Raw genomic sequence first — 144179 nt, forward strand, 5'->3', positions numbered from 1 at the left:
GGTTCAAACTGAAGATAGACACAAACAGCTGGAGTAACTCAGCGGGTCAGACAGCAAAACCTTTGCTAAATTTTGCAAAATTATGTGTCTGCAACTTTACATTTTAACTTATGTAACTTTACAAAATTTTGCAAACTTTTGTGTGGGCAACTGCTCAGTTGTATTTTCTCAGGATTCCAGCAGAAGCTGCCTCTTAATGTCTGCAACTTTGCATTACTGCCTCGTTTTTTATTCTCAGGATTGCAGCATCTGCAGTCTTTGTGTGCAGTTTTGGTCCCCTAAATTGAGGAAGGACATTCATGCTATTGAGGGAGTGCAGCGTAGGTTTACAAGGTTAATTCTCGGGATGGCTGAACTGTCATATGCTGAGAGAATGGAGCAGCTGGGTTTGTGCACTCTGGAATTTAGAAGGATGAGAGGGTATCTCAATGAAACATATAAGATTGTTAAGGGCTTGGACACGCTAGAGGCAGGAAACATGTTCCCGATGTTGGGGGAGTCCAGAACCAAGGGCCACAGTTTAAGAATAAGGAGTAAGCCATTTAGAACGGAGACGAGGAAACACTTTTTCTCACAGAGAGTGGTGAGGCTGTGGAATTCTCCGCCTCAGAGGGCAGTGGAGGCAGGTTCTCTGGATGCTTTCAAGAGAGAGCTAGATAGGGCTCTTAAAAGGGGATATGGGGAGAAGGCAGAAACGGGCTACTGATTGGGGATGATCAGCCTTGATCACATTGAATGGCGGTGCTGGCTCGAAGGGCCGATTGGCCTCCTCCTGCACCTATTTGTCTGTTGTCTATTTGTGTCTGCCACTTTATATTACTGCTCAGTTTCCATTTAGCTCAGGATTGCAGCATCTGCAGCCTCTTTTATTTTCCTGCTTAGTCTGTATTTTGTTCAGGATTGCAATATAGAAACATAGCAAATAGGTGCAGGAGTAGGCCATTCGGCCCTTCGAGCCAGCACCGCCATTCAATATGATCATGGCTGATCATCTAAAATCAGTACCCCATTCTTGCTTTGTCTCCATATTCCTTGATTACTTTAGCCCTAAGAGCTAAATCTGACTCTCTCTTGAAAACATCCGGTGAATTGGCCTCCACTGCCTTCTGTGGCAGAGAATTCCATAGATTCAGAACTCTGGGTGAATTTATTTTCCCTACCCCTTGTTCTTAAACTGTGACGCCTGGTTCTGGACTCCCCCAACATCGGGAGCATTTTCCCGCATTTAGTCTGTCCAATCCTTTAAGAATTTTAATGTTTTCATAAGATCCCCTCTCATTCTTCTAAATTCCAGTGAATACAAGCCCAGTCGATCCATTCTTTCATAATATGCCAGTTCCGCCATCCCGGGAATTAACCTGGTGAACCTACGCTGCACTCCCACAATAGCAATCCTCAAATTAGGAGACCAAAATTGCCCACAATAGCTTAGTTTAGTTTAGAGATACAGCGAGGAAACAGGCCCTTTCGGCCCACTGGGTCCGCGCCGACCAGCGATCCCCGCACATTAACACTATCCTATACGCACAAGGGACAATTTTTACATTCACCAAGCCAAATAACCTACAAACCTGTACGTCTTTGGAGTGTGGGAGAAAACCTACGCAGGTCACGGGGAGAACGTACAAACTCCGTACAGACAGCACATATAGTCAGGATCGAACCGTTGCACCAGATGCGGTCACACCAGGGCCCTGTACAACTGCAGTAGGAACTCCTTGCTTCAAAACAAATCCTCTCGCAATGAAGGCCAACATGCCAATAGTTTTCTTCACTGCCTGCTGTACCTGCATGCTGACTGATGTACAAGCACACCCAGGTCTCGTTGCACCTCCCCTTTTCTAAATCTGACACCATTCAGATAATAATCTGCCTCCTTTTTCTTGCCACCAAAGTGGATAACCTCACATTTATCCACATTATATACTGCATCTGCCACCCACTCACCCAACCTTTCCAAGTCACCCTGCAGCCTCATAGCATCCTCTTTGCAGCTCACACTGTCACCCAGCTTTGTGTCATCCGGACACTTGGACATGTCACGTTTAATTCCCTCGTCTAAACCGTTAATATATATTGTAAACAACTGGGGTCCCAGCACCGAGTCTTGCAGCACCCCACTAATCACTGCCTGCCATTCTGAAAAGGACCCGTTCATTCCTAGTCTTTGTTTCCTGTCTGCCAACCAGTTCTCTATCCATGTCAATACCCTACCCTCTTCAGCCTCTTTGCATGACTGCTTAGTTTTTTTTTTTAATATATTGCTCAGGATTGCGGCATCTGCAGGCCTTTGGTGTGAAAGTGTGGAATTCTCTGCCTCAGAAGCGACACGGTGGCACAGCAGTAGAGTTGCTGCCTTTCAGCGAATGCAGCGCTGGAGTTCCGGGTTTGATCCCGACTACGGGTGCTGTCTGTACGGAGTCTGTACATTCTCCCCGTGACGTGTGTAGGTTTTCTCCGAGATCTTCGGTTTCCTCCCACACTCCAAAGACGTACAGGTTTGTAGGTCGATTGGCTTGCTAAATGTAAAAATTGTCCCTAGTGGGTGTTGGATAGTGTTAATGTGCGGGGATCACTGGTCGGCGCTGACCCGGTGGGCCTGTTTCCGCGCTGTATCTCTAAACTAAACCAAAACAAAGAACAATCCAACCAAGACCTCAATGGTGGAACAGGCGGAGGACGATGGCTGACCTTAGTGGAGCGTCACAACAGCTGGGAAGGCGGATGAAGGCTGCAGCAGAAAAGGGTCTCCGGTCGTCTTGGACTCCATGCCACTGGATCCTGACCCAGATCTGTCAAGGACCGTGGGGTGGCTGTCTGTGCACCAGTCTCCCCACGTTAAACAAAGTCACGCACTGGCGTCCTCCAACCCTGGAGACACCCATGGTCAGCCATGTCTGAGGGGGGCTATGAAATTAAAACTAAACTAAACTAAACTAAAAATTACTGCTTTAAAAACAATTTTTGCTTAGGATTGCAGCATCTGCAGCCTCTTTGGTGCAAATTTGTGGAATTCTCTGCCTCAGAAGGCAGTGGGGGCCGGTTCACTGGATGCATTCAAAAGATAGATTTTGCACTTAAGGCTAGAAGAATCAAGGAATATGGGGCTGGGGAGAAGGCAGGAACTGGAACTGATTGTAGACAAAAGTGCTGAAAAATTCAGACTGAAGAAGGGTTTCGGCCCGACACGTCGCCTATTTCCTTCGCTCTATAGATGCTGCCGCTCCCGCTTAGTTTCTCCTGCACTTTTGTCTACCTTCGATTTTCCAGCATCTGCAGTTCCTTCTTAAACACGGGGTACTGATTGTGGATGATCAGCCATGATCACATTGAATGGCGGTGCTGGCTCGAAGTTGCTGAATGGCCTCTACTCCTGCACCTATTGTCTATGTGTGGATGTGCCTGCATGAAAGGCTCTGTTGCTTCACATTGCTACCTATAGGGCGGCGCTACCATTGCTGCCCCGGGGCCGCTGTTGTCAATCAAAGCCGAGCAGCCTCCACCCACCCGGGCAGCGGCTCGTCCCCCCCCCCCCCACATACACACACACATAAATCCCCAAAGCCGGAGCGTTTGGAGGTTATTTCCAGAAGAGTTTAGGTAAGGACTTGGGATCATCTGCAAAGGAAGGAAAGCAACCGTTTCAGTTTTTATTATTATTTTTTGCATTGCAATTTGTTGCATTTAAAAATATATATATATATTTCCCTGCACCGAAATGCAAAGTTTTTTCACCTTTTAAAAAAATAATGCATCTGCATTTGAACCCCAGGGAAGGAGGAATTTAAAGATAAGGAGGGCGAGGATAAAAGTCCGCGGAAGAATATTCCTTGGAGAAGCAGAAACAGAAGCCAGAATAAGAAGACAGGATAGCGTTTGCCGTGCAGTGAGGGTTTTTTTTGCAGCGAGGAGCAAAGGGGAGGAATCTGCAGCCCCGGGAGCTCGTGAGTTTCTGCAGCCCCGGGAGCTCGTGAGTTTCTGCAGCCTCGCGCCCCCTTCTCCTCCCTCTTTTTTATGTTTTTTTAATTTTGCAAACCCGGAGAAGAGCTGCAAGCAAAGATTATAGAGCAGAGCTCCTCTAGTATCTTTGGCTACAAGCACCATGAAGAACGCTTGGATACTCCTGACTCTCAGTCTCTGCACGCTGGCTAACGGGGAGCTGGTAAGTCCTGTGCACAAACACACACACACACACGGGGAGGGGTGAGACTTGTCACTCGATCACAGCCAGAGTAAATCCTTTTTTAAACCGGGAGGATCGGATGCAAGCAGCCAGCGCCAGAGATTGCATACGCACCGACGCAATTTATGAATGATTTCGACTCGTTCCACATTCTTGCCCAAAGATCCTCTAGCAAGCTATGGGATCTTTGCTCTTGCTAGCAAAAAAAAAGTTCAAATGCAGAGTTGTCATTTTAAAATGCAGTAAACGCAATATCTATAACACAACGAAATGCAATTGTATTTGCAATTGAAGGAATGTTGCAATCGAACAGAACTATTACAATTGAATTGAAGATTGCATTGTTGAATGAATGAACAAGGCAGCCAACCTATACTTTGTGCATGCATTTTGATTTATATCTGATTGATTTTATGTTGTAGGGAGCTTTTTTTTAAATATGCCCCGACCTGCAAGGTCGCATTACATTGCATTGCAAGGTTGAGTGAGTTGGAATCAAACACTGGGGTCGTTGGCATGCGTTGCAAAACGCACCCTTGTGCAATGTGCATTGCGTTTTTTTGTTGCGGGAATGCCGAGTTCTTTTAATTCCTCCGAACAAAACTCACCGCGGTTTTGCCCCGGGGCTGTGCAAAGAGAGAGATTTGCAGGAAATGATTTCTCCCTGAGCGAGGATCAAACCTGTTAGGGAGAAACTGAGTATGTATTAATCTCCGGAAGTAAGAGATGAAAAGAAACAACTCGCACACACACACAAAAAGTTTCTGTGCAGGTGGGATATTCCGTTGAAGTAACTTTGCAAGTCCTTTAGATGGCGTGTGTGATTTTTAAGCACGCTCTTATTCGCCTTTTTATGTAAAAATTGCTCGATTATTAAATTGTGCAAAGCCGCAGATGTTGTGCAAATGCAGTCTAGTCCTCGAGTCAATGATTCAACTGCATCTTTCAAGACATTGTTATCTAGTTTAAAAAAGTTTAAATGCAGATTTTAAAATGCAGTAAACGCAATATATAACGCAACGAAATGCAATATCTGCAGCGTAGCAATTGTATTTGCAATTGAAGGAATGTTGCAATCGAACAGAAGAAATATTACAATTGAATGAAAGATTGCATTGTTGAATGGACAAGGCAGCCATCCTACACTTCTGTGGAGTGTACAAGTTACAAGTTTGCTCTTTCATTTAACTTGAAGCTCACTGAATGATCCTCCACAAAAACCATCCAAGTACACAAAGTCCCAGTGAGTCTATCGTGCAGAGGGGCACAACATGCTGGAGTCACTCAGCGGGACAGACAGCAAGCAAGCATCTCTGGAGAGGAGGAATGGGAAACGAACGATTCAGGGTCGAGACCCTTCTTCTGGGTTCACCACTCGAGACGTCACCCATTCCTCCTCTCCCGAGATGCTGCCTGTCCCGCTGAGTTACTCCAACATTTTGTGTCTACGGTGTAAGCTAGCATCTGCAGTTCCTTCCTACAGAATTCAAAGTGAAGTTACATATTTGTTCTGGATGGAGTATTTCATCGAGTCAAAGATAGACACAAAAAGCTGGATTAACCCAACTGGTCAGGCAATAGACAATAGGTGCAGGAGCAGGCCATTCGGCCCTCCGAGCCAGCACCGCCATTCAATGTGATCATGGCTGATCATCCACAACCAGTACCCCGTTCCTGCCTTCTCCCCATATCCCCTGACTCGGCTATCTTTAAGAGCCCTATCTAGCTCTCTCTTAAAAGTATCCAGAAACCTGGCCTCCACTGCCCTCTGAGGCAGAGAATTCCACAGACTCACAACTCTCCGGGTGAAAAAGATTTTCCTCATCTGCTCTAAATGGCTTACCCCTGGAGAAAACTGGAGAAAATGCTGCCTGACCCGCTGAGTTACTCCAGCTTTTTGTGTCTATCTTCGGTGTAAACCAGCATCTGCAGTTCCTTCCTACACATTTCATAGAGCCATACAGTGTGGAAACAGGCCCTTCGGCCCAACCTGCCCACACCGGCCAGCGTGTCCCACCTACACTCATCCCACCAGCCTGTGTTTGGTCCATATCTCTTTAATCCTGTCCTATCCATGCACCTGTATAAATGTTTCTTAAAAGTTACAATAGTCCCTGCCTCAACTACCTCCCCTGGCAGTTCATTCCTTACACTCACCACCATTTGCCTGAAAAAGTTATCCTTCAGATTCCTATTAAATCTTTCCCCCCCTCACCTTAAACCTTAAATCTGGTTCTTGATTTCCCTACTCTGGGAAAGAGACTCTGTCTATTGCTCTCATGATTTTGTATATGTTGAAACATATAAGATTATTAAGGGTTTGGACACGCTAGAGGCAGGAAACATGTTCCCAATGTTGGGGGAGTCCAGAACCAGGGGCCACAGTTTAAGAATAGGGGGTAAGCCATTTAGGACGGAGACGAGGAAACACTTTTTCACACAGAGTTGTGAATCTGTGGAATTCTCTGCCTCAGAGGGGTGGAGGCAGGTTCTCTGGATACTTTCAAGAGAGAGCTAGATAGGACTCTTAAAGATGGCAGTCAGGGGATATGGGGAGAATGCAGGAACGGGGTACTGATTGGGGATGATCAGCCATGATCACATTGAATGGCGATGCTGGCTCGAAGGGCCGAATGGTCTACTCCTACACCTACTGTCCATTGTCTATTGTACACTCAGCAAAGCTAATAAGCTAAACACCGAATCTTTAATACTCTTTAGACATGTTGCATTTCATGTAATTAAAATCATATTTGCAATAAGCCGATAGATCTGCAACAGTGTTGCAACCGGTAGTCTCTTGTTCTGAACGTTTTGTAAAGAAATCTTACTTCGATTGTTCCAAAAGAAAACTCTGTGTAAATGAACATGTAGCAATGGGGAACTGCAGATGCTGGTTTAATACCAACAAATAGACACAAGATGCTGGAGTAACTCAGCAGGTCAGGCAGCATCTCTGGAGTCATAATATCATAAGTGATAGTAGAATGAGGCCATTCGGCACATCAAGTTACTCCGCCATTCAATCATGGCTGATCTATCTTTCCCTTCCATTTTCCTGCCTTCTCCCCATAACCCCTGACACCTGTACTCATCAGAGTCATAGAGTGATACAGCCTGAAAACAGGCCCTTCGGCCCAACTTGCCCACACCAGTCAACATGTCCCAGCTATACTAGTTCTACCTGCTGATGTTTGGCCCATATCCCTCCAAACCTGTCCTATCCATGTACCTGTCTAACTGTTTCTTAAATGTTGGGATTGTCCCTGCTTTAACCACCTCTGGCAGCTTGTTCCATACACCCACCGCCCTTTGTATGAAAAATGTTATCCCTCAGATTTCTATTAAATCTTTTCCCCATCACCGTAAACCTATGTCCTCTGGTCCTCGATTCCCCGACTCTGGGCAAATTCCCTTACTCTGGATAAAATGCATAGGTGACGTTTCGGGTTGGGACCTTCTTTGAACCTCATTTATCCATGTTCACCAGAGTTGGCTTACTCCAACATTTAGTGTCTTATCTCTGTGTATAAATAAAATTTCATTAAACTTCACTGTACATCAGAATTTGTTCAGATTATAAGATTTTTTGCCAATATTTAGAATATAGAACAGTAGTGTAGTTTGGAGATACAGCGTGGAAACGGGCCCTTCGGCCCACCGAGCCCGCACCGACCAGCGATCCCCGCACACTAACACTTTTCTACACACACTAGGGACAATTTACATTTATACCAAGCCAATTAACCTATGAAACTGAAGATCTCGGTGAAAACCCACGCAGGTCACAGGTAGAACGTACAAACTCCGTACAGACAGGACCCGTAGTCAGGATCGAAGCCGGGTCTCTGGCCCTGTAGGGCAGCAATTCTACTGCTGCGCCATCGTGCAGCATGGAAACGGGCTCACTGGCCCAACTTGCCCATGCCAACCAAGATGCTCCGTCTTCACGAACCCCACCTCCTTGTGTTTGGCCCGTATCCGCCTAAACCGCTCATATCTGCATATCTGTCCCAAAGAAGGGTCTAGACCCAAAACGTCACTGTTCCTTGTTTCCACAGATGCTGCCTGATCCGCTGAGAGTTACTCCAGTATTTTATGCCTGTCTACCTATCCAAGAGTCTTTTAATTGTTAAAGATAGACACAGAGAGCTGGAGTAACTCGGCGGGTCAGGCATCATCTGTGGAGAAAAAGAATGGGTGACGTTTCTGTTGGGGTCCCTTTTTCATACACTGACCTTTTAACCTACCTCTTCAGGTAGGTTAAGATGTGATATGCTGCCTCACCTGCTGAGTTACTCCAGCATTTTGTGATTCTTAACCTACCTGATTTCCCGATGGCACAGCACTCTCATTCCCAATCTGACTTTTCTGGCCTGGGCCTCCTCCATTGTCAGAGTGAGGCCCAGTGCAAATTTGAGAAATAGCACCTCATATTTTGCTTGGGTAGTTTACACCCCGGCGGTGTGAACATTGACTTCTCTTACTTCAGATAGCCCTTCCCAGTTCTCCCACTAGTCTTAAGCCCCTGTCCCACGATGCGAGTTTACCCAAGAGCTCTCCCGTGTTTAAAAAAAAAATCAAACTCGTGGTAAGTACGTAGCGGGTACGTCGTAGCTCGTGGATGTCTCGTAGTGGCTCGTAACGCTAATGGCAGGTACTCGGGGAAACGCGGAAACTCGTGAAGTTTTTTCAACACTGAAAAATGTCCCAAGAGTAAAAAAATACTCGTGGTGAAGTACCACGAGTTTGCTTTTTTTTTTTTAACTTGGGAGAGCCCTTGGGTAAACTCGCATCGTGGGACAGGGGCTTTACTGTCTCCGACTACATTCTATCTTTGTCCCGCCCCCTCTCCTGACATCAGTCTGAAGAAGAGTCTCGACCCGAAACGTCGCCCATTCCTTCCCTCCAGAGATGCTGCTCTATGTCACCCATGTTCTCCAGAGATGCTGCCTGACTTCAGCACTGTGCCTTTCCTTTTTATCGCTGTGTTAAACTGCTGTTTTCTCATTCCCTTCCATTTTCTCTTATTTCCTCCCACGCGTCTGCTTGCGTTTTCCAGTTTTATTCGGAAAATAAAGTTTTGCAGGCCAAAACAGAGTTGTCCAGAGTTGGAATGTTGGAGGCTTGTCAAATACCACAGAACAGAAATGGTTCAGGGTGTATGAATCTGGACATTAGCCCGCTTTCTCCACCCAAAGAGAATTGTAGAATTTTATAACATGCAGAGAAACAATCTGGTCTTTTTTTTTGTTTGAAAATGTTGACTGTTTTCATGATAACTATCAAAAGTTTGTGTTAAAACTTTTCACCTTTAATTCAAAAAAACAATTTAAACTTTTAGTTTAGAGATACAGCGCGCGGACACAGGCCATTCGGCCCACCGGCGATCCCCGCACATTAACACCATCCCTACGCACACTAGGGGCAATTTACATTTACACCAGGCCGATTAACCTGCAAAACCTGCACGTCTTTGGAGTGCGGGAGGAAACCGAAGTTCTCGGAGACAAGCTCTGCAGGAGAATGTACAAACTCCGGACAGACGGCACCCGGGGAAAACCCACTCAGGTCACGGGGAGAACGTACAAACTCCGTACAGACAGCACCCGTAGTCAGGATCGAACGCGGATCTCTGGCGGTGTAAAGCAGCAACTCTACCGCTGCGCCACCGTGCCGCCCAGCAAACTGGTTTTCATTTGAAATGGGTTAATGGTTTTTGTGGAAATAGAACAATGGGCAGATGTAGAGTCACAGAGTCATACTGTCACACAACCTTTGGCCCAAGTTGCCCACACTGGTCAACATGTCCCAGCTACACTAGTCCCACCTGCCCACGCTTGGTCCATATCCCTCCAAACCTGTCTGAACCATGTACCTGTCTAACTGTTTCATCAGTCTGAAGAAGGGTCTCCGCCTGAAACGTTGCCTATTTCCTTCGCTCCATAGATGCTGCCACACCCGCTGAGTTTCTCCAGCATTTTTTTCTAACTGTTTCTTAAACATTGGGATAGTCCCAGCCTCAACCACCTTCTCTGGTAGCTTGTTCCACACACCCACCGCCCTTTGTGTGAAAAAGTTACCCCTCAGATTCCTATTCAATCTCTTCCCCTTCACCTTGTACCTATGTCCTCTGGTCCTCGATTCCCATACTCTGGGCAAAAGTTCTGGGTAGTTTTTTTTGCTATTCATGGAATATGTGCTGATGCAGACAATTGGAGCTCTATATCTCTGTTGCTTCATGTATGATCACAGAAGTTTGTTTGGATCCTCCCGTTGTGGTGTGTTTGAAGTAGAAATGTTGCTGTTCCAAAACCTAACCACAAAGTTGATTTGCTGCCATGGATTGGTGTTTAGTATATTTTGGGTAGGAAGGAACTGCAGATGCTGGCTTAAACCAAAGACAGACACAAAAAGCTGAAGTAACTTGGCAGGTCAGACAGCATCTCTGGAGAGAAGGAGTAGGTGGCGTTTCGAGTCGAGGCCCTTCTTCAGACCCAAAAAGTCTTCAGGTCCGAAGAAGGGCTTCGACCCGAAACGTCACCTATTTCCTTCTACTCCAGAGATGCGGTCTGATCCACTGAGTTGCTCCAGATTCTTGTGTCTATCTTTAGTATATATTTTGGGATTTGTTTGCAAGAAGTCAGCATCAGTCGGTATTAATTGGGATGGTTTGGGCTGTTTTGCAAAGCTTTCAAATAAAAATGAGAAGAGGAGGCAGGAGATGGAGAGAGAGAGAGGACCTTGAGGTCATTAGGCCATAACGTCATGTGATCGGAGCGGAATTAAGCCATTCGACCCATCAAGTCTACTCCGCCATTCAATCATGGCTGATCTATCTCTCCCTCTCAACCCCATTCTCCTGCCTCCTCACCATATCCCTTGACACCCATACCAATCAAGAATCTATCTATATCTGCGGTAAAAATATCCACTGACTTGGCCTCCACAGCCTTCTGTGGTAAAGAATTCCACAGATTCACCTCCCTCTGACTAAAGAAATATCTCCTCATCTCCTTCCTGAAGGAACGTCCTTTAATTCTGACTCTCCCACTCGTGGGAACATCCTCTCCACATCCACTCGATCCAAGCTTTTCACTATTATTTTTTAAATATAATTTATGATGCTTTTATAAGTATTATACTAAGATTTTACATAGAAACATAGAAATTAGGTGCAAGAGTAGGCCATTCGGCCCTTCGAGCCTGCACCGCCATTCAATATGATCATGGCTGATCATCCAACTCAGTATCCCGTACCTGCCTTCTCTCCATACCCTCTGATCCCCTTAGCCACAAGGGCCACATCTAACTCCCTCTTAAATATAGCCAATGAACTGGCCTCGACTACCCTCTGTGGCAGGGAGTTCCAGAGATTCACCACTCTCTGTGTGAAAAAAGTTCTTCTCATCTCGGTTTTAAAGGATTTCCCCCTTATCCTTTTTATACATTTTTATACATCCTTTTATAAAATACATTTTATATGTATTTTATGATATTTTTTAATATGCAATGCATTTTTTAAAATGTAATGTTTCCCCTTGTCTGGACCTCGAGTCCGTAATAAAGTATTTTATTATTATTATTATTATTATTATTATTCTGTGAGTTTCAATGAGGTCCTCCTCTCACTCTTGTAAACACCAGCGAGTACAGGCCCAGTGCCGACAAACGCTCATCATAGGTTGCTGCTTTACAGCGCTTGCAGCACCGGAAACCCGTGTTTGATCCCGACTACGGGTGCTTGCCTGTACGGAGTTTGTACGTTCTCCCCATAACCGCGTGCGGGTTTTCTCCGAGATCTTCGGTTTCCGCCCACATTCCAAAGACGTACAAGGTATGTAGGTTCATTGGCTTGGTATAAGTGTAAATTGTCCCTAGTGTGTGCAGGATAGCGTGAATGTGCGGTCGGTGAGGACTCGGTGGACCGAAAGGCCTGTTTCCGCGCTGTATCTCTAAACTAAATAAACTAAACTGTAGACTCAAGGAACTGCAGATGCTGGTTTACAAAAGCAGAAGTGCTGGAGTAACTCAGCGGGGCAGGCAGCGTCTCTGGAGAAATGGAATGGGTGACGTTTTGGGTCGAAACCCTTCTTCAGACTGGGAGTCAGGGGAGAGGGAAACTAGAGATATGAAGAGGTACAGATCAAATGGTAGCCGGCACCGATGACTCGGGAAAGGTGGAGCCCACCAAGTAAAAGGCCCTTCGTCTTGCATCTGCTGCCGGCTCCCTCCATGTTCTCCCAGAGATGCTGCCTGACCCGCTGAGTTACTCCAGCACTTTGTCTTTTCTTGTGAACCAGCACCTGCAGTTCCTTGCTTCTCCTTAAAGCTGCGCCCTGTAGCCTTTGACATTTAGAGCCTTACCGCACGGAAACAGGCCCTTCGGCCAACCTTGACCATCCAAGATGTGCCACCTACACTCGTCCCACCTGCCCTCGTTAGGCCCATATCCCGCTAAGTACCCTGGGCAGAAGGTTCTGACAGTATCTATGCCTCTCCACTAATATCCCTACCGCTGATTTTTCGAATCGTGAAAGGCCTGGATAGAATGGATGTGGAGAGGACTAGTGGGAGAGATTAGGACCAGAGGTCACAGCCTCAGAATTAAAGGACGTTTATTTAGGAAGGAGATGAGGAGGAATTTCTTTAGCCAGAGTGTGGTGAATCTGGAATTCTTTGCCACAGACGGCTGTGGAGGCCAAGTCAGTGGATTCCTCCGGGTTTCTTCCCACATCCCAAAGGCGTGTGGGTTTGTAGGTTAATTGGCCCTCTGTAAATTGCCCCTCGTGTATAGGGAGCGGATGAGAAAGTGGGATAACATAGAACTAATGTGCGAACAGGTGATCGATGGTCAGCGCAAACTCGAAGGGCCTGATTGCCTGCTGTATCTTTCAATTAATCAAGGTATGTCGGGAAATTAATTTAACAACATTGATTTTCATGGGGATGTGAAGATACATATTTTCGGCTTCCGAGATAGACACAAAATGCTGGAGTAACACAGCGAGATGGGCAGCATCTGTGGAGAGAAGGAATGGGTGATGTTTCGAGTCGAGACCCTTCTTCAGGCACGTTTTTTCTGCTTCTGCAACTTTGTGGTTATTAGTTTAGTTTACTGTCACGTGTACCGAGATACAGTGAAAAGCTTTTGTTGCGTGCTAACCAGTCAGCGGAAAGACAAAACATGATTACAATCAAGTTATGCACAGTGTAGGTACGTGGTAAGGGAATGACGTTTAGTGCAAGGTAAAGCCAGCAAAGTCCGATCAAGGATAGTCTGAGGGTCACCAATGAGGCCCTCTATTATTTACCACTCATTTATAGGTGGTCGGAAGTAATATGTTGGTTGTTAATTGTATGGTCCTGCTTTTGTAGCCCCTGGACTTTAAAGAAGGCCGGTCTGCTTTATGGAATGAAAATTAGGTAATCAATCCTTTACCTTCCCACAGGCTAAAGGCCCTGTCCCACTTTGCCGAGTTACTCACGAACTCTCCCGAGTTTTCCCCTTGATTCAAACTCAGGGAATGTCGGGTAATGTCGGTAGCGAGCCCCTAGGAGTCCGTAGATATTTCGTAGCGGCTCGTAATGCCAGCCGTAGGTACTCGGGGCATCAGGTAAGTCGGGACGTTTTTTCAGCGTGTTGAGAAATGTCCACGAGTAAAAAAAAAATAGCCCCGAGTACCTACGAATGGCTATTACCGTAATTCTCCGAGTTTGAATCAAGGGGAAAACTCGGGAGAATTCGTGAGTAACTCGGGAAAGTGGGACAGGGCATTAAGTCTCATCTAACCTATCTTGTAGCCTTGGCTGGTGGCTTTCTCACATAAAACTCTACTTGCTGGAGTTTAGAAGGATGGAGGGGGTGGGGGGACCTCATTGAAACATGGAAGTAGTGAAAGGCTTGGATAGAGTGGGAGAGTCTAGGACTAGAAGTCATAGCCTCAAAATTGAAAGATGTTCTCTTGGGAAGGAGAACTTTCTTTAGAGGGTGGTGAATCTGTGGAATTATTTGCCACAGGAGGCTGTGGAGATAGATTGATTCTTGATTAGCACGGGTGTCGGGGGTTATGGGGAGAAGGCGGGAGAATGGGGTTAGGAGGGAGAGATAGATCAGCCATGATTGAATGGTGGAGTAGACTTGATGGGCCGAATGGCCTAATTCAATCCGTATCACTTAAGAGCTTAAAACAGCATCCGCAAGAAATTGCAGAGAATTGTGGATGCAACACAAACCAACCTCCCTTCCATTGACTCCATTTATACCTCACGCTGCCTCGGCAAGACCAGCAGCATAATCAAGGACGAGTCGCATCCTGGCCACTCCCTCTTCTCCCCTCTTCCATCAGGCAAAAGGTACAGAAGTGTGAAAACGCACACCTCCAGATTCAGCGACAGTTTCTTCCCAGCTGTTATCAGGCAACTGAACCACAACCAGAGAGCAGTCCTGAACTACTATCTACCTCATTTGTGACCCTCGGACTATTCTTGATTGGACTTTGCTGGCTTTACCTTGCACTAAACGTTATTCCCTTATCATGTATCTATACACTAATCTGCTCGATTGTAACCATATATTATCTTTCCACTGACTGGTTAGCACGCAACAAAAGATCTCACTGTACCTCGGTGCACGTGACAATAAACTAAACTCAGTAGCTCAGTAATAGGAGGAGCGATCGTTTGTTATAGGAGCAGAATTAGGCCATTCGGCCCATCAGGCCTACTCTTGCATTCAATCATGGCTGATCTATCTTTCCCTCTCAACCCCATTCTCCAGCCTTCTCCCCATAACTCCTGACACCTGCACTAATCAAGAATCTAATAAACTCTGTCTTAAAAACATCCATTCAACTGGCTTCCACAGCCTCCTGTGGCAATGAGAACCAGACTGTCAGAGTGAGGCCCAACGCACATTAGAGGAACAGCACCTCATATTTCGCTTGGTGTGAACATTGACTTCTCTGATTTCAAGCAACCCTTGCTTTCCCTCTCTCCCCATCCCTCCCCCATCCCAGTTTTCCGACTAGTCTGACTGTCCCGATTAAACTTTATCTTTGTATGCTTCCCCATGCCAACAATGAACTATTCTACGTTTTCCCTGATCCCTCTTTTTCACACCTTGCCCTTTCCTGTCTCTGTGTGCCCCCCTCTCCCCTGACACGTAGTCTGAAGAAGGGTCTCGGCCCGTAAACCACCTATTCCTTCTTTCCAGAGATGCTGCTGCCTCAGAGATGCTGCCTGTCCCGCTGAGTTACTCCAGCATTTTGTGCCCACCTTCTTTATTCCTCCTGTTCTCCTGCTCCAACCTACCTCACCCCCAACGGGAGGAAATGCTTGGAAATCCTTAAATAGTTTGCGTTCCTTCGTTGTGCCCAATTAGTGACCTTTTTTGTCGGGTGGGAGAATATATTTACAAGGATAGGCCTTGTTGAGGCCCTGAGCAATTGTGGGAAAATTACACTGATGCGATCACACAATTCCTCGTTGGTCTCGGATCGCTGGCTTCAGTAAATAGCTTGCAGATGTGCAAGTAATCTTGCACCAGCTTGCTTCAGGTTTTTTTAAATTTTAATTCCATTGTGTGCGAGAGGCTATTCAGAAGTGGATGGTTCCAAAGCCGCATCTCTCTCTCGAGCAGGAACTCTGCCAAACTAAACAGGAAAGCCTGTTGCAATGAAGCTTAGCTTTCTCTAAAGGCCGCTTGCTCTTCTGCCATGAGACGTGGCCAGTGTGTCTCGATGACAATGATTGAATCTCTCATCATCCTTTCGCCAGCCCCCCTGGTCTTCAAACCTTTACTTTGCAGATACAGCGTGGAAACGGGCCCTTCGGCCCACCAAGTCCACGCCGGCCAGTGATCCAAAGACGTACAGGTTTGTAGGTTCATTGGCTTGGTATAAATGTAAATTGTCTGCAATGTGTGTAGAATAGTGTTAAGGGCCTGTCCCACTTGGCGATTTGTTTCGGCGACTATCAGGGTGGTCAAAAGATTTTGAACATTTCAAAATCCAGCGGCAACAAAAAAAATGTTGCGACACTTGAGGAAGCACCACGTGTCGATACGTCATCACGCCACACAACGCCGCGACTCTTTCGGTGACTTGATACGTCAGTCAATGGTGCCGGCAGTCGCCGAAAAAAATCACCATGTGGGGCAGGCCCTTAACACTATCCTACACACATTGGGGGTAATTTACATTTATACCAAGCCAATTAACCTACAAACCTGCACGTCTTTGGAGTGTCAAGTCAAGTCAAGTTTATTTGTCACATACACATACGAGATGTGCAGTGAAATGAAAGTGGCAATGCTCGCGGACTTTTGTGCAAAAGACAAACAACCAAACAACCAAACAAACTATAAACACAATCATAACACACATATTCTTTTACATAATAAATAATGGAAGGAAAAACGTTCAGTAGAGTTAGTTCCTGGTGAGATAGGCGTCTACAGTCCGAATGGCCTCTGGGAAGAAACTCCTTCTCAACCTCTCCATTCTCACCGCATGGCAACGGAGGCGTTTGCCTGACCGTAGCAGCTGGAACAGTCCGTTGCAGGGGTGGAAGGGGTCTCTCATGATATTGTTGGCTCTGGAGTTGCACCTCCTGATGTATAGTTCCTGCTGGGGGGGCAAGTGAAGTTCCCATAGTGCGTTTGGCCGAACGCACTACTCTCTGCAGAGCCTTCTTGTCCTTGGCAGAGCAATTCCCAAGCCAGATGGTAATGTTCCTGGACAAGATGCTTTCCACCGCCGCTGCGTAGAAGCACTGGAGGATCCTCGGAGACACTCTGAATTTCCTCAATTGCCTGAGGTGGTAAAGGCGCTGCCTTGCCTTACTCACGAGTGCTGAGGCGTGTGATGCCCATGTCATATCCTCGGAGATGTGGACTCCCAGATATTTAAAACAGTTCACCCTATCCACAGGATCCCCATTTATCCTCAATGGAGTGTACGTCCTCGGATGATGTGCCCTCCTAAAGTCCATGATCAGCTCCTTCGTTTTTTTGATGTTCAAGAGGAGGCTGTTATCCTGGCACCAGAGTGCTAGACCAGCCACCTCCTCCCGGTAGGCCTTCTCGTCATTGTCTGAGATCAGGCCCACCACCACAGTGTCATCAGCAAACTTAATTATTGAGTTGGAGCTGAACCTAGCCACACAGTCATGTGTGTACAGGGAGTACAATAGGGGGCTGAGAACGCAACCCTGGGGTGATTCTGTGCTCAGGGTGAGGGACTTCGATGTATTCCCTCCCACCTTGACTACCTGGGGCCTGGCAGTGAGAAAGTCCAGGACCCAGGCACACAGGGAGGTGTTGAGCCCCAATTCCATTAGCTTCCCGGCTAGTCTGGTGGGGACTATCGTGTTGAAGGCTGAACTGTAGTCTATGAACAGCATCCTCACGTAGCCCCCCTTCTGGCTGTCCAGATGGGAGAGAGCGGTGTGCAAGACCTGGGAGACCGCATCGTCCGTGGATCTGTTCGGACGATATACGAACTGCAACGGGTCCATGTTCCGAGGGAGGAATGCGCAGATGTGCTTCTTCACCAGCCTCTCAAAGCATTTCATGACTACCGAGGTAAGGGCTGGGGAGGCATTTTTTGGTACCGGTACAATGATGGATTTTTTGAAGCAGTCAGGGACCACGGACTTGGCCTCAGAGAGGTTGAATAATGTAGTGAGCACTGGAGCTAGCTGCGTAGCACAGGACTTGAGTACTCGCCCCAAGATGCCATCAGGGCCTGCAGCTTTTCTCGTGTTCACCCGTGTCAGAGCCCTCCTCACGTCGTGCTCGGACAGCGAGAATGTGTGCACATTCCTCCCTTCAGCTTCAGTAGCTGGCGGTATTGTCGATAGTCGGCAGACCTGGTGGGAGGAAACCGAAGATCTCGGAGAAAATCCATGCGGGTCACTGGGTGAACGTACAAATTCCGTGCAGACAGCACCCATAGTCGGGATCGAACCAGGGTCTCCGGCGCTGCATTCGCTGTAAGGCAGCAACTCCACCACTGCGCCACCTTTTTTTTTTCATATCTCGCTTCCCTATCCCGTGACTTTGAGTTGGATCTGTTGTAGATAGACAATCACACCATGTCATTCCATATCTCCACTCCCTCTCCCCCCACTCTCGGTCTGAAGAAGGGTCTCGACCTGAAATGTCGCCCATTCCTTCCCTCCAGGGATGCTGCCTGTCCCGCTGAGTTACTCCAGCATTTTGTGTCTTATCTTCGATTTAAACAGCATCTGCAGTTCCTTCCTGCAACAGGATCCATTGCATTTGTGCATCGTGTAATGTAATGGATAGCATGCGGAACAAGAACTTGGAATAGATGATGTTTGAGGGCGGTACCCTACCCATGTTCTCAATAGACAATAGGTGCAGGAGTAGGCCATTCGGCCCTTCGAGCCAGCACCGCCTTTCAATGTGATCATGGCTGATCATCCCCAATCAGCGGTTCCTGCCTTCTCCCCATATCCCCTGACTCTGCTATCTCCAGAGATGTTGCCTGACCCGCTGAGTTACTCCAGCACTTTGTGTCTTTTTTTTAAAACCTGCAGTTATTTGTGTCTCCATTGAATATAATATCTTGGCTTTAAAAGCTCATTGGTCTCAAAATAATAAAGGTTACCCTTCCTCTGACCACATCTGTTCTCAACATCTGTTTTGTGGCCAAGTTGTGAGTCTGTACTGTTTCTTATATTCCACAAACCAGTGGAAACACTTCTTTCTGCTTCAAAACCCCTAACAATGTTGGCTCTGCTGTTTGAGCTGAATAGAATTACTGTAGTTGGAGTATTGGCCCCAATCTGTTTGAGTATAGAAGTCGGGAGGTCATGTTCATAATCATAATCATACTTTATTAGCCAAGTATGTTTTGCAACATACGAGGAATTTTGATTTGCCATACTGTCATACTAATAAAAAGCAACAAAACACACAAAATACATTGGTAGACAAAAGTGCTGGAGAAACTCAGCGGGTGCAGCAGCATCTATGGAGCGAAGGAAATGGGCAACGTTTCGGGCCAAACCCCTTCTTCAGACTGATGTAGGGTGGGGAGAAGAAAGGAAGAGGAGGAGCCCGAGGGCTGAGGGAGAGCTGAGAAGGGGATGAGACAGCAAGGGCTAGCGGAAATGGGAGAATTCAATGTTTATGCCGCTAGGGTGCAGACTGCCCAAGCGGAATATGAGGTGCTGCTCCTCCAATTTCCAGTGGTGCTCACTCTGGCCATGGAGGAGGCCCAGGACAGAGAGGTCTGATTCGGAATGGGAGGGGGAGTTGAAGTGCTGAGCCACCGGGAGATCAGGTTGGTTAATTCGGACCGAGCGGAGGTGTTCAGCGATTTTAACCTGGACATCCACCACCGCCTGGACATCCTCCACATTCCTCACTGTGATGGAAGGCTGAAAAAAAAGTTCAATCTCTTCCCTTCTTTGGCCTCGAGCCTTCCGTTGACGGGGCGATCTTGTCTCCCGTAGCCGGCAGTCAGGCCCTCCGTTAGAGTTGCAGTTAGACAAGACGTTAGTGAGGCAGCATTTGGAGTATTTTCAGTTCTGGGCACCATGTTATAGCAAAGATGTCAAGCTGGAAAGTGTACAGAGAAGATTTACAAGGATGTTGCCATGACTCGAGGGCCTGAGCTATAGGGAGAGGTTGAGTAGGCTGGGACTCCTTGGAGCACAGGAGGCTGAGGGGTGATCTTGTAGAGGATTTGTACAAAATCATGAGAGGAATAGATCGTGGAGATGCAGTCTCTTGTCCAGAGTCGGGGAATCGAGGACCAGAGGACATAGGTTTAAGGTGAAGGGGAAAAGATTTAATAGGAATCTGAGGGGTAACTTTTTCACACAAAGGATGGTGGATGTATGGAATGAACTGCCAGAGGAGTCGGAGGCCAATTCTCTGGATGCTTTCAAGAGTGAGTTAGATAAAGCTCTTAAACATAGCGGAGTCAAGGGATATGGATAAAAGGCAGGAACGGGGTACTGATTGTAGATTATCAGGCATGATCACAATGAATGGCTGTGCTGGCTCGAAGGGCCGAATGGCCTACTCCTGCACCTATTGTCTATTGAGGTAGTTTAGGCTGGAACTATCTCAACGTTTAAGAAGCATTTAGGCAGGTGCATGGATAGGACATGTTTGGAGGGATATGGACCAAAACGCAGGCAGTTGAGACTAGTGTAGATGGGACATGTTGGTCGTTGTGGGCAAGTTGGGCCTGTTTCGGCGCTGTATGACTCTATCTTTCCTTGTTAAATAATCCACTAGGAATCCATCGAATCTTCCATTGCTCGTCCTGCAAGATAAGAACAGCATCACAAGGATATCAAACCCATTCACAATATCTGGGCCCATGTATACAAACTTTAGATTCCCACACAGTTTAAATCACGAATACAAAGCCAAAGCCTTCTAGTTGTCAGCTTCATTGTTATACACGGTGGCGCAGCGCTAGAGCTGCTGCCTCACAGCGCTAGAGACCCGGCTTCGATCCCGACTACGGTTGCTGTCTGTATGGAGTTTGTATGTTCTCCCAGTGGCCTGCGTGGGTTTTAGAAACATAGAAATTAGGTGCAGGAGTAGGCCATTCGGCCCTTCGAGCCTGCACCACCATTCAATATGATCATGGCTGATCATCCAACTCAGTATCCCGTACCTGCCTTCTCTCCATACCCTCTGATCCCTTTAGCCACAAGGGCCCATTGTCTCTGCTAGCTCTTTGGAAGAGCAGTTGATCTGTGGTCCCATGTCTTGGTTCTTGGTTTCTTGGTCCTCCAAAATATTCCAAATGGAATTTAAACTGGAGGTGGTTCATGCTTCATGGGAATACCCGCATTCTCCAGAATCTGTGCCAACCTGTGCCACGTTACTGACAGAATCGCCTATCCTGACTACGGGTGCTGGCTGCACGGAGTTTGCATGTTCTCCCCGTGACCTGCGTGGGTTTTCTCTGAGATCTTCCGTTTCCTCCCACACTCCAAAGACGTGCAGGTTTGTATGTTAATTGGCTTGGTATAAATGTAAATTGTCGCCTGAGTGTGTGTAGGATAGTGTTAACGTTGTGCTGTTTCAGCGCTGTATCTCAAAACTAAACTAAACTTCCTTGTAGACCTATGTCTGTTTAGCTAAAAAAAACAAATGTCTGCCATATCACAATTTTATATTCCACTATTCAGGAGCTATTTATATTGACTGTTTGTGTTTTATGAAGTATTTTGCAGTGCGTTGTATTGTTTCACCGGTAGAAACATAGAAACATAGAAATTAGGTGCAGGAGTAGGCCATTCGGCCCTTCGAGCCTGCACCGCCATTCAATATGATCATGGCTGATCATCCAACTCAGTATCCCGTACCTGCCTTCTCTCCATACCTTCTGATCCCCTTAGCCCCAAGGGCCACATCTAACTCCCTCTTAAATATAGCCAATGAACTGGCCTCGACTACCCTCTGTGGCAGAGAGTTCCAGAGATTCACCACTCTGTGTGAAAAAAGTTCTTCTCATCTCGGTTTTAAAGGATTTCCCCCTTATCCTTAAGCTGTGACCCCTTGTCCTGGACTTCCCCAACATCGGGAGCAAACTTCCTGCATCTAGCCTGTCCAACCCCTTAAGAATTTTGTAAGTTTCTATAAGATCCCCTCTCAATCTCCTAAATTCTAGAGAGTATAAACCAAGTCTATCCAGTCTTTCTTCATAAGACAGTCCTGACATCCCAGGAATCAATCTGGTGAACCTTCTCTGCACTCCCTCTATGGCAATAATGTCCTTCCTCAGATTTGGAGACCAAAACTGTATGCAATACTCCAGGTGTGGTCTCACCAAGACCCTGTACAACTGCAGTAGAACCTCCCTGCTCCTATACTCAAATCCTTTTGCTATGAAAGCTAACATACCATTCGCTTTCTTCACTGCCTGCTGCACCTGCATGCCTACTTTCAATGACTGGTGTACCATGACACCCAGGTCTCGCTGAATCTCCCCTTTTCCTAATCGGCCACCATTTAGATAATAGTCTGCTTTCCTGTTTTTGCCACCAAAATGGATAACCTCACACTTATCCACATTATACTGCATCTGCCAAACATTTGCCCACTCACCCAGCCTATCCAAGTCACCTTGCAGTCTCCTAGCATCCTCCTCACAGCTAACACTGCTCCCCAGCTTAGTGTCATCCGCAAACTTGGAGATATTGCCTTCAATTCCTTCATCCAGATCATTAATATATATTGTAAATAGCTGGGGTCCCAGCACTGAGCCTTGCGGTACCCCACTAGCCACTGCCCGCCATTGTGAAAAGGACCCGTTTACTCTTACTCTTTGCTTCCTGTTTGCCAGCCAGTTCTCTATCCACATCGATACTGAACCCCCAATGCCGTGTGCTTTAAGTTTGTATACTAATCTCTTATGTGGGACCTTGTCGAAAGCCTTCTGGAAGTCCAGATACACCACATCCACTGGGTCTCCCCTATCCACGCTACTAGTTACATCCTCGAAAAATTCTATAAGATTCGTCAGACATGATTTACCTTTCGTAAATCCATGCTGATTTTGTCCAATGATTTCACCACTTTCCAAATGTGCTGCTATCCCATCTTTAATAACTGCCTCTAGCAGTTTCCCCACTACCGATGTTAGACTAACTGGTCTGTAATTCCCCGTTTTCTCTCTCCCTCCCTTCTTAAAAAGTGGGGTTACGTTTGCTACCCGCCAATCCTCAGGAAATACTCCAGAATCTAAAGAGTTTTGAAAGATTATTACTAATGCATCCACTATTTCTGGAGCTACTTCCTTAAGTACTCTGGGATGCAGCCTATCTGGCCCTGGGGATTTATCGGCCTTTAATCCATTCAATTTACCCAACACCACTTCCCGACTAACCAGGATTTCACTCAATTCCTCCAACTCCTTTGACCCGCGGTCCCCTGCTATTTCCGGCATATTATTTATGTCTTCCTTAGTGAAGACGGAACCAAAGTAGTTATTCAATTGGTCCGCCATATCCTTGTTCCCCATGATCAAATCACCTGTTTCTGACTGCAGGGGACCTACATTTATTTTAACCAATCTCTTTCTTTTCACATATCTATAAAAACCTTTGCAGTCAGTTTTTATGTTCCCTGCCAGTTTTCTTTCATAATCTATTTTTCCTTTCCTAATTAAGCCTTTTGTCATCCTCTGCTGGTCTCTGAATTTCTCCCAGTCCTCTGGTATGCTGCTTTTTCTGGCTAATTTGTACGCATCATCCTTCGCTTTGATACTATCCCTGATTTCCCTTGTTATCCACGGATGCACTACCTTCCCTGATTTATTCTTTTGCCAAACCAAATTTCTACGAGATCTTTGGTTTCCTCCCAAACTCCAAAGACGTACAGGTTTGTAGGTTAATTGGCTTTGTATGAAATGTAAACTGTCCCTAGTGTGTGTAGGATAGAGCACCTTCACAACCTAATTCACAACCTTTTTTTACTCGTGGACATTTTTCATCAGGCTAGAAAAAAACGCCCCGACCTACTTGATGCCACGAGTACCCACGACTGGCATCACGACCCACCTACGACCTACCTACGACCTCGTGACGAACATGCTGCGAGTATGAATCAAAGGCAAACTCGGCAGAGGTCGTGAACTAGGTCGCGAAAGTGGGACAGGCCCTTTAGTGCGCGGGGATCGCCGGTCGGCACGGACCCGGTGGGCCGAAAGGCCTGTTTCCGCGCTGTATCTCTAAACCAAACAAACTTTGAACATTGAACAGTGCAGCACAGGAGCAGGCTCTTCGGCCCACAATGTCCGTGCTGTAGATGATGCCAAGTTGTCTGCACGTGATCAACATCCCTCAATTCCCCACAGTCAGCTAAACGAGACTAGACAAAGCTAAGTCTACATTCCACAGCCTGCATGGAGCAGGCAGGAGGAGATGCCCTTTTGACTAAATCAAAGGCCCGTTTACAATTTATACTTTTTAACTAATCTGTCATAGAAAGCTCGTATATTTTAATCTCCGCCCGAGAAATAAAGATGAGGTTGTATCTTTTGATGTTCTTGGGTCTGACTGCACTGCATGCCTCCAAATATAACTCTGTCCAGGCCATGTGTGCCCTTGAAGTCTCTAGCGATAGCCTCAACTGTCATCTCCCCCGCCGTTAGTGGTTCCAGATTCAGCGGTGGGTTCAATACCGGGCCTCATCTGCATTTCAAAAGTCAAATTATTAAATTACTTTCCCCCCCTAAACCCGTCTGTAATTAAACCAGCTGGGATAGTTTTAGTTTTAATTAAGACTGACAAGTATTAAAGGCACAGTTGTATTTTATTAAGTTTAGATATACAGCGCGGAATCAGGCCCTTCAGCCCATCGAGTCCGCGCCGACCAGCGATCTGATCGCGCACTCTGACACTAAAGGGCCTGTCCCATTTGGCGATTTTTTTCGGCGACTGCCGGCGTCATGTCAGTGTCGCCATAAGATTTTGAACATTTCAAAATCCAACGGCGACAAAAAAAATGTTGCGAGACTTGAAAAAACACCGCGCGTCAATACGTCATCACGCCGCGAATTTTTCGGTGACCTGATACGTCAGTCAATGATGCCGGCAGTCGCCCGAAAAACCGGCTAATTAGCATCTCTGGAGAAAACCTGCCCCTTTTCTCCAGAGATGCTGCATGACCCGCTGAAGTTACTCCAGTTATGAGTTGCAAGCAGACCCGCACGTCTTTGGAGTGTGGGAGGAAACCAGAGCGCCCGGAGAAAACCCACGGGGGAGAACGTACAAACTCCGTACAGACATACACCCGTAGTTGGGATGGAACCCGGGTCTCTGGCGCTGTGATGCAGCAGCTCTACCGCTGCGCCACCGTGCCGCCCCTTCTGAAATTAAAACAGCTGGGATAGTTTTAGTTTTAATTGAGACCGACAGGAATTAAAGGCCACAGTTGGTTTGCATTTTGAGGGAGGAATGCTGAGCTCATAATTGTGGAAATAAACCCATTTTGGCTGATCTCATAGACTCATTTCCTTGCCCTTGTTTTCCCATACCATAATAATTTGTTAATCTAATTACCCCGCTATTGATATATAACTGCGCATTCCTCTGAGTTTGACCGTTTGACATGCAGCATATTAGCAGTACACAAGCAGGATGAAGGCAGCTTTGATTTGCTCCACAATGCATCGAGTGTCTCTTGCCTTCCACCCCCTCCCCCCCCCCCCCCCACAGCCCACCCAACTTACTGAGCATTAACACCGCAGCAAGAAAGTCACTCACAACTCGCACTTCCACTCTCCATCGATAAAAATAAATGGTGGCGGCTTTAGATTTTGTTTCCCCCTTTTTGCTTTTTTTTTGATAATCTTTCTCGCCTCCTGCCACTGAAACCACTATTTACTTACATATGGGACATGGGGATTTGGAACTTGAGACTTACTTAGGACTTGGGACTTACTTGGGACTTTAGTCACAGTGTGGAAAGAGGCCCTTCGGCCCAACTTGCCCACACCGGCCAACAATGTCCCAGCTACACTAGTGCAACCTGCTTGCACCTGGTCCATATCCCTCCAAACCTGTCCTATCCATGTACCTGTCTAACTGTTTCTTAAATGTTGAGATAGTCCCAGCCTCAACTACCTCCTCTGGCAGCTCGTTCCATACACCCACCACCCTTTGTGTGAAAAAGTTACATCCGCTATTTTAAACTACCCCCCCACCACCACCCGCAGTCGCCTGTATCCATGTTCTGCAGAGATGCAAGACACAAAAAGCTGGAGTAACTCAACGGGACAGGCAGCATCTCTGGAGAGAAGGAATAGGTGACGTTTCTGGTCAAGGCCCTTCTTCAGACTGAGAGTCAGGGGGGTGGGGAAAGGGAAACGAAACAAGAGATATAGACGGTGAAATAGAGAGATATAGTACAAAGAAATGAAAGATATGCAAAAAGGTAATGATGATAAGAGAAACAGGCCATTATTAGCTGTGTGCTAGGTGAAAACGAGTTACAGACAATGAGACTCAACAAGACGGCTTTGGCACTAAACTTTTTTTTCTCCCGTTGTGTATTATGTTTACATGTTCTGTTTTTCTGCAGCAAGTAAGAATTTCATTGTCCTATCTGGGACATGTGACAATAAAACACTCTTGACTTGACAATGACTTGGGTGGGGGAGGGATGGAGAGAGAGGAGATGCAAGGGTTACTTGAAAGCTGGAGAAATCAATATTCATCTCGCTGAGTTGCTGCTGCCTGGCCCGCTGAGTTACTCCAGCATTTTGCGTAGTTTAGTTTAGTATAGAGATACAGCGCGGAAACAGGCCCATCGGCCCACTGAGTCTGCGTCTCCCGGCGATCCTACAAACTACCCTACAAACACCTTGGTGTAAGTGTAAATTGCATCTTGTAGGAATTAAATCAAGAAGCATTTTCCATGCTGTTACAATTTACACTTACACCAATCAACCCACAAGCCTGCACGTCTTTGGAGTGCGGGAGGAAACTGAAGATCTCGGAGAAAACCCACACGGTCGCGGGGAGAACGTACAAACTCCCTAGAGACAGCACCCGCGGTCGGGATCGAACCGGGGTCTCCGGCGCCGCAAGCGCTGTAAGGCAGCAACTCTACCGCTGCGCCACCGTGGCCGCTGACGAGTTACTCCAGCATTTTGCTGAGTGACTCCAGCATTATGTGCTGTGCATTGATTTGGGGACTTGGTTGCCAGACACAGCGCCGCGATACTTCACTGAAGAGCGGAAAGGACAAAGATTTTCTCTGGATAGTCGCAGATGCCGGTAAAGTTTTGCTGTCCTCCTGATTAAATCTCACTGTTAGTACGTCTCGTTGTCACCTTCCCCATCAGCTAACAGTGATCATTTACCTTAATCACCGTCTGCTTTGATCTGTCGTTTTCACACCTTGTCGCCCCAACTCCCTCTCCCCTCACTCTCGGCCTGAAGAAGGGTCTCGGGTCGAAACGTCCACCCATTCCTTCTCTCCGGGGATGCTGCCCGTCCGGCTGGGCTACTCCGCCATTTTGTGTCCATGGCCGGTAGAGTTTGGGCCCTGTTACTGAGGCCCTCTGTGCTGCTGTATTTTCACTGGTTGCCACGGAGACGGAACAGCTTTTGAGGGCGTGGGGGAAATACCACTTGAACGATGGTACAGTAAAGCAAATATAGTCGGCTCGGAGGTTGGTGATTGTTCTGACAAGCGTTATTGGATCCGGCCTGTTTTTTCAATCTGTTGGCCCGGAAACAACTTGGGACACAGGCTGAGAGGTTGTGGAGGCATTCTGGTCCAGCGCAGTGGGCCTATAGAATCACAGCATCACAGTGTGGAAAATGCTTCTAGATTTCATTCCTACAAGGTTCATCTGCAACGTTACAAGTCTACGATGCTACTGGAATTTAGACGGATGAGAGGGGATCTTATAGGAACATATAAAATTAGAGTCATAGTCAAGTTACATTTATTTATATTGCACATTTAAAAAACAACTCTCGTTGGCCAAAGTGCTTTACATTTGTTATAAGAATAGTATAAACAAACAAACTACATACATATATACATATAGCCCTCGTTCAGTGGACGTCAGGAAAGGCTTGGAAGTATAGATAAGATTTTAACCTTGACTTAAAGGAGTCGATGGAGGGAGAAGTTCTGATGGGAAGGGGGATGCTGTTCCACAGTCTAGGAGCTGCAACCGCAAAGGCGCGGTCGTCCCTAAGCTTATGCCTAGACCGTGGGATATTCAGCAGCCCCAAGTCGGCCGATCTGAGGGACCTGGAGGTGGAGTGGTGGGTGAGAAGACTTTTAATGTAGGAGGGGGCAAGCCCATTGAGGGCTTTGTAGAAATAGAGGAGGGTCTTGAAATGTATATGGAACCGCACAGGGAGCCAGTGGATAGAGGCCAGGATCGGGGTGATGTGGTACCTTTTTCGGGTGCCCGTCAGGAGTCTCGCTGAGGCGTTTTGGACGGGTTGCAGCTGTGTCAGGGAAGATTGGCTGATGCCAGTGTAAAGAGAGTTGCAGTAATCTAGGCGGGAGGAGATAAATGTGTGGGTGATCTTTTCGAGGTCATCAAAGTGGAGAAATTGTTTTATTTTAGCTATCGTCCGAAGCTGAAAGAAGCTAGCTTTTACCACGGCATTGACTTGTTTGTCAAATTTCAATGCTGAATCAAATATCACGCCAAGGTTTTTGACGTGAGGTTTGAGTAGTCGGTTAAGGCTTCCAAGACTGCCTGCTATCATTTTGATTGGGTCCGAGGGGCCGAGAAGGATGACCTCAGACTTACTCTCATTTAGTTGGAGGAAGTTCTGGGCCATCCAGCACTTTATATCCTCGAGGCAGCGGGTAAGGTTAAGTAGATTTGATTGTTTTTTGGGCTTCAGGGGGAGATAGAGTTGTGTATCGTCTGCGTAGCAATGGAAGGAAATGCCGTGTCTTTCAATGACGGCCTAAGGGGAGCATATACAGGGAGAAGAGAATGGGGCCAAGGATGGAACCTTGTGGAACCCCACAGCAGAGATTAGCTGGGGAGGAGAATGAGTTGCCTATGTTAGTCGAGAAACTCCTACCTTTGAGGTAGGAGATGAACCAGCTCAGGACAGTGCCATCAATATCAACCCCGTACCGGAGACGGCCAATTAGGATGGTGTGGTCGACAGTGTCAAATGCTGCGCTGAGGTCAAGAAGGAGCAGGATTGCACAGTCGCCGGAGTCAACGGTGAGGAGTAGGTCATTGTGTACCTTCAGCAAGGCAGACTCTGTGCTGTGGTGGGCCCTGAAACCTGATTGGAAAGTTTCCAGGATAGTGTTTTGGTGAAGGTAAGGCATAAGTTGACTTAAAATTACCTTTTCAAGGGCTTTTGAGAGGAAAGGCAGTTTAGAAATGGGTCTGTAGTTGCTTGGCAAGGTGGGGTTGAGGTTAGGTTTTTTTCAGGTGTAGCTGGACCACCGCATGCTTGAAGCAGGTAGGTACAGTGCCAGTGGCCAGAGAGCTGTTGAAGATGGCGAGGATGCTGGGACTGGCTGTTGTAATGACATCCTTTAGGAGGGCAGAGGGGACAGTGTCGAGGGGGCAGGTAGTAGGTTTCATGGTGGTGATCAGTTTTACAAGGGAGGGTAGAGTAACGAGTTGGAAACAATCTAATTTTGAAGAGCAGACCAATGAGACAGCCAGGTCACAGGTGGGAGGGGAAATATTTGTTCTTATGTTTTTTACCTTGCTGGTGAAAAATGTAGTAAATTCCTGGCACTTAGCAGGGGACCCAGTTTAATTTAGGTCAACAAAGAAACTGACAAGTTACTAAAGACTGGTGCTGGGGGCAGGACAAATGTTGGTGCTAAAAAGGACCTTGGAATTATGAGCGGTTTTGGACATGAGGGTGGAGAAGTGATACAGTGTGGAAACAGGCCCTTCGGCCCAACTTGCCCACATCAGCCGACATGTCTCAGCTACACTGGTCCCACTTGCCTGAATAGGCCTACAAACTTGCCCGACCCATGTACCTGTCTTAACTCCTAAGGGATTGGACAGGCTAGATATAACCATATAACAATTACAGCACGGAAACAGGCCATCTCGGCCCTACAAGTCCGTGCCGAACAACTTTTTTCCCTTAGTCCCACCTGCCTGCACTCATACCATAACCCTCCATTCCCTTCTCATCCATATGCCTATCCAATTTAATTTTAAATGATACCAACGAACCTGCCTCCACCACTTCCACTGGAAGCTCATTCCACACCGCTACCACTCTCTGAGTAAAGAAGTTCCCCCTCATGTTACCCTTAAACTTCTGTCCCTTAATTCTGAAGTCATGTCCTCTTGTTTGAATCTTGCCTATTCTCAAAGGGAAAAGCTGGTCCACATCAACTCTGTCTATCTCTCTCATCATTTTAAAGACCTCTATCAAGTCCCCCCTTAACCTTCTGCGCTCCAGAGAATAAAGACCTAACTTATTCAACCTTTCTCTGTAACTTAGTTGTTGAAATCCAGGCAACATACTAGTAAATCTCCTCTGTACTCTCTCTATTTTGTTGACATCCTTCCTATAATTGGGCGACCAAAATTGTACACCGTACTCCAGATTTGGTTTCACCAATGCCTTGTACAATTTTAACATTACATCCCAGCTTCTATATTCAATGCTCTGATTTATAAAGGCTAGCATACCAAAAGCTTTCTTTACCACCCTATCTATATGAGATTCCACCTTCAAGGAACTATGCACGGTTATTCCCAGATCCCTCTGTTCAACACTATTCTTCAATTCCCTACCATTTACCATGTACGTCCTATTTTGATTTGTCCTGCCAAGGTGTAGCACTTCACATTTATCAGCATTAAACTCCATCTGCCATCTTTCAGCCCATTCTTCCAAATGGCCTAAATCACTCTGTAGACTTTGGAAATCCTCTTCATTATCCACAACACCCCCTATCTTGGTATCATCTGCATACTTACTAATCCAATTTACCACACCTTCATCCAAATCATTGATGTACATGACAAACAACAAAGGACCCAACACAGATCCCTGAGGCACCCCACTAGTCACCTGCATCCAACCCGATAAACAACCATCCACCATTACCCTCTGGCTTCTCCCATTCAGCCACTGTTGAATCCATCTTGCTACTCCTGCATTTATACCCAACAGTTGAACCTTCTTAACCAACCTTCCATGAGGAACCTTGTCAAAGGCCTTACTAAAGTCCATATAGACAACATCCACTGCTTTACCCTTGTAAATTTCCCTAGTAACCGCTTCATAAAATTCAAGAAGATTAGTCAAACATGACCTTCCAGGCACAAATCCATGCTGACTGTTCCTAATCAGACCCTGTTTATCCAAATGCTTATATATATTATCTCTAAGTATCTTTTCCATTAATTTGCCCACCACTGAAGTCAAACTAACAGGTCTATAATTGCTAGGTTTACTCTTAGAACCCTTTTTAAACAATGGAACAACATGCGCTGTACGCCAATCCTCGGGGACTATTCCCGTTTCTAATGACATTTGAAATATTTCTGTCATAGCCCTGGCTATTTCTACACTAACTTCCCTCAATGTCCTAGGGAATATCCTGTCAGGACCTGGAGACTTATCCACTTTTATATTTTTCAAAAGTGTCAGTACTTCTTTTACTTTGAAACTCATAGTATCCATAGCTACTCTACTAGTTTCCCTTACCTCACATAATTCAATATCCTTCTCCTTGGTGAAAATGCAGGAAAAATGTTCCCCGTGTTAGGGGGAGTCCAGAACCAGGAGACACAGTTTAAGAATAAGGGTAGGCCATTTAGACTGAGATGAGGAAAAACATTTTCACCCAGAGAGTTGTGAATCTGTGGAATTCTCTGCCACAGAAGGCAGTGGAGGCCAATTCACTAGATGTTTTCAAGAGAGTTTTCAAGATTTAGCTCTTTGGGCTAACGGAATCAAGGGATATGGAGAGAAAGCAGGAACGGGGTACTGATTCGGGATGATCAGCCATGATCATATGGAATGGCGGTGCTGGCTTGAAGGGCCGAATGGCCTACTCCTGCCCTATTTTATATGTTTCTATGTAAGTCGTGTTTCAATTTCCCCAGAGATACAATTCCTTTTTGTTCCTCCCCATGAAATTCCTGCAAGTTTCAGACACCTTCATTACAATGAACATTCAATATCAGTCATGGAGCCAACAAACAGGCCCTTTGGCCCAACTGCTCCATGCCAACCAAGATGTCCATCCACACTAGTCCCACTTGGCTGCATTTGGCCCACGCCCTATCCATGTACCTGTCCAAGTATCCTTGTATAGTCATAAAGTCACACAGCACGGAAACAGGCCCAACTGGGGTATCGCCTCAGCGCAGAGGAAGAAGAGGAGGGAAGAGACTGCAGCCCTAAGATTTTTGCCTCCACCACAGTGAGGAGATGCTTGGAGGACTCACTGTGGTGGATGTTAATTTGTGTTTATTGTTGTTTATTGTTGTTTATTATTGTATGTATGACTGCAGGCACGAGATTTCGTTCAGACCGTAAGGTCTGAATGACAATAAAGGTAATTCTAATCCTAATTCTAACTTGCCCACACCGACCAGCATGCCCCATCTACACTAGCCCCACCTGCCTGCGTTTGGACCATATCCCTCCAGACCTGTCCTATCCATGTCTCTGTCTAACTGTTTCTTAAACGTTGCGATAGTACATAGAAACATAGAAAATAGGTGCAGGAGTAGGCCATTCGGCCCTTCGAGCCTGCACCACCATTCAATATGATCATGGCTGATCATCCAACTCAGTATCCTGTTCCTGCCTTCTCTCCATACCCCCTGATCCCTTTAGCCACAAGGGCCACATCTAACTCCCTCTTAAATATAGCCAATGAACTGGCCTCAACTACCTTCTGCGGCAGAGAATTCCAGAGATTCACCACTCTCTGTGTGAAAAAAGTTTTCCTCATCTCGGTCCTAAAAGATTTCCCCCTTATCCTTAAACTGTGACCCCTTGTTCTGGACTTCCCCAACATCGGGAACAATCTTCCTGCATCTAGCCTGTCCAACCCCTTAAGAATTTTGTACGTTTCTATAAGATCCCCCCTCAATCTTCTAAATTCTAGCGAGTACAAACCGAGTCTATCCAGTCTTTCTTCATATGAAAGTCCTGACATCCCAGGAATCAGTCTGGTGAACCTTCTCTGTACTCCCTCTATGGCAAGAATGTCTTTCCTCAGATTAGAAGACCAAAACTGTACGCAATACTCCAGGTGTGGTCTCACCAAGACCCTGTACAACTGCAGTAGAACCTCCCTGCTCCTATACTCATTCTTTTGCTATGAATGCTAACATACCATTCGCCTTCTTCACTGCCTGCTGCACCTGCATGCCTACTTTTAATGACTGGTGTACCATGACACCCAGGTCTCATTGCATCTCCCCCTTTCCTAATCGGCCACCATTCAGATAATAATCAGCTTTCCTGTTTTTGCCACCAAAGTGGATAACCTCACATTTATCCACATTATACTGCATCTGCCGTCCCATCTCACCCAGCCTATCCAAGTCACCTTGCAGCCTCCTAGCATCCTCCTCACAGCTAACACTGCCCCCCAGCTTCGTGTCATCCGCAAACTTGGAGATGTTGCATTCAATTCCCTCGTCCAAATCATTAATATATATCGTAAATAGCTGGGGTCCCAGAACTGAGCCTTGCGGTACCCCACTAGTCACTGCCTGCCATTTTGAAAAGGACCCGTTTACTCCTACTCTTTGCTTCCTGTCTGCCAACCAGTTCTCTATCCACATCAATACTGAACCCCCAATACCGTGTGCTTTAAGTTTGTATACTAATCTCTTATGTGGGACCTTGTCGAAAGCCTTCTGAAAGTCCAGATATAACACATCCACTGGTTCTCCCTTATCCACTCTACTAGTTACATCCTCGAAAAATTCTATAAGATTCGTCAGACATGATTTACCCTTCATAAATCCATGCTGACTTTGTCCAATGATTTCACCACTTTCCAAATGTGCTGCTATCCCATCTTTAATAACTGATTCTAGCAGTTTCCCCACTACCGACGTTAGACTAACTGGTCTGTAATTCCCCGTTTTCTCTCTCCCTTCCTTTTTAAAAAGTGGTGTTACATTAGCTACCCTCCAATCCTCAGGAACTACTCCAGAACCTAAAGAGTTTTGAAAAATTATCACTAATGCATCCACTATTTCTGGGGCTACTTCCTTAAGTACTCTGGGATGCAGCCTATCTGGCCCTGGGGATTTATCGGCCTTTAATCCATTCAATTTACCTAACACCACTTCCCGGCTAACCTGGATTTCACTCAGTTCCTTCATCTCATTTGACCCCCGGTCCCCTGCTATTTCCGGCAGATTTTTTATGTCTTCCTGCCTCAATTATCTCCTCTGGCAGCTCGTCCCATTCACCCACCACCCTTTGCGTGGAAAGGTTGCCCCTCGGGTTGCTATTAAATTTTTTCCCCTTCACCTTCAACCTATGTCCTCTGGTTCTCCATTCTTCTGCTCTGGGCTAAATACTTCGAGCCATCCTCTTTTATACACCCCTATAAGATCACCCCTCATCCTCCTGCGCTCCAAGGAATAGAGTCCCAGCCTGTTCAACCTCTCTCTGTAGCTCAGGCTCTCGAGTACTGGAAACATCCTCGTAAATAGACAATGGACAATAGGTGCAGGAGTAGGCCATTCGACCCTTCGAGCCAGCACCGCCATTCAATGTGATCATGGCTGATCATCCCCAATCAGTACCCTGTTTCTGCCTTCTCCCCATATTTCTCTGCACATTTGTAGTATACTGGCGGCGTAATGGTACACCTACTGCCTTGCAGCGCCAGGGACCCGGGTTCGATCCCGACTACGGGCGCTGTCTGTACGGAGTTTGGATGTTCTCCCCGTGACCTGCGTGGGTTTCTCCGAGATCGTTGGTTTCCTCCCGCACTCCAAAGTTGTGCAGTTTTCTAGGTCAATCGGCGTGCTATTTAAAAAAATTAATACTGTCCCTAGTGTGTGTAGGGCAGTGTTAATGTGCGGGGATCGCTGGTCGGCGCGGAGTCCGTGGGCCGAAGGGCCTGTTTCTGCGCTGTATCTCTAAACTAAACTACAGTTTAGACATGGTATCGGTATTTAGTCATCGGTATCGCACGGGTTGGAATTATGTGGCAGTTAGCGACCGTGATTGCCGAGGTCCAGCTAAGAATTCTCCGATTTGCGCTAACCAAATTTTCTCCATGTTCATTGGGTCTTTAGTGTCACATGTAACGGGGTACAATGAAATTGCATACAGTTGAGTAAAATATTACTGTACATAAGCACAATCTTAGGTTGAGGGCTCAGTTGTATAGGGCCCTGGTAAGACCACATCTGGAGTATTGTGTACAGTTTTGGTCTCCTAATTTGAGGAAGGACATCCTTGTGATTGAGGCAGTGCAGCGTAGGTTCACGAGATTGATCCCTGGGATGGCGGGACTGTCATATGAGGAAAGATTGAAAACACTAGGCTTGGAGAAGTCAATGTTCGCACCGCTGGGGTTTAAACTACCCAAGCAAAATATGAGGTGCTACCTTCGATTGTTCAAGCATCTGCAGTTCCTTCTTAAACACGCTGGTACACACTCATTTTAGTTTAGTTAGTTTAGAGATACAGCGTGGAAGCAGGCCCTTCGGCCCGCTGAGTCCGGGCCGACCAGCGATCCCCGCACACCAACACTATCCCACACACACATACTTGGGACAATTTACCTTTTTTACAAAAGCCACGCAACCTGCAAACCAGCACGTCTTTGGAGTGTGGGAGGAAACCGGAGCACCCGGAGTAAACCCACGCAGGTCACGGGGAGAACGTACAAACTCCGTACAGACAGCATCCGTAGTCGGGATCGTACCCAGGTCTCTGGCAGCAACTCTACCACTGCGACTATCATTCCATTCCCCACCACCAACTCTCAACCCTCGTGGCCACCTATCTCCCTACCTCTGGCTTTACATTTTATTGATCTTATCCTTTTGTCTCTTTATCATCTCTGGTCTTTGTCCAACCATCTACCAATCCCCTCCCTACCCCATCACCTGTATCCACCCATCAATTGCCAGTCTTTCTCCCATCCCCACACGTCTCCCATGCACTAGAATCAGTCTGAAGAAGTGTCCCGACCTGAAACGTCGCCTATCCACGTTCTCCAGAGACGCTGAGTTACTCCAGCACTTTGTTTTTTTCCCCTCCAGATCCTGGGATCTGCAGATCCTTGTGACTCGATGTCTTTAGTCTCCTCGATGTGACCCAGCTCCTAGATCTGAAAAAGGGCCCTGACCCACAAATGCTTGCCGGTCCATTCCCTCCACAGCTGTTGAGTTCCTCCAGCACTTTGTGATTTTTCTCAAGACTTCATTTCACCTTCTTTGCAGTTCCTGGTGTCCCCGAAAGAGAGCTCTTCTTTGGATTACTAAACGCAAGACTTCATTAGTTTATTTTTTAAAAATTCTGTGTCAAAAGGCTCCAATGGATTTTGAGGCATATTATTTTAAAAGATGCTGACAGCTCAATTGTTTTATTATTTTTTAAATTCCATTGTCAAAGTCTGGCAGAAGGTAGAGAAGCTTGAAAGCGCGCACCACTAGACTCAGGAACAGTTTCTTCCCCTCTGTTATCAGGCTTCTGAAAGGCCCATCCATACGCTAGGGTACTGTCCGATTCACCTCTAACCCATAGCGGACATTGGACTTTGTCTGTGGAACTGGTGCGCTACAATGCTGAGAACTATATTCGGCACTTTGTATCTTCCCCTTTGCTCTACCTATTGTACTGGAGCTGGACAATACACAATAGGTGCAGGAGTAGGCCATTCGGCCCTTTGAGCCATTCAATGTGATCATGGCTGATCATCCCCAATCAGTACCCCGTTCCTGCCTTCTCCCCATACCCCCTGACTCCGCTATCTTTAAGAGCCCTATCTAGCTCTCTTGAAAGTATCCAGAGAACTGGCCTCCACCGCCCGCTGAGGCAGAGAATTCCACACTCACAACTCTCTGTGAAAAAGTGTTTCCTCATCTCCGTTCTAAATGGCTTTCCCCTTATTCTTAAACAGTGGCCCCTGGTTCTGAACTCCCCCAACATCGGGAACATGTTTCCTGCCTCTCGCATTTAAGAGCCCTGTCTAGCTTGTACACTCTGGAGTTTAGAAGGATGAGAGGGTATCTCATTGAAACACATAAGATTGTTAAGGGCTTGGAACGCTGTGGCAGGAAACATGATTCGGGTCGAGACGCTTCTTCGGAAGAAGGGTCTCGACCCGAAACGTCACTCATTCCTTCTTTCCAGAGATGCTGCCTCAACCGCTGAGTTACTCCAGCATTTTGTGTATACCTTCTATTTAAAGCAGCATTTGCAGTTGTTTCTTACACATAAAAAACGTACCATCAGAATTTTTTTTTCAGCCTAGCAAATATTCCTAAATACATTGTGATCTCTTTGGGTGGCTTTCCAGATTCCTTACCAGTGACTGAAAGTGTCGCCTTTTTGAAGCCGTGCGCTATAAAAATACTTTTAGTCTGGGAACTCTCGACACCACTTGTGATAACATATGCTATTTGTTTTAGAGTAATTAAGTGGAACCATTCCAGACACTCTGGCTGGATGGAAAAAATTGTCGGATCATTGTGGGAATTTTTTCCAGCGACGACGTGTCTTAAAGAGGGAAGAGAAAACCAGAGCGCAGTCGGCATACTGGGAGGGATGTGGAAAAATTAAACAATTGATTTGATGGCTCTCCAGATTCATAAGGTCATATGTGATAGGAGTGGAAGTAGTGAAAATCTTTTTTGTTGCCTCCTATCCAGTCAGCAGAAATACAATGCATGATGACGCTGTCCACAGCGCACAGATACAGGATCATAAGGTCATTAGTGATAGGAGTAGAATTAGGCCATTCGGCCCATCAAGTCTACTCCACCATTCAATTATGGCTGATTTATCTCTCCCTCCTAACCCCATTCTCCTGCCTTCTCCCTATAACCCCTGACACCCGTACTAGTGAAGAATCTATCTATCTCTGCCTTAAAAATATCCATTGGCTTGGCCTCCACAGCCGTCTGTGCCAAATAATTCCATAGATTCACCACCCTCTAAAGAAATTCATATAACCATATATAACCATACAACAATTACAACACGGAAACAGGCCATCTCGGCCCTTCTAGTCCGTGCCGAACACTTATTCTCTCCTAGTCCCATCTACCTGCACTCAGACCATTCCTCCTCATCTCCTTCCTAAAGGATCATCCTTTAATTCTGAGGCAATGACCTCTACTCCCGGACTCTCCCTCTAGTGGAAACATCCTCACCACATCCACTCTATCCAAGTCTTTCATTATTCTGATTGAACCCGGGTCTCTGGCGCTGAGAGGCTGCAACTCCACTGCTGCGCCACCGTGCCGCCCCCTAAAACCTCACAAATTTGCATTCCCAATCTTTCAATGCTGTGTAGGAAGGAACTGCAGATGCTGGTTTACACTGAAGATAGACACAAGGTGCTGGAGTATCTCCAGGGTTGGAGGACGCCTGTGCGTGACTTTGATTAACGTGGGGAGACTGGTGCACAGACAGCCACCCCACGGTCCTTGACAGATCTGGGTCACGATCTAGTGGCATGGAGTCCAAGACGACCCTTTTCTGCTGCAGCCTTCATCCGCCTTCCCAGCCGTTGTGACGCTCCACTAAGGTCAGCCATCGTCCTCCGCCTGTTCCACCGTTAAGGTCTTGGTTGAATTGCTCTTTGTCAGAGACCTCCCCCTCGACCTTACCGCCTTGGGAGGCCCTACCAGGAGCATGGCTCCAGACGGCATCGCTCTCAGGATCTCAGGTCCACACAAGCTTCCCCACCACGACAAGGTGACAATCCACGAAGAAACTCGAAGTAACTCTTTTGATTTAGTGTGCAGGAAGGAACTGCAGATAGACACAAAATGCTGGAGTAACTCAGCGGGCCAGGCAGCATCTCTGGAAAGAAGGAATGGGTGATGTTGCGTACACTAGGAACTGCAGATGCCAGTTTATACCGAACATAGACACAAAATGCCGGAGTAACTCAGCAGAACAGGCAGCATCTCTGGAGAGAAGAAATTTCTCATCCTCCCCCTTAAGGCTGTAAGTGATAGGAGCAGAATTAGGCCATTTTGCCCATCAAGTCTACCCCGCCATTCAATCATGGCTGATCTATCTCTCCCTCCCAACCCCATTCTCCTGCCTTCTCCCCATAAGCCTTGACACCCTTACTAATCGAGAATCAATCTCTCTGCCTTAAAAATATCCATTGTCTTGGCCTCCACAGCCTCTGTGGCAATGAATTCCACAGATTCACCACCCTCTGACTAAAGAAGTTCTTCCTCATCTCCATCCTAGTTTTCCGACTAGATCCACTGTCCTCCTGATTAAATATTACAGATAGTGTGCCTTGATGTCACCTTCCTCACAGCTATCCTAAATTTCCTTGAACATTGTCCCCTTTGATCTGTGTTTTCACACCTTACCCTTCCATATCTCTGCCTCCTTCACACCCGACTCTCAGTCTGAAGAAGTGTCTCGACCCGAAACGTCACCCATACCTTCTGTCCAGAGATGCTGAGTTATTCCAGCATTTTGTGTCTTTTGTGACGGGTGTTTAGTTTAGATACAGCGCGGAAACAGGCCCTTCGGCCCACCCAGTCCGCACCGACCAGCGATCCCCGCACACTAACACTATCCGACACACACTAGGGACAATTTGCATTTATACCAAACCAATTAACCTACAAACCTGTACATCTGGATTGTGGGAGGAAACCGAAGATATCAGGGAAACCCCACGCAGGTCACGGGGAGAACATACAAACTCCGTACAGACAGCACCCGTAGTTGGGATCGAACCCTGGTCTCTGGCAATATAAGGCAGCGACTCTACCGCTGTGCCACCAAGGTGCTTGTGGCTTTAAAATACAATTTACCATTGATCATACATTCATTTGAGCAGTGAATTGACGAATCTCCTTGGTCCATGACAAAAGTTGGCTTTCCACATGAATGCCGAGTAGTATCAGTTGTAGAGCAATTTTTCCTTTGGCCTTTTGTTTATATATTGAGATGCGATACCATAAATATTAACCTCTAGATTTATCAAGTCGGATATATATTTCCTGAGTGATGAAATCTGGCGCAGCGGTGGAGTTGCAGCATCACAGCGCCGGAGACCCGGGTTCGATCCTGACAACGGGTGCTGTCTGTAAGGAGTTTGCACGTTCTCTCTGTACAAATTAAACACAGCTGATCTAAAAACTTGTAGATACAAGGAGATGCAGATGCTGGTTTAACAAGGATAAACACAGAAGTCTTTGACTGCAACAAGTTGCCACCACTGCCCAGTCCATCACCGGCTCTGACCTCCCCACCGCCGAAGGGATCTATCGAAATCGCTGCCTTAAAAAGGCAGCCAACATCATCAGAGATCCACACCATCCTGGCCATACACTCATTTCACCGTTGCCATCAGGAAGAAGGTATAGGAGCCTGAAAACTGTAAAGTCCAGGTTCAGGAACAGCTTCTTCCCTACAGCTATCAGGCTATTAAACACGACAACAAATAAGCTCTGAACTGCAATAGACTATTATTATTATTGCACTATATTTGTTTATTTATTGAGTATGTGTGCATGTGCATATGCACACACACACTAAACTTTTTCTTCTCCAGTTATGTATTATGTTAAATGTTCTGTTGTGCTGCAGCAAGTAAGAATTTCATTGTCCTATAGAAACATAGAAAATAGGTGCAGGAGAAGGCCATGCGGCCCTTCAAGCCAGCACCGCCATCCATTGTGATCATGGCTGATCGTCCCCTATCAATAACCCGTACCTGCCTTCTCTACATATCCCTTGACTCCACTATCCCCTAGAGCTCTATCTAACTCTCTTAAATCCATCCAGTGATTTGGCCTCCACTGCCCTCTGTGGCAGGGAATTCCACAAATTCACAACTCTCTGGGTGAAAACGTTTTTTTCTCACCTCAGTCTTAAATGGCCTCCCCTTTATTCTAAGACTGGCCCCTGGTTCTGGACTCGCCCAACATTGGGAACATTTTTCCTGCATCTATCTTGGACAGAAAGGACGGGTTGCACTTGAACTCGAGGGGGACCAATATCCTGGCGGGGAGATTTGCAAAGGCTACTGGGGAGACTTTAAACTAGTATGGTTGGGGGGAGGGACTCAAATTGGGAAAGCTATCAGCCAGTGTGTGAGGCAGGAGGCAGAGAATGGTAGCACTCTGACCCAAAATGTAGGGGAGAGAGAAGAAAAAGACAATAAACAGAGAATAAGAGAGGGTGGGTTTCTTAAATGTGTATATTTTAATGCTAGGAGCATTGTAAGAAAGGTGGATGAACTCAGAGCCTGGATTGACACCTGGAAGTATGATGTTGTGGCGATCGTGGGAGATTTCAATTTTCCACACATAGACTGGGAAACACATTCTGTAAATGGGCTGGATGGGTTGGAGTTTGTAAAATGTGTGCAGGATAGTTTTTTGCAGCAATACATAGAAGTACCTACTAGAGAAGGAGCGGTGCTGGACCTCCTGTTAGGAAATGAGACGGGTCAGGTGGCAGAGGTATGCGTTGGGGAACAGTTCGGGACCAGTGATCACAATGCCATTAGTTTCAATATAATTATGGAGAGAGTCAGAACCGGACCTAGGGTTGTGATTTTTGATTGGAGAAAGGCTAACTTTGAGGAGATGCGAAAGGATTTAAAAGGAGTAAATTGGGACATTTTGTTTTATGGGAAAGATGTGGAAGAGAAATGGAGTACATTTAAAGATGAAATTTTAAGAGTACAGAATCTTTATGTCCCTGTTCGGTTGAAAGGAAATAGTAAAAATCGGAAAGAGCCATGGTTTTCAAGGGAAATTGGACACTTGGTTCGGAAAAAGAGGGAGATCTACAATAATTATAGGCAGCATGGAGTAAATGAGGTGCTTGAGGAGTATAAAGAATGTAAAAAGAATCTTAAGAAAGAAATTAGAAAAGCTAAAAGAAGATATGAGGTTGCTTTGGCAAGTAAGGTGAAAGTAAACCCAAAGGGTTTCTACAGCTATATTAATAGCAAAAGGATAACGAGGGATAAAATTGGTCCATTAGAGAGTCAGAGTGGACAGCTATCTGCAGAGCCAAAAGAGATGGGGGAGATATTGAACAATTTCTTTTCTTCGGTATTCACCAAGGAGAAGGATATTGAATTATGTGAGGTAAGGGAAACAAGTAGAGTAGCTATGGAAACTATGAGATTCAAAGAAGAGGAAGTACTGACACTTTTGAGAAATATAAAAGTGGATAAGTCTCCAGGTCCGGACAGGATATTCCCTATGACATTGAGGGAAGTTAGTGTAGAAATAGCAGGGGCTATGACAGAAATATTAGAAACGTTTCAAATGTCATTAGAAACGGGAATAGTGGTGGAACGGGCAAAATGCTGGAGTAACTCAGCGGGACAGGCAGCACCTCTGGAGTGAAGGGATATGATCAGACTCAGGAACTGCAGATGCTGGAATCTTCAGCGAAACGCAAAGTGCTGGAGGAACTCCGGTGGCGCAGCGGCAGAGTTTCTGCCTTCCAGCACCAAAGACCTGGGTTTGATCCTGACTACGGGTGCTGTCTGTACGGAGTTTGCATGTTCTCCCTGGGTTTTATCCGGGTGCTCCGATTTCCTCCCACATCCCAAAGATGTGCAGGTTTGTAGGTTGATTGGCTTCTGCTAATTTTAAATTGTCCCAAGTGTGTAGTAATTGCTATGCATTGGGATTTTTTTTTTATGACAATTTATACTTGTACATGAAAAGGATTCTACCCAGACTCTCACTGTCAACTTTTAAATTTTGGTGAGAAAATCAAATGTGAAGATATGCACAGTTTCATAGAATATACTTGGTTCATACTCAACAATAAACATGTACAGCTTGCTGGCCTTTCTATGTGGAGCTATTCTATTCCACAGAGGTGTACACATAGAACGTAGAACTGGACAGCACGGGACAGGCCCTTCGGCTCACAAACTAATCTGAACTCATTCAAGGTACACAAGTCTGAAGAAAGGTCTCGACCGGAAACGTTGCCCATTCTTTTTCTCCAGAGTGCCACCTGACCCGCTGAGTAAGATCATCAGGTCATAAGGGACTAAAGATGGAAATTAGCTATTGGCCAAAATCTTGCATATTTACATGTAAATGTTCATCAATATGCACTGTCCCTGTTTAAATAAAAAATTCAAATAAGAAATAGGAGCAGAATTGGGCCATTCGGCCCATCAAGTCTATTCCGCCATTCAATACAAACACTGAGTTTTAAAAAGCTAGAATGTTCATATCTTCTGCAGACATGCATTATTGTTCTGTGGGTAGGAAAATAGCAATGAATAAGATTAATCTCTTACTATAATTTTTTTTATGTATTACTTGGTGTGATGCCATCTGGTCACGTGTGTGGAATTTTGGTTCACTTTCCAAAGAATGGCCCGTGGCTGATCTACCTCTCCCTCCTAACCCCATTCTCCTGCCTTCTCCCCATAACAATAGACAATAGGTGCAGGAGTAGACCAATGTGATCATGGCTGATCATCCCCAATCAGTACCCCGTTCCTGCCTTCTCCCCATATAACCTCTGACACCCGTCCTGAAGAAGGGTCTTGACCCGAAACGTCACCTATTCCTTCGCTCCATAGGTGCTGCCTCACCCGCTGAGTTTCTCCAGCATTTTTGTCTATCTCCCATCCTGATCAAGTAACTCTAGCATTTTGTGTCTATCTTGGCGATAAACCGGCATCTGCCGTTCCTTGTTTCTCAGCTAATCTCTGATTATTGATTTGTGCGGGTGTCAAGGGGTTATGGGGAGAAGGCAGGGTTGAGAGGGAGAGTTAGATCAGCCAGGATTGAGTGGCGGAGTAGACTTGATGGGCCGAATGGCCTAATTCTGCTATAACCTATAACCTATGAACTCTGCTTATTCCTGATCCATACCTCTCCATTTCTTGCATACAAATGGGCCTATCCAAAAGACTCTTAAACACCACTATCATATCTGCCTCCCGCCACTCTCTGTGAGGGGGAAAAAAACTTGCCCCGCACATCTCCTTTAAACATAGAAAATAGGTGCAGGAGTAGGCCAGTAGGCCCTTCAAGGCAGCACCGCCATTCGACATGATCATGGCTGATCATCTAAAATCAGTACCCCGTTCCTGCTTTCTCTCCATATCCCTTGATTCCATTAGCCCTAAGAGATAAATCTAACTCTCTCTTGAAAACATCCAGTGAATTGGCCTCCACTGCCTTCCGTGGCAGAGAATTCCACAGATTCACAACCCTCTGGGTGAAAAAGTTTTTCCTCATCTCAGTTCTAAATAGCCTTCCCCTTATTTTTAAACTGTGACCCCTGGTTCTGGACTCCCCCAACATTGGGGAACAAACTTTGCGCCTTTAACCATAAGGCGCGCCGCGGTAAAGACCTCTAGTCTTTGACATTTCCATTCCAGGAAAAAAAAAGGATTTAAAGTATCTTCTTAATGGGCAGTTTGGGATTTTTCTATATAAGTGCTGGCAGTGATACAGAAGTTTCTCAGTTCATTTTGATGTGATATTTGTTTATCTCTTGCTTTATGCACATTTCCAAAACCGTGTACGATATTTTTAGAATCAATGCTATAAATTGAAGCATTTCAAATATTATTTGGTTGCATGTCACTTATGTTTAATTGAAGTTGGCAGATTATTTTCTAGTTCGAATTGGTATTTGCTGATATTATTAACGCGTAATGCTGACTGCTTTTCTCTTGTGATGATGTGAGAATGTTGTAACGTTGTATTAATTCGCACTTTTGGGGGAGGGGCGGCACGGTGGCACAGCGGTAGAGTCGCTGACTCACAGCGCCAGACACCCGGGTTCGATCCTGACCACGGGTGCTGGCTGTATGGAATTTGTACATTTTTCCCGTGACCTGCGTGGGTTTTCTCCAGGTGCTCTGGTTTCCACCCACATTCCAAAGACGTACAGGTTTTGTACAATACAAAAATGTATTGTATCTTCTGTGTGGATGATGTTTATGTTCGTTATTGTCACGTGTACCGAGGTACAGTGAAAAGCTTTGTCTTGCATGCTATCTAATTAGATCAGATAACACCACACATAGAAACCATTAGTTTGTAGAAGGGTATCGACCCGAAACGTCACCATTCCTTCTCTCCAGAGATGGTCCCGCTGAGTTACTCCAGCATTGTGTGTCTTCCAGTTCATTAGTTAGAGCTTCATCTTCTTGGCATTGGCGTGCACAGCCTAAAGTTGTAGGTCAACTTCTCCAATTTGATCTATTTGGTTGTGCACGACGGGTTGATTACATTAGTCGAAACAGGGTGGACCACGTGAAGGTTGCAATCTCCCACCCCATAGTTAGAGCAAAGGGGAAGATACAGAGTGCAGAATATGGTTCTCAGCATTGTAGCGCACCAGTTCCACAGACAAAGTCCAATGTCCGCAATGGGGTAGAGGTGAATCGGGCAGTACTCTAGCTTATGGAAGGACCGTTCAGAAGGGGAAGAAGCTGTTCCCGAGTCTGGTGGTGCGCGCTTCCAAGCTTCTATACAGCCTTCCCGATGGGAATGTGTCGAATTGCGAAGAAACTTTAAGCAGCAATAATTTTTCTGAGGAAATAGGGTGTTAGTTATGCAAAACTTTAGTGCATGGGATTAACCTTTCAGCTTGACTAATCACGAAAATAACTGTAACTGCTTGCTCAACTCAATATTAGAAGAAAGAAGATTACAGCACAGGACCAGGCCTTTCGACCCACAATGTCTGTGCCGAACATGACATCATGACTAATCTCAGGGTGGCGCAGCGGTAGAGTTGCTGCCTCACAGCGGCAGAGACCTGGGTTCGATCCTGACTACGGGTGCTGTTTGTAGGGAGTTTGTATGTTCTCCCCGTGACCTGCGTGGGTTTTCCTGGGGTGCTCCGGTTTCCTCCCACACTCCAAAGACGCACTGGTTGGTAGATAATTGGCTTAAGTAAAGTTGTGAAATGTCCCTAGAGTATGTAGGATAGTGTTAATGTGCGGGGATCGCTGGTCGGCGCTGGCTTGGTGGGCCGAAGGGCCTGTTTCCGCGCTGTATCTCTAAACTAAACTGAACTCTGCCAGCACGTGATTCATATCACTCCATTCCCTGCATATCCATGTGTCTATCCAAAAGCCTCTTAAACGCCTCGATCATATCTGCCTCCACCACCACCCTTGGCATACTTAAGGGCCTGCCCCACTTATGGGATTTTTCGGCGACTTGTCAGCACCCGTCATAGTCGCAGCAGGTCGCCCAAAATGTTAAAAATATTGAAAATCCAGCAGCGACCAGAAAAAGGTACGACTCTTTGGGCGACTACTCACGACCATGCAGGCGTCACCCAGAATACCCACATTAGAAGATTGTCCTGGCACCAATTTAGACAGGTTTGGAGGGATACGGGCCAAACGTGGGCTGGTGGGACTAATGTAGCTGGGACATGTTGGCCGGTGTGGGCAAGTTGGGCCAAAGGACCTGTTTCCACACTGTGACTCTATGACTCTAAATTCAGTTTATATTAATTATTGACATCTGTTGTGAAATCAGTTTTGGAATCTCTCTTTTATTTGGTTCGGGATTTGCTGGCCAGTTCCTGTATCGTTCTTGTTGCACTTATCAGATTTAACATAAATTCGGCCCTACTTCCTACTGTTTGCAAGCTGGCAAATGTCCTTTGATGTGGTGGCAGTGTCCCGATTGGAAAATTGAATCATTTCTACATACCAGATGGCATCGGGGGTGCGGGGGGGGGGAGGGGGTAAGGGGGGGGGAGGGGAGAAGTTTAGTTTAGTTTGGAGATACAGCGCGGAAACAGGCCCTTCTGGCCACAGATTCCGTGCCGAGCAGCGATCCCCGCACACTAACACTATCCTACACGCACTAGGGACAATTTACAATCACACCGAGCCAAAACCTGCACGTCTTTGGAGTGTGGGAAAAACCGAAGATCTTGGAGAAAAACCACGCAGTTCACGGGGAAAACGTACAAACTCCGTACAGAGAGTACACGTAGTCGGGATCGAACCTGGGACTCTGGCGCTGTAATGAATGAATAAGTTGACCGGTTTTGGCATTCTGTGCTGCGATTTCCGAGAGAACGCCGCCACCTACGGCCGTCATTTTTGGCCAACTTGCTCAGAGCCCCCCCTCCGCCGTATGTGTGCCGAGGATTTTTCCCATTGATGAAAAATGACAGAGATATTAATGATTTTACAAAATTCCCCATTCTTTCTGCTGCCCCCGCTGGCGGCAGGGAGGAGGGACTATAAAACCAGGAAGTGGTGTGCCCCAATCAGTCTCTTCAAGATGGAGGAAGGCAGAGGGTCACGTTTCTCTGAGCTGTGATTAACACTGAACACATGTCTACTCAAATGTAAGTGCCCTTAGTGGTTCTAAAACGCTTGCAGAATGTGTCTATTGGTTCTAAAATGTTTGCAAAAAGTGTCTTTTGGTTCTACAATGCTTGCAGAATGTGTCTCTTTTGGTCCTAAAATGTTTTGTAGGTTCTACCCCCCCGTCTTCTCTCCCCCCCCTCTCCTCTCCCCCCCTCTCCTCTCCCCCTCTCCTCTCCCCCTCTCCTCTCATCCCATCTCCACTCCCCCCCTCTCCTCTCTCCCCCCCTTCCCCTCCTCTCCCCCTCTCTCTCCCCTCTTTTTCTCCCCCCCACCATTCCTTCCCTAAACCCCCTCCCTCCCCACCCCTACCCCCTTCCCTCCACCACCCTCCCTCCCCCTCCCTGCTCCCCACCTCTCCCCCTCCCCTCAGCACACCCTCTCTCTCCCCGTCCCTCCCCCTCTCCTCTCCCCCCTCTCTCTCTCCCCTCCCCCCACCCTCCCTCCCTCCCCTAAACCCCCTCCTCTACACATCCCATACCCTCTCCTCTACCTCCTCCTCCCTGCTCCCCTCTCTCTCCCCCTCACCCTCTCTCTCCTCCCCTCCTTTCCCCCCTCACCCACCCTCTCTCTTCTCCTCTCCACCCCCTCTCCCTCTTGCCCCTCTCTCTGTGTCTCTGTCTCTGTCTCTCTCTCTGCCCCTTCTCTCTCTGCCCTCACTCTCTACCCCCGCCCCCCCCCCCCCTCTAGATGTGACTGCAAGTTGGGGGCTATGCGTCAGTAGATAGGGTGGTTATGGGGTAAAAGGAGCAAATTAATAATATTAATATAATATCAAGGGGGGTAATTAGCATGAGTGCTGGGGGGGGGGGGGGATAGTGTGTGTGACGCTGCATGCCGCCTCCCCCCCCACAACCGCACGTTGGGGGAACAGACCCAACGGGTCTGCACTTGGTCTAGTTAATAATAAAACATTACCCCTAAACATCTGTCCCTTAATTCTGAAGTCGTCCTCTTGTTTGAATCTTCCCTATTCTCAAAGGGAAAAGCTTGTCCACGTCAACTCTGTCTATCCCATTTTAAAGACCTCTATCAAGTCCCCCCTTAACCTTCTGCGCTCCAGAGAATAAAGACCTAACTTATTCAACCTTTCTCTGTAACTTAGCTGTTGAAACCCAGGCAACATTCTAGTAAATCTCCTCTGTACTCTCTCTATTTTGTTGACATTATCGATTAAACGTAAATTAAATAAAATACCAGAGCAAAAGGAGGCTACAGATTTTTGGTTATTGAGTAGAGCTCTTTTGTCTGACTGTTGCAGCTTTGACAGTCCGGAGTCGCCTTCCAGAGGGAAGTGATTCAAAGAGTTTGTGGCCAGGGTGAGAGGGGTCAGAGATGATAAGCGCTGCAAGGCAGCAATTCTACCGCTGCGCCACCATAAACTGCCTTCGTTGACGTGCTTCATTAAATACCTAAAAGATTGTTCTGAACAGCAGTGTTGTGTTCTATGAATAGTACTCTGTCACCGGGCAGATTTGTGCTGTGATGTTTGACTGGAAGATTAATCCTTTGCAACTGCAGGATAGAATGTGTTAATACTCTGAATTTGTACGGATTATAAATAAATTCCCTTTGCTCGATGGCAGAGAAGTTATTTTATTTTAAATCTGGGAATTATCCCTATCTATTGGTTCACATAAAAAGTAATATTAATGCTGTACCTCGTATTTTGCTTGGGCAGCTTACACCCCAGCGGTATGAATGTTGACCTCTAACTTCAAATACACCTTGCTTTCCCTCTCTCTCCATTCTAGTTCTCAGACCAGTCTGACTGTTCTGATTAAATGTTACTGATTGTCTGCCTCGTTGTCACCTTCCCCTCTGCTAACACCGATCTAGTCTGAAGAAGGGTCTCGACCTGAAACTTCCATCCTGAGATGCTGCCTGTCCTGTTGAGTTACTCCAGAATTTTGTGTCAATGTTCAATGATCTATTCTGTATTTTTCTTGTGCTGCATCCCCTTTGATCTCTAGTTTTCACACCTTTCCCCTCCTTATCTCTGTGTCTCCCTTTTTCCTGGCTCAGTCTGAAGAAGGGTCTTGACCAAAAACGTCACCCATTCCTTCTATCCAGAGATGCTGCCTGAGTTACTCCAGCTTTTAATGTGGATCTCCAGCAGTATGAATATTGACTCTTCTAACTTCACGTAACCCTTACTTTCCCTCTCTCTCCATCCCTCCCCATCCTAGTTCTCTGACCATTCTGACTGTCCTCCTGATTTAATGTTATCTTTGTACGCTTCGTTGTCACCTTCCTCTAGCTAACAATCATCTATTCTACATTTCCCTTGATCCTTGTCCACTTTGATCTCGAGTTTTCACACCTCACCCTTCCATATCTCTCGTTTCTAACTCTCAGTCTGAAGAAGGGTCTCGACACGAAAAGTCACCCTTTTCTTCTCTCCAGAGATACTGCCTGTCCCGCTGAGTTACTCCAGCTTTTTATGCCTATGTTGAATATTAATAGTTCCACAGGCTCCAGAGAGTGTTGCTTTATGTGAGCTTGTGTATGTTGTGCTCACTGCCGGGTGTACTGATGCATTACCTACGATTGCAGACAAAGATTTGTGGATTGTTTCCTTCCTTGATTAGATTGCTCGAGAACAATCAAACGCACCAGCTTAACTATGAATGAACAAAAAAAATTCTCACCGGGTAGTGAAATACTCCAATGCATACAAATTCAATATTTGGGCGGCACGGTGGCGCAGCGGTAGAGCTACTGCCTCACAACGCATGAGACCCAGGTTCCATCCTGACCACGGGCGCTGTCTGTACGGAGTTTGTACATTCTCCCCGTGGGCTGCGTGGGTTTTCTCAGAGATCGTCAGTTTCCTCCCACACTCCAAAGATGTACAGGTTTGTAGGTCTGGCTTGGTATAAATGTAAATTGTCCTGAATGTGTGTAGATTGGTGTTAGTGTGCAGGGATCGCTGGTCGGCGCGGACTCGGCGGGTCGAATGGCCTGTTTTCGCGTTGTATCTCTAAATAAACTCTGGCGCTGCAAGGCAGCAGCTCTACCCGCTGCGCCACTGTGCCGCCCTGCTTTGGCTGTTGCTCACTTGAACGATGGAAATTAATTGGCCGCACAACAATAGACAATAGGTGCAGGAGTAGGCCATTCGGCCCTTCAAACCTGCACCGCCGTTCAATGTGATCATGGCTGATCATCCACAACATTCATAATGTCATAAGTTCTAGGAGCAGAATTAGGCCATTCGGCCCATCAAGTCTATGCTGCCATTCAATCATGGCCGATCTATCTTTCCCTCCCAACCCCATTCTCCTGCCTTCTCCCCATAACCTGCTTGAACCTCTGAGTCACTCCAGCACTTTGTATCTATCTTTGGTATAAACCAGTATCTGCAGTTCTTTGTTTCTAAGTTTGAAGGCTTATTGGTTTCTGTAAATAGAGAATCATCCCAAGAGCTAGTGTACGGGGGGATTGCTCGTTGACTCGGCCTCGGTGTGCTGAAGGACCTGTTTCCATGTTGTATCTGTAAAGTCTAAAGTAACTTAATATGTAGAACTAACAAATGATTCGGCACCACTCGCTGAAGTTTAGAAGGGTTAGGGGGTGAGAGGGGGAACCTCATTAAAACTTCCCGAATAGTGAAAGGCTTTGGATAGAGGGGATGTGGAGAGGATGTTTCCACTAGTGGGAGAGTCTAGGATCAGAGGCCACAGCCTCAGAATAAAAAGACGTATCTTTAGGAAGGAGATGAGGAGGAATTTCTTTATTCAGTAGGTAGTGAATCTGTGGAATTCATTGCCACAGAAGGTTGTGGAGGCCAAGTCAGTGAATATTTTTAAGGTGGAGATTAATAGATTCTTGATTAGTACGGGTGTCGGGGGTTAGGGGGAGAAGGCAGGAAAGTGGGGTTGAGAGGGAAATATAGGTCAGCCATGATTGAATGGCAGAGTAGACTTGATGGGCCGAATGGCCTAATTCTGCTCCTATACCTTATGAACTGTCACCCGAACTAATCATAGAAAATGGGTGCAGGAGTAGGCTATTTGGCTCTTTGAGCCAGTACCGCCATTCAATATGATCATGGCTGATCATCCAAAATCAGTACCCCGTTCCTGCTTTTTCCACATATCCCTTGATTCCTTTAGCCCTAAAAGAGCTAAATCTAACTCTCTCTTGAACACATCCAGTGAACTGGCCTCCACTGCCTTCTGTGGCAAAGAATTTCACAGATTCACAATCAAGAATCTATCTATCTCTGCCTGAAAAACATCCATTGACTTGGCCTCAGCAGCCTTGCCTGTATTAGTCTGTGGTGTACACAGCTACAATCGCTGTGCTTTTGACAGCGGGTGAGCTGAATCGACTTTGTATTTCGGTGAAGTGCAAACAGAATTAGCCTGGGTATAATCTGCTGTGATCAGCAACAAGAAAACATAGAAACATAGAAACATAGAAATTAGGTGCAGGAGTAGGCCATTCGGCCCTTCGAGCCTGCACCGCCATTCAATATGATCATGGCTGATCATCCAACTCAGTATCCCGTACCTGCCTTCTCTCCATACCCTCTGATCCCCTTAGCCACAAGGGCCACATCTAACTCCCTCTTAAATATAGCCAATGAACTGGCCTCGACTACCCTCTGTGGCAGGGAGTTCCAGAGATTCACCACTCTCTGTGTGAAAAAAGTTCTTCTCATCTCGGTTTTAAAGGATTTCCCCCTTATCCTTAAGCTGTGACCCCTTGTCCTGGACTTCCCCAACATCGGGAGCAATCTTCCTGCATCTAGCCTGTCCAACCCCTTAAGAATTTTGTAAGTTTCTATAAGATCCCCTCTCAATCTCCTAAATTCTAGAGAGTATAAACCAAGTCTATCCAGTCTTTCTTCATAAGACAGTCCTGACATCCCAGGAATCAGTCTGGTGAACCTTCTCTGCACTCCCTCTATGGCAATAATGTCCTTCCTCAGATTTGGAGACCAAAACTGTACGCAATACTCCAGGTGTGGTCTCACCAAGACCCTGTACAACTGCAGTAGAACCTCCCTGCTCCTGTACTCAAATCCTTTTGCTATGAAAGCTAACATACCATTCGCTTTCTTCGCTGCCTGCTGCACCTGCATGCCCACTTTCAATGACTGGTGTACCATGACACCCAGGTCTCGCTGCATCTCCCCTTTTCCTAGTCGGCCACCATTTAGATATTCTGTTCCGCAAGAAAATATCTCGCAAGTTGCCTCATTTTCCTGTTTTTGTTTTTACCTAGTTTGGAATGGACCACCAAGCTATTCAATCACGTGGCCCCAAGAAAATATTTATAATGAAGTTGTACAAGGCGTTGCGGAGGCTGCTTTTTGGAGTGCTCTGGTACTGGAGTAACTCAGCGGGTCAGGCAGCGTCTCTATAGAAAATGGATAGGAGACTTTTCAGATCGGGACCCTTCTTCAGACTTGGTGGGCCGAAGGGCCTGCTTCCACGCTGTATCTCCAAACTAAAATCTCCTTAAACTGCACTCCTAAAGGGTCTGTCCCACTTAGGCGATTGTTGGAAATTTTTCGGCGACAGTGGCGACAATGTTTGCTGTCGTGGGTTGACCTAGGTGTTGTCGTCGGTTGCCGTAGGTGTTGTCGTCGGTTGCCGTAGGTGCTGTCGTAGGTTGACGTAGGTGCTGTCGTAGGTTGACGTAGGTGGTGTCGTAGGTGAATTGCATTAAAACTAGTCCCTGGCAGTCGCCTGAACAGTCGCCTAAGTGGGACAGGCCCCTAAGATACAAAAATCTGGAGTAACTCAGCAGGTCAGGCAGCATTTCTGGAGGAAAGGAATGGGTGACGTTTCGGGTCGAGACCCTTCCTGAAATGTCATCCATTCCTTCTCTCCAGAGATGCTGCCTGACCCGCTGAGTTACTCCAGCTTTTTGTGTCTATCTTCGTTTTAAACCAGCACCTGCAGTTCCTTCCTGCACACAGTCCTAAGATACAACTTGGCATGAACCACAATGATGTGGCACAACTCCAAACGAAGGTGCTACATCCAAATGCCGTGAAGTGGTACTTATAGACAAAATATCTCATTAATGTGGGTGGTAAATTTGACACTGATTACTCAAACAGTTTCCACTGGTATCGGTTTCAGAACAGCTGCCAACTTTTATGGGCTCCACACAAGCTTCAGTCTAATGACGGGGTAGCATGGTGGCGCAGCGGTACAGATGCTGCCTAATGGGCCGGTCCCACTTAGGCGACTGCCAGGGACTAGTTTTAATGGAATTCATCTACGAAACCTAGCGACAACCTCCGACAGCACCTACGACAACCTATGACAGCATAAAATGTCGCAGAAAAAATGTCAACATGTTGAAAATTTTGCGGCAGTCGCCTGTAGTCACTCAAACAATCGCCTAAGTGGGACAGATCCATTAGTGACCCAGGTTCGATGCTGACCACGTCTGCTGTCTGTACGAGGTTTGAACGTTCTCCCCGTCACCTGCGTGGGTTTTCTCCGAGTGCTCCGGTTTCTTCCCACACTTCAAAGACGCGTGGGTTAATTGGCTTTGGCAGAAATTGTCAATTGTCTCTAGTGTGCACGGTAGTGCAAGTGTACGAGGATCGCTGGTCGGCGTGGACTCGCTGGGCCGAAGCGCCTGTTTTCGCACTGCATCTCTACGCAACTGAAGAGGAGAGCTATGGATACCTTCTTCAAAGTAGCCATCCAGAGTTTTGCTGTGGAACAATAACATGGGGACACTGGAGCCTGAAGGATCCTGCACTGGAATGTTGTCTGTTCATTCCCTCCACAGATGCTGCCTGACTTCCCCAAAATTTTTGGCGCTTCCCCAAAATTTTGTTTAAAAACGATAAACAATATAAACATTTTGTTTACCCCCCTTACTGAGATTGTGAAAATATATGGTGTGCAATATGCTCTGAGCAGTTCATTATTTCATTCTATTGCATCTTTTAACAGGACGATTGAAAGATTTTAGTTTAATTTAATTTATTGTCACGTGCACAGAGGTATTTTTTGTCGCCTGCTATCCAGTCAGCGGAAAAACTGTACATGATTACAATCAAGCCATCCACTGTGTACAGATGCAGGATAAAGGGACTAGCATAGTTAGAGTAAGAATGGCTGTTGTATGGAGTAGAGGTTTAAAAAGGGGGGGGGGGGCGATTCGAATCAATGATAGCAGGTCCAGCACGAAGAGAGTCACCTGGCTTGGGCTCCATCTTGGAGACCATCCATCTTGGGCTCTTCTCTGTACCATCCATCTTGGAGAAAATCCATCTTGGGCGCCATCTTAGATACCATCCATCTTGGAGGCCATCTTGGGCGCCATCTTGGATACCATCCATCTTGGAGACCATCCATCTTGGGCGCCATCTTGGAGACCATCCATCTTGGGCGCCATCTTAGATACCATCCATCTTGGGCGCCATCTTAGATACCATTTATCTTGGGATTTGAGAATAATTATTTAGTGGTGATTTATGCACACAAACAAATTTTAATAACAATTTGTCACCGGCTTGAGGAAACCAGACGTTTTTTGAACAATCTGTAGTTAGGTATGCCTGGTATAAAGCTTAAATCAGTGCATACTTTGTTTCCCACCGCCACATTTATTGAATCCATTAAAAGCTGTCACAAATGTACATTAAAAAACTGTGGCCAGTAATGTGACTTTGTCAAAGACGTCAGAAGCACCTGTATATTTTGAACACTGAGAGAAATAACTCGCCAACCTTCGATGTTTTTACAGCGTTTTAGAGATACAGCGCGGAAGCAGGCCCTTCGTCCCACCGAGTCCGCTTCGACCAACGAGCCCCACAAATTAACACTATCCCTCACACACTAGGGGCAGTTTACAATGGTACCACTTGGTTAGGGAAGGCCCGTCAGCCACGTCACAATTGAAAATGCGGCAATGACGCAAAATGACGCGTCTCCGTGTGCAAGGGCGGCCGATGTCCGCGCATGCGCAATTGGGGCATTTGCCGATTTTCAGATCGGCATTTTTTTTTTTTAAATGGGCACCCAACGGGCACCCAATGGCTCCACGGGTAATTTTCGTTCTATTTTACAAAAAGCTCCATGGGTCCTCTATTCACTTTATTAACTTTAAGTTAATTTCGGCCATCAACGGCACAACTTTGAACGCGGCAGTCGTGTCTGCGCAGTTTGGTGGAACCCAACGGGTCCACCGCTTGGTCTAGTAAGTCATGAAATTCTGAAATTTCAACCCATTACGAATTGGGGAATTGGTTTGTTTCTTCACTTAGAAACAGGCTTGTGACGTCAAAGGGCCGTCCGATGTCGAGAGCTAAAGGAATCGCAAAGTAACCCCCGTTCCCTTCCACCGACGGCATCTGAACCCACAGGAGACTGCACGGGTACGGATGATTCACGGGTTGAGGAATGTGCCCATTCATGCGTACGGTGAAGCTAACCTCCCCCTCCCCCCCCCCCCCTCTCCAGGGGATTAGGAGGCCCAATGAAACAATGACTGGTTGGCCTTTTTTTTCTGTGTGCAAATTCCAACGAGATGAGACAACCCCAGTTGCCTTTCTGGTCAGCAGCCTGGCCCTGCTCCAGAGAGAGAAAATTCATGAAGCAGCAAAAAAAAAATGGGCAAAGCTGTTAGTTAGTGTTCAACTCCTGTCAGAATTGGTACTGGAGTTGGGCGTTTCAATGCCAGCGTGTGGAGATGGGGGCTCCGTTAGAGCCCAGCCTGTGAATGTGGAACAGAACAACAGACAGCCAACCATGTCATCTCTGGGTGCCCGCTCTACCACCCACCAAATGGAGCTGTGTCAGGGCCTGGCAGACATTGACTCCAACAGACAACAACCTGGCTGCTCAACACTCGGATTGAGATCTAACTATTTCTTTGGTTTATTTATGTTTCATTCGCAAGAAGAAGATCTCCTGTCACCGTGGTACGATTGTACTGGGCCTGGGCAGCATTTGACGGCACTGGGTCTCTAACTCAAGTTCACAAGTTATAGGAGTAGAATTAGACCATTCGGCCCATCGAGTCTACTCGGTCGAGTCTACATGGCTGATCTCACCCCTTCTCCTGCCATCTCCCTGAAACCCGTTCTAATCAAGAATTTGTCTACCTCTGCCTTAAAAATATCCACTGACTTGGCCTCCGCAGCCTTCTGTGGCAATGAATGCCACAGATTCACCGCCAGTAGGCTTAATCTTAATTGCTGCAGTTTAGAAAGATGAGGGGGGGCCTCATTGAAACTTACTGAATAGTGAAAGGCCTGGACAGAGTGGATGTGGAGAGGATGTTTCCACCAGTGGGAGAGTCTAGGACCAGAGGACACAGCCTCAGAATAAAAGGACGTACCTTTAGAAAGGAGATGAGGAGGAATGTCTTTAGTCAGAGGGTGGTGAATCTGTGGAATTTATTGCCACAGACGGCTGTGGAGGCCAAGTCTTTGGGTATTTTTAAGGCGGAGATAGATAGATAGATTCTTGATTAGTACGGGTGTCGGGGGTTACGGGGAGAAGGCAGGAGAATGGGGTTGAAAGGAAAAGATAGGTCAGCCTTGATTGAATGGTGAAGTAGACTTGATGGACCGAATTCTGCTCCTGTCACATGAACAAATGGAACTTGAAAACTTGGGGAATTGGGCTCAAGTAGAAATTAAGACATCTAGAAAGGTCCTCATGAGAGGAATAGATCGGGTAGATACACAGAGTCTCTTGCCCAGAGTAGGGGAATCGAGGACCAGAGGACATAGGTTTAAGGTGAGGGGAGGGGAAAGATTTAATAGGGACCTGAGGTCGGTGCGGACTCCCGAAGGGCCTGTATCGCTATACTAATCTAAGATGCTGTTTGTGGATTACTTGTTTGCAGCCTTTTTTTTTGCAAAAGAAAAATCTTATGACTTTTTGTGAGCAAAAATAGACAGGAATTTGGGATGGAAAATGGCCAGTTATTCCATTAGCCCTGCGGGTTTAACAAACATGCACACATGACGACTCTGACCTCTCCATTATCTCTGAGGAAGTCTTATAAACAATGAGCAATAGGCAATAGGTGCAGGCAACCGGCAATAGCTATTCGGCCCTTCGAGCCAGCACCGCCATTCAATGTGATCATGACTGATCATCCACAATCAGTACCCCGTTCCTGCCTTCTCCCCATATCCCCTGACTCTGCTATCTTTAAGAGCCCTATATAGTTCTCTTTTGAAAGTATCCAGAGAACCGGCCTGGGCTTGTACACTATGGAATTTAGAAGGATGAGAGGGTTTCTTATTAAGATTATTAACGGCTTGGACACGCTAGAGGCAGGAAACGTGTTCCCGATGTTGGGGGAGTCCAGAACCAGGGGTCACAGTTTAAGAATAAGGGATAGGGCATTTAGAACGGAGAAGAGGAAACACTTTTTCTCACAGAGAGTGGTGAGTCTGTGGAATTCTCTGCCTCAGAGGTGGAGGCCGGTTCTCTGGATACTTTCATGAGAGAGCTAGATAGGGCTCTTAAAGATAGCGGAGTCAGGGGATATGGGGAGAAGGCAGGAACGGGGTACCGATTGGGGATGATCAGCAATGATCACATTGAATGGCAGTGCTGGCCCGAAGGGCCGAGTGGCCTACTCCTGCACCTATTGTCTATTGTCTATTCTCTCAGCATATGACAGTCCCGCCATCCCGGGAATTAACCTCGTGAAACTACCTACGTTGCACTCCCTCAATAGTAATTGCTAGGTTATTGGGTTATAGTTCCTTGTTTCGACGCTCACTCACTTGATCAGGCAAAGATTTAATAGGAATCTGAGGGGTAGTTTTTTTCACACAAAGGGTAGTGGGTGTGTGGAACAAGCTTCAGGAGGATGTATTTGAGGCAGGTGCGATCCCAAGATCCCAGGTAGAGCTGCTGCCTCACTGCGCCGGAGACCCGGGTTCAACCACCACCCGGGTGCTGTCCGTACAGAGTTTGTACGTTCTCCCCGTGACCTGCGTGTCGTTTCACCGGGTACCCGGTTCCCTCCCACACCCTAAAGACGTGAAGGTTTGTGGGTTAATTAGCTTCAGTAAAATTGAAAATTGTCCCCAGTGTGTGTAGGATTGTGTTAGTGATTGGGTTCACTGGTCGACGCAGACTCGTGAGCTGAAGGGCCTCTAAACTAAAGGAATCTCAGGGGTAACATTTGTACAGGGGTGGTTGTATGGAACAAGCTGCCGGAGGACCTAGTTGAGGCAGGGATTATCCCAACGTTTAAGAAACATTTAGATGGTTACATGGAAAGGACAGGTTTAGAGGAATATGGACTTAACGTGGGCTTTAGTTTAGTTTTAGTTTTAGGGATACAGGCCCTTCGGCCCACCGGGTCCGTGCCGACCAGCGACAACGAATCTTGTCTTCCTTGACTTAAGTTCATAAGTGATAGGAGCAGAATTGAAAGCGGTGCATAAGAGCCTTTTGGATAGGCCCATGGATATGCAGGGAATGGAGGGGTATGGATCGATCAGGTGTCGGCAGAGTTTATAAGTTACAGGAACAGAATTAGGCCATTCGGCCCATCGTCAAATTCGCCACTCAATCCTGGCGTACCTATCTCTCCCTCCTAACCTCATTCTCCTGCCTTCTCCCCATAACCCCTGACACCCCTACTAATCAAGAATCTATCTTTCTCTCTTAAAAATACCCAATGACCGAACATAAATACCCAATGACTTTGCACAAAGGGTATTTTTCTTAACACAAATTGGAACGAGCTGCCAGGGGAGGTTGTTGAGGCAGGTACCATCACGGCGTATAAAAAAACATTTGGACTGGTACGTGGATGGGACAGGTTTAGAGGGATATGGGCCAAACAAAGGCAGGTGGGACGAGTGCAGATGGGGCCTGTTGGTCAGTGTGGGCAGGTTGGGCCGAAGGGCCTGTTTCCACGCTGTATAACTATGACTCTCACCACCTACTTTGAGTAACAATAAAAACTTGCATAGCACATCTCCTTTAAATTTTGCCCCTCTTGTCTTAAAACTGTACCCTCTAGATTTTTTATCATTGAGGGGAAGAAGGTTCTGACTGTCTACCCTGTCTGTCCCTTGACAAATTATTAGTGTTAGTTTGAACCAGAATCTGTTGCATCCACCAAAGCTCACACAACGGTCCTGGTGCCGTTTACGTAGGCTTTTATCAAAACCCATTGTTTTAGGCTTTGGAGCTTCAGCGCGGAAACAAGCCCTTCGGCCCACCGAGTCCACGCCGACCAGTGGCCAACCCTAACCCCATACACAGGCAGTGTCCTACAAATTAGGGACAATTTTTTTTTACACCTTATCAAAGCCGATAAACCTACAAACCTTCAGTCCACTTTAGTTTATTGTCACATGTACCAAAGGAAAGCTTTTGTTGTGTGCGATCCAGTCAGCGGAAAGGCAACACATGATTACAATAGACAATAGGTGCAGGAGTAGGCCATTCGACCCTTCGAGCCAGCACCGCCATTCAATGTGATTATGGCTGATCATCCCCAATCAGTACCTCGTTCCTGCCTTCTCCCCATATCCCCTGACTCCGCTATTTTTAAGAGCCCTATCTAGCTCTCTCTTGAAAGCATCCAGAGAACCGGCCTCCACCGCCCTCTGGGGCAGAGAATTCCACAGACTCGCCACTTTCTGTGAGAAAACGTGTTTCCTCGTCTCCGTTCTTACTCCTTATTCTTAAACTGTGGCCTCTGGTTCTGGACTCCCCCAACATCGGGAACATGTTTCCTGCCTCCAGCGTGTCCAAACCCGTAACAATCTTATATGTTTCAATGAGATGCCCTCTCATCCTTCTAAACTCCAGAGTGTACAAGCCCAGCTGCTCCATTCTCTCAGTATATGACAGTCCCGCTATCCTGGGAATTAACCTTGTAAACCTACGCTGTACTCCCTCAATAGCAAGAATGTCCTTCCTCAAATTAGGGGACCAAAACTGTACACAATACTCCAGGTGTGGTCTCACTAGGGCCCTGTACAACTGCAGAAGGACCTCTTTGCTCCTATACTCGACTCCTCGTGTTATGAAGGCCAACATGCCATTTGCTTTCTTCACAGCCTGCTGTACCTTTCATGCTTACTTTCATTGACTGATGAACAAGTACCCCAGATCCTGTTGTACTTCCCTTTTTCCCAACTTGACGCCATTTAGATAGTAATCTGCCTTCCTCTTTTTGATACCAAAGTGGATAACCTCACGTTCATTCGCATTAAACTTCATCTGCCATGCATCTGCCCACCCCCCCCCCAACCTGTCCATGTCACCCTGCATTTTCATAGCATCCTCCTCACAGTTCACACTGCCACCCACCTTTGTGTCATCTGCAAATTTGCTAATGTTGCTTTGAATCCCTTCATCCAAATCATTGATGTATCTTGTAAATAGCTGTGGTCCCAGCACCGAGCCTTGCGGTAGCCCATTAGTCACTGCCTGCCACTCTGAAAGGGACCCGTTAATCCCTACTCTTTGTTTCCTGTCTGCCAATCACTTCTCTATCTATGTCAGCACTCTACCCCCAATACCACGTGCCCTAATTTTTCCCACTAACCTCCTATGTGGAACCGTATCAAATGCTTTTTGAAAGTGTGCTGTACCGTTCTATGTTGTAAGGTGTTTCCTTGCATCGATGTGAACCCTGACCCATGGAGGACTGGTTATCTGAATTGTGTGCCTTCCTGTTAACATTCTACACACAAACACAAAAGTAGGATCTCGACCCAAAACATCAACTATTCCTTCTCCCCAGAGATGCTCCCTGACCTGCTGACTTACCCCAGAGTTTTAGTGTTGTTTAAAGATTTACATTGATCACTTGTGCATGTGCATGTGATGGATGCTCTGGAAGGTTAGATCGCATGGGATCCAAGGAGAGATAGCTGAATGGATAGCAAATTGGCTCCATGGAAGGAAGCAGAGGGTGATGGTGAAAGGTTGCTTATCGGACTGGAGGCCTGTGACTAGTGGTGTGCCTCAGGGTTCGGTGCTGGGCCCGTTACTGTTTGTCATCTACATCAATGATTTGAAGAAGAACACACAGGACAAGATTAGCAAGTTTATTGATGATGTAAAAGTGAGTGGTTTTGCAGATAGTGGTTGTGAAAGATTGCAGCAGGATCGGGATCGATTGGCCAGGTGGGCGGAGGAATGGTTGATGGAATTTAATACAGAGAAGTGTAAGGTGTTGCATTTTAGGAAGTCTAACAAGGGCAGGACCTACACAGTAAATGGTAGGCCTCTGGGTAGTGTTGTAGTGCAGAGGGATCTAGGAGTGCAGGTGCATGTTTTCCTTGAAGATCGAGTCGCAGGTGGTCAAAAGGGCTTTTGGCACATTGGCCTTCATCAGGCAGAGTATTGAGTATAGAAGTTGGGAGATTATGTTGCAGTTTTATAAGACTTTGTTGAGGCCACATTTAGAGTATCGATAACATCTTTCCTATAACATGGTGCCCAGAACTGAACACGAGGAATAGAGTCCCAGCCTACTCAACCTCTCCCTATAGCTCACACCCTCTAGTCCTGGCAACATCCTCGTAAATCTCCTCTGCACCCTTTCCAGATTGACAACATCTTTCCTAAAACATGAGAGGAATAGATTGGGTAGATGCACAGTCTTTTGCCCAGAGTAGGTGAATCGAGGACCAGAGGACAGATTCAAGGTGAAGGGGAAAAGATTTAATCTGAGGGGTAACTTTTTCACACAAAGGGTGGTGGGTGTATGGAACAAGCTGCCAGAGGAGGTAGTTGAGGCTGGGACTATCCCAACGTTAAATAAACAGATGGATAGGAAGTAGACAAAAATGCTGGAGAAACTCAGCGGGTGAGGCAGCATCTATGGAGCCAAGGAATAGGTGACGTTTCGGGTCGAGACCCTTCTTCAGACTGGATAGGCACATGGATAGGACAGGTTTGGAGGGATATGGACCAAAACCGGGCAGGTGGGACTAGTTTAGCTGGGACATTGTTGGGCAAGTTGGGCCGAAGGGCCTGTTTCCACACTGTATCATTCTATCACTCTCTGACAGTGATTTCTCTGCGAGAGATCAGGTGCCGATTTCTTTTTCGGTTGCTATTTTTGGACGCTCCGAGCCTTTTTTTTAATCCCGAAAAACTTCCTCTTTGAGGAAGCGCTGAAAGAAATCGGAAGTGAACAAGTGTCAGGGGGGAGGTTAATGAGCCGAACACTTGGCTGTGAATTACTGTAATCGGCTGATCTGCAGCCTTTGTGCCTGACACAAGCAGAGTTGCAGCAAGTAAACCATGGATGTGGTCGTCGACACACTCTATACACAAAATGCTGGAGTTACTCAGTGGGGCAGGCAGCATCTCTGGAGAGAAGGAACGGGCGACGTTTCGGGTCAAGCAAAGTCACCAATTCCTTCACTCCAGAGAAGCTGCCTGTCCCGCTGAGTTACTCCTGCAGTTTTGTGTCTAACCGATTTAAACCAGCATCTGCAGTTCTTTCCATCACAAATTCTTAAAGGGATTGGACAGGCTAGATGCAGAAAAAATGTTCCCCGATGTTGGGGATGTCCAGAACCAGGGGTCAAAGTTTAAGAATAAGGGGTAGGCCATTTAGGACTGAGATGAGGAAAAACCTTTTCACCCAGAGAGTTGTGAATCTGTGGGATTCTCTGCCGCAGAAGAAAGTGGAGGCCAATTCACTGGATGTTTTCAAGAGAGAGTTAGATGTAGCTCTTGGGGCTAACGGAATCAAGGGATATGGGGAAGAAGGCAGAAACGGGGTACTGATTTTGGATGATCAGCCATGATCAAATTGAATGGCGGTGCTGACTCGAAGGTCCGAACGGCCTCCTCCTGCATGTATTCTCTATGTTTCTACGTCCAGGTTTTGCAAACCGTCTGAAATAGTTGTGTGTTTTGTGAAGAATGGAGAAAAAAGAATGACCTTTGTCTGAGGAATGTGTTCAGCTGCGAGATTGAATGGGGGAAGCATTGAGTGGGAAGAGCCGCAAAGCATTGAACTGCACACAGCAACTGTGCTATTTAGTTTAGTTTAGAGTTACAGCTGAGAAACAGGCCCTTCGGCCCACCGAGTGCACACTGGTTCTATGTTATCCCACTTTCACATCCACTCCCCACACACAAAGATAGACACAAAATGCTGGAGTAACTCAGCGGGACAGGCAGTATCTCTGGAGAGAAGGAATGGGTGACGTTTTGGGTCGAGACCCTTCTTCAGACTCATGTTATTTCGACCTGAAACGTCACCCACTCCTTCTCTCAGAGACACTGCCTGTCCCGCTGAGTTACTCCAGAATTTTGTGTCGACCCTTATTGTACTCCCTACACACTCACAACTGTGCAGCCAGATCAGTTCTAACTCCATCTACAATCCTTGGAGCGCAGGAGGATGAGGGGTGATCTTATAGAGGTGTACAAAATCATGAGAGGAATAGATCGGGTAGACGCACAGAGTCTCTTGCCCAGAGTAGGAGAATCAAGGACCAGAGGACATTGGTTCAAGGTGAAGGGGAAAAAATTTAATAGGAATCTGAGGGGTAACTTTTTTCACACAAAGGGTGGTGGGTGTGGGAACGAGCTGCCAGAAGAGGTAGTTGAGGCAGGGACTAACCCAACGTTTAAGAAACATTTAGACAGGTACATGGATAGGACAGGTTTGGGAGGGATGTGGGCCAAAGGGCCTGTTATCACTCTATGACTCTATAACAAAGTCCTAAGTAAGTCCCAAGTCCTAAGTAAAGGGGCTGTCCCACTATACGAGTTTACCCAAGAGCTCTCCCGACATTAAAAAAAAATCAAATTTGCAGTAAGTACGTAGAATGTACGTAGCGGGTACGTCGGAGCTCGGGACGTATCTTAGCGCGGCTCGTAACGCTAACGGCAGGTACTCGGGAAACGCGGTAAGCTCCTGAAGATTTTTCAACATGTTGAAAGATGTCCACGAGAGCCCCGAGTACCTACGAGCGGCTATTACCGTAAATCTCCGAGTTCGAATCAGGGGAAACTCGGGAGAACTCTTGAATTACCTCGTACAGTGGGACAGGCCCTTTAGTCTCAAGTCCCAAATCCCCGTGTCCCATACGTAAGTAAATAGTGGTTTCAGCGGCAGGAGGCGAGAAACGTTGGAGGGATACGGACTAAACGCAGGCAGGTGGGACTAGTGTAGATGGGGCATGTTGGCCGGTGTGGGCAAGTTGGGCCGAAGGGCCTGTTTCCACACTGTATCACTCTATGAGTGAGTGGCTGTGAAGAGTGATGTGGTGCGCTGGAAAGGGATTGGAGTGGGGGTGGGGGAGATGAAGGAAGTGCAGTGTTTTCCTCGTTTATTTTTGTATCGTACTTCCTGCCTGGTTAAATATTAGCTCCCCCCCATTCCCCTCGCACACTATATATAGACCCCTGTGGACGTATTGGTTTAATTAACACACAGCTGAAGAATCTTGGGACAAGTTCTATTTTGATGTTTGGGATCTGTTGCAGGATGGGAGGTATTTCCTGTTGGGTTTTAGCGCGGGGGTGTCGTGGTAGGGGCCGGTGAAACATGAGTACAGCCGGCCTCTTGTCAAAATGCTCCCCCTCCCCCCCCCCCCCCCCACTCCACACTGTGGAGCTGCATCAGCAACCCGCCCCCCTCCTCTTCACACGCACATTCCAGCCAATACTCTACAAGCAGTGTGGCACAAAATATGTTTTTTTAAGTTAAGTTTTCAGCTTGAACTGGGAACTTGTTTTTCACGCTGGAGTTTATGTAATATTTACAGGTCTGTGTGTGTCTCTCTGTCTTTCTCTCTCTGTCTTTCTCTCTCTGTCTCTCTCTCTCTCTCTGTCTCCCTCTCTCGTCCTCCCTCTCTCTCTGTCTCTGTTTATCTGTCTCACTGTCTTTTTCTGTCTCTCTCTCTGTCTGTCTCTCTGTCTGTCTCTCTGTCTGTCTCTCTCCCTCTCTCTCTCTCTCTATCTCTGTCTCACTCGCTCTGTCATTCTCTTGGTCTCTTTCTGTCTCTCTCTGTCTCTCACTCACTCTGTCTCATTCACTCTGTCTCACTCACTCTGTCTCACTCACTCTGTCTCTCACTCACTCTGTCTCACTCACTGTCTCACTCACACTCTCTCTCTTTCTCTCTCTCTCTCTCACTCTCTCTCTCTGTCGCTCTCTCTGTCTCCCATCAGGCAAGAGGTACATAAGTGTGAAAACGCACACCTCCAGATCCAGGGACAGTTTCTTCCCAGCTGTTATCAAGCAACGGAACCGTCCTCTCACCAATTAGAGAGTGGTCCCGAGCTCCCATCTACTCACTGGAGACACTCGGACTATCTTTAATCGGACCTTGCCTTGTACTAAACCTTATTCCCTTTATCCTGTATCTACACTGTGGGCGGCTCGATTGTAATCATGTTTTGTCTTTCTGCTGACTGGACAGCGCGCAACAAAAAAGCTTTTCACTGTACCTCGGCACACGTGACGAGATGCCGGCCCACAAAGTCGGCGATGGGAACGGATCTGCCCGCTCCGGCCGGGCCGCAGTTCCAGAGCCCGGCTGCAGGGGGCAGATTCCACCCGGCGATCGGCCGCGGAAGTTCCGATGAGGTGGAGATCGCCCCCCCTCACCCGGCCTAGGGGGCACATTTTTGGTGGGGGGGGGGGGGGGGATTTCAAGGGCGCTCTCGTAATTATGTCACGGGTCAAAGGTGGCGGCTGCAGGAAAGTTGTCGAAAACAGTCTGAAGAAGGGTCTCGACCCTGACAGGCCACCTCTCCATGTTGTCCAGTGATAGACACAAAATGCTGGAGTAACTCAGTGGGACAGGCAGCATCTCTGGAGAGAAGGAATAGGCGACGTTGCGGGTCGAGACCCTTCTTCAGACTGATTCTCCAGAGATGCTGCCTGTCCCGCTGAGTTACTCCAGCATTTTGTGTCTATCTCTGGAAAACATAGAGAGGAGGCCTGTCGGGGTCGAGACTCCAGTAAGTTACTCCAGCATTTGTTGTCCCTGGAGGATATTTATTACCGTCATGGCTTCAAATGTTGATTTTGTGACTTAGTCCTGCTGCCCCATTTCTTAGTTTTGTTTAGAGATACAGCGTGCCCTTCGGCCCACTGAGAACGGAGACGAGGAAACACTTTTTCTTTAGAGCGGAGACGAAGAAACACTTTTTCACACAGAGAGTGGTGAGTCTGTGGAATTCTCTGCCTCAGAGGGCGGTGGAAGCAGGTTCTCTGGATGCTTTCAAGAGAGAGCTAGATAGAGCTCTTAAAGATAGCGGAGTCAGGGGATATGGGGAGAAGGCAGGAACGGGGTACTGATTGAGGATGATCACAGTGAATGGCGGTGCTGGCTCGAAGGGAGAGTTGCTGCCTCACCGTGTCAAAGACCCGGGGTCGATTCTGACCTCGGGTGCTGTTTGTGCGGAGTCTGCACGTACTCTGGATCCAAGGGTGCTGCATTATCGCCGTTCGGCCTGTATGAAGTGCGGGCTTGTCAGATTGCCGCGTGGTTTCCCTCTGGCATTGCAGGAGGCTGAGGGACGTGCCCGGGTCGGTGGGGGTCTGCTGAACTAAATCAGGCACTTTAGTCAAAGCATGATGATGGCGCTGTGGTAGAGTTGCTGCCTTGCCCCAGAGACCCGGGTTCGATCCCGACTACGGGTGCTGTCTGTACGGAGTCTGTACGTTCTCCCCGTGACCACGTGGGTTTTCTCCGAGATCTTCGGTTTCCTCCCACACTGAATAGTGTCATACACGTCATAAGGAAAGTACACAGTACAACATCTTGATAAAGAACTCCATCTCCTCTACCCACATCCACCAAGGGCTTTCATGTCTACCACTTTGGTTGAAATACATAGCCTGCCTTATTTTTAGCCACTCAACCAATCTACGCCACTCATATCAGCACCTTGTGTTCTGCTTGTGGTGAGCTTGCTAATTTGGAAGTTATATCCTCTCCCACCCCCCCCCCCCCCCCCCCCCCTCCCCACCACAACACTCCTCTCTTTTCCCTTCATAGGTTCACAGGTCATAGGAGCAGAGGCAAACCCATGTGACTCCAGAATAAGATGGCCTGAATATAAAATGGGATGAAAGTTCTATTGAACGCAACATGCTGGAGATACTCAGCAGGTCAGGCAGCGTCTGTGTGGTGGGAATGGACAGGATGGGACCCTTCTTCAGATCAAATCAGAAACAGCACTGTTTCTGGGGAAATAGGACTTGCAAATGGCTGATTGCCTTGTGAATAAGTAAGGACTTGTTTTTCAGTTTAGTGAGTTAGAAATTACCGACTGGAGACTTTTATTGTTTTTTGGTGCCACTACTGACCTTAAAGTCTTATGGAGCCATAGAGCCCAATTGGAGACTGCAATCGGCCCTTTACCCAAACTCAATGCTCGCATTTATTTCAAGAGGGCTTGTATACAAAAACAGGGATGTAATGCTGAGGCTCTATAAGGCGCTGGTCAGGCCGCATTTGGAATACTGTGAGCAATTTTGGGCACCATATCTGAGGAAGGATGTGCTGCCTCTGGAGAGGGTCTAGAGGAGGTTTACAAGAACGATCCCAGGATGAGTGGGTTAACCTATGATGAGCGTTTGTCGGCACTGGGCTTGTACTCGCTGGAGTTTAGAAGAATGATGGGGAACCTCATTGAAACATACAGATTAGTGAAAGGCTTGGATAGAGTGGATGTGGCGAGAATGTTTCCACTAGTGGGAGAGTCTAGGACTAGAGGTCACAGCCTCAGAATTAAAGAACGATCTTTTAGGAAGGAGATGATGTGAAATTTATTTAGTCAGAAGGTGGTGAATCTGGAATTCTTTGCCACAGACGGCAGTGGAGGCCAAGTCAGTGGATACTCTTAAGGGATAGAGATTCTTGATTAGTATGGGTGTCAGAGGTTATGGGGAGAAGGCAGGAGAATGGAGTTAGGAGGGAGAGATGGATCAGACATGATTGAATGGCGGAGTAGACCAGAGTAGGGGAATCGAGGACCAGAGGACATAGGTTTACGATGAAATGGAAAAGATTTAATAGGAATCTGAGGGGTAACTTTTTTCACACAAAGGGTGGTGGGCGTATGGAACGAACTGCCAGAGGAGGTAGTTGAGGCTGGGACTATCGCAATGTTTAAAAAACGGTTAGACAGGTACATGGATAGGACAGGTTTGGAGGGATATGGACCAAACGCGGGCAGGTGGGACTAGTGCAGCTGGGACATGTTGGCAAGTTGGGTTGAAGGGCCTGTTTCCACACTGTATCACACTATGCCTCTGGACACAATGAGCTAAATGGCCTAATTCTGCTCCAATGACATGAGTTCATTAACCCACAGAGATATGGATCACAAGCAGGGGGAGCAGATTAGTTTAACTTGGATTTAACGATTCGGGTCAAGACCCTTCTTCACACCTCTCGACCCGAAACGTCACCTATTCCTTCTCTCCAGAGACGCTGTCTGACCCATTGAGTTACTCCTACTCTTCATGTCTATAGACAACAGGTGCAGGAGTAGTGTTCAATGTTACTAGAGTAGTTTGTGTGTTCAATGTTACTTGTATTGAGGTTGGTCCTTAGTTTTCAAATATTTTGTACAAATATTTTGCGTTAGTCACGGTGGCCCAGCGGTAGAGTTGCTGCCTCGCAGAGCCGGAGACCCGGGTTCGATCCCGACCACGGGCGCTGTCTGTACGGAGTTTGTACGTTCTCCCCGTGACCCGCGTGGGTTTTCTCCGAGATCTTCGGTTTCCTCCCACACTCCAAAGACGTATAGGTTTGTAGGTTAATTGGCTTGGTATAATTGTAAATTGTCCCTAGTGTGTGTAGGACAGTGTTAGTTGGCCGAAGGGCCTGTTTCCGCGCTGTATCTCTAAACTAAACTAACCAATGCATTAAAAAAAAATAATGACACAAGAGACCTCATGTCTGTTCGTTACTGTCGATACTGTTGATTCATGATTTCCCTGTACAAATGTGGATATTCATGTTCAGATGAATTGTGCCCAGCTGCATGTCACCTGATGTTGTGCTCTTTGATGTCAGGCGCCCCCCCTCCTTAACTCATTCATGATTCACATTTGGTTTCATCTCATAACCAGTCACTTCTGTATTTGAAAGATGCAGACACAAAATCACAGAGTAACTCAGCGGGACAGGCAGCGTCTCCAGAGAGAAGGAGTGGGTCGAGACCCTTCTTCAGACTCAGAAGTTGTTTCGACCTGAAACGTCACCCATTCCTTCTCTCCAGGGATACCGCCTGTCCCGCTGAGTTACTCCAGCATTTTGTGTCTGCCCGTCTTATACTTCCATTACACTCACAATTGTGCAGCCAAATTGGTTAGACAATAGACAATAGGTGCAGGAGTAGGCCATTCAGCCCTTCGAGCCAGCACCGCCGTTCAATGTGATCATGGCTGATCATCCCCAATCAGTACCCCATTCCTGCCTTCTCCCCATATCACCTGACTCCGCTATTTTTAAGAGCCCTATCTAGCTCTCTCTTGAAAGCATCCAGAGAACCGGCCTCCACCGCCCTGAGGCAGAGAATTACACAGACTCACCACTCTCTGTGAGAAAACGTGTTTCCTCGTCTCCGTTCTAAATGGCTTACCCCTTATTCTTAAACTATCCCCCTGGTTCTAACTCCATCCACAACCCATGGAGCGCAGGAGGATGAGGGATGATCTTATGGAGGTGTATAAAATCATGAGAGGAATATATCGGGTAGATGCACAGAGTCTCTTGCCCAGAGTAGGGGAATCGAGAACCAGAGGACATTGGTTTAAGATGTGGGGGGGGGGGGGTAAAGATTTAACTGGAATCTAAGGGATAAGTTTTTAACACAGTGGTGGGTGTATGGAATGACGTGTGAAAACGTCTCGACCCGAAACATCACCCATTCCTTCTCTCCAAAGATGCCACCTGTCCCGCTGAGATACCCCGGCATTTTGTGTCCATGATGTGAACCAGCATCTGTAGTTCCCTCCCTACACACACTTCCACATCTGGAATACACCTGCAAGTTTCATTGATGAATATCACAGTCACACAGGGCGGTGACAAGCCTTTCGGCCCAACTTGTACATGCCGACTAAGATGCCCCATCACCCATGTCTCCACGTCTGACTCATATCCCTCTAATCCTTTCTTATCCATGTACCTGTCCAAATCTATCTATCTATCTATCTATCTATCTATCTATCTATCTATCTATCTATCTATCTATCTATCTATCTGTCTGTCTGTCTGTCTGTCTGTCTGTCTGTCTGTCTGTCTGTCTGTCTGTCTGTCTGTCTGTCTGTCTGCCTGACTTGTGGCTGCCAGTCTTTCATTCGGTGCTAGATTTTTTCCATTTCAGTAGAGATTTCACTTTTCATTCCAAGTATCTACTACTGATTAAATTTTGTCGTGTTTATGTACACATTTTTAATAAAATCCTTCTCCCCCCCTCCAAAATTTCAAAAAAAAAAACTGGCTTCTCACCCATAGAATGTTGGTGAACGTTCCATCGTGTGATGTCACAATGCCCAATGTTCACAGATGTCCAATCGGAATGGAACCATTTACATATGCCTTTGCACCAGCCCCAGCCCCAGCCCCTCCCCCCCCACCCCCGCAGCCTGTGTCGAAGCGCGTCATCACGTGTGTGGGAATAGAGAAAGAGGATTGGGGGTGAGGGAATGGGGAACAGATGGACTGTCCCTACCTCTCCCTCCCCACTCTTTCCCCTCTCTCCCCCCACCCCTCTCCCTCTCCCTCCACGATGTTTCCCCTCCCTCCCCTACCCCATCTCCCTCCTCTCCTTCCTCCCCCATCCCCCCCTCCCCCACACCTCTCTCCCCCTCCCCCACCCCTCTCTCCTCCCCCTCTCCATCTCCCTCTCCTCACCCCTCTCCTCCGCCTCCTCCTCCCACCCCCATCCCTCTCTCCCTCCCCCCCTTCCCTCCCCCACCCCCTTCCCTCTCTCCCCCACCTTCCTCCCCCCACCCCCTTCCCTCCCCCACCCCTTTCCCTCTCTCCCCCTTCCCCCTCCCCACTCTTCCCCCTCCATCCACACTCTTCCCCCTACCCCATCTCCCTCCTCGCCTCCCTCCCTCACACCTCTCTCCTCCCCTCCCCATCCCTCTCTCCTCCCCTCCCCATCCCTCTCTCCTCCCCTCCCCCACCCCTCTCTCCTCCCCCTCTCCATCTCCCTCTCCTCACCCTCCTCCTCCCACCCCCATCCTTCCCTCCCCCACCCCTTCCCTCTCTACCGCCCCCTTCTCTCTCCCCCCGCCTCCTTCCCCCTACCCCTCTGTCCCTCTTCCACCACTCCCCCTACCCCTCCCTCCCCACTTCCACTTCTCTCCCCCTTACCCCACCCCCCTCCCTCTCTGTCCCCCACCCCTCTCTCTCCCCCTCCATTCCCCCTCCCTCCCCTCTCCCCCCCACCCCTTCCCCTACCCGTCTGTCCCTCTTCCACCCTCCCCCACCCATCTCCCCCTCCCTCCCTCCCCACTCTTTCCCCTCTCTCCCCCACCCTCCACAATCTTCCCCCTCCCCTACCCCACCTCCCTCACTCCCCCATCCATCCCCCATCCCTCTTCCCCTCTCCTCCCCTCCCCCACCCCTCTCTCCTCCCCATCCCCACCTCCCTCCCTCCCCCACCCCTCTCTCCTCCCCTCCTCCTCCCACCCCCATCCCTCTCTCCCCACCCCTCCCTCCCCACCCTTCCCCCTCTCTCCCCTCCCCATCTCCCTTCTCCCCTCCCTCCCCCCCCTCCCCCCCTCTCCCCCCCCCCTCTCTCTTCCCACCCCTCTCTCCCCCCCCTCTCCATCTCCCTTGCCAAAGACATTCTTGCCATAGAGGGAGTACAGAAAAGGTTAACCAGACTGATTCCTGGGATGTCAGGACTTTCATATGAAGAAAGACTGGATAGACTCGGCTTGTACTCGCTAGAATTTAAAAGATTGAGGGGGTATCTCACAGAAACTTACAAAATTCTTAAGGGGTTGGACAGGCTAGATGCAGGAAGATTGTTCCCGATGTTGGGGAAGTCCAGAACAAGGGGTCACAGTTTAAGGATAAGGGGGAAATCTTTTAGGACCGAGATGAGAAAAACATTTTTCACACAGAGAGTGGTGAATCTCTAGAATTCTCTGCCACAGAAGGTAGTTGAGGCCAGTTCATTGGCTATATTTAAGAGGGAGTTAGATGTGGCCCTTGTGGCTAAAGGGATCAGGGGGTATGGAGAGAAGGCAGGTACAGGATACTGAGTTGGATGATCAGCCATGATCATATTGAATGGCGGTGCAGGCTCGAAGGGCCGAATGGCCTACTCCTGCACCTAATTTCCATGTTTCCCTCTCCTCACCCATCTCCCTCTCCTCCGCCCACCCCATCCCACTCTGCCCCATCCCCTTCCCTCTCTACCCACCCCCTTCCCTCTTCCCCCCACCCCTTCCCCTACCCCTCTAACCCTCTTCCACTACCCCTCTAACCCTCTTCCACCACTCCCCCTACCCCTCTCCCCCTCCCTCCCCACTTCCACTCCTCTCCCCCTCCCACTCTCCCTCCCCACTCTTTTCCCTCTCTCCCCCACCCCTTTCCCTCTCTCCCCCACCCCTTTCCCCCTTCCCACTCTTCCCCCTCCATCCACACTCTTCCCCCTCTACCCCCTACCCCATCTCCCTCCTCGATTCCCTCCCCCTCCCCCACAGCTCTCTCCTTCACCCCTCTCCCTCTCCCTCCCCCACCCCTCTCTCCCCCTCCCCTCTCTCCCCCACCCCTTCCCCTACCCCTCTGTCCTTCTTCCACCACTCCCCGTCCCTCTTCCACCACTCCCCCTACCCCTCTCCCCCTCCCTCCACACTCTTCTCCCTCCCTCCCCTACCTCATCTCCCTCCTCCCCTCCCTCCCCCACACATCTCTCCCCTCCCCCATCCCTCTCTCCTCCCGTCCCCCACCCCTCTCTCCTCCCCCTCTCCATCTCCCTCTCCTCACTCCCTCTCCCCCCCACCCCCCTTCCCTAACCCACCCCCTTCCCTCTCCCCATTCTTCCCCCTCTGCTCTCCCTCCCAAATCTCTCACCACTCCCCGCTACCCCTCTCCCACCCCCATCTCCTCCCCCTCTCCCCTCCCTCCCCTCTTCTCACCCTCCCCTCTCCCCACCCCGTCTCCCCCTCCCCCCCTCGCCCACCTGTGTGTTTGGGGGGTGGTTAGTGTGAGTGTGATGCCGCAGCTCCCCCCCCCCCCCCCCCCCCCGCAAACGCGCGTTGGGGAAACAGACCCAACGGGTCTGCACTTGGTCTAGTGGCTTTTAAATGCTGTTATAGTCCCTGCTTCAACTACCTCCTCTGGCAGCTCGTTCCATACACCTACAATCCTCTGTATGGAAGAAGTTGCCTCTCGGGTTCCTAATAAATCTTTCCCATCGCACCTAGATCCCTGAGAAATAAAAGCAATATTTGGTTAAAAAAAAAGTTATTTTTGTTTAAATTCTGCCAACATGTGCGTGCATGTGTGTCGCTCAGTTTCGGCCTCTCAGTCTCAGTCATTCTCTCTCTCTCTCCCTGCTCTCTCTCTGTCTATCCACTCTCTCTCTGTCTCTCTCTCTGTCTCTCTCTCTCTCTCTCTGTCTCTCTCTCTGTCTCTCTCTCTCTGTCTCTCACAATTTTTCAATTTAATTTCAATTTAAAAAACTTTATTGGCATGATAAAATGCATCGTTATTTTGCCAAAGTATAAAACATAACATACATACTGTATTTAAAATGCATAAATATAAATACAAGTAAACAGTGCATGGATAGATATGTCCCTGTACACATACTCGCAATAGACCTATAGCCCTTTATTGATTGCTACACGTTCTTGCAGCTGTAAGCTGTACAACACAATAGCAAGTTTAGCAATTCAATATTAATTTATTTCTGTCTCCCTCTTTCTCTCCATCTCTCCCTCCCTCTCTCCCCCTCTACCTGTCCCCCACCATTTAAATACCACCAGCTTGCTGCTTCTCCCACCCTCATCCCAAACTCGCTGCTGTCTGTCGCTATGTTTGTATTTGGTATCCACTGTTTTTTTAGGAGGTTGGAATGTTCTGAGATTTTCCGAGGGGCACAATCATTCTGTGCTGCATTTTTGTTAAAGAGAATATGTACTTGTGTTGCAAACAAGGTTGAAGATATTAAATAAACACAACTCCTTCACAGACGTGCGTAAAGTTGTGAGTGTCCTGGATATTAATTCACATAACGTCGACGCTGAGGAAATGATGCTGATATTTTAAAACTACTGATGCTAGCTATTTCTTTTGTACATGATTTAATTGCTTACAGATGGTACGACTTTGAGCAAAGAAATGATGTAATGCTTGGTGTTCACAGTACTTTAAAATGGCAGCAAATTTTAGTTTAGTTTAGTTTAGAGATACAGCGCAGAAAACAGGTCCTTCGGCCCACCGAGTCCGCGCCGACCAGCGATCCCCGCGCACTAACACTACCCGACACACACTCGGGACAAATTTACAATTTTACCGAAGTCAATTAACCTACAAGCCTGTACGTCTTTGGGGTGTGGGAGGAAACCGGAGATCCTGGAGTAAACCCACGCAGGTCACGGGGAGAATGTGCAAACTCCGTACAGACAGCACCCATAGTCAGGATGGAACCCGGGTCTCTGGCGCTGTAAGGCAGCAACTCTAACGCTGTGCCACTGTGCCACCCTGTGCAGCAGGGAATTAGTTAATTAGCGAGATAGATTATCCATTCTTGTTTTGGTGGTGATTTTGGGATAATTATTGATCAAACTAGCGAGGGAATTCCTAGCTCTGTTTTAGTTTATAGATTTTAGGGCCTAATATTGACAAACTAGAGGCTATTCTGCTTTGTAAAAGTCAGCACGGTGGCGCAGCGATAGAGTTGCTGCCTCACAGCGCCAGAGACCCGTGTTCGATCCTGACTACGGGTGCTGTCTGTACGGAGTTTGTACGTTCTCGTTTGTACGTGACCGACGTGGGTTTTCTCCAAGATGGCCTACTTCCACGATAGACAATAGGTGCAGGAGTAGGCCATTTGGCCCTTCGAGCCAGCACCGCCATTCAATGTGATCATGGCTGATGTATCATGAAAACGAGCCCACTGAGCCCACGCCGACCATCGATCACCCGTTCACACCAGTTCTATGTTAAGCCAGTTTCTCATCCACCTTACACGCTCGCGACAATTTTACAGAAGCCAATTAACCTACAAACCCGCACGTCTTTGGGATGTGGGCACCCAGGCGGTCATAGGGAGAATGCCGGGGGCCCAAGGACCTGTTTCTAAGCTCATAAATTCATAGGTGATAGAAGCAGAATTAGGCCATTCGGCCCATCAAGATATAGGAACAGAATTCGGCCTTTCGACCCATCAAGTCTACTCTGCCATTCAATAATGACTGATCCCACATAGGAGATTAGTGGGCAAAATTAGGGCACATGGTATTGGGGGTAGAGTGCTGACATGGATAGAACATTGGTTGGCAGACAGGAAACAAAGAGTAGGGATTAACGGGTCCCTTTCAAAATGGCAGGCAGGGACTAGTGGGGTACCACAAGGCTCGGTGTTGGGACCGCAGCTATTTACAATATACATCAATGATTTGGATGAAGGGATTCAAAGTAACATTAGCAAATTTGCAGATGCCACAAAACTGGGTGGCAGTGTGAACTGTGAGGAGGATGCTATGAGGATGCAGGGTGACTTAGAAAGGTTGGGTGTGTGGGCAGATGCATGGCAGATGCAGTTTAATGTGGATAAATGTGAGGTTATCCACTTTGGTAGCAAAAACAGGAAGGCAGATTATTATCTAAATGATGTCAAGATGGGAAAAGGGGAAGTACAACGGGATATAGGGGTCCTTGTTCATCAGTCAATGAAAGTAAGCATGCAGGTACAGCAGGCAGTGAAAACGGCGGTGGAGACCGGTTCTCTGGATACTTTCAAGAGAGAGCTAGATAGGGCTCTTAAAGACAGCGGAGTCAGGAGATATGGGAAGAAGGCAGGAACGGGGTACTGATTGGGGATGATCAGCCATGATCACATTGAATGGTGGTGCTGGCTTGAAGGGCCGAATGGCCTACTCCTGCACCTATTGTCTATTGTCTATTTATCTCTCCCACCTAACCCCATTCTCCTGCCTTCTGCCCATAACCCCTGACACTCATACTAATCAAGAATCTATCTATCTCTGCCTCAAAAATATCCATTAAGTTGGCCTCCAGAGCCTTCTGTGGCAAAGAATTCCAGATTCAGCACCTTCTGACTAAAGAAATGCCTCTTCCACCTCCTTCCTGAAGGAAAGTCCTTTAATTCCGAGGCTACGACCTCTGGTCCTAGACTCTCCCACTAGGAACATCCTCTCCACATCCACTCTATCCAGGCCTTTCACTATTCGGTTAATTTTCAATGAGGCCCCCCCTCCCCCCCCACCCTCATCCTTCTAAACTCCAGCGAGTACAGGCCCAGCGCCGTCAAACGCTCATTCCTGGGATCATTCTCGTACTCTTATGATACATTTCAAAACTAAAACCAAGAGGTGCTTTTGCTCATAGCAGCTGCCATGTATACTGTAGCGTCCCCCTCAGCTTTGCCTGGACATTCAATACTGGGGCATTTAAAGTATTTCCGTAGCATTAGTACATTGTTGTACTCCGGGTCATTCATGAAAATGAGTGCATTTTTTTCCAATCTGTGACCATTTGCAAGGACCTGTGAACTTGCGTGATGGCGGCTATTTTGTGTGGATTTTGTTAGGCTGCGGATCAATGGGGACGGAGATCATGTGGAATAAAATGTTGTGGCACTCTCGTCGGAGAATGGATTGCTGAACACTTTAAACCCCCCCCCTCCCCCCTCCCATTCCCACACTGACCTTTCTGTCCTGGGCCTCCTCCATTGTCAGAGTGAAGCCCAGCGCAAATTGGAGGAGCAGCACCTCATACTTCGCTTGGTCAGCTTACATCCCAGCGGTAAGAACATTGACTTCTCTAACTTCAAGTAACCCTTAGACAATTGACAATAGGTGCAGGAGTAGGCCATTCGGCCCTTTGAGCCAGCATTGCCATTCAATGTGATCATGGCTGATCATCCCCAATCAGTACCCCATTCCTGCCTTCTCCCCATATCCCCAGACTCCGCTATTTTTAAGCCCTATCTAGCTCTCTCTTGAAAGCATCCAGAGAACCTGCCTCCACCTCTAAGGCAGAGAATTCCACACTCACCACTCTCTGTGAGAAAAAGTGTTTCCTCGTCTCCGTTCTAAATTGCTTACTCCTTATTCTTAAACTATGGCCCCTGGTTCGGGACTCCCCAACATCGGGAACATGTTTCATGTTTCTAGCGTGTCCAAACCCTTAACAATCTTAAATGTTTCAATAAGATGCCCTCTCATCCTTCTAAACTCCAGAGTGTACAAGCCCAGCTGCTCCATTCTCTTGTTTTCCCTCTCTCTCCATCCCCTCTCCCATCCTAGTTCTCCGACCAGTTTGACCATCCTCCTGATCAAATTTTATCTCTGTACTCCTCGTTGTCACCTTCCCCGAGCTAACAATGACCTATTCGATATTTTCCTTAAACTTTGTTCCATTTGATCTCTCCTTTTTACACCTTAACCTTCCATATCTCTTGTTTCTCTCTCCCCTGACTCTCGGTCTGAAGAAGGGTCTTGACCCGAAATGTCACCCCATTCTAGGGTTGCCAACTGTCCCGTATTAGCCGGGACATCCCGTATATTGGTTTGTCCCGTACATGACCACCCTTGTCCCGTATTTGATCGCTACTACTCGGGTCGAGGGGACTGTTGGGTCGGAGCGCCGCGTCCGGCCCCGCCTCACCCGTCCCGACGTAGTGCAGCCCATGGAGTGCAGCAGCAGCAGCGCCTCGCCCATGGCCCCGTCGGTCGGCGCAAAGATTTTGTACATCCCAAAATCCTGGGGTGCCGCGCGCGACTGCGCGTCACCATGCACCATGCATCTCGTGACGCGTAAATTATGTGGCGCAAATGACGCCTAAGTGGGACAGGCCCATGCTCCAGTTGCAATGATACAAACCAAAGATTGCCCTTAACATTGCCTCATCCCTGGTACATTAGTGTTCAATAGCAGCAACATTTGTCAGGACAAATGGTAATGGTGCATGTAAATAGAACAAACTATTTGTTAAACGTTTGCATTGAAACAGCTCATACTGTACTAAAATATTGCAAAGATAATTTTAACTTTTGAATAAATTTAATTTTGGATCAAAAGATGCCAAAATAAAAAGTGCGCTTTTTTTAGAAAGGGCGTGTGTAGTTTTTGGCCGTCTTTAGGACAACATCTAGGCATATCTTTCATTCATTTGTGTGTGTAGGCAGGAACTGCAGATTCTGGTTTAAACCAGCTTGACAACATCTTTCCTGAGATAGACACAAAATGCTGGAGTAACTCAGCGGGACAGGCAGCATCTCTGGAGAGAAGGTATGGGTGACGTTTCGGGTCGAGACCCTTCTTCAGACTGACCCACTGCCTGTCCCGCTGAGTTACTCCAGCATTTTGTGTCTATCTTTCATTCATTTGTCCTACATCAATGCTGGTGTCTCGCATTTCCCTTTTCCCCTGACTCTCAGTCTGAAGAAGGACCTCGACCTGAAACGTCTCCCATCCCTGTTTCTCCAGAGATGCTGCCTGACCTGCTGAGTTACTCCAGCCACATTGTGTCTCTTCAGACAGTGAACGTGGCAGGAATTACATGACCGATGATCGCTTCTTTTGCAGTGGGTGCGGGGTGTGAGTTACCGTTATAGAGTCACAAAGAACCAGGCCCTTCGGCCCAACTTATCCATGCCAATCAAGATGCTCAAACAAAACTAGTCCCATTTGCCCACATTTGTTCCATATCCCTCTCAACCTTTAAGAATAAGGAGTAAGCCATTTAGAACGGAGACGAGGAAACACTTTTTCTCACAGAGAGTTGTGAGTCTGTGGAATTCTCTGCCTCAGAGGGCGGTGGAGGCCGGTTCTCTGTATCTTTTAAGCGAGAGCTGGATAGGGCTCTTAAAAATAGCGGAGTCAGGGGATATGGGGAGAAGGCAGGAACGGGGTACTGATTGGGGATGATCAGCCATGATCACATTGAATGGCGGTGCTGGCTCGAACGGACGAATGGCCTACTCCTGCACCTATTGTCTATAATACCGATGGCTTGTAAACTATACTGTACAAGCGGAATATCTTCTCCACAGGCAGACAGATACAGTCTGAGGAAGGGTCTCGACACGAAGCGTCGCCCATTCCTTCGCTCCAGTGAGGCAGCCCGTCCCGCTGAGTCACTCCACCATTTTGTGTCTGTCTTCGTTCCTTCCTACACATGTCCTCCAGAGATGCCGCCTGACTCAATAAGTTACTCCAGCACTTGGTTGTTGTTGTTGTAAACGTTCAGCTGCAGTTCCTGGCTCCAACATGTGGGAGCTACGAGACACAGCTTGTAATGCCCATTAAACTCTTGAGGTTGAGATTAGCAGACCGACGACTGGAGGTTGTGGGTTTAGTGTGGGAGGGTGAGCGGCCTGAGAAAAAGAGCATGGGAAAATGTGAGTTAAGTCAGCGAGCAGATTACGAGAGAACAACTCTTTCTGACCCCCTGGGGCCTTGGAGAGTACCACACACATGTGTCCACAGACCTGTTGGAACCCTTTAGTTTCAGATTTAGATTCTTAAGGGATCGGACAGGGCTGAATGCAGGAAAAATATTTCATGATGTTGGGGAGTCCAGAACCAGGGGGTCACAGTTTAAGAATAAGGGGTAGGCCATTTAGGACGGAGACGAGGAAAAACTTCTCCACCCAGAGAGTTGTGAATAGACAATAGACAATTGGTGCAGGAGTAGGCCATTCGGCCCTTCGAGCCAGCACCGCCATTCAATATGATCATGGCTGATTATACAACATATCGGTGCCCCGTTCCTGCTTTCTCCCCATATCCCTTGATTCTGTTAGCCCTAAGAGCTAAATCTAATGCCCCTGTCCCACTTAGGAAACCTGAACGGAAACCTCTGGAGACTTTGCGCCCCACCCAAGGTTTCCGTGCGATTCCCAGAGGTTGCGGGAGGTTGCAGGTAGGGAGACTGACAAAAACCTCCGGGAATCGCACGGAAACCTTGGGTGGGGCACAAAGTCTCCAGAGGTTTCCGTTCATGTTTCCTAAATGGGACAGGGGCATAACTCTCTTGAAAACCTCCAGTGAATTGGCCTCCATTGGCAGAGATTCACAGCTCTTTGGGTGAAGAAGTTTTTCCTCATCTCAGTCCTAAATGACCTACCCCTTATTCTTAAACTGTGACCCCTGGTTCTGGACTCCCCCAACATGGAGAACACTTTTCTTGCATCTAGCCTGTTAAATCCTTGACGAATGTAATATGCTTCTATAAGATCCCCTCTCATTCTTCTAAATTCCAGCGAATACAAGAAGTAAAAAGCAAATTTGTGGTTTTGTGTTTGATTGAAAAAGAGTAACCTGTACAGGTCCACCCTGATCTTCCAGTAACTGGTGCCCCCCCCCCCCCCCCTTAATCCTCCCCCCGAAAATGTGGCCCCTAGGCCGGGTGAGGCGGCTAATCTCGACTCCATCGGGACTTCCGCAGCCAATCGCCGAGTGGAATCTGCTCCCTGCAGCCGTGGCTCTGGAACTGCGACCCGGCCAGAGCCGGAAAATCCGTTCCTTTCGCCGACCTCCGAGGCCGGACTTTGAGAGCCGGTATCTCGGCCCCCCGCCGGTCTAGGCGGAACGTCCCTGTGCCGTTGGACTCCGCTCAGAGGCCGTAACCTCTGTTGGTAAGGCAAAGCGGATAATCCGGCAAGGCCCTGGAACCAAGGGTGTCGGCAAATCGCTGGGTGGACCAGTACTTGAAGGGTGTGAATTGGTCATTGGTAATCGACAGTGTTCTCCATCCTTCCACAGCGGCAGTCTGTGTCGGCCACTAAGATGCCTTGGCGTGAGGAGTTTTATCTCGAGCAGTCGATCGACAAAGGAGAGCCCGTGGAGTCCGGCAACTGGCCAGTCGACGATGATGACTACGACACCTCTGGATCAGGCTCTGGTAAGCTGGACTATAGCAGCCTAGCATGGACACAGGCCCTTCAGCCCACCAAGTCCATGCTGACCACCCATATCCCTTTAGACTAGAGATACAGTGCAGAAACAGGACCTTCGGCCCATCGAGTCCATGGTGACCCATGCAGAAACAGGCCCTTCGGCCCACCAAGTCCATGGTGACCCATATCCCTTTAGACATTAGAGATACAGTGCAGAGGCCCTTCGGCCCACTGAGTCCATGATGACCATCCACCCTCTGGAGATTCACCATGTTTTCAGTTGCTGCTGCACCAAAATGATCGGGTTAACAGACTGGACGTGGAGAGGATGTTTCCACCAGTGGGAGAGTCCAGAACTAGAGGAAATAGCCTCAGAACAAAAGGACGCACCTTGAGAAAAGAGATGAGGAGAAATTCCTTTCGTCAGAGGGTGGTGAATCTGTGGAATTAATTGCCGCAGAAGGCTGTGGAGGCCAAGTCAATTAATATTTTTAAGGCAGAGATAGATAGATTCTTGATTAGTACGGGTGTCAGCGGTTATGGGGAGAAGGTAGGAGAATGGGGTTAGGAGGGAGAGATAGATCAGCCATGATTGAATGGCATAGTAGACTTGATGGGCCGAATGGCCTTATTCTTCTGCTGGAACTTATTATGAAGATACAGACCTTTTTTGTCCTCCTGATACTCTAGCATTGATAAGTGTGCTCTTTTATAGCATGTGAATCATTTGGATCACTTCCCTCTGGAAGGCAACTCCAGACTGTCAAAGCTGCCACAGCCAGACATAAAAACAGCTTTTTTTCCACGAGTAGCAGCTCTACTCAATAACCAAAAATCTGTAGCCTCCTTTTGCTCTGGTATTTTATTTAATTCACATGTTTAATCGATAATGTTTTATTATTAATGTTTAATGTTTTATGTCACATTCCTAACTGTCACTGTATGTCATGTTGTCACTTGCGGGCGGAGCACCAAGGCAAATTCCTTGTATGTGAATACTTGGCCAATAAACTTATTCATTCATGTGGGGGGGGGGGGGGGGGTTGTAGGCAAGGCATTTATTTCCCATTAGTATTGAGTTACAGGAAACGTCTTCCACCTTCTGCTTTGCTGTCTTCCAGACTTAATATTGAGTCACTGTCTGGGTCTGAAGACATTATCCATAAGTCGAACTTGAACAAACTTTGAGATTGTTTTCTATGAACAGTGTTGAAGTTGTTCGACATTCAACAATAGTCACAATGATTGTTTGTCGAAGGCTGTCGGGAGCCCGGATAGAAGTATATCAAATTAATAGAGGCATAGATAGTGTAGACAGTCAGAGTCTTTATCCCAGGGTGGAAATGCCCAAGACTAGGATCAGGCGACTGAATCGTCCTACCGCAACTAGAGCAATTGGCCGTCCACCGTGGCGCAGCGGTAGAGTTGCTGCCTTACAACGCTTGCAACGCCGGAGACCCGGGTTCGATCCCGACTAGGGGTGCTGTCTGTACGTAGTTTGCACGTTCTCCCAGTGACCTGCGTAGGTTTTCTCCGAGATCTTCGGTTTCCTCCCACACTCCAAAAACGTACAGGTTTCTAGGTTAATTGGCTTGGTGTATATGTAAATAGTGTTAATGTGCGGGGATCACTGGTCGGCGCGGACTCGATGGGCCGAAGGGTCTGTTTCCGCGCTGTATCTCTAAACTAAAATAAACTACGCTAAGTCCTGAACTACTATCTACCTCAGGGTTGGGGAACGTTTTCATGTTGGAATGCCGCATCAAGTTAGCTGTAATCTAATAAGGCCGCATCCAAGAAACCTCAATTAGATATACTTCAAAATGTACATTATTTTGTTAAAATAGCCCTCATGACTTACTAATGTTTTAATTGTGGCCTTCAGTCGGGAGGATTATTTTGTTGAATTTTCTTTTACTCTGTGGTATTTTAAATACGTTCATTTTAAGATTAATATAAAAATAGTAAAAGACGAACAAAAACATATAATAAAAATAAAAGGATTTGTTCTACAAAATTTGGATTCATTCAAAAGGCCGCAGGTTCCCCACCCGTGATCTATCTCATTTGGGGACCTTCGGATTATCTTTGATTGGACTTTACACTAAAGGTTATTTCCTTATCGTGTATATGGCTCGATTGGAATCCTGTATTGTCTTTCTGCTAACTGGTTAGTACGCAACAAACCTATTCACTGTACCTCGGTGCACGTGATCAAAATTGAACTAGACTAGAAGGCATAGACAATAGGTGCAGGAGTAGGCCATTCGGCCCTTCAAGCCAGCGCCGCCATTTAATGTGATCATGGCTGATCATCCCCAATCAGTACCCCGTTCCTGCCTTTACCCCATATCCCCTGACTCCGCTATATTCAAAAGCCCTATCTAGCTCTCTCTTGAAAGTATCCAGAGAATCGGCCTCCACAGAGAATTCCACAGACTCACCACTCTCTGTGTGAAAAAGTGTTTCCTCGTCTCCGTCCTAAATGGCTTACCCCTTATTCTCAAACTGTGGGCCCTGGTTCTGGACCCCCAACATCGGGAACATGTTTCCTGCCTCTAGCTTGTGCAAACCCTTAATAATCCTATATGTTTCAATAAGATGCCCTCTCATCCTAAATTCCAGAGTATATATGCCCAGCCACCCCATAGCTATGAGGTGAGGAGGGCAAAGTCGAAAGGAGATGTGTGGCGGCGTGCTGGCAGGGGTGGTGGTGGAGGCAGATATGATACAGGAGGCAGAGAAAGCAATCCAAGTCTGTCCAACCTCCCCCTGTAGCGAATGCCCTCTAATCCAGGCATCATTGTGGTAAACCTCCTCTGCACCCTCTCCAAAGCCTCCACATCCTTCCTGCATTGAGGTGACCAGAACTGCACGCAATTCTCCAAATGCGACCTAACCAAAGTCCTATAAAGCTGCATTGTGACGTACTCATGGATAAGTAATATTCAAGTCATAAGCCTTCAAGTCATAATATTCAAGTCATAAGGTTGTATCTCTCTCTGTCTTTCTGCCTCTCTCTCTTTCTCTCTCTCTCGGTCTCTGTCTCTCTCTCTCTCTCTCTCTCTCTGTCTATGTCTGTCTCTATCTCTCTCTCTGTCTCTCTCTCTCTCTCTCTCTCTCTGTCTCTCTCTCTCTCTCTCTCTTTCTCTATTTTATGCAAATACAAAATGTCACAGTGTGTTTTGTGCCGATTAAGCACCTTTGACCAGGAAGAATGAATGAACAGGAATGAAGGTAATGGGAAATAAATGCCTTGCCTATAGCCCCACATGATTGAATAAGTTTATTGGCCAAGTATTCACATACAAGGAATTTGCCTTGGTGCTCCACCCGCAAGTGACAACATGACATACAGTGACAGTTAGGAATGACGCATAAAACATTCAACATTAATAATAAAACATTATTGATTAAACATGTGAATTAAATTACCAGAGCAAAAGGAGGCTACAGATTTTTGGTTATTCAGTAGAGCTACCACTCGTGGAAAAAAGCTGTTTTTTAAAATCTGTTTTGAGCTGTTTTTTTGATACATTGATCTACTTTGAACTTTGCCACTCTCACCTAAAAAGCATGAAAACAAAATCCTCTCCGTACAGAAGTAACAAATTGAATCATCGTAAAGTCCCTTCGGCCCAATTGTCCACGCTAACCGACAAGCCCCAGCTACAATAGTCCCACCTGCCCGCGTTTGGCCATATCCGTCCAAACCTGCCCTATTCATGTACCTGTCCAAATGTTGCGATCGATCCTCCCTGCTTCAACTACCTCCTCTGCAAGATAGACTATCTTCGGTTTAAACCAGCATCTGCAGTTCCTCCCTCCACATACCTCCTCTGGCAGCACGTTCCATGCACCCACCACCCTTTATGTAAAAAAAGGTTACCCCTCAGCTTCCTATTAAATCTCTTCCCCCGCTTCACCTTAAACCTGTGTCCTCTGGTTTTCGATTCCTCTATTCAGGGCAAAAGACTGCATTTACCCCCATCTTTTTCACTCATGGTTTTTGTACACCTCTATAAGATCACCCCTCATCCTCCTGCGCTCCAAGCAATAAAGCCCCAGCCTGCTCAACCTCTCCCTACAGCTCTGGCCCTCGAGTCCTGGCAACATCCTCGTAAATCTTCTCTTTCCTTCCAGCCTTTCCAGCTTGACAACATCTTTCCTATAACATTGTGGCCAACCCAACCAAAAAGAAAACAAGCTCTTATTTCCTCTAAACCTTTCTACTTGCACAACTGTTTAAATAAATGTTAAAATCCAACTTATTTTTAGGTTATTGCAGTTTCCAGGTGTTATTTAGTTTGAACCCTGCTGGGGCTGTTGTGAAACTTGCACTTGTTAAACCAGTGTGGAGATAAACGATGTAACGTTGCTGCCACTGCATAATCTAACATCAGATAACATTTTATTTCTCGTGTGTTCGTTACAAAACGCTGCAAATCTAACCACCTCCGGCCTCCGAACCACCATCTGATGTTTCCACTAGTGGGAGGGAGAGTCTAGGACTAGAGGTCGTAGCCTTAGAATAGCCTTTTTGGGAAGGAGATGAGGAGAAATTTCTTTAGTCAGAGGGTGGTGAATCTGGAGAATTCATTGCCACAGACGGCTGTGGCGGCCAATTGAGTGGAGATTTTTAAGGCAGAAATATGATATATTCTTGATTGATTAATACGGGTGTCAGAGGTTATCTTCTTCTTCTTGCGTATGGCGTGCACGGCCTAAAGTCGCAGGACAACGTGTTCTATTTGATCATATTTGATTGTGCTCTCCGGGTTGATTGCATTAGTCGAAACAGGGTGAAGGTTGCAATCTCCCACTCCTCGGAGGTTATGAGGAGAAGACAGGAGAATGGGATGAGGAGGTAGAGATAGATCAGCCATGATTGAATGGCGGAGTAGACTTGAGGCCGAATGACCTAATTCTACTATCACTTATGATCTGATCAGTTTAATCTGCGCTGTTAAAATATGGCATGTTTTAATTTGACACCTGTTACATTTGGCATGTCGGCCATTTTGTCTTTTGAACTTTAAAAAAAGAAAATGAAGTCTGCCTGTAAGATGCTGCTTGTGAGTAATTGGTTGTTTGTCCTTCAGGATACAGCATGGAAAATATTGAGGGACAGCATTGAGTTTAGAAGGTCGAGGGGGGGGGACCTCATAGAAACGTACCAAATAGTGAAAGACACGGATAGGGTGGATGTGGAGAGGATGTTTCTACTAGTGGGAGAGTAGGACCAGAGGTCATAGCCTCAGAATAAAAGGACGTTCCTTTAGGAAGGAGATGAGGAGGAATTTCTTCAGTCAGAGGGTGGTGAATCTGTGGAATTCTTTGCCGCAGACGGCTGTGGAGGCCAAAGTCAATGGATATTTTTAAAGCAGAGATAGACAGATTCTTGATTAGTGCAGGTGTCAGGGGTTATGGGGAGAAGGCAGGAGAATGGGATTACAAGTGTGAGATATTTCAGCCATGATTGAATGGCATAGTAGTCTTGATGGGTGAAATGGCCTAATTCTGCTCCTATGGCTTATGAACATGGAAACAGTCCCTTCGACCCACCATGCAGTTCCAAATTAATGAATGAAGGAACGGTGGGATATGAATCGTGTGCAGGCAAAGGATATCAACTTGGCACTGTGTTTGCTACAGATTTTAGTTTAGTATAAAGATACAGCATAGAGCATGCTTGGCCCATTGAGTCCACATCAATCACCTATTCACACTAGATCTATGTTATCCCACTTGCTCATTAAATGTCCTCTGGTTCTTGGATGGATACAAAATGCTGGAGTAACTCAGGCAGCATCTCTGGAGAGAAGGAATGGGCAACGTTTTGGGTCAAGACCCATCTTCAGACTGATGTCAGGGGAGGGGGCGGGACAAATATAGAATGTAGTCGGAGACAGTAAGACTGGCGGGAGAACTAAGAAGGAGGAGGGGATGGAGAGAGAAAGGAATGGGTTACGTGAAGTTAGAGAAATCAATGTTGGGTGCAAACTACCCAAGCTGCTCCTCCAATTTGCGCTGGGCCTCACTCTGGCCATGGAGGAGGCCCAGGACAGAAAGGTCAGATTGGGAATGGGAGGGGGAGTTGAAGTGCTGAGCCACCGGGAGATCAGGTGAACGTTAAGACGGACTGAGCGGAGGTGTTCAGCGAAAAGATCGCCGAGCCTGCCACCAATGTAGAGGCGTTGATACCTGGAACAGCAGATACAGTAGATGAGGTTGGAGGAGGTGCAAGTGAACCTCTGCCTCACCTGGAAAGACTGTCGGGGTCCTTGGATGGAGTCGAGGGGTTCTTGTTCTTGATTCCCGCACCCTGGGAAACAGACTATACATTCACCCTATCTATTCCCCTCATGATTTTGTACACCTCTATAAGATCACTGTTCCAGCCTCCTGAGCTCCAAGGAATAAAGTCCCAGGCTGCCCAACCGCTTTCTCTGCAGTTCTGGCCCCCAGAGTCCTGGCAACATCCTCTAAATCTCTGCACTCTTTCCAGCTTGACAACATCCTTCCTATAAACTGGTCGCAATACTTCATTGACGATTAAATGGTTTAATCTTATATTTTGTTAAGTATTTAGTTTTTCTTTTATAGTTTTAGAGATACAGCGCGGAAACAGGCCCTTCGGCCCACCGAGTCCGCACCGACCAGCGATCCCCGCACATTAACACCATCCCACACACACTGGGGACAATTTACACTTACACCAAGCCAATTAACCTACAAACCTGCACGTCTTTGGAATGAGGGAGGAAACCGAAGATCTCGGAGAAAACCCACGCAGGTCACGGGGGAGAATGTACAAACTCCGTACAGTCAGTGGCCGCAGTCGGGATCGAACCCCGCTCTCCGGCGCTGCAAGCGCTGTACGGCAGCAACTCTACCGCTGCGCCACCGTGCCCGCCCGTTTTGAGGAAGATAAACAAACCAATCTAGCATTGTTGCTGCTCGTTTTCAAGCACTTTAGAGATACTTTTGTTTAGAGATACGGCACAAGCAGAATAGGTTTGAGAGGAGAAAATAGGTCATAGAGTCATAGATCATACAGTGTGGAAAGAGGCCCTTCGGCCCTACTTGCCCACGCTAACCAACAAGCCCTATCTACACCTGCCTGCATTTGGCCCGCTATCCCTCTCAACCTGTCCTATCTGCGTATCTACCGAAATGTTTATTAAACGTTGCGATGGTACCTGCCTCAACTACCTCCTCTGGCAGCTCGTTCTGTTATTTTGCACAATCCCGCAGGCATTGCCACTTTCATTTCACTGTACATATTGTATGTGTATGTGACAAATAATGTTGACTTGAGATAGACATAGAAACTGAACTGCGCCACGGTGGTGCCTCTAAAATGGAGTTTCAGATATGTTTTGACATGGATATTTCTGTATCCGCAGGGAATTTTGAAACGGAGATTGAAATGGTGACCTTTAACCCGGCACAAGTCAACCCAGAGGTCAAGCCCACTGTAGACGCCTCGCGAGCAGTGACTGTGCGAGTGGAGACCACCACGCAGAAGAAAACGGGCAGGAAACCCGTCCGAACGGAGGCAAGTAACCGCAGCTTAGATCGGTCAGTGCGGGTTGTCAGGGGTTACGGGGAGAAGGCAGGTGAATGGGGTGAGGAGGGAGAGATAGATCTGCCATGATGGAATGGTGGAGTAGACTTGATGGGCCGAATGCACTATCCTACACACACACACACACACTCACACTCACATGCGCACATACACACTCGGACTCACACACACATTCACGCACACACATACACTCACACACACATTTACTCACACTCACATATACACACACTCACACACATATAGACACACACACTCACACATATACTCTCACACCCTACACACATCCACTCACACACACACTCACACATATACACACACACACACATTTACTCACACTCACATATACACACACTCACACACATATAGACACACACACTCACACACATACTCTCACACCCTACACACATCCACTCACACACACACTCACACATATACACACACATTCACACACACTGGACAATCTGCAACTTTACCAAAGCCAATTAACCCTCAACCCTGCACATGTTTGGAGTGTGGGAGGAAACCAGAGCACCCAGAGAAAACCCACTCCGTACAGACAGCACCCGTAGTCAGGATCGAACCCGGGTCTCTGGCGCTGTGAGGCAGTCGCTCTCATCTCCCTCCTAAAAAATGTTTGTGTTTAATTTAAAACGACGTTTTTGTCTCCATTCCGCTCCGTTACTCTTGGAATTGATTTCTCATTTCATTGCTCTTTTGAACTTAGACAACTGTCGACACCCTGATTAAAGAGGAGACAAAGAAAGGAGATGATTTTGTGATTGAGAAACCAACTCATAACACGGACGGAGATGACGTCTCTGCAGAGAAACATTCGGAAAGTCTTTTCCAGAGAACAGAAGTGCTGGCAGGTAATTGCAAGCATCGTGTTCCCTTGCGTTAAGGTTTACGATTCTCCCGTGTACCGAGGTACCGTGAAAAGCTTTGCCTTGCACGTTAAAACTCCAAACAGATCAGATATACCCTGCATAAATACAATCAAAGACGGGCACAGAGTGCTGGAGTAACTCAGCGGGTCAGGCAGCCTCTCTGGAGAAAAGGAATAGGTGACAATAGGTGCAGGAGTAGGCCATTCGGCCCTTCGAGCCAGCACTGCCATTCAATATGATCATGGTTGATCATCCACAATCAGTACCCTGTTCCTGCCTTCTCCCCATATCCCCTGACTCCGCAAACTTTAAGACCCCAATCTAGCTCTCTCTTGAAGGTATCCAGAGAACCGGCCTCCACCGTCCTATTGTGTCCGCCGACCAGCGATCCCCGCACACTAACACTATCCTACACACACAAGGGACGATTTTTTACATTTACGCAAAGCCAATTAACCTACAAACCTGCACGTCTTTGGAGTGCGGGAGGAAACCGGAGATCTCGGAGAAAACCCACGCAGGTCACGGGGAGAACGTACAAACTCCGTACAGACAGCACCCGTAGTCGGGATCGAACCCGGGTCTCCGGCGCTGCAAGGCAGCAACTCTACTGCTGCGCCACCGTGACTGCCCAAGTTTTATAGAAACATTGAAGTGGTGCTTAGAGTCTTAGGGGGTTCTTTCTTCCTCTGTTTCCATCAAGGTGAACTGTAGTCATCTTGGAATATTCAAATGTTTCTGCTTCACATCCATCAATAACATCAATTATAAATTGTCCCTAATGTGTACTTTCTAAGAGGTAGGCCAAATCAGTGGAGTGAAGCCCAGTGGCAGGTTAACCACCACAGTCCACAGGGTATCAGCACCCCAGGTGAAGCTCAACCAAGTACTGTCCCACCAACGGACACGAGTCCAGAGCTCAACCAGCCACAGTCAGCGGTAGAGAGGAAGATGGAAGGAAAAAAGCCGAATGGAGCAGTCACTGGCTGTGACTGAAGAGAAAAGATGCTGTCTGGGCTGCCACATGACCATAAGAGGCTAACCATAAGACACACACCCAGGCCTGATCACCTTGCGGTGGTCCTGCCTTGACTGAGGGTGTCTTGTGATAAAAGGCCGAAACACCCAGTGATGTTGAGGTACACAACTGAAGATGTGTCTGATTGGTAGCACAATCACCTAGTGGTCACCCCCAAGAATACCGAATGTCAATTGTAGTGAAAACCCTTAGGGATTGTAACATCCAGTCCTACTAATCAATCTTAGGATAGTGCTGGTCGGCACCGACTCGTTGGGCCGAAGGGCCTGTTTCCGCACTGTATCTCTATACTAAAAGTGTTTCCATTTAAGACGGGACAGGCAGCATCTCTCGATAGAGGAAATGGGTGACGAACGGTCTCGACTCGAAACTTCACCCATTCATAAGCGATACGAGCAGAATTAGTCTACTCTGCCATTCAATCATGGCTGATCTCTCTCTCTCCCTCCCTCCCTCCTAACCCCATCCTCCTGCCTTCTCCCCATAACCTCTGACGCCCGTACTAAACAAGAATCTATCTACCTCTGCCGTAAATATATCCACTGACTTGGCCTCTAGAAATGTCTCCTCATCCCCTTCCTAAAAGAACGTACTTTAATTCTGAGGCTATAACCTCTAGTCCTAGACTCTCCCACTAATGGAAACATCCTCTCCACATCCACTCTATCTAAGCCTTTCACTATTCTGTATATTTCAATGAGGGTCCTCCCTCATCCTTCTAAACTCCAGCGAGTACAGGCCCAGTGCTGACAAACGCTCATCGTTGGTTCACCCGCTCATCCCTGGGATCATTCTTGTAAACCTCTCTGGACCCTCTCCAGAGCCAGCACATCCTTCCTCAGATATGGGGCCCAAAATTGCTCGCATTACTCCAAATGCAGCCTGACCAAATGCAGCCTGATAGAGTCTCAGCATTGCATCCCTGGTTTTGTATACAAGCCCTCGTGAAATAAATGCTAGCATTGAGTTTGCTTTCTATAGATGGCATTATTTATAGGCCTGTCCCACTACAGGCGACGGCATTCTTGTAATCCTCCTCTGGACCAGGTCCAGAGCCAGCACGTCCTTCCTCAGATATCGGGGTGCCCAACGTTGTTCACAATATTAGAAATGCGGCCTGAATGAGCCTAGACATTCCTTCTCTCCAGAGATGCTGCCTTTGTCCCGCCGAGTTATTCCGGCATTCCGTGTCCACCTTTGGTGTGAACCAGCATCTGCGGTTCGTTGGCGCGTGAGGTGCTCTCATGTAATTGTCCGTTTCTGCAGAGGTGACTCCGACTAATCTCTGCCTCAGGTGGAGGCCGGTTCTCTGGATGCTTTCAAGAGAGAGCTAGATAGGGCTCTTAAAAATAGCGGAGTCAGGGGATGTGGGGAGAAGGCAGGAACGGGGTACTGATTGGGGATGATCAGCCATGATCACATTGAATGGCAATGCTGGCTCGAAGGGCCGAATGGCCTACTCCTGCACCTATTGTCTATTGGAAAAACTTCCGCTCGGTTCGCAATAACCAATCTGATCTCCCGGTGGCTCAGCACTTCTACTCCCCCTCCGATTGCGAATCTGTCCTTGCGAATGAGGCCTTTCTGTCCTGGGCCTCCTCCATGGCTAGAGTGAGTCCCACCGCAAATTGGAGGAGCAGCACCTCATATTTCGCTTGGGTAGTTTACACCCCAGCGGTACGAACATTGACTTCCCCAATTTCAGGTAGTCCCTGCTTTCTCCCTCCTTCCCCTCCCCTTCCCAGCTCTCCCACAGCCCACTGTCTCCGCCTCTTCCTTTCTTCTTCCCGCCCCCCTCTACCCCCACATCCATCCGAAGAAGGGTCTCGACCCGAAACGTCACCTATTCCTTCGCTCCTTAGACGCTGCCTCCTCACCCGCTGAGTTTCTCCAGCATTTTGTGTCTACCTCCGACTAATCCAAATGTCTTTCTCGCAGCTGTCATTGCTGGAGGGGTCATCGGTTTCCTGTTCGCCATTTTCCTCATCTTGCTTTTGATCTACCGCATGAGGAAGAAGGACGAAGGCAGCTACGATCTTGGAGAGCGTAAACCTTCCACCACCGCCTATCAGAAGGCGCCCACCAAGGAGTTTTACGCGTAAACCTTCAAGATATCTCCATTTGTGAGATCACTGAACTATAATAATTAAAGCTCTTTTGTTTTTGCATAGAGATAAATGAAGATCTTTTCTTAACGAACAGCCATCTTATCTGGCTTTCTTTGTAACAAAACCCTGTTGTATTTAAAACATTCTCCTGTATTCTTTAAAAAAAAATGCCATCTGATCTATTCTTAACGCTTGAAAGATGTTGACAGTGAATATTGGCTCACTGAATTTTTGAAGAGACAAGTTTAAAAGCTGCATCTGCAAACAGAAAGTACGAAAAATATTTCTGTTTTCTTAAATTTTCTATCAGAGTTCTGTAATTTTAGTCACAATAATGCATATAAAATTGATCTTGCAAGTAAAATGTTCATTAATTTATCTTCTTTGTTTCAGATATGTTAAGATGCCTTCCTATAGTTTCGTTGGTGCAATTTGTCTTTTCCAAACATAATACGGATATGTGTAAATGTAATTTCTGCTCTGGGATGCAAGTAAATCTGGATTCCAACTGTGCTTCATGATCAGTTCACACTGTACTGGATAATGCATCTAGCAAATGAATACGTGGGCAGACGAGAGTTACAACATTTATTTTTTGGCAAAACCTGTAAAAATCGTGGCCCCGGACACTGTATTTGCGGATCTCCTGTGCGTGAGATCTGATATAAAAATAATGCTTAATCATCGACACACCCAAAGACGATTGACTTCAACTGAGGCCTAACCTTGTACAATAACAGACCTGTGTGTTAATTTTATCGATTATGTATTAATTTCTTTTTAAAATTTGGTAGGAAATGCCAACTTTGGACCAGAGGTTTTTTTTTCTAAATCAACAAGGTACAGGTTTTACACACACCTATGAAGTACCTGCAAATCTCTTTGCCTTGTATCTTTAATTTATGGGCCTGTCCCACTTACGCGATTTTTTTTCCGCGATCTATGACCGCCGCAGGTCTCTGAGAGATTTTCAAACATGTTGAAAATCCAGCGGTGACCAGAACAAGGTATGGCTCTTTGGGCGACTACTCACGACCATGCAGGCTTCACCCCGCAACATGTCAATAGACAATAGGTGCAGGAGTAGGCCATTCGGCCCTTCGAGCCAGCACCGCCATTCAATGTGATCATGGCTGATCATCCCCAATCAGTACCCCGTTCCTGCCTTCTCCCTCATATCCCCTGACTCCACTATCTTTAAGAGCCCTATCTAGCTCTCTCTTGAAAGCATCCAGAGAACCGACCTCCACCGCCTTCTGAGGCAGAGAATTCCACAGACTCATCACTCTCTGTGAGAAAAAGTGTTTCCTCGTCTCCGTTCTAAATGGCTTACTCCTTATTCTTAAACGGTGGCCCTGGTTCTGGACTCCCCCAACATCGGGAACATGTTTCCTGCCTCTAGCGTGTCCAAACCCTTAACAATCCCCTCTCATCCTTCTAAACTCCAGAGTGTACAAGCCCAGCTGCTCCATTCTCTCAGCATATGACAGTCCCGCCATCCTGGGAATTAACCTTGTAAACCTACGCGGCACTCCCTCAATAGCAAGAATGTCCTCCTCAAATTATGGGACCAAAACTACACACAATACTCCAGGTGTGGTCTCACTAGGGCTCTGTACAACTGCAGGACCTCTTTGCTCCTATATTCGATTCCTCTTGTTATGAAGGCCAACATGCCATTCGCTTTCTTCACTGCCTGCTGTACCTTTCATGCTTACTTTCATAGACTGATTTACAAGGACCCCCAGATCCCGTTGTACTTCCCCTTTTCCCAACTTGACTCCCATACAGGCTTCACCCCGTGACATGTCGCCTGTGTGTGGTCGTGAGTAGTCTCCTCAGTCGCTCAAAGAGTCGTAGCGTCTTTCTGGTCGCTGCTGAATTTTTAGTATGTTGAAAATTTTCGGCAACCTATGACAGGTGCCGGCAAGTCGCCGAAAAAGTCGCATAAGTGGGACAGGCCCTTAAGTATAAGGGAATGTATGGTGATATGTACGACCAGGTAATTTTAAAGTGCTACGGTTTTTACCATTTTAACACGAGTTTTAATCTGATTGGGGAGGGGGGGGGGGACATAAACTACTGAATAAATTGTGTAGCCCACCAATAATTATCATTTGCCTTTTTCATGTGTCTTTGACAAAACTCTGGTTACCGAAGGTTGTTACATATATAACGTGAATTTCGCCTTTGTAGTCATGTCAGGGACCAAATAAAACTATTAACGAGATATATATTTATTGCATTCTTCGATCAAAAAAGAATTTCAATTGTGTTCCAAACTTGGACCAGTTGGACAGCAGAGGACCACAATGTCCATGCCGAACATGGATAAACGAATGACGGACACAAAACGCTGGAGTGACCCAGCCGGTCAGGCAGCATCCGCGGAGAAAAGGAATAGGCAACGTTTCCGTTTTAGAGATAGAGCACGGAAACAGGGCCTTCGGCCCACCGAGTCCGTACCGACTAGCGAATCACGCACGCTAACACTATCCTACACACACACCAGGGACAATTTACAATTGTACCAAGCCAATTAACCTACAAACCTGCATGTCTTTGGGGTGTGGGAGGAGACTGAAGATCTCGGAGAAAACCCACGGGGGGAACGTACAAACTACATACAGACAGCACCCATAGTCGGGATCGAACCCAGGTCTCTGGCGCTGTGAGGCAGCAACTTTACCGCTGGGCCACCGTGCCGCCCACGTTTCGGTCTTGTTTCCATGCTGTATGAATCTACAAGGGTAAGAGACTCTTGTACAATTTAATACCACCACATAATCTCTCCTCCTGCTCCTTGTGCTGTGCCAAGGTTGGGGGCGTGAGGTGAATGATTTTCTTGTTATCACTTTTAACGGATAAATGGTCAAAGGTCAACATGTTGCCTGGTCCAAAGATCCTATAGCGGAGCAAGATAGACCACTCCTGCTAAATGCAATGGGCTGACGTGTAGTACGCAACGGAGCGGAACATGGGCCTTTTTTTCATCCATTTCCGTAACCCGACCCGACTCGCAGTGTAATCAACGTTGCAGGGGAACAGTTTGATAATAAATTATAATTCTGAAAATGAGGAGAAGATTTTTACCAAATAACTTTTATTTTTACGAGGATGTTTCCGTAACCGGCTTCCGTCTCCGCACTAGTATCCTATGGGACGTTTGGTGCAGAGACGGAAGCCGGTTACGGAAATGGGGCCGAAAATTACCCATGAATCTGCCCATGACCGTACTACATCTTTTTCGTCGAGTGATCTATCTTGCTTGCTGTAGGATGTTTGGTGTGGTCTGCAGCTATCTCTGAGGGTGACCACTATCTACTTCCCTCTGTTAGCCCAGAGGCAGGATGTTGTTATCTATTGGACCTTGATGGCCCAGCTGATGGTTGAGACAGACAGAGTCAAGGGAGAGGGAGACAGAGACATGGAAGGGTGAGGTGTGAAAACGAGAGATCAAAGGGGCCGAGGTTCAAGGAAAATGTCAAACTGTTAGTTGGGCAAAGGTGACAACGAAGCATACAGAGATAAAATTTAATTAGGAGGACAGCCAGACTGGTCGGAGATCTGGAATGGGGGAGGGATGGAAAGCAAGAGTTCCTCTCAGTCTGAAGAAGGGTCTCGACCCGAAGTGTCACCCGTTCCTTCTCTCCAGAGATGCTGCCTGACCCGTTGAGTTACTCCAGCATTTTGTGTCTATCTTTAGTTTAAACCAGCACCTGCAGTTCCTTCCTGCACTTAAAGAGTCATAGAGTGATACAGCGTGGAAACAAGCCCTTCGGCCCAACTTGCTCACACCGGCCAACGTGTCCCATCTACACTAGTCCCACCTGGCTGCGTTTGGCCCATATCGCTCTAAACCTGTCCTATCCATGCACCTGACTAATTGATTCTTAAACATTGCGATAGTCCCAGCCTCAACTACCTCCTCCAGCAGCTCGTTCCATACGCCCACTTTTTGTGTGAAAAAGTTACTCCTCAGATTCCTATTAAATTCCCCCCCCCCCCCCTCACTTTAAACCTATGTCCTCTGGCCCTCGATTCACCTACTCTGGGTAAGAGACTGTGCATCTACCCGATCTATTCCTCTCATAATTTCATACACCTCTATAAGATCACCTCTCGTCCTCCTGCGCTCCAGGGAATAGGAAATCTATCAAAAGAATATCTGTGGATCCCATAATAGTTATTGATAAGCCTTTACTTTAGAGATACAGTGCGGATTCAGGCCCTTTTGCCCACCGAGCCTGCGCCGACCAAGCAATCACTCCGTACACTAGCACTATCTTACACACTAGGGACAATTTGCTATTTACAGAAGCCAATTTACCTACAAATCTGGGGTAGACATAAAATGCTGCAGTAACTCAGCGGGTGAAGCAGCATCTCTGGAGAGAAGGAATGGGCGACGTTTCGGGTCGAGACCCTTCTTCAGACAGCATCTTGACCTGAAACGCCGCCCATTCCTTCTCTCCAGAGATGCTGCCTCACCCGCTAAATTACTACAGCATTTTGTGTCTACCTTCGATTTATAACCCAGCACCTGCAGTTCTTTCTTACGCAACCTACAAACATGTACGTCTTTGGAGTGTGGGAGGAAACGGGAGCACCCGGAGAAAACCCACGCAGTCACAGGGAGAAAGTACAAACTCCATACAGACAGCACCCACAGTCGGGATCGAACCTGGCTCTCTGGCGCTGTTAGGCAGCAACTCTGCCGCTGTGCCATCGTGCCGCCCCAGTCAACAAATCTGATCCAACTGATGACCAACTTCCAAACTGATCTAAAGAAATCTGGGACAGGCACAAAATAATGCTGGAGTAATTCAGCGGGACAGGCAGCATCTCTGGAGAGAAGAAATGGGTGACGTTTCGGGTCGAGACCCTTCTGAAAGAAATTGGGATATTTCTGCCAAGCAGAATACTTGGATAGGGAGTCAAGTGTTTTATTGTCGTGTGTCCCAGTTAGAACAACTAAATTCTCAAGGGCCTGTCCCACTTGGTGATTTTTTTCAGCGACTGCCGGCATCATTGACTGATGTATCAGGTCACCGAAAAATACGCGGCGTGACGACGTGTTGACGCGCGGTGTTTTTTCAAGTGTCACAACATTTTTTTTGTCGCCGCTGGATTTTGAAATGTTCAAAATCTTTTGGCGACTCTGATATGACGCCGGCAATCGCCGAAAAAATTGCCAAGTGGGACAGGGCCTTTACTTGCAGCAGTAAACATAGTACACTTTAAACATGCTGACTATCGCTAATCAGCCCTTGCCCATCCAAATGCCTGTATATCCTATCCCTCAGAATACTCTCCAGTAACTTACCAACTACAGATGTTTAAGAAAGAACTGCAGATGCTGGAAAAATCGAAGATAGACAAAAAAAGCTGGAGAAACTCAGCGGGTGAGGCAGCATCTATGGAGCGAAGGAATAGGATCAGTCTGAAGAAAGGTCTCCACTCAAAACATCATCTATTCCTTTGCTGCATAGATGCCGCCTCACCCGCTGAGTTACTCCAGATTTTTTGTAGAAACATAGAAAATAGGTGCAGGAGGCAGCCATTCGGCCCTTCGAGCCAGCACCGCCATTCATTGTGATCATGCCTGATCATCCCCAATTAATAACCCGTGCCCGCCTTCTCCCCATATCCCTTGATTCCACCAGCACATAGAGCTCTATCTAACTCTCTTAAATCCATCCAGTGATTTGGCCTCCACTGCCCTCTGTAGCAGGGAATTCCACAAATTCACAACTCTCTGGGTGAAAAAGTTCTTTCTCACCTCAGTCTTAAATTACCTCCCCTTTATCCTAAGACCGTGGCCCCTGGTTCTGGACTCGCCCCACATTGGGAACATTTTTCCTTCATCTAGCCTGTCCAGTCTTTTTATAATCTTATATGTTTCTATAAGATCCTCCCTCATCTTTCTAAACTCCAGCCTAGTCTTTTCAATCTTTCCTCATATGACAGTCCCGCCATCCCAGGGATCAATCTCGTGAACCTACGCTGCACTGCCTCAATGTCGTTACCTGCAGCCATACATACAATACATACAATAATAAACAACTGAACAGACAGTAAACACAAATTAACATCCACCACAGTGAGTCCACCAAACACCTCCTCACTGATGGAGGTAAAAATCTTAGGGCTGCTGTCTCTTCCCTCCTCTTCTCCCTCTGCGCTGAGGCGATACCCCACCGGGCGATGGTAAGTCAGTCCCGCGGCTCACCGAGCTCCGCGAAAAGGCCGGTTCAAACTCCGCGGCCCGGGGGTGGTCGAAGCTGCCTTCCCTCCAGTCCAGCGGACGCAGCTGTTGACGATGTCGTTCACTCAGGCCACCGCCGCCAGAACGCCGTCTCAGCCACCGGAGCACCGTTCCACCCCCGAGCCGGGCCGCCCTCACGGGAGCGCCGTTACCCCCGAGCCGGGCCGCCCTCACAGGAGCGCCGTTACCCTCGAGCTGGGCCGCCCTCATGGGAGCGCCGTTACCCCCGAGCCGGGCCGCCCTCACAGGAGCGCCGTTACCCCCGAGCCGGGCCGCCCTCACGGGAGCGCCGTTACCCTCGAGCCAGGCCACCCTCACGGGAGCGCTGTTACCCTCGAGCCAGGCCGCCCTCAAGGGGGCGTCTCAGCCCCTCACGGGAGCGCCGTTCCAGCCCCGAGCCAGGCCGCCCTCACGGGAGCGAGCCCAGGGCGAGTCCTGACAGGCTCTACCTCTGGAGCCTCGAGGTCACCAGCTCCGCCATTAGGCCTCAGCGCAGACGGAGGCAGAGAAGGGGCATACGACAAGAAAGTCGCATTCCCCCGAAGGGAGAGACAGCAAGCCCTGTTTCAACACCCCCCCCCCCCCCCCACACATAACACAAACCTAAAAACCAAAAACTTAACTAAACAAGACGAAAAAAAACAACACAAAAAAGTAATAACAAACGGACTGCAGACGTTCACCAGCTTCCGGAGAGTGTTGAGGAAGGGCTCAACAAGGATGCCCTTCCTCAAATTAGGAGACCAAAACTGTACACAATACTCCAGATGTGGTCTCACCAGGGGCCTGTACAACTGCAGAAGAAGCTCTCTACTCCTATACTGAAATCATCTTGTTATGAAGGCCAACATTCCATTAGCTTTCTTCACTGCCTGCTGTACCTGCACGCCAACTTTCAGTGACCTGTGTACACCCAGGTCTCGCTGCACCTCCCCCTTACCTAACCTAACCCCATTGAGATAATCTGCCCCCTTGTTTTTGGCACCAAAGTGGATAACCTCACGTTGTAAACAATGTACTGTAAAAAACGAGAGGGAAAAAAAGTTCAGTGTGTATGTATACAGGTACAAGGTGCCCTGATAGTGGCGTCACAAGTAGAAGTGGGTGAAGAAGGGTTTGGTATGTTAGCCTACCGAGAGAACAGAATGCATCTGATGGTGTTACAAGGAACCGCAGATACTGGAATCTTGGAACAAAACACAATGTGCTGGAGTAACTCAGCTGGGGTCAGGCAGCATCGCTGGAGGACCATGGGATCGGTGATGTTTCGGGTCAGGACTCTTCGAACTGATGGTGGTGGAAAGCTGGAAGAGGGGTGGGTACGGGACGGAGTCTGGTGAGTGATGGGTGGATACAGGTGATGGGGAGGTTTGATCGGTCGGTGAGTGGACGAAGGCTTGAGATGTAGAAGAAGATAAAAGGATGTCAGATAAGGTGAGAAGTGGAGTGGAATGTAAAGCCGGAGGGTGATGGAGTGGTGGGGGGCTCGAACGAGAAATGGTCGCGCGGCCGTTTTTGTTTCATTTTATATGAGGGTTATGGTCTGAGCGCAGGTATATGGGACTAGGGGAGAATACGTGTTCGGCACGGTCTAGAAGGGTCGAGATGGCCTGTTTCCGTGCTGTAATTGTTATATGGTTATATCATTATATGGTATAGCAAAAAGGTTTTTGTTGCCTGCTCTCCACTCAGTAGAAAGACTATATGTAGAAACATAGAAAATAGATGTAGGAGCAGACCATTCGGGCCTTCGAGCCAGCACCGCCATTCAATGTGATCATGGCTGATCATCCAAAATCAGCGCCACATTCCTGATTTTTCCACACATCCCTTGATTCCGTTAGCCCTAAACTAAATCCAATTCTCTTGAAAACATCCAGTAAATTGGCCTTCTGTGGCAGAGAATTCCACAGATTCACAACTCTCTGGGTAAAAAGGTTTTTCCTCATCTCAATGCCCTAAATGCCCTACCCCTTATTCTTAAACTCTGATCCCTGGTTCTGCAATCTCCCAACATCAGGAGCATTTTTCCTGCAACTAGGAATTTTTAATGTTTCCATAACATTCCCTCTCATCCTTCTAAATTCCAGTGAATACAAGCCCAGCGACCCATTCTTTCATCATATGACAGTCCCGCCATCCCGAGAATTAACCTGGTAAACCTATGCTGCACTCCCTCAATAGCAATAATGTCCTTCCTCAAATTAGGAGACCAAAATTGCACACAATACTCCAGGTGTGGTCTTACCAGGGACCTGTACAACTGCAGTAGGACCTCCTTGCTCCTAAACTCAAATCCTCTCACAATGAAGGCCAACATGCCATTAGCTTGATTACAATCAAGCCGTCCACAGTGTACAGATACAGGATAAAGGTGCAAAGGATACAGAGAAGATTTACGTGGATGTTGCCAGGGCTAGAGGGTCTAAGCTATAAGGAGAGGTTGAGTAATCTGGGACTATTCCTTGGAGTGCAGGAGGATGAGGGGTGATCTTGTAAAGGTGTGTAAAATCATGAGAGGAATAGATCGGGTAGATGCACAGAGTCTCTTGCCCAGAGTAGGTGAATCGAGGACCAGATGACATAAGTTTACGATGTAGGGGAAAAGATTTAATCGGAATCTGAGGGGTAACTTTTTCACACAAAGGGTGGTGGGTGTATGGAACAAGCTGCCAGAGGAGGTAGGCGAGGCTGAGACTATCCCAACATTTAAGAAACAATTAACAGGTACATGGATAGGACAGGTTTGGAGAAATATGGACCAAACACAGACTAGTGTCACCAGGACATTGTTGGCCGGTGTGGGCAAGTTGGGCCGAAGGGCCTGTTTCCACACTGTATCACTATCACTCTAAGATCACGTCAGATTAAAGATAGTCCGAGGGTCTCCAATGAGGTAGATGGTAAGTCAGGACCGCTCTCTGGTTGTGGTAGGATGGTTCAGTTGCCTGATAACAGCTGGGAAGAAATTGTCCCCAAAACTGGAGGTGTGCGTTTTCACACTTCTGTATCTCTTGCCTGATGGGAAAGGGGAGAAGAAGGCTTGACCAGGCCGAGACTGGTCCTTGATTATGTTGCTGGCCTTGTCGAGGCACCAGTGTGTGTGTGGGGGGGGGGGGGGGGGGGGGGGAGGGGGGGTACACAGGAAAGAGTCATGGGGAGAAGAGGGGACGGGGGATGACCTTATCTTGGAGATACAATCTTCAGAACATTGGGTTGTAAGCTACTCAAGCGGAATCTCAGGTGTTGTTCATCTAGTTTGCTTGAGGCCTCACACTGGCTGAAGGCTACTGTTTCTCCATCAATAACAACTTACCACAGTGAGGTTTGAAATCAACCTGGGTCATGAATTTAATCTCCTCACAACTTGCATCACTTGGTAGATAAAAATGCTGGAGAAACTCAGCGGGTGCGGCAGCATCTATGGAGCGAAGGGAATAGGCAACGTTTTCGGCCAAAACCTTTCTTCAGACTGATGTAGGGTGGGGGGGGGGGGGGGGGAGAAGAAAGGAGAAAGGATGAGGAGGAGCCAGAGTGCTGAGGGAGAACTGAAAAGGGGAGGAGACAGCAAGGGCTACCGGAAATTGGAGGTCAATGTTTATGCCGCTAGGGTGCAGACTGCCCAGGCGGAATATGAGGTGCTGCTCCTCCAATTTCCAGTGGTGCTCACTCTGGCCATGGAGGAGACCCACGACAGAAAGGTCGGATGGGGAATGGGAGGGGGAGTTGAAGTGCTGAGCCACAGGGAGATCAGGTTGGTTAAGGCGGACCGAGCGGAGGTGTTCGGCGAAACGATCGCCAAGCCTACGCTTGGTCTCACCGATGTAGATCAGCTGACATCTAGAGCAGCGGATGCAATGGATTAGGTTGGAGGAGATGCAGGTGAACCTCTGTCACACCTGGAACGACTGCTTGGGTCCTTGAATGGAGTCGAGGGGGGAGGTAAAGCGACAAGTGCAGCATCTCCTGCGGTTGCAAGGGAAATTGCCCGGGGAGGGGGTGGTGCGGGAGGGAAGGGAAGAATTGACCAGGGAGTTACGGAGGGAGCGGTCTTTGTGGAAAGCAGACAGGAGGGGAGATGGGAAGATGCGGCGAGTGGTGGGGTCACGTTGGAGGTGGCGAAACTGACGGAGGATTATTTGTTGTATGTGACGGCTAGTGGGGTGAAAGGTGAGGACTAGGGGGACTCTGCCCTTGTTACGATTGGGGGGATGGGGTGAGAGAGCAGTGTTACGGGGTATGGAGGAGACCCTGGTGACAGCTTCATCTATGCTAGGGGAGGGGAACCCCCGTTCCCTAAAGAATGAGGACATTTCCGATGCCCCAGTGTGGTTCACCTCATCCTGGGAGCAGTTGCGGCGTAGACGGAGGAATTGGGAGTAGGGGATGGAGTCCTTACAGGAGGCAGGGTGGGAAGATGTAGGGACCTCCCCCTCGACCTTACCGCCATGGGAGGCCCTACCAGGACCATAGCTCCAGACGGCATCGCTCTCAGGATCTCAGGACCACACAAGCTTCTCCACCACGACAAGGTGACAATCCATGGAGAAAAATACCCACACAAAGGGGCCGACAACGTTTCAAAGTGTCCCCTGATGCTGGGGTAACTCAGCGGGTCAGGCAGCATCTCTAGATAAAAAGAATAGGTGATGTTTCAGGTCGGAATCCTTCTTCAGACCAGAATAAGGTTGGATTAGATTCATGTAGGATTTGTGGTGACGGGTGGTTCATCCAAAGTTCATAAGTGGTAGGAGCAGAATTAGGCCATTCGGCCCATCAAGTCTACTCCACCATCCACTCAAGGCTGATCAATCTCTCCCTCCTAAACCTATTGTCCTGCCTTCTCCCCATAACACCTGACACCCGTACTAATCAAGAATCTATCTCTGCCTTAAAAATGTCCATTGACTTGGCCTCCACAGCCTTCTGTGGGAATGAATTCCACAGATTCACCACCCTCTGACTAAAGAAATTCCTCCTCATCTCCTTCCTGGAAGAACATCCTTTAATTCTGAGGCAGTGACCTCATGCTCTCCACATCCACTCTGTCCGAAAGCGTTAATGTATCTAACAAACAGCACTGGTCCCAGCACCGACCCCCTGTGGCAATTCCCCTGATCGCTGGCCACAATCTGATCGCCCCTAACCCATGCTAAACTGTTCATGCTTGTAACTTCACAGCTGCTTTCTCGATCTAGTTAATATAAAATGATCCCAAATAGCTCTACAAAATCTGGTTGAGGCATTTTCCTGAGAGGTTGTTGCTGGATAATTGATTGCACATTGGGAAAATTCCTGACATACTGGGATGTGATATTAGAGGGAATATTGGCGACTTCACCCATTTTTCTTGGAAGTCACTTTGGGAGGAGCCCGCAACTCTGAGAGTTACAGAGGATCGCAATGCAGAAGATTTCTCCGAGATCATCGGTTTTCCTCCCACACTCCAAAGACGTGCAGGTTTGTAGGTCAATTGGCTTGGAGTAAGTGTAAAAATTGGCCCCAGCGTAGGAGAGTGTCAATGTGCGGGGATCGCTGGTCGGTGCGGACTCAGTCGAACGAAAGATCTGCTCCCGCTCTGTGCCTCTAAACTAAACTAAACTAAACCTGGATAGAGTGGATGTGGAAAGGATGTGTCCACTAGTGGGAGAGTCTAGGACCAGAGGCCCCAGCCTCAGAATAAAAGGACGTACCTTTAGAAAAGAGAGAGGAAGCAAGCAAGCAAGTATATTTATACAGCACACTTCAGCAATGAGGCAATTCAAAGTGCGTTACACAAAGCATTAAAAAGCAATCAAAAGCAATTAAAAACAGTCATTAAAAAGAATAGAAACTAAAAACAAGCTAAAATAGAATAAGACGTATAAAATACAAGAATAAAAACTACGGTGCAGTGTTAGAAATGAATAATTAATTAATTTAATTTAAATTAAAAGTAATCAAAGGCAGCGCCAAATAGAAGTCTTCAGCCCCGATTTAAAAGAACTGAGGGTTGGAGCAGACATTTTCAGGAAGTTTGTTCCATATATGTGATGCATAAAAGTGTGGTGAATCTGTGGAATTCATCCTCGCAGACGGCTGTGGAGGCCAGGTCAATGGGTATTTTTAAGGCGGGAATTGACAGATTCTTGATTGGTAAGGATGTCAGGGGTTATGGGGAGAAGGCAGGAGAATGGGGTTGACAGGGGAAGATAGATCAGTGGCGGATGGACATTCTTGCTATTGAGTGAGTGCAGCATAGGTTTACATGGTTAATTCCCGGGATGGCGGGACTATCATATGCTGGGAGAATGGAGCCGCTGGGCTTGTACACTCTGGAGTTTAGAAGGATGAGAGGGAATCTTATTGACTCATATAAGATTATTAAGGGTTTGGACAGGCTAGAGGCAGGAAACATGTTCCCGATGTTGGGGGAGTCCAGAACTAGGGGCCACCGTTTAAGAATAAGGAGTAAGCCATTTAGAACGGAGATGAGGAAACACTTTTTCTCACAGAGAGTAGTGAGTCTGGGGAATTCTCTGCCTCAGAGGGCAGTGGAGGCAGGTTCTCTGGATGCTTTCAAGAGGGAGCTAGATAGGGCTCTTAAAGATAGCGGAGCAGGGGATATGGGAGAAGGCAGGAACGGGGTACTGATTGGGGATGATCAGCCATGATCACATTGAATGGCGGTGCTGGCTCGAAGGTCCGAATGGCCTACTCCTGCACTTATTGTCTATTGTCTAATTTTTATGAAGTCCCAGATCTCACAATCTTCAAGATTTACAAACTTCTCAGCTTGCCACTTCGCTTTGAATGACTTATTTCTATAAACCACAAACTCTTTTTGCTTCAAACACTTTTTGAATTGTGCCCTCTCATCTCTATTACCTCTTAAACATAGAAACATAGAAAATAGGTGCAGGAGTAGGCTGCACCGCCATTCAATATGATCATGGCTGATCATCCAACTCAGTATTGTGTACCTGCCTTCTCTCCATACCCCCTGATCCCTTTAGCCACAAGGGCCACATCTAACTCCCTCTTAAATATAGCCAATGAACTGGCCTCAACTACCTTCTGGGGCAGAGAATTCCAGAGATTCACCACTCTCTGTGTGAAAAATGTTTTCCTCATCTCGGTCCTAAAAGATCTCCCCCTTATCCTTAAACTGTGACCCCTTGACCTTCTCATTCTTCCCACCAAGCTGTAACTCACGAGCAAAACACGAAGTGCTGGAGGAACTCAGCGGGTCAGGCAGCATCAGTGGAGGGAATGGGTGGCTGACGCTTCAGTTCAGGACCTTCCTGCAGACTCTGATCTTCAAATTGTAATGCTTAATGGTTTTCTTAGTTTAGAGATACAGCGTGGAACCGGAGCCCTTCGGCCCACCGAGTCCGCGCCCACCAGTGATCACCCTATATCACCAACTAGTTCATAAGGTCGTAAGTGATAGGAGCAGAATTAGGCCATTCGGCCCATCAAGTCTACTCCGCCATTCAATCATGGCTGATCTATCTCTCCCTCCTAACCCCATTCTCCTGCCATCTCCCCATAACCTCTGACCTCTGGTCTAATCAAAAATCTATCTCTGCCTTAAAAAAACCACTGACTTGGCCTCCACAGCCTCCTGAAGCAAATAATTCCACAGATTCATCACCCTCTGACTAAAGAAATGTCTTCTCATCTCCTTCCGAAAAGAACATCCTTTAATTCTGAGGCTATGACCTCTAATTCTAGACTCTCCCACTATTGGAATCATCTTCTCCACATCCACTCTATCCAAGCCTTTCTCTATTCTGTACGTTTCTATGAGTTTCCCCCTCATTCTCCTAAACTCCAGCGAGTACAGGCCCAGTGCCGACAAACGCTCATCATAGGTTAACCCACTCATTCCTGGGATCGTTCTTGTAAACCTTTTCTGGACCCTCTCCAGAGCCAGCAATCCTTCCTCAGATATAGGGCCCAAAATTGTTCACAATATTCCAAATGCGGCCTGACCAGCGCCTTATAGAGCCTCAGCATTACATCACTGTTTTTGTATACAAGCCCTCTTGAAATAAATGCGAGCATTGAGTTTGCTTTCTTTACTACCGATTCGACTTGCAGATTAACTTTCTGCACCAGCACTCCCAAGTTCCTTTGCAACTCCGATTTCTGGATTCTCTCCCCATTTAGAAAATAGTCTGAAGCGCCTGTCCCATTTGCAGATTTTTTTGGCGACTGCCGGCATCATTGACTGATGTAACAGGTCATGATAAATATGCAGCGTGATGCGGCGTGACACCGTATGACGCGGCGCTGATGCGGCGTGATGATATATTGACGCGCGGTGGTTTTTCAAGTATTGCAAAAAAAATTTTGTCGCCGCTGGATTTTGAAATGTTCAAAATCTTTTCGCGACATTGATATGACGCCGGCAGTCGCCGAAAAAATCGCCAAGTTGGACAGGCCCTTAAGCCTTTATTCCTACTATATACACTCCTACAAACCTGCACGTCTTTGGAGTGTGAGAGGAAACCAAAGATCTCGGAGAAAACCCACGCAGGTCACGGGGAGAACGTACAAACACCGTACAGACAGCATCAGTGGTCAGGATCGAACCCGGGAGTCTGGCGCTGTATATCATTGTGACCACAGTATATTTCAGATACCTTCCAGACAGATACAGTTTACTGTGACTATAATTTTACTTCGGAGTCACGTGAGTGACTACGTGAAGAAGGGCCATCCGTCTGCGTGCGCGTCATTACGTCTGAAAGCAACGCGCACAACGGACGGGAGCGGCACTGCGACCTCCCAGCCGTTGGGATTTAAAAAAGGCGGCAGGTAAGAAATGTTGAACCACTTACCCTGCGCTTTCTGTTCGGGCTAAAGAAGTGATTTTTCTTTCAGAGCCCCAAAAATGTCAAAGAGAAGGTCCGCGGGGAAACCAGCTGCCGAAGACCGCAGCATTACGGGTAGCGGACGACGCTCATTCTCGCCGACATTGCCGCCGGCGTTAGTACCGGCAGGAGCAGACTTGGTGCAGGAGATCAGCACCGTGGTGGTCCCGGCGGGACGTAAAGCCACCCATAAGTCTGCCAGACCCGTAGACTCGGATGAGTCCGGGGAAGAGGGATACCCTCCCTCATCGGGAAGCGTCCGAGGACGACTCTCTGTGTGGAGAAGCTGGTCCACAATGATAAACTCCGGAGAAAGGAGGGGTGCACGAGTCCCATTTACAGACCGTGCCAGCAGCCTCATACTCTGGGCAGCAATATGTCTTTCCCATGGAAGGGGGAAGTACATACGGGGATTACCCGGACTCAGAGTTTGGAAGCACAGGGGGGGAACACTCCCAGGGGGGACTGGAGGAAGTACCCCTACAATCAACTAAATTTGCGATCTCCACAGCACTGGGAGCACCCTTGGATGAAGACCTAGCAAGCAACATCAACTACTTGGCGTCTCATCAACTCAAGGATCTTGTCATGGAAGAAACCCTAAACAGGTACCCCCCACCATCAAACTGTGCTTCCCTCAAGGTACAAGCGGTGAACCGCATAATTTGGGGACAGGAACCGCATAATCAGGAACCAGGAACTGAAGTTCCAAAAAGTGTTAAACCTGCTGGGGTCAGGAATCACTTCATTTGCAGGAGGTGTGGAAGGAGGCCTCCTCACTGACCGGGAGCAGGATACCATGGCACTGCTATGTAATGCCCGTTTCGAAATAAACTGCATACGGAAAGAGGCTATAAAACCGGCTATAAATTCGAAGTTCGCAGCACTTTGCAAAGCTAGCGACATCCAGCCCGCAAACTACCTGTTTGGAGAAGACCTGTCTAGACAGGTACGGGACCTGGATGATGAGGCAAAAACCGTGCGCCTCATAACAAGAGGTCAGCCCACACCCAGGGCCCCATCCACGAGATTCCACCCCTACAGCTCTCGGCGTTTTACACCTAGAGAGCCAGGCACCGGAGGAAGATTCACCCCTGAGACAAGGTCTTTTTTAGGGGCAGGCCCCAGCAGGCCGACAGCGAGGATGAGGAGAGAGCAACCACCAGCTCTGCTCCCCAAACCTTGCGGACGAAAACCAGCGCCACGCCGCCAGTAACAACAGAGGTAAGTCAAACCAGTTCCTCAGGGAACATACCAAATGAACCTCACTTACAGGTGGGGGGAAGGTTGAAATACTTCTTAAAAGAATGGTGTTGGGTTACTAAGGATCCATTCATACTGCACAGTATAGAAGAATTCAAAATTGAGTTCAATTTAAATTTATCACCACCACCAACACATTCTAATACTCGCACATATGTCTTTTCCCAAAAAGAGACAATGGATATACAAAAAGAAATTGAAACGCTATCTGACAATAATGTAATTGAGAGGTCATACACAGAACCTTACCAATTTATATCCAATATTTTTCCAAAAGAGAAAAAAGATGGAGGGATCCGTATTACTTTGGATCTTACGGAACTAAATTCATATGTGCAATACAAACACTTTAAAATGGACAATTTTGGAACAGCAACTCAGTTGGTTTCCAAAAATGGCTATATGGCATGCATCGACCTAAAAGATGCATACTATTCACAAAGAGTATAGGAGATATTTGAAGTTTACCTAGATGGGTCAATAATGGCAATACAAGGCTCTGCCAAATGGGTTGACACCAGCCCCTAGACTGTTTACCAAATTACTTAAACCAATTCTGGGGCTGCTAAGATCTCAAAATTATAGTCATGGCATATTTGGATGACATTTTCATCTTTGGAGTTACCAAAGAATTGGCGGAAGCAACAGTCAAGGCAACCAAAACCCTGTTTGAAAAACTTGGGTTTCTAATCCATCCAGTAAAATCAAAATTAACTCCTACCAAGGTAATTGATTATCTAGGATTTACTATCAACACAGTAACCATGTTGGTGACTTTGCCAAAAGTCAAACAAAAAGGCTTGAGGAAAGCCTGCAATGATCTGATAGAAAAACACAAACCAACGATCAGACAAACAGCAAGTGCTATTGGCAAATTGGTAGCTGCCTTTCCTGCAGTATGCTATGGACCTTTGCATTACCAGCATTTACAGCGGGCAAAGGAACGAGCATTGAAATTGCATGCAGGTCAGTTTGGCAAATCAATGTGGTTACCAGCTGAAGCCATTATTGAACTACAATGGTGGATGGAAAACATAAGACTCAGCTCAAGGGAAATCTTAATTGAGAGCCCATCAGTGTTTCTCCAAACCGACGCAAGCGGGTTAGGATGGGGAGCCACAAACACAGCCAGGAGCTGTGGAGGCAGATGGAATGAGCAAGAGTCAACTATACTCCAACAATATGGAATCAATTACCTAGAATTGTTGGGGGCACAATATGGACTCAAGTCTCTCTGTAACAACATGCAACATGTGCATGTTCAAATTCAGATTGATAACACTACTGCGGTAGCATATATCAATCACATGGGTGATGTAAAATCTGTATCCTGTGACAGATTATTTAACCTCATTTGGCACTGGGATATTTGGGTCACGGCAGTATATCTACCAGGAAGATATAACATGGTGGCAGATGCAAGGTCACGAATGTTTAATGACAACATAGAATGGATGTTGAATCGTACGGTATTCAATGAAATAACTATACGATTTGGCACTCCAGATTTGGATCTGTTTGCATCTAGATTAAACCATCAATTACCCAGATATGTGTCCTGGGAGCCAGACCCAGGAGCAGAGTCAGTGGATGCCTTTTCCCTAAACTGGGGAGGAATGTATATTTATGCATTCCCACCATTCTGCCTCATAAATTGATGCTTGACTAAAATCAAGCAAGGCAAAGCCACAGGTATTTTAGTAGTACCAGATTGGCCTACACAAGCCTGGTTCCCAAAAATACTGGGGATCATAGTCCAGCCATTAATGGTTGTACCTAAGAGGAGAGATCTCCTAGTAAACCCAGTTTCAGGGAGCAGCCATCCACTTTCTGACCGGATTGATTTGTTGGTTTGCAGATTCTGAGGAGGCCATTTCAAGACATTGGATTATCCGAACGAACTGTGGATGTCATCACAAAGGCATGGAGGGACAGTACCAAAAAACAGTACGCCACTCATATTAAGAAGTGGGAAGCTTTCTGCCATGCAAACGATATAGCATACAACACAGTTCGGATAACGGATGTCTTGGAGTTCCTATCAACCCTGTACTATGACTATAAATTAAGTTATAGCGCAATCAACAGTGCCAGATGTGCACTATCCTCCTATTTGACACTGGAGGCAGGGCACGGGCCGATAGGAACGCACCCCTTCGTAATAAAATTCATGAAGGGAATTTACAATTCGATACCCCCAAGGCCTAGGTACACGGACACATGGGATGTGAGCATGGTACTGACCTTACTTCGTCAGTGGGGACAGCCCTAAACTAACATTGAAAGTGGTAATACTGATGGCGCTAATAACAGCCCAAAGAGTCCAGACACTACAAAAACTACGACTGGACTACATGACCAGCAACACGAATAATATAACATTCGTTGTTAAGGACCTGATCAAACAGAGCAGGCCAGGAATGCCAGGGATGAAGATCCAGTTCCTGGCATATCCAGAGGACCAACGATTGTGTGTGGTAACACATTTACACCACTACCTGAGAGTCACGGAAAACCTCAGAGGCTCAGAACAATCGGTCCTCATCAGCCACAAGAAACCACACCGAAAGATGTCGACACAAACTATCTCCAGATGGTTAAAGGAGGTAAAGGTGGTAGCGGGAATAAATACTCATATCTTTAAATCTCACTCCACCAGGGCTGCATCTACGTCGGCAGCAAGAACGATGGACGTGCCCCTTGATGACATCCTAGCAGCTGCAGGATGGGTGAACGAAAGAACGTTCCAGCGGTTTATAATAAACCCATAATCGGACCAGGGGTATTTGCTCGTGCCATCTTAAGTTCTGTTACCTAGCTTTCCCACAGGTTTGGAGGGGAAGCAAATAAAACATTTATTTTTTCGTTTATTTTAAAGCATCAGTGTCGTTACTAACTACGTTATGTCTGAATGCTTTAACAATAATCTCATCCATGGTCAATCCATTCAGTGAGTGACGCCTGGATTCGTAGCCGGCGTAAAATCACAGAGCTTTGAAATCTTCACGTAGTCACTCACGTGACTCCGAAGTAAAATAGTAAGATTAAACGAGAACTTACCAGTTTGAAGTTTGATCTTGATTTTATGAGGAGTTACGATGAGCGATTACGTGCCCACCGCTCCCACCCTCATATTATCAAGGTCACATGGAAGTTCTATTTTTTTTTGTTTTTTTTCCCACAATTTTACTATTCTCAGGTCTTCTTAGTTATCTGTGATTTAACACCGCTGCTTTGAAGATTGACGCGCACGCAGACGGACGGCCCTTCTTCACGTAATCGCTCATCGTAACTCCTCATAAAATCAAGATCAAACTTCAAACTGGTAAGTTCTCGTTTAATCTTACTATTGTTATTCATTAATTTTAAATTGCCAATTCTTGGCTAAGAAACAAACCAGGCATGTGTGCAACTGCTAGCCGCATTCTTTCCATGCCTCGTGGCTAAGCCAAACGTGGCACTTAATGAACCTGACCAGGTGGCAAGGGCGGAACCAGAATTGTGCGGCATGGTGGCGCAGCGGTAGAGTTGCTGCCTTACAGAGCTTGTAGCGTCAGAGACCCTGGTTCAATCCCGACACTAACGCTATCCCACACACACTAGGGACAATTTACACTTATAACAAGCTAATTAAGCTACAAACCTGCACGTCTTTGGAGTCTGGGAGGAAACCGGAGCACCCGGAGAAAACCTACGCAGGTCACGGGGTGAACGTACAAACTCAGTACAGACAGCGCCCGTAATCGGGATCGAACCCAGGTCTCTGGCGCTGTAATCGCTGTAAGGCAGCAACTCCACCACTGCACCACCGTAAGAGGTTTATTTAGGTACAATGCCCATAGATATGCAGAGAATGGTGGGATATGGATCACGTGCAGTCAAACAATAGACAATAGACAGGAGTAGGCCATTCGACCCTTCGAGCCAGCAACGACATTCAATGTGATCATGGCTGATCATCCACAATCAGTACCCCGTTCCTGCCTTCTCCGCATATCCCCTGACTCCACTATCTTTAACCCTGTCTAGCTCTCTCTTGAAAGCATCCAGAGAACCGGCCTCCACCGATGTCTGAGGCAGAGAATTCCACAGACTCACAACTCTCTGTGTGAAAAAGTGTTTCCTCATCTCCGTTCTAAATGGCTTGCCCCTTATTCTTAAACTGTGCCCCCTGGTTCTGGAGTTCCCCAACATCGGGAACATGTTTCCTGCCTCTAGTGTGTCCAAACCCTTAACAATCTTATATGTTTCAATGAGATATCCTCTCATCCTTCTAAACTCGAGTGTACTAGCCGAGCCGCTCCATTCTCTCAGCATATGACAGTCCTGCCATCCCGGGAATTAATCTTGTGAACCTACTCCCTCAATAGCAAGAATGTCCTTCCTCAAATTTGGAGACCAAAACAGCACACAATACTCCAGGTGTGGTTTCACTAGGGCCAGGCACAACTGCAGAAGGACCTCTTTGCTCCTATACTCAACTCCTCTTATTATGAAGGCCAACATGCCATTCACTTTCTTCACTGCCTGCTGTACCTGCATGCTTACTTTCATGGACCCCCAGATCCCGTTGTACTTCCCCTTTTCTCAACTTGACACCATTTAGATAATTGTCTTCCTGTTTTTGCTGCCAAGGTGGATAACCTCACATTTATCCACTTGGCATTGTGTTCAGCACAGACATTAATTTAGTTTAATTTAAAGTTACAGCATGGAAACAGGCCCTTCGGCCCACCAAGTCATCGATCATCCGTTCAGACACAAAAGGCCTCAGAATTAAGGGTCGTCCTTTTAGGAAAGAGATGAGGAGGAGTTTCTTTAGACACAAAAAGCTGGAGTAACTCAGCGGGACAGGCAGTGTCTCTGGAGAGAAGGAATGGGTGACTCCAGCTCTCTTTGTGTCAGCCAGCATCTGCAGTTCCTTCCCACACGAAAGGAAAAGAGATTTGGAGCAAGTGGGGATAGGTGGTGTTGCCCCTTGACTGAGCCAAACTCGGTTTAACTCGCTGTGGCGCAGCTATGTAATCACTGGAGTGCCTGTAAATAAAACTGAGCACGGAGTCCGAGCGGGAACAGCATGAGAGACCAGAACAGTGCCTTATCCATGTCAGCGCAAGCCTGCACATAATGAGCAGGAAGGGGCTGCAGATGCTGGTGATAGACACAAAGTGCTGGAATAACGCAGCGTGGCCTGCAGCATCTCCGGAGTGGGCGACGCTTCGGGAAGGGTCTGGACTAGAAACGTCACCCGTTCCTTCTCTCTCCAGAGATGCTGAGTTACTCCAGCATCCTGCGCCTATCTCCGGCATGTAACGTGTCATTCCCACCCACGCAACTGAGTGGAGCGGGGCACCGAGCTAAACTTAACTGCGCAAAAATAATAAAAAATAATAAATAGAACAGGAATCCCACACTGCAGGAAAAGAGAGGTTAATCAGGCCCGTACGAAGCTTTTCAAAAAGGGGGGAGGCATGACAGGATTTGCGGAACCAGGGTTGGTTTACAGGGCAAGGCCAACGAATGCCCTTGCATTAGGAAAAGTAGTGGTAAATGGCAATATACATTCAGGAGCACCTGTTCCGTTGCTTTCCACAATCCGCAGGCATTGCCACTTTCATTTTACTGCACATCTTGTATGTGTATGTGACAAATAGACTTGACTTGACGACAAATGATATCCTATTGTTATATCTTCACCAGCATCCATTCTTATAGAAGGCACAATATTTGTATGTTGGACCCAGTTTAACGTGATTCAGTATGAGGTACAGCTTCTGAGCATCTGAGAGGTTGGCAATAGCTTTAGCAGCTTCTTCATTGGTTGTGGTAGAATTAAGGAGAACTAGACCAAGTGCAGACCCTTTGGGGCTGTTCCCCCAACGTGCGGTTGAGGGGGGGGGGGCGTCATACACATTAACAACCCCCCCCCCCCCGCACATGCGCCAACTACCCCCCTTGTCAATATATTAATATTATTAATTTGCCCCCATTATCCCATAACCGCCAAATCTACTGGCAGCGGGGGTGGCGTGAATCAGCGGGGGCAGCGTGGCCGGCGCGGGTCAGCGGGAGTCCAGCGTGGGCGGAAGATGGTTTAGGCCGCGGCGGTGGGTGGAGGCGAGGGTCAGCGGGCGTCTGGTGTTGAGGTCACAGCCACTCCCGCCCGGTGACGGGAGGACGGTCTCCTGGCCGATGGCGAGGCTCCGACGCCGCGGATGGAAACGCTGGACTGGACTGGATTTGACCGGGCGGGCAGCCACCGCACCCTCCTCCTCCCTCCCCCTCCCTCCATCCACTACTTACCTGGAGTAGACGCGAGGCTTCGCGCTCAATGGGTTAAGTACAAATGATCCCGCCCTGGCCCACTGCGCACGCGCGGAGAGACGGCGCCATTTTGCGTCGCTCGCTTCCCCAACTGCGCAGGCGCGGATGGGCGCATTTGTTTCTCCCCCAGTGGCCGGAGCCAGAATTTTGGGCGATTTCCCACAAAGTGGAAACGCTGATTGTGCTCCAATTTAAAAAAAATCTGGGGATTTTTTCTTACTCTGGGGGAGTACTTCGGACGGCCATGTTAATGTTCCAGACAGATGCTCCGAGCCACCTGGGGCGGCACAGTGGCGCAGCGGTAGATTTGCTGCCCTACACCGCCAGAGACCCGAGTTCGATCCAGATTACGGGCGCTGTCTGTACAGAGTTTTGTACGTTCTCCGTGACCGCGTGGGATTTCTCTGGGCGCTCCTGTTTCCTCCCACACTCCAAAGACGTACAGGTTTGTCGGTTAATTGGCTTTGGTAAAGATTGAAAATTGTCCCTGGTGTGTGTAGGATAGTGATCGCTGGTCAGCGTGGACTCGGTGGGCCGAAGTGCCTGTTCCCGCGCTGTAACTCTAAACTATAAACTAAGCTGATGGAAGGATAATGCTCTTCCATCTGGGAGGGATAAGACTGTTCTTGCAGTTTGCAGAAGGCATTGTCAAATCTATTGTCTATCTTTAGAATTGTCTATCTTTAATAGGACTTTATCTTGCACTAAAAGTTATACCCTTTATCCTGTATCTGTACACTGTGGACGGCTTGATTGTAATCATGTATAGTCTTTCCGCTGACTGGATCGCAGACAACAAAAAGCTTTTCACTGTACCTTGGTACACGTGACAATAATAAATTCAACCTCGACCTAAACCTTACACCTGGTCGGTCACGGTGGTGCAGCGGTAGAGTTGCTGCCTTACAGCGAATGCAGCGCCGGAGACCCGCGTTCGATCCCGACTATGGGCGCTGTCTGTACGGAGTTTGTACGTTCTCCCCGTGACCTACGTGGGTTTTTGCCGAGATCTTCGGTTTCCTCCCTACTCTCCAAAGACGTACAGGTTTGTGGGTTCATTGGCTTGGTAAATGTAAAAATTGTCCCTAGTGGGTGTAGGATAGTGTTAATGTGCGGGGATCGCTGGTCGGCGCGGACCCGGTGGGCCGAAGGGTCTGTTTCCGCGCTGGATCATGACAGAAGCCTCCTCGTGGCGATCACTGGAAGCGACGACGCGATGCACTCTTGACGTGTCGGCCGACAATTAGGAACATAGAAACATAGGTGCAGGAGGAGACCATTCGGCCCTTCGAGCCAGCACCGCCCATTCATTGTGATCAGGGCCGATCGTCCCCAATCAATAACCTGTGCCTGCCTTCTCCCCATATCCCTTGACTCCACTAGCCCCTAGAGCTCTATCTAACTCTCTCTTAAATCCATCCAGTGATTTGGCCTCCACTGCCCTCTGTGGCAGGGAATTCCACAAATTCATAGCTCTCTGGGTGAAAAAGTTTTTTCTCACCTCAGTCTTAAATGACCTCCCCTTTATTCTAAAACTGTGGCCCCTGGTTCTGGACTCGCACAACATTGGGAACATTTTTCCTGCATCTAGCCTGTCCTGTCATTTTATAATTTTATATGTTTCTATAAGATCACCCCCTCATCCTTCTAAACTCCAGTGAATACATGTTGGACGATGACAGAAGCCGACAGCGAGCTACATCGCCTGACACGCGAGTGAACAAACGATCTCTAAACTCAAAACTAAACTAAACCTCTTTAAGGGCTAAAGAGTGTTGAAAATCCTCGAGGATAGTGATGATATACAAATGAGGCTCTTCAATGTACTGGGATGAAGCTTGATTGTAATGAGCTTCATTAAGTAGTGTGTCTGCCTCAGGCACCCAATTCTACCACAACCCAAAGAAGCTGCTAAGTTTGTTGTGAAGAGAGGCACTGACTGTGCCTCCATTTTGCACTGCGCCCTACGCTGGCTGGAAAGTGTGCTGGGAAAATTTACGAGGGTGTTGTCGGGATTCGAGGGCCTGAGCTGTAGGGCGAGGTTGGGTAGCCTGGGACTCTATTCCTTGGAGCGCAGGAGGACATGGGGTGATCTTATAGAGTTGCTGCCTCACAGCGCCGGTGACACGGGTTCGATCCTGACCACGGGTGCCGTCTGTATGGACTTTGTACGTTCTCCCCGTGACCTGTGTGGGGTTTTTCCGGGTGCTCTGCTTTTCTCCCACACTCCAAAGACGTGCGGGTTTGGAGGTTAATTGGCTTCTGTAAATTGTAAATGTACCCTGCCCTGTAGGATAGTATTAGTGTGCAGGGGACTCAGTGGGCCGAAGGGCCTGCGTCCAAACTTTATCTCTATATGGGGGGGGGAATTATCTTAAACATCCTCCTTTCAGAAGGTTAAAATTTTACTGTTTTCATAACGTCATAAGGGATAGTAGAATTAGACCATTTGGCCCATCAAGTCTATTCTGCCATTCAATCATGGCTGATCTATCTCTCCCTCCTAACCCCATTCCCCATAACCTGTCCTAATCAAGAATCTATCCATCTCTGCCTTTTAAAAATATCCACTGACTTGGCCTCCAAAGCCATCTGTGGCAAAGAATTCCACAGATTCAGGAGTAAAGAAATTCCTCCTCTTCTCCTACCTAAAGGAATGTTCTTTAATTCTGAGGCTATGACCTCCACTCCTAGACTCTCCCACTAGTGGAAACATCCTCTCCACATCCACTCAATCCAGGCCTTTCACTATTCTGTACGTTTCAATGAGGGGCCCCCCTCATTCTTCTAACCTCCAGCCCAGTGCCGACAAACGCTCATTCCTGGATACATTCTTGTAAACCTCCTCTGGGGGTTTTACAGGCATGGCGACTATTGCTAATGTTTTCTAACTCAACTTTGCCCAAGTAAACCAAATGTTTCAGCTGTAGCCCAGACAACAGGCATTAGCAGAGCTATTAATTAGGAGATATTTCACTTTGTATCCATGGATTCAAGATGTCTCTTGCTAGGAATGTTTTCACCAATCTTGTAGACTATTTTTTCTAATTCTATTCCCCTTGGCCCTCATAGTACAGGGCGGGACGGAGGTGCAGCGGGTAGAGCTGCTGCCTCACGTCGCTAGAGACCCCGGTTCAATCCCGACCTCGGGTGCTGTCTGTGTGGAGTTTGCACGTTCTCCCTGTGACTGTGTGGGTTTCCTCCTGGTGCTCCGGTTACCGCCAACATAGAAACATAGAAATATATGTGCAGAAGTAGGCCTACTGTCCCCACCTCTTCCTTTCTTCTTCCCGCCCCTCCCACCCTCACATCAGTCTGAAGAAGGGTCTCGACCCGAAATGTCACCTATTCCTTCGCTCCATAGATGCTGCCTCACCCGCTCAGTTTCTCCAGCATTTTTGTCTACCTTTGATTTCTCCAGCACCTGCAGTTCTTTCTTAAATATGGCTGATCATCTAAATCAGTACTCCGTTCCTGCTTTTTCCCCATATCCCTTGATTCCTAAATCTAACTCTCTAGCAAACATCCGAAAGATGTGCGGGATTGTACGTTAATTGGCCCTCTGTAAATTGCCCCTCGTGTGTGGGGAATGGTTGAGAAAGTGTGATGATCAATGAACGGGTGATCGATGGTCGGCATGGACTCACAGGGCTAAAGGGCCTGTTTCCATGCTGTATCTTTGCACTCTAATGTAAAAACCTTAAAGGGGCTGTCCCACTTGGGTGACCTAATTGTCGAGTTTAGAAGAGTTTGAAAAAATGACATGTTGAAGACCTCCTTCGACTATGTAGAAGACCTCCTTCCACCTCCTTCGTATATGTTGAAGACTAGCTTCGACTAGCTACGACTAACTTCTGGAAAATTGGACACCGAATAGTGGAGAGTGAAGACGACCTCCTTCGATCTCCTTCAACCTCCCTTCGACTATGATGAAGACTATCTATGACTACCCTCGATTACCTACGACTAACATGCCGACCTACTACGACCTACTACGACTAAACCTACGAGTAAAATGTATCGATCTTTTCCATGGCGACCTTTTTTTACTCGCGGGCCTTTTTTAACATATTGAAAATAACACCACGACCTAGCTAAGGTCACGATTACACGGAGACCACTCTCGAGCATGAAGGAGAGTTACAAAGACCTCCTACGACCTCGTGTTGACCATGCTGCGGGTATGAGTCAAGGGCAAACTCGCCAGAACTCGCGGATTAGGTCGCCCAACTGGGACAGGCCCTTAACATGGAGGAGCCCGTAGCACGAATTGTTCTCCATTATCCAACCTTCAGAGCTTTTACAAAAAACGTTTTGTAAAACAGAGAAATGTGGAAACAAGGAACTGCAGATGCTGGTTGACAAAGAAACACACAGAGTGCTGGAATAACTCAACGGATCAGGCAGCAGCTCTGGAGAACGCAGATAGGTGACTTTTAGTTTAATGTAGTTTATTGTCATATGTACCTAGATACAGTGAATAGCCTTTGTTGCATGCTAATCAGTTAGCGGAAAGACAATACTGTACATGATTACAATCGAGATACATGATAAAGAGTGCAGTGTAGTCTAGTGCAAGTCCAGTAAAGTCCAATGAAAGATATGTGCAGAAACCTCGTGGGTTTCCTCCGGGTGCTCCGGTTTCCTCCCGCATCTCAAAGACGTGCAGGTTTGTAGGTAAATTGACTTTCGTAAAATTGTCCCGAGTGTTCAGGGAGTGTATGAGGGGTTATGGGAAGGGGTGATGGGAAGAAGACAAGAGGATGGGGTTAGGAGGGAGAGATAGATTGGATGTCTAAGAAGGAACTGCAGATGCTGGTTTATATCGAAGATAGACACAAAATGCTGGAGTAAATCCAATTATCCAATTAATACGAACGGGTAAGATCATCTCTGACCCCTCTCACCCTGGCCACAAATTCTTTGAATCACTTCCCTCTGGAAGGCGACTCCGGACTGTCAAAGCTGCCCCAGCCAGACATAAACAGCTTTTTTCCCACGAGTAGTAGCTCTGCTCAACAACCAAAAATCTGTAGCCTCCTTTTGCTCTGCTATTTAATCGGTATTCACGTTTAATCGATAATGTTTTATTATTAATGTTTAATGTTTTATGTGTCATTCCTAACTGTCACTGTATGTCATGTCACTTGCGGGTGGAGCACCAAGGCAAATTCCTTGTATGTGAATACTTGGCCTTGTATGTGAATACTTATTGATTCATTCATTCATTAAATATCCAATTAAAGATAGTCTGAGGGTCTCCAATGAGGTGGATGGGAGGCCAGGACTGTTCCCTATTTGCTGATTTGAAGGTTCCGCTGCCCGATAACAGCTGGGAAGAAACTGTCAAAGTTTGGAGGGATATGGATCAAACGCAGGCAGGTGGGACTAGTGTAGCTGGGACATGTTGGCAGGTTGGGACGAAGGGCCTGTTTCTACACTGTATCACTCTATGACTCTACTTAAATCCGTCTTAACCTACCTGATCTCCCGGTGGCTCAGCACTTCAACTCCCCCTCTCATTCCCAATCTGACCTTTCTGTCCTGGGCCTCCTCCATTGTCAGAGTGAGGCCCAGCGCAAATTGGAGGAACAGCACCTCATATTTTGCTTGGGTAGTTTACACCCCAGCGGTAAGAACGTTGATTTCTCTAACTTCAGATACCCCTTGCTTTCCCTCTCTCTCCATCCCCTTTTCCCTTCCCCTTCCCAGTTCTCCCACCAGTCTTACTGTCTCCGACTACATTCTATCTTTGTCCCGCCCCCTCCCCTGACATCAGTCTGAAGAAGTGTCTCAACCTGAAACGTCGCCCATTCCGTCTCCCCAGAACTGCTGCCTGTCCCACTGAGTTACTCCAGCATTTTGTGTCTATTCTATAACTCCCTGAATCAGGTGTGTGTTTCGTTTTCACACCTCTGTGCATCTTGCCTGATGGGAGAGAGGAGAAGAGGGAGTGAGGGGTGCGACTACTTGATTATATTGCACTGTTCAATGCTCTATCTTTGACACAGACATTATGGGATGGGCCTGTTCCAATGCTCTACTGTTCTATATCATTATTCATTGCAAATAATAGAACTGACGCCAGTTTAAGAAGTGTGTAGGAAGGAACTGCAGATGCTGGTTTACACCGAAGACAGACACAAAATGCTCCAGTAAGTCAGCGGGTCTGGCAGCATCTCTGGAGGGAAAGAATGGGTGACACTTCTTCAGACTAAGAGTTAGCGGAGAGGGAAACGAGAGATATGAAAATGTCTTCCTTGGGACCCTTAAGTGCCTGTCCCACCTGGCGATTTTTTTGCCACCTGCTGGCATAATTGACTGACGTTTCAGGTCACCGAAAATTTTGTGGCGTGACGCGGCGTGATGATGTATTGCCGCGCGGTGCTTTTTCAAATGTCGCAACATTTTTTTTGTCACCGCTGGATTTCGAAATGTTCAAAATCTTTTGGTGACACTGATATGACGCCGGCAGTCACCGAAAAAATCGCCAAGTGGGACAGGCCCTTTATTGTCTGAAGAAGGGACCCGACAAAACGTCACTTATCGATGTTTGTCGGAGATGCTGCCTGACCCGCTGTGTTACTCCAGTACTTTGTGTCATAGAAACATTGAAAGTAGGTGCAGGAGTAGGCCAGTCGGCCCATTCGGCCCTTCGCGCCAGCACCGGCATTCAATATGATCATGGCTGATCATCCACAATCAGTACCCCGTTCCTGCTTTTTCGCCATATCACTTGATTCCGTTAGCCTTTAGAGCTAAATCTAACTGTCTCTTGAAAAACTCCAGTGAATCGGCCTCCACTGCCTTCTGTAGCAGAGAATTCCACAGATTCACAACTCTCTGGGTGAAAATGTTTTTCCTCATCTTAGTCCAAAATGGCCGACCCCTTATTCTTAAACTGCATCTAACCTGTCCAATCCTCTAAGAATTTTATGTTTCTATAATACAATACAATACCGTTTATTTGTCATTTGAACATCACATGAAGTTCAAACAAAATTTGGTTTCTGCAGTCATACAAGGAAAGAACCAAGACACACACCAACACAATCCACACAAACATCCATCACAGCGAATCTCCTCCTCACTGTGATGGAAGGCAAAGTCTTGTCTCTCCCCTGCTCTCCATTCCTCTCCCGAAGTCAAAGTCAAAGCCCCCGGCGGGCGCTAGCAAGTCCCACGGCCACTTAAAGCCGCGCCGGGCGATGTAAGGCCCTGCCCCGGGTCCCAATGTCGGAGCCCCCGGCGGGCGCTAGCAAGTCCACGGCCATTTAAAGGCGCGCCGGGCGACGCGAGGCCCCGCTCCAGGTCACTCTCAACCCGGCAATTCGAGCGGGAGAAGTCGCCGCTGCCGTTGCCCCGCAAAGCGGTCTCCCACCGGGGACCCGTGAGCTCCCGGTGTCACCATCCACCGGAGTCGGGTCGCAGCCGCGCGCCACCACAGCTCTCCACGTTCCAAAGCCGGCCAGCTCCACGATGGTAGGTCCGCAGTTCCGCAGGCTCCGTGACTTGAGCTGTCGTTCCTGTTGGAGGCCGCTCCACGGTGCTAGGCCCCAACGGCAAAGGAGACCCGACAGGGAAAAGGTCGGGTCCCCCTACAGGGAAGAGTTCTAAAAGTTTCCCCCACCCACCCCCCCACCCCCACCCACCCCCCCATCCCCCCCCACCCCCCACACATACACAGTCAAAAACCCACCACAAACTATACCCTCAACAGGACAATAAAATAAAAAAGACAGACGGACTGCAGAGGCCGCTGCGACATCAACCTTCTAAATTCTAGTGAATACAAGCCCAGTCGACTCATTCTTCCATCATATGTCAGTTCCTCATCTCAGTCCTAAATGACCTATCCCTTATTCTTTGTCCTTTTACACCTTAATATATTTCGTAAGATTCTAGACTTTAAGCAATGTGATTTATTACATGTCTAAGATAAAATGGCTGTCTGTGTCTCATCTCATTTGGACCCAGTTTGCTATCTCACACAAGATATAAGGGCTCACCACAAACACTTTGAAACACTGGGTGATAATTCTATCTCTGCACATGCCTGATTGCAGTGTGTGCAGTTTTGGTCTCCAAATATGAGGAAAGACATTCTTGCTATTGAGGGTAGGGTTACAAGGTTAATTCCCGGGATGGCGGGACTGTCATATGCTGAGAGAATGGAGCAGCTGGGCTTGTACACTCTGGAGTTTAGAAGGATGAGAGGGATTATTATTGAAACATATAAGATTGTTAAGGGCTTGGACACACTAGAGGCAGGAAACATGTTCCCCATGTTGGGGGAGTCCAGAACCAGGGGCCACAGTTTAAGAATAAGGGGTAAGCCATTTAGAACAGAGATGAGGAAACACATTTTCACACAGAGAGTGGTGTGTGTGTGGAATTCTCTGCTCAGAGGGCGGTGGAGGCCGGTTCTCTGGATAAGTATTAGAGAGAGCTAGTTAGGGCTCTTAAAGATAGCGGAGTCAGGGGATATGGGGAGTAGGCAGGAACGGGGTACTGATTGGGGATGATCAGCCATGATCACATTGATTGGTGGTGCTGGCTCAAAGGGCCGAATGGTCTACTCCTGCACCTATTGTCTATTGTCTATTGTCACTCATAGATTGACAGGTTTTATTTCAGAGCTGGTATTGGGTATTCAGAATAAGATAATCACTTCAGATGTGGAAGGGAGCACACACATTATCTCTGTACCACCCCCTCCCCGATATCAGTCTGAAGAAGGGTCTCCACCCGAAACGTCACCTATTCCTTCTCTCCAGAGATGCTGCCAGTCCCACTGAGTTACTTCAGCATTTTGTGTCTACACACTGTTTCAGTTCAGTTTCAGTTTAGTTTATTGTCACGTATACCGAGGTACAGTGAAAAGCTTTTTGTTGCGTTCTAATCAGTCCGCGGAAAGACAATACGTGATTACAATCGATCCGTTTACAGTGTACAGATACATGATAAAGGGAATAACGTTTAGTGCAAGGAAAAGCCAGCAAAGTCCGATCAAGGATAGTCCGAGGGTCTTCAAAGAGGTAGATAGTAGTTCAGCACTGCTCTCTGGTTGTGGTAGGATGATTCAGTTGCCTGATACATTAGCTGACTTGCTGTTGTGGACTTGCTCATTAGTGTTTATTTTGGAATCCACTTCACCGCATTTTCCGCATGACTTAGCAGCGATGAACTGCAAAGGTTGACTGGGTCATTAAATCAGTTTGTGTGCCAGATTACAGCATTAAGCCGGGACGTCATGGTGGCGCAGCGGTAGAGTTGCTGCCTTACAGCTCTTTCCGCGTCGGAGACCCGGGTTCGGTCCCGACCATGGAGCTTGTGCGTTCTCCCCGTGCATTTTCTCCGAGATCTTCGGTTTCCTCCCACACTCCAAAGACCTGGCTTGCTGTAAATGTAAAAGCAGTCTCTAGTGTGTGTTAATTTACGGTGATGTTGGTGTACAGGGTGATCACTGGTCGGCGCGGTCCCGGGAGGGGGAGGGGGGGTGGGGGGGTAGGGCCTGTTTCCGCGCTGTACCTGTAGGTATGTTACAAAAGCTACCTTCAGCGGCGCTGCAATTCTGCCACTGGCTGTGTGTGCGATTTTGGCGCGTTTGAGGGGGAGGCGGGGTTAAAACGGGGGTTTTTCCCCGACCTGGTCCTGAATTATATTTGTTGGAATGCAAGATGTTGCTAAAGAATCGTTCCTACGGCCGTTCTGTGTGTTTTAAAAAAAAATTAACCTGACAAGTTAATCGCTGGAATAATTTTAAAATCAGCTTCTGAAGCCGTCAATGCCGACAACGGGGATGGATTTTATGGAGGACCAGGTAAAATAAAGTAGTTTATTTTTATGTAAAAGTGTTTCTTAAGATGTATTTAATTCACATTTTAAGTTGCGAAACGGTGATTTAGTCCCTGAAGAACCGGCAGTGTATTTGCTGCAGATATGGGACTAAAAACACCGCAACCTCAACGTTCCAAATGGTCCCGTTCCAGAAAATCCCACTCGCAAGCTGATTTAAATGGCCATTAATTTACAGGTATTAAACATTAAATTCCTTCCATTTGGCCTATAAACCCATGACAATGAGATTTAAAAATTATGTTATATTCTGAATTCTTGTGTGAATGTTATTTGGACACTTAGGCTATTTAAAAACGTTAATCTATTCTTAAGAAATGGATAGATGTTTAGATCTAGTAATTGAATTTTGTAATTAACTACAATTAGGTAACTAACTAATTATATGCTTTAATTTCAAGTCATCTATGTAAGATTGTTTCATATTTGAATGCTTCAATCTATAATAACTGAAAATCTCTTTCAGTTCTCTTAAATTTTAAGAAAGTTATCCGCTTTTAAATGTTCTCGATCACAGCTTTTGTGTTAAATTAAATTAAATGTCTTTATTTATATAGCACATTTTTAGTCAACTTGCATTGACCCCAAAGTGCTTCACATAATTACATTCACACACACAGGCAAAGGTGGGTGAAGTGTCTTGCCCAAGGACACACACAGGCAAAGGTGGGTGAAGTGTCTTGCCCAAGGACACACACAGGCAAAGGTGGGTGAAGTGTCTTGCCCAAGGACACACACAGGCAAAGGTGGGTGAAGTGTCTTGCCCAAGGACACAACGACAGTATGCACTCCAAGCGGGATTCGAACCGGCCACCTTCCGGTTGCCAGCCGAACACTTAGCCCATTGTGCCATCTGTCGTCAATGAAAAAGCAATAGGGAACAAGATGCCAATTTCCGAGTATGAAAATGGCCATAACTGTTTTAATACTGAAGATATGAAAGTGAATTAGGTGGCAAATTAAACTTCTTTTTATGCTTTATCTGATGGGATAAATTAAAGACTTGATTTTTAAAATCTCAAAATGTTGTAACATTGCTAGTACCTGTGCCTCTAAATCTAAAACCAAAATATGAAACGAAGCCACCTCTGTCTACATTACACTGTGAAGCTATGGTTTCTGTAGCTTTATTTTTACATGCAAAGCAGTAATAAATACAGCAGTCATTTACCGGAATTTGTTTAGAGTAACCTTCAGAGCTGTTTGTTTAGATTTGACCTTTCCTTGCAACACGGGCTCTGTTATCACAGTAAACCTGGTAAAGATACAAGACAGGTTTGCCATTTTGCAAAGCTGCTTCGGACAACATTACTTTAAACGCAAGTGTGCTATCGTACCGCGATTTCCCAACATTGACATTTACAATGTATCGGTATTTACAGAAGGTAGACACAAAAAGCTGGAGTAACTCAGCGGGACAGGCAGCATCTCTGGAGAAATAGGATGCGTGACGTTTCGGGTCAGGACCCTTCTTCAGACTTTACTCAGAAGGTTTTTTTTCAGACTAAATACTCAGTGTTTATAGACCAGTCCACAGACTAGTTGACTAATTAAAAATGCAAAATGTAATTCTTTTTAGTTTATGTAAGCAAAAATGCTGGAGAAACTCAACGGGTGAGGCAGCATCTATGGGGCGAAGGAATAGGTGATGTTTCGGGTCGAGATCCGAAACATCACCGATTCCTTTGCTCCATAGATGCTGCCTCACCCGCTGAGTTTCTCCAGCATTTTTGTCTACCTTTAATTTTTCCAGCATCTGCAGTTCTTTCTTAAACATTTGTTTTGTTTAGTTCAGTTTAGTTTACTGTCACGTGTACTGAGGTACAGTGAAAATCTTCGGTTGCGTGCTACCCAGTCAGCGGAAAGACAATACATGATTCCAATCGAGTGTTCAGATACATGATAAGGGAATAATTAATATTTTGCACGTGAGCTTTGGATCCTTGCTAATATTGCACAGTATTGGCGGAGGTAAAAGTACTAAAATGTTGGCCAAAATAGACACCAAAGTGCAGGAGTAATGTTTACACAAAAAGACACAGAGTGCTGGAGTAACTCAGCAGGTCAGGCAGCATCTCTGGAGAACATGGATGGGTGACGTTTCAGGTCAGGACCCTTCTTCAGGCAAGTGTTCAGCATGTTCGAAGGTTATGGATACCTGTAACTGATTTGGTCGTAAAAAGCATTCACAAGAGAAATGTGAGGGCAATTTTTTTTTAATCATGCCAAATGGTTTTTGTTTAGTTTAGTTTAGTTTAGTTTAGAGATGCAGCGCGGAAACAGGCCCGTTGGCTCATCGAGTCTGCGCCAACCAACGATCATTTATACACTAGCACTATCCTACACACACTAAGGACAATTTACAATTTTTACCAAAGCCATGTAACCTACAAACCTGAGTGGCAGTGTGAACTGTGAGGAGGATGCTATGAGAATGCAGGGTGACTTGGACAGGTTGGGGGAGTGGGCAGATGCATGGCAGATGCAGTTTAATGTGGATAAATGTGAGGTTATCCACTTTGGTAGCAAAAACAGGAAGGCAGATTATTATCTAAATGGTGTCAAGTTGGGAAAAGGGGAGGTACAACAGGATCTGGGGGACCTTGTTCATCAGTCAATGAAAGTAAGCATGCAGGTACAGCAGGCAGTGAAGAAAGCAAATGGCATGTTGGCCTTCATAACAAGAGGAGTTGAGTATAGGAGCAAAGAGGTCCTTCTGCAGTTGTTCAGTGCCCCAGTGAAACCACACCTGGAGTATTGTGTGCAGTTTTGGTCCCCTAATTTGAAGAAGGACATTCTTGCTATTGAGGGAGTGCAGCGTAGGTTTACAAGGTTAATTCCCGGGATGGCGGGACTGTCATATGCTGAGAGAATGGATCGGCTGGGCTTGTACACTCTGGAGTTTAGAAGGATGAAAGGGAATCTTATTTAAACATATAGGATTATTAAGGCTTTGGACACACTAGAGGCAGGAAACATATTCCCGATGTTGGGGGAGTCCAGAACCAGGGGCCACAGTTTAAGAATAAGGGGTAAGCCATTTAGAACGGAGACGAGGAAACACTTTTTTCTCACAGAGAGTTGTGAGTCTGTGGAATTCTCTGCCTCAGAGGGTGGCGGAGGCAGGTTCTCAGGATACTTTCAAGAGAGAGCTACATAGGGCTTAAAGATAGCGGAGTCAGGGGATATGGGGAGAAAGGCAGGAACGGGGTACTGATTGTGGATGATCAGCCATGATCACATTGAATGGCGGTGCTGGCTCGAAGGACCGAATGGCCTACTCCTGCACCTATTGTCTATTGTCTTTGGAGTGTGGGAGGAAACCCACGCAGTCACGAGGAGAACATACAAACTCTGTACAGACAGCACCCGTAGTCGGGATGGAACCCGGGTCTCTGCCACTGCAAGCGCTGTAAGGCAGCAACTCTACCTCTGCGCCACCGTGCCACCCATTAAATATTGAATATCAAGTCTAACTGGTTTAACAATGAGATATTCATGGAGTCATACAGCGTGGGAATAGGCCCTTCAGCCCAGCTTTGCCCACACCGACCAACATGCACCATCTGCACTAGTCCCACCTGCCAGCCCACATCCCTCCAGACCTGAGATAGACACGAAAAGCTGGAGTCACTCAGCGGGTCAGGCAGCATCTCTGGAGAGAGGGAATAGGTGAATTTTCGGGTCGAGACCCTTCTTCAGACAGTCTCAACCAGTCCTGTCCTTGTAAAAATCTATGGTTACTTTAGACATAGTTATTTTTATCACTTCCAACAACCCCAGTTGATGATATTTTTACTCTTGGCCTCCTCCTTACTCCAGAAACAAATACATCTGTTTCACAACCAAGGAAATGATGCTGTAACTTTGTGCCAAGATATCGAGGGCGTAACTCTGGCGATGATACAACAGAATGATGTCAGCTCAGTTCTCTGGTTATATATTTTTTGCTGACTACAAATCCTTTAAGGCTTCATTTGACTTTTAACGTCAAGCAGGGAGTTAGGAGATTTGAAAAGGGGTTTGTCTTTTGGTTTAAGTCAGTCAGAGGCACTGTGTTAATGTGCTGCTGAAGCTCTAGAAAGTAACAATTCCATTGAAGAGAGACACAAAGGGCCTGTCACACTTGGCGATTTTTTTCAGCGACTGCCGGCGTCATATCAGGGTCGCCGAAAGATTTTGAACATTTCAAAATCCAGCGGAAACAAAAAAACGTTGCGAAGCTTGAAAAAACACCGCGCGTCAATACATCATCACACCACGCCACTGCTGCGTAACGCCGCATCACCATCGCGTCACGCCGCGCCACTGCTGCGTAACACCGCATCACCATCGCATCACGCCGCGCCACTGCTGCGTAACGCCGCATCACCATCGCGTCACGCCACGCCACTGCTGCGTAACGCCGCATCACCATCGCGTCACGCCGCGTCACGTCAAATCACGCTGCATCACCATCGCATCACGCCGCGTCACTGCTGCGTAACGTCGCATCACCATCGCGTCACGCCGCGCCACTGCTGCGTAACGCCGCATCACCATCGCGTCACGCCGCGCCACTGCTGCGTAACGCCGCATCACCATCGCATCACGCCGCGCCACTGCTGCGTAACGCCGCATCACCATCGCGTCACGCCGCGTCACGTCGAATCACACCGCATCACCATCGCGTCACGCCGTGCCACTGCTGCGTAACGCCGCATCACCATCGCGTCACGCCGCGTCACGTCGAATCACGCCGCTGATTTTTCGGTGGCCGCCAGTCGCCAAAAAAATCACCAAGTGGGACAGGCCATTAACTCTCCTTGGAGAGTTTTGGATGTTAAGATCTTGCTAACACATATGGGCCTGTCCCATTTAGGCGATGCTTTAGGCGACTGCCAGCGACTAGGACAATGGACTTGACCGAGGTCAGCACCGGCGATAACCTACATTAACCTGACAACAACCTACGACAACCTACGACAGCCCAAATTGTCGCCTGTAGTCGCCTAAAAATTAGCCTAAGTGGAACAGGCCCATAAATAATGCCATCTATAGAAAGCAAACACAATGCTAGCATTTATTTCACGAGGGCTTGTATACAAAAACAGGGATGTAATGTTGAGGCTCTATAAGGCGCTGGTCAGGTCGCATTTGGAATATTGTGAGCAATTTTGGGCCCCATATCTGAGGAAGGATGTGCTGGCTCTGGACAGGCTAGATGCAGGAAGACTATTCCCGATGTTGGGGAAGTCCAGAACTAGGGGTCACAGTTTAAGGATAAGAGGGAAGTCTTTAAGGACCGAGATGAGAAAATCATTTTTTACACAGGTGAATCTGTGGAATTCTCTGCCACAGAAGGTAGTTGAGGCCAGTTCATTGGCCAAATTAAGAGGGAGTTAGATGTGGCCCTTGTGGCTAAAGGGATCAGGGGGTATGGAGAGAAGGCAGGGATGGGATACTGAGTTGGATGATCAGCCATGATCATATCGAATGGCGGTGCAGGCTCGAAGGGCCGAATGGCCTACTCCTGCACCTATTTTCTATGTTTCTATGTTTCTATGAAAGAATGAAAGAAGAATGAAAAGTGAAAGGCTTGGATAGAGTGGATGTGGAGAGGATGTTTCCACCAGTGGGAGAGTCTAGGACTAGAGGTCAGAGGATCAGAATTAAAGGACGTTCCTTTAGGAAGGAGATGAGAAGGAATTTCTTTAGTCAGAGGATGATGAATCTGTGGAATTCCTTGCTGCAGAAGGCTGTGGAGGCCATGTGAGTGGATATTTTTAAGGCAGAGATAGATAGATTCTTGATTAACACAGGTGTCAGGGGTTATGGGGAGAAGGCAGGAGAATGGGGTTAGGAGGGAGAGAGATCAGTCTTGATGGTGACGCAGCGGGTAGAGCTGCTGCCTCACAGCCCCAAGGACCCAGGTTCGATCCTGACCTCGGGTGTTGTCCTTGTGGAGTTTGCACGCTCTCCCCGTGACCGCGGGGGTTTCCCCTGGGTGCTCCAGTTTCCTCCTACATCCCAAAGACGTGAGGGCTTGTAGATTAATTGGCCTTCTGTAAAATTGCCCCCCTTAGTGTGTAGGGAGTGGATGAGAAGGTGGGATAACAGAGATCTAATGTGAATGTGTGATCGATGGTTGCCGAGGATTCGGTGGCCCAAAGGGGTCTGGTCTTTGGAGAGGCTGGAGAAATTGGTGTTGTCTAATTTTAGGTTGAGTTAGATTTAGTTTAGTTAGTTAGCGGAGTCAGGGGATATGGGGAGAGGCAGGAACGAGGTACTGATTGGGGATGATCAGCAGTGATCACATTGAATGGTGGTACTGGCTCGAAGGGCCAAATGGCTTACTCTTGCACCTATTAAAAGCTAGCTTCTTCCATCTTCAGACGATAGCTAAAATAAAACAATTCCTCCAGTTTGACGACCTCGAAAAGATCATCCACACATTTATCTCCTCCCGCCTCGATTACTGGAACTCCCTCTACACTGCATCCCTGTCCCACCTGCAACTGGTCCAAAACGCCGCAGCGAGACTCCTGACGGGCGCCCGGAAAAGGGACCACATCACCCCGATCCTGGCCTCTCTCCACTGGCTCCCTGTGCGGTTCCGAATAAATTTCAAGATCCTCCTCTATGTCTACAAAGCCCTCAATGGGCCTGTCCCCACCTACATCAAAAGTCTGCTTACCCACCACTCCACCTCCAGCTCCCTCTGATCGACCGACTTGAGGTTACTGAACATCCCGCGGTCTAGGCATAAGCTCAGGGATGACCGCGCCTTTGCGGTTGCAGCTCCTAGACTGTGGAACAGCATCCCCCTTCCCATCAGAACCGCCCCCTCCATCGACTCTTTTAAGTCGAGACTTAAAACTTACCTTTACTCTCAAGCCTTTCTTGATGTCCTCTGAGCGAGGGCTATATGTATGTATTTATGTATGTAATTAATCTATGAACCAATGTTGTATAACGTTAGTACCTCCACCAATGTAAAGCACTTTGGCCAACGAGAGTTGTTTTTTAAATGTGCTATTGAAATAAAAGTGACTTGACTTGATTGTCTATTGTCTATAGTTTATTTTTGTCACGCGTACCAAGCTACGGTGAAGATACTTTTTTGTTGCATGTTATCCAGCCAGAGAATAGATTGCACATGACTACAATCAAGCCGTCATTAAAATCAGGAACCAAAGAACTGCAGAGGCTGGTTTATACCAAAGATAGACACAAAATACTGAGGTAACTCAGCGGTTCAGGCAGCATCTCTGGAGGAGATTTCTGACCCTTGGGTCCCGATCCGAAACATCACCTATTCCTTCTCATCCAGAGATGCTGCCTGACCCACTGAGTAACTCCAGGACTTTGAGTCATTCCCAAGGTTAATTCCTGGGATGGCGGGACTGTCATATGCTGAGAGAATGGAGCGGCTGGGCTTGTACACTCTGGAGTTTAGAAGGATGAGAGGAGATTTTTTTGAAACATATAAGATTATTAAGCGTTTGGACACGCTAGAGGCAGGAAATATGTTCCGGATGTTGGGGGAGTCCAGAACCAGGGACCACAGTTTAAGGTAAGGGGTTAGCCATTTAGAACGGAGATGAGGAGTGAGTTGGGAGTCAGGGGATATGGGGATTGGCAGAGAGCAGGGAATTCTCTGCCTCAGAGGGCGGTGGAGGCCGGTTCTCTGGAAACGTTCAAGAGAGAGCTAGATAGGGCTCTTGAAGATAGGGGATTTGGGGAGAAGGCAGGAACGGGGTACTGATTGTGGATGATTAGCCATGATCACATTGAATGGCGGTGCTGGCTCGAAAGGTGGTGCACCTACCCTGCACCTATTGTCTATTGAGTCAATCATCGTTTAACTCTCCCTGTTTCGCAAAAGGACATTTGGTTCGAAGTACAAGAGCTGGATATCGATGGAACGAGGCATGTTCTCCGAAGGTTTGTTTAGTTTGAAGCGACCTCTGCTCTTTAGTTGGGCGGGAGATTATTGTCGTTTCATTGATTGATTACGATTGCAATGTTGGACGATGTCCCGGTAAAAAAAAAAAAATCATTTCGGGCCAAAATGGCCAAACAAATATGTTCACAGCAGCTGGGAATGGCGCAGGGAAGATTTACGAGGATGTCATAATCATAATCATAATCCTACTTTATTAGCCAAGTATGTTTCGCAACATACGAGGAATTTTGATTTGCCGTACAGTCGTACCAATAAAAAGCACCAAGACACAACACACTAAACACATTTTAACACAAACATCCACCATAGTGACTCCTCCACATTCCTCACTGTGATGGAAGGCGAAAAAAAAGTTCAATCCCTTCCCTTCTTTGTTCTCCCGCAGTCGGGGGACTCGAGCCTTCCGTTGACGGGCGATCTTGGCTCCCGTAGCCGGCGGTCAGGCCCTCCGTGTCGGGACGATCAAGCTCCCGCATCAGTTTTCAGGTCTCAAGGGTCTCAGCTATAGGCAGAGGTTGAGCAGGCTGGACTCTAATCCCTGGAGCGCAGGAGGATGAGGGGTGATCTAATAGAGGTGTATACAATGGTTAGAGGAATATATCAGGTAGAGTCTCTTGCCCAGAGTAGGGGAATTAAGAAAACCACAGGACATAGGTTTAGGGTGAAGGGGGAAAGATTTAATGGGATCCTGAGGGGTAACTTTTTTACACAAAGTGCGATGGGAATGAGTCTGTTCCTGAGTCTGGTGGTGCGCGCTTTCAAGCTTCTGTACCTTTTGCCAGATGGGAGCGGGGATAAGATTATGTTCATGTGATAGGAGCAGAATTAGGCCATTCGGCCCATCAAGTCTACTCCGCCATTCAATCATGGCTGATCTATCTCTACCTCCTAACCCCATTCTCCTGCCATCTCCCCATAACCCCTGACATCCGTGCTAATCACTAATCTATCTAACTGCCTAAAACCCCTGTCCCACGGTACGAGTTCATTCCAAGAGCTCTCCCGAGTTTGCCCTGATTCGAACTCGGAGATTTACGGTAATGGCCACTCGTCGGTACTCAGGGCTCTCGTGGACATTTTTCAACATGTTGAAAAATCTCCACAAATCTTCCCGTGCTTACCTGCCGTTAGCGAGTCTTCCCGAGTACCTGCCGTTAGCGTTACGAGCCGCTAAGAGACGTCCCCGAGCTCCGACGTACCCGCTACGTTCATTCTCCGTGCTTACCACGAGTTTGATTTTTTTACACTCGGGAGAGCTCTTGGAATGAACTCGTACCGTGGGACAGGGCTATTAAAAAGATCCATTGATGGCCTCCACAGGCCTCTGTGGCAAAGAATTCCACAGATTGTGGATGATCAGCCATGATCAGATTGAATGGCGGTGCTGGCTCGAAGGGACGAATGGCCTACTCCTGCACCTATTGAATATTGTATATTATTGTATAGATTCACCACCCTCTGACTAAAGAAATTCCTCCTCATCCCCTTCCTAAAGGAACGTCCTTTAATTCTGAGGCTGTGCCCTCTGGTCCTAGACTCTCCCATGAGTGGGAACATCCTTTCCACATCCACTCTATCCAGGCCTTTCGCTATTTGGTAAGTTTCAATGACCCCCCCCCCCATCCTGCTAAACTCCAGCGAGTACAGTCCCAGCGCCATCAAACGCTCATCATATGAAGGAATGACCAGGGCTGGGACACGTTATGTTAACTCCTTTTCCGAGGCAGCGTGAAATGTTTAGACGATATAAACACTAGTCTCACAGACCACAAACATTCGGTTTCATCTGCCCTCAACGTATGGAATGAGAGCCTTTCTGTCGCAGACAAGCGAAGCTTGTACAATCCCGGTACTATTCTGAATGGAAAGTGGCTGCAACTTCACAATATTGTGTTCGATTTGGCACGGGACATTGACTCTTTCAAAGGGAATTACAGATCAAATGTTTACAAATCGTGGGTCGCGTGATGCAAGCTCGTTTCCAGGACTCCGTTCAGCTGCTCAGTTGCCCGTCACTTGGAAACCTCTGAACAGTTCAAATAATAGCTGGTATCTGGGCCACTGCCTGCTCATGCATTCCAATAACTTTGCAAGTGAACTTGCGAACAAAGTTTTTGGAGGAAGGCTCTGAAATTAAAGAAGGGTAAGGGCCTGTCCCACTTGGGCAGTCATTTGCGCGTCATTTACGCGACATCATGCTCCACGACGCGCACGTGATGTGCGCATGGTGCGCATTAAGGGCGCATGGTGCGTGGTGACGTACACAGTGACAGACAGACAGGCAGACAGACATACAGAAACATAGAAACATAGAAATTAGGTGCAGGAGTAGGCCATTCGGCCCATCGAGCCTGCACCGCCATTCAATATGATCATGGCTGATCATCCAACTCAGTATCCCGTACCTGCCTTCTCTCCATACCCTCTGATCCCTTTAGCCACAAGGGCCACATCTAACTCCCTCTTAAATATAGCCAATGAACTGGCCTCGACTACCCTCTGTGGCAGAGAGTTCCATAGATTCACCACTCTCTGTGTGAAAAAAGTTCTTCTCATCTCGGTTTTAAAGGATTTCCCCCTTATCCTTAAGCTGTGACCCCTTGTCCTGGACTTCCCCAACATCGGGAGCAATCTTCCTGCATCTAGCCTGTCCAGCCCCTTAAGAATTTTGTAAGTTTCTATAAGATCCCCTCTCAATCTCCTAAATTCTAGAGAGTATAAACCAAATCTATCCAGTCTTTCTTCATAAGACAGTCCTGACATCCCAGGAATCAGTCTGGTGAACCTTCTCTGCACTCCCTCTATGGCAATAATGTCCTTCCTCAGATTTGGAGACCAAAACTGTACGCAATACTCCAGGTGTGGTCTCACCAAGACCCTGTACAACTGCAGTAGAACCTCCCTGCTCCTATACTCAAATCCTTTTGCTATGAAAGCTAACATACCATTCGCTTTCTTCACTGCCTGCTGCACCTGCATGCCCACTTTCAATGACTGGTGTACCATGACACCCAGGTCTCGCTGCATCTCCCCTTTTCCTAGTCGGCCACCATTTAGATAATAGTCTGCTTTCCTGTTTTTGCCACCAAAATGGATAACCTCACATTTATCCACATTATACTGCATCTGCCAAACATTTGCCCACTCACCCAGCCTATCCAAGTCACCTTGGACAGATGGCACAATGGGCTAAGTGTTCGGCTGGCGACCGGAAGGTAGCCGGTTCGAATCCCGCTTGGAGTGCATACTGTCGTTGTGTCCTTGGGCAAGACACTTCACCCACCTTTGCCTGTGTGTGAATGTGTGTGAGTGATTGGTGGTGGTCGGAGGGGCCGTAGGCGCAGATTGGCAGCCATGCTTCCGTCAGTCTGCCCCAGGGCAGCTGTGGCTACAGAAGTAGCTTACCACCACCGAGTGTGACTGAGGAGTGAATGAATAATGCGATGTAAAGCGCCTTGAGTATTAGAAAGGCGCTATATAAATCCCATCCATTATTATTATTACCTTGCAGTCTCCTAGCATCCTCCTCACAGCTAACACTGCCCCCCAGCTTAGTGTCATCCGCAAACTTGGAGATATTGCCTTCAATTCCCTCATCCAGATCATTAATATATATTGCAAATAGCTGGGGTCCCAGCACTGAGCCTTGCGGTACCCCACTAGTCACTGCCTGCCATTGTGAAAAGGACCCGTTTACTCCTACTCTTTGCTTCCTGTTTGCCAGCCAGTTCTCTATCCACATCAATACTGAACCCCCAATGCCGTGTGCTTTAAGTTTGTATACTAATCTCTTATGTGGGACCTTGTCGAAAGCCTTCTGGAAGTCCAGATACACCACATCCACTGGTTCTCCCCTATCCACGCTACTAGTTACATCCTCGAAAAATTCTATAAGATTCGTCAGACATGATTTACCTTTTGTAAATCCATGCTGACTTTGTCCAATGATTTCACCACTTTCCAAATGTGCTGCTATCCCATCTTTAATAACTGACTCTAGCAGTTTCCCCACTACCGATGTTAGACTAACTGGTCTGTAATTCCCCGTTTTCTCTCTCCCTCCCTTCTTAAAAAGTGGGGTTACGTTTGCTACCCACCAATCCTCAGGAACTACTCCAGAATCTAAAGAGTTTTGAAAGATTATTACTAATGCATCCACTATTTCTGGAGCTACTTCCTTAAGTACTCTGGGATGCAGCCTATCTGGCCCTGGGGATTTATCGGCCTTTAATCCATTCAATTTACCCAACACCACTTCCCGGCTAACCTGGATTTCACTCAATTCCTCCAACTCCTTTGAGTGCTCCCCTGCTATTTCCGGCAGATTATTTATGTCTTCCTTAGTGAAGACGGAACCAAAGTAGTTATTCAATTGGTCCGCCATATCCTTGTTCCCCATGATCAACTCACCTGTTTCTGACTGCAAGGGACCTACATTTGTTTTAACTAATCTCTTTATTTTCACATATCTATAAAAACTTTTGCAGTCAGTTTTTATGTTCCCTGCCAGTTTTCTTTCATAATCTATTTTTCCTTTCCTAATTAAGCCCTTTGTCCTCCTCTGCTGGTCTCTGAATTTCTCCCAGTCCTCCGGTATGCTGCTTTTTCTGGCTAATTTGTACGCATCATCCTTCGCTTTGATACTATCCCTGATTTCCCTTGTTATCCACGGATGCACTACCTTCCCCGATTTATTCTTTTGCCAAACTGGGATGAACAATTTTTGTAGTTCATCCATGCAGTCTTTAAATGTCTTCCATTGCATATCCACCGTCAACCCTTTTAGAATTAATTGCCAGTCAATCTTGGCCAATTCACGTCTCATACCCTCAAAGTTACCTTTCTTTAAGTTCAGAACCATTGTTTCTGAATTAACAATGTCACTCTCCATCCTAATGAAGAACTCAACCATATTATGGTCACTCTTGCCCAAGGGGGCATGCACAACAAGACTGCTAACTAACCCTTCCTCATTACTCAATACCCAGTCTAAAATAGCCTGCTCTCTCGTTGGTTCCTCTACATGTTGATTTAGATAACTATCCCGCATACATTCCAAGAAATCCTCTTCCTCAGCACCCCTGCCAATTTGATTCACCCAATCTATATGTAGATTGAAGTCACCCATTATAACGGTTTTGCCTTTGTCGCACGCATTTCTAATTTCCTGTTTGATACCATCTCCAACTTCACTACTACTGTTAGGTGGCCTGTACACAACACCCACCAGCGTTTTCTGCCCCTTAGAGTTTCGCAGCTCTACCCATACCGATTCCACATCCTTCCAAACTAATGTCCTTTCCTTACAGAGAGACAGACAGAGAGACAGACAGACAGAGAGACAGACAGACAGACAGACAGACAGACAGACAGACAGACAGACAGACAGACAGACAGATAGTTAGATAGATAGACAGACAGATAGATAGATAGATAGATAGATAGATAGATAGATAGATAGATAGATAGATAGATAGATAGATAGATAGATAGATAGATAGATAGATAGATAGAGATAGATAGATAGATAGATAGATAGATAGATAGATAGATAGATAGATAGATAGATAGATAGATAGATAGATAGATAGATAGATAGATAGACAGAGATAGATAGATAGATAGATAGATAGATAGATAGATAGATAGATAGATAGATAGATAGATAGATATAGATAGATAGGCAGACAGATAGATAGATAGATAGATAGATAGATAGATAGATAGATAGATAGATAGATATATAGATAGAGAGATAGACGAAGAGACAGAGAGACAGAGAGACAGACAGACAGACAGACAGACAGACAGACAGAAAGACAGAAAGACAGACAGACAGAGACAGACAGACAGACAGAGAGACAGAGAGACAGATAGATTAATAGATGGATAGATAGACAGAGAGACAGACAGACAGACACACGCGTTATGCGCGCATGGTGCGTTGTGACGTATCAGTGACACGCGGCCGTGCACAGTGCCCCAGGATTTTGTGATGTACAAAATCTTCGCGCGCCACCTGCGTGACGGGCAAATGACGCCCACGTGGGACAGGCCCTTTAGATTCCATTATTAAGTGAAACACAAAGAGCTGGAGTAACTCAGCGGGTCATGGAATCAGAGTCATACAGCATGGAATATATATTCAAGACAGAGTTAGATAAAGCTCTTAGGGCTAAAGGAATTAAGGGATATGGAGAGAAAGCAGGAACGGGGTACTGATTTTGGATGATCAGTCATTTTGAATGGCGGCACTGACTTGATGGGCCGAAGGGCCTACTCCTGCACCTATTTTCTATGTTTCTATGTTTATAAACAGGCCCTTCGGCCCAACTTGCCCACACCGACCAGCATGCCCCAGCTACACTAGTCCCACCTGCCTGCGTTTGGCCCATATCCCTTCAAAACTGTCCTATCCATGTACCTTCTGCAGTTGTACAGGGCCCTAGTGAGACCACACCTGGAGTATTGTGTGCAGTTTTGGTCTCCAAATTTGAGGAAGGACGTTCTTGCTATTGAGGGAGTGCAGCGTAGGTTTACAAGGTTAATTCCCGGGATGGCGGGACTGTCATATGCTGAGAGAATGGAGCGGCTGGGCTTGTATATTCTGTAATTCAGAAAGATGAGAGGGAATCTTATTGAAACATATAAGATTATTGAGGGATTGGACACGCTAGAGGCAGGAAACATGTTCCCAATGTTGGGGGAGTCCAGAACTAGGGGCCACAGTTTAAGAATAAGGGGTCGGCCATTTAGAACGAGGATGAGGAAAAACATTTTCACCCAGAGAGTTGTGAGTCTGTGGAATTATCTGCCTCAGAGGGCAGTGGAGGCCAATTCTCTTGATGCATTCAAGAGAGAGGTAGATAGGGCTCTTAAGGATAATGGAGTCAGGGGATATGGGGAGAAGGCAGGAATGGGGTACTGATTGTGGATGATCAGCCATGATCACAGTGAATGGCGGTGCTGGCTGGAAGGGCCAAATGGCCTACTCCTGCACCTATTGTCTATTGAGACAGAGAGAGACAGAGTCTATATGTTTCTTAAACGTTGCGATAGTACCTGCCTGCCCAACTACCTTCTCTGGCAGCTCGTTCCATATACCCACCACCCTTTGTGTAAAGAAGTTACCACTCAAGTTCTGATTAAATCTTTCCTTCCTCACCTTAAACCTATTTCCTCTGGTTCTCGATTACCCGACTCTTGGCAAAAGACTCTGTACGTTTCCCCAACCCATTCCCTTCATGATTTTGTGCACCTCCATAAGATCACCCCTCGTCCTCCTGCGCTCCTAGGAATAGAGTCCTAGCCTGCTCAACCTCTCCCTGTAGCTCAGGCCCTCAAGTCTAGGCAACATCCTCATAAATATCCTCTACACCCTTTCCAGCTTGACAACATCTTTCCTGAGATAGACACAAAATGCTGGAGTAACTCAGCGGGACAGGCAGCATCTCTGGAGAGAAGGAATGGGTGACGTTTCGGGTCGAGACCCTTCTTCAGGCCCTTTTTGTGGCCATCGTCGGTTTAAACCAGTGTCTGCAGTTCCTTCCTGAACATCCCTCCTGAAGCACGGTGCCCAAAACTGAACACCGTACTGAACACAAACTGAATGGACAGGCGCCGTTTCGGGCCGGGACCTTTCTTTACATTGAAACAGTCTGAAGAAGGATCCCAATCTGAAACATTGCCTATCGATTCCCTCTACAGATGCTGCCTGACCCGCTGAGTTACTCCAGCACTTTGTGTTTTACTCAAGATTCTAGATTTATTCAAGATCCACAATAAAGGCTATCTAATCTAATCTAATCTAATCTAATCTGCAGTTCCTTGTGTCTCGAGATTCCTTAATATTTATATATTTGGTGAATGCAGTGACGACAAAATACAAATCAAAGTATTATTTCACGAGAATGTGGAATGCAGGGATGTAACGCTAAGGCTCTATAAGGCGCTGGTCAGGCCGCATTTGGAGTACCGTGAGCAATTTTGGACCCCATTTCTGAGGAAGGATGTGCTGGCTCTGGAGAGGTTCCAGAGGAGATTTACAAGAACGATCCCAGTAATGAGTGGGTTAATATATGATGAGCATTTGTCGGCACTGGGCCTGTACTCGTCCTGTGTGGTATGGCTGCCCAGCCTGCAGCTGTCTGTTTTTCATCTCTTTTTTATTTTTAGTTAGTTGAGTGTTTTGTTTTAGGAGTTCTAGCCTTTTTTATGTGGGGGGTGGGGGGGGGGGGGGGGGGGGGGGGGGGGGGGGGGGAAACTACCTTTCAGGGTCCCTACCTGGTCGGAGAGGCAGCTTTTCTCCGGGCTGCACTTTCGACCCGTTCTTGCAGCCTAACAGCGGGCTTGGTGCGGCGTTTCCTGAGGGGACCGCCCAGAACCTCGGCTTCGGCGGTGGCACAGCGCTGGAGCGTTATAGCGGAGCGGGCGATGCCTTGCCCGGGTCGCCGCGCTGGAGCTCCGGTGAGCTGAAGACCACCGAGAAAAACATCGCGGAGCTGCGGGCGGCGGCGCTGACTTTAACATCGGGAGCCTGGGATCTCTTGCTGAGATAGCCAGTTGTGGAGCGGCCTTCTTGGCTTCGGAAGCCGCGGCCTCCAGTACGGAAGCGGCCGTTCCAGGTGTCCCAAGCCGCTGTGAGGATTCTTCCGACGCCGGAGCACCATCACCCGGCGAGAACGGCCTGGAACATCGGGCCTCCGTAGAGGCGACTGCGGAGGCCTCAATAGGCCCGACTATGGACTGGAGGTGGGGACTGGACATTGTGCCTTCCCCCGCAGTGGGAACCATTGTGGGGGGATGTTTATTATGTTTATTGTTAAATCTCTTTAATGTTATGTCTAATCTTTATCTGTGTGCTGCATGGCAAGACAAATTTCACTACACCATTTGGTGTACGTGACAATAAATGTCCTTTGTCCTTTGTCCTTTGTACTCGCTGGAGTTTAGAAGGATGAAGGGAGGACCTCATTGAAATGTACCGAATAGTGAAAAGCCTGGAAAGACCTTTGATCTGGTATTTTGTTGCTTCACATGCTTGATTTTACTTTGGAGTCCGTGAAGAAGGCTGTCACCACGCATGCATCACATTACGTCTGACTCATTGCGCAACGGCTGTCTGGCAGGCGCGCTGCTCCTGCCAGCGGTAAGTTTAAGTAAAGGTGAGTTTAAAACTTAATTTCTAGGGTTGTGTGTTGTGTTGCAGGAAGCTCCTTGCAGAGCTTGCCTGCTGGATTCGGGGCGAAGTCCGGACGGGCCGCGGGGAACCCCTGTCACGGACGGCAGGGAATCCCGGTCACAACCTCGGGGAATCCCGGCCACGGACCGTGGAGAACCCGCTACGGGTACCGTGGAAGTGCGGGTAGCGGGCGGCGGTAAAAATTTGCCTTTTTCGAGTCACTGGCGGTAGAGCCAGCGGCTACAGACTTGGTGCCGGCAGTGAGCACCTTGGCTACCCTGCAGGGGAGAAAAAGCCACTAAAAGTCTGTCAGGGCCCTGGACTCGGATGAGTCGGGCCAGGAGGACTCTCCTCCTTCTATGGGCAGTGTGTTTGGAAAACTGACCCATCTGTAGCACCTATTGGAGAGGTTGCTCCAAAGAGATATGCTCCAAAAACAAAGAGAACTATCTGAGCCCGGGTATTATGGAGAACCCGCAGGCAGCGGCACCTGTGTCAGGGCTGCTTGATGTCTCCCTCTCTGAGGAGGGGAGTGTAAGAGGCCAGTTTTATACTGAGTCAGAAGCAGGTATCCTCAGAGGCCTGCGGCAGCACCTGTGTCCGTCTCTGTGGAGGGGAGTGCGAGCGGTCAGTATGTAATTGACTTCAAATTCAAAGTATGTCCGTGGAACATACTGGAGCACATGCATATGGCTCTAAGGAAATACTCGCAAATGAAAGGGTTACTGCCGTGGGCAGAAAACCCGGAAGGGGCCAGAGTTCCCCTCACGCTACAAGTGCCGGCAGTGAACAGCGCTATCAGGGGTGACATTGGAGGAAATGAAACCAGCCGCCGAATCTTCTCTTCAGGTAAGACTTAGCCAACAGGTATACCTGGATGAGAAAGCTAAAGCTGTTGGGCTGATCAAGGTACCAACAACGAACAAAGCTTCATCGTATCGGCGACGACACACCCCACGCCTCATCGGCAGTAAGCCGTTCACTGAAGCTGGTGGCAGCTTGAAAGCTGCGCATAGGTCAAGGTCCAAGCCGGTCTCAGGAAATAGAATCCACATTCCTACACTCCAATCAAGGACGGGAATAGAACCCACATCAGGGGCCATTGGGCTTACCATAGACCACCAGTAACCATGGAGGTAGGTGGGTCTGGTTCTTTCGAAACATGGGGTAAGTGGACCATTTACAAGTTGGTAATATTGACAATTGTTTTTGTACAAATGATAATGATAGCATGAGATTGGGTCGTTATTGCACAGTACAAGGGTACCAATCTTGTCTTGGATTTGGGGCCAGAGTTGTCTTTCGAGGCAGGCTCATTGTTGTGGCCAGGGTTGCCTTACGGAACAAGATTGGAAACATGGCCAGAGTTGTCTTTCAAGGCAGACTCGGTATTACGGACAGGATTGCCTTCCGAGATAAGCTCGGAAATTGGCCGGAGTTGTCTTTCGAGGCGGGCTCAGAATTATGGCTGGAGTAGCCTATCAAGGCGGGCCCAGTATTATGGCCAAAGTTGTCTTTCGAGGCAGCCTCATTATTATGGTCAGGATCACCTTTCAGGCTCTGGAATCTGGCCAGAGTTGTCATTCAAGGCAGG

The 144179-nt window shown here is 47.4% G+C and overlaps 1 protein-coding gene and 1 long non-coding RNA gene across 3 annotated transcripts; both read left to right on the forward strand.

Moving 5' to 3' along the window:
• The first annotated feature begins 3508 nt into the window (after nt 1-3508).
• sdc2 (syndecan 2) lies at nt 3509-93704 on the forward strand. Of its 2 annotated transcripts, none has more exons than XM_033020278.1 (6): nt 3509-3600; nt 3773-4162; nt 81124-81262; nt 88667-88818; nt 89573-89717; nt 92713-93704. In XM_033020278.1, exons 2-6 carry the CDS (start codon nt 4103-4105, stop codon nt 92874-92876), a joined length of 660 nt encoding a protein of 219 aa, XP_032876169.1. In that variant the 5' UTR covers nt 3509-3600; nt 3773-4102; the 3' UTR covers nt 92877-93704. The 2 variants fall into 2 exon arrangements, with proteins under 2 accessions (XP_032876169.1, XP_032876170.1); XM_033020279.1 differs by having other exon boundaries at nt 3561-4050; nt 4095-4162.
• LOC116972499 lies at nt 68380-81073 on the forward strand. Its single transcript, XR_004411820.1, has 3 exons — nt 68380-68389; nt 74975-74978; nt 81008-81073. It is a non-coding gene; the product is annotated as an uncharacterized LOC116972499 (long non-coding RNA).
• Nucleotides 93705-144179: the final 50475 nt, after the last annotated feature.

Source organism: Amblyraja radiata, chromosome 4 (assembly GCF_010909765.2).
Source record: "Amblyraja radiata isolate CabotCenter1 chromosome 4, sAmbRad1.1.pri, whole genome shotgun sequence".
Taxonomy (NCBI): domain Eukaryota; kingdom Metazoa; phylum Chordata; class Chondrichthyes; order Rajiformes; family Rajidae; genus Amblyraja; species Amblyraja radiata.

What these genes read in the sequence shown, in the direction of transcription:
- sdc2 (XM_033020278.1), top strand. Translation starts at nt 4,103, where the DNA reads ATGAAGAACGCTTGGATACTCCTGACTCTCAGTCTCTGCACGCTGGCT. An exon ending in CACCTCTGGATCAGGCTCTG is followed by an intron (nt 81,263 to 88,666) that starts GTAAGCTGGACT and finishes CTGTATCCGCAG; the next exon opens with GGAATTTTGAAACGGAGATT. An exon ending in GAGAACAGAAGTGCTGGCAG is followed by an intron (nt 89,718 to 92,712) that starts GTAATTGCAAGC and finishes TCTTTCTCGCAG; the next exon opens with CTGTCATTGCTGGAGGGGTC.